The 104,496-nt window shown below is 39.3% G+C and overlaps 1 protein-coding gene across 5 annotated transcripts; it reads right to left on the bottom strand.

The window, feature by feature from the left end:
- Positions 1 to 36,754: 36,754 nt before the first annotated feature.
- Tspan12 (tetraspanin 12) lies at positions 36,755 to 103,881 on the bottom strand. Of its 5 annotated transcripts, XM_027389959.2 has the most exons (9): positions 103,809 to 103,881; positions 103,348 to 103,504; positions 102,178 to 102,289; positions 90,906 to 90,988; positions 89,933 to 90,068; positions 65,461 to 65,535; positions 61,610 to 61,717; positions 57,657 to 57,800; positions 36,755 to 38,469 (listed from the first exon to the last, which is right to left on the bottom strand). In XM_027389959.2, the coding sequence occupies exons 3-9, from the start codon at positions 102,241 to 102,243 to the stop codon at positions 38,164 to 38,166; spliced, it is 918 nt and encodes a 305-aa protein (XP_027245760.1). In that variant the 5' UTR covers positions 102,244 to 102,289; positions 103,348 to 103,504; positions 103,809 to 103,881; the 3' UTR covers positions 36,755 to 38,163. The 5 variants fall into 5 exon arrangements, with proteins under 5 accessions (XP_027245760.1, XP_027245761.1, XP_027245764.1 ...); XM_027389960.2 differs by lacking the exon at positions 103,809 to 103,881 and having other exon boundaries at positions 103,348 to 103,644; XM_027389963.2 differs by lacking the exons at positions 103,348 to 103,504; positions 103,809 to 103,881 and adding an exon at positions 103,112 to 103,215.
- Between the last annotated feature and the right edge of the window lie 615 nt (positions 103,882 to 104,496).

The following is a 104,496-nucleotide window of genomic DNA, read 5'->3' as shown; positions in this document are numbered from 1 at the left end:
TGACCACTATGTACATTTAAGTGAAAAGTCTTACTATCTTTTCACCCTTAAATATCTGCAGATATGTCTGCACGTGACAGTGTAAAAAAGTTTCATGTCATGAAAAGTTTTGTTCATTCCAAGCCACCACTGTAAGAACGAAAGCTAAGTTTCTATACATGGAAAAAGTTAATAATTACTCCTCTGTCATAGAGATTTTGAAATGCGTATCACAATTTACCATAAAAAGGAATTAATCCAACTATTTTCAGATAAAGCCAGAAATCGATTCCCATTTATAGAATAGCTTCTAGAACTGTGTTAGGCACAGTGGATCTTCATCAGCAGCTGAGTGGCAGGAAAGAGAACTCAGCTGTCTCTCGGGAAGACCTGGCTTTATTCCTAGTGTGTCTTTTTAAAAGTTACTAATCTTCCTGCGGCGTGAATATTAACAGTTCTATTAACACCTGCCTCTTGTCACTTTATGCTTCTAGAGCAAATATATAGTGAAACTTCTTTGATGGCATTTATTGAAAAACCTTTTAAAATATAGACTAAGGCAAATACAATCAGGAACACTTAACATCTTCTGCTTCCCAATAAGAAGTTCTATTTTCATGTTCTTAATAGTACAAAAAAAATGAAATACACTTAGCTTATTTTGGCTGATAATTATTCTTCCTCTTTTAATTTGTCATTTATCACAAATTATTAATTTCTTCAGATTTCCACAGAAAATAAATTAAAAAAAACTTTTTGATGTTTTAGGTGATTTAAAAATATACTGTGTTGGTGGTGAATGACTATTGATGACTGTGTTAAGTGCATCTGTATTGTAAGTGAAATGTAATTATTTCTGTGTATCATATGGAGTAACTAAGGTCATTGTTTTTTGACAATTTTGTTTGAAATTCATATATCTTATTTCAAAGGATAGCATAATATCTGCATTATGCTGGAAAAAATAGACTTTTGGAGAATACTTAAATAAAACATGTGCATGCTTGAACAGGACAACATGGTTGACTGTGGCCCTTTTTTCTTAGATTTAATTCCTTTCCAAAAGACGTGTTACACTCATAATAAATCTAAGAGGACCTAGGGCTCATGCAGACTAAAAGAACTCAGTAGTTCACTGTAATCTAAATTGGTTAAGACAATAGCTTTCTTCAATAGTGGTACCCCAGGAAACTTTACATGGGGAAAAGTTACTTAGAAAGCCACACCATTAAGCTATACATACCCTTAGCACTCTTGCTTGTAGCAAGCAAAGTGATGCTTTGAAGTGACAGCATTTGTCAGAGCTCAACTCAATTCTTAGTCAAAATGGAGGAGTTTGGCATAGGAAAATGGATGATTTATATGCCTGTCTATAGCTATTTATGTATATAGATAATAAATGACAGATGGATAGATAGATAGATAGATAGATAGATAGATAGATAGATAGATAGATAGATAGATAGATAGTCTGGCATAGAGAGTCTGGCATAGAGTATTGTTTTAAAATGTATTGTAATTTTCAAATTTTAATTAAAATACAATTACATCACTACCCCCTTCCCTTTCCTCCCTTGAGTGCCTCCCATGCCCTTACATCTAACCTTTCCTATCCCCCCATTGATAGCCTCCTTTTGATTGCTGTTGCACTCATATATACAATCTACAGAGTTTATTTCTGTTGTTTGTGTGTATATGGTTTCAGGGATGAAACTGATTTTCTCTCTTTCTGCATATTGTCATTTTGGTATACAGTATCCATATTCTTGTTAATTATTTTCCATGATGGGCTGTGACTTCCTGAGGTGTCAGTCTTCTATGAAAATGGTTCATTATACCTCTCTTTCCTTCACTTTAGTCACAACAATAGCTTGGGAAAAGCCTCTAGGGAGTTATACTCATGTCTGCCAGCAACACTGCTCAAAGGAATAAAAACCGTTCTTGGTATCAAGCACAAGTCCTCTGAGTCTCATATGGCAGACATGCTTCTTCCATAGGACTTATTGCAGTGTTTGCTATGTTAACTCACAGGTGTAAGGATAGTTATTGCACTGTGTGAACCTCACCAGAGTTCTCAATACAACTGTGTAAACACAACTTTTTTATTAAAAATAAGAACTTAAACTATTTCTATCTCAGCTAGTTGCATTTAGGAAACTAATTTTTCTCATCAATTTCTTATGTTTATTTCTAAGCAATTAATATTTTAAACAACATGTTTGCAATAGTTATATTTCTAGCTAAGATTTTCCCATGAAAAGGGGGATAAAGGGTAGATGAAAATTCCTTCAGGAATTACATAGTGGCAATGGGTGGAAACACCCTATGTCTCCCTGCTACTCACAAGCCTGTACTGCAAAGTTCTGCCACATCCATGCACTATTTTGCCTCAGTCTCCTGAAGACATTTCTCTGAAAAGCACTACATGTAGACAGCATTTTTAAAAAGGCTTTCTCAAATCGTCCCCCCCCCACACACAATTGAAATCTTCTCTGTGTAGGCAATGGTTCTTTCTCTGTCAAGGGCAAAATGTCAACCCTGGATCCCTGCTTACCTGGAGAAAACTCAGGAAAAAAGAAACAAATTCAAAACAGAGGCAGAGCTCACTACTGTTGATTGATCATTCCTTGAGTTTCTATTCCACATTTCATAGGATCATTTCAGAAGATATGAAAAGGATTAGATTTTCTCCAAGGGTAACTACGCTGCTGTAAACCCTCACATCATATCTCAAATTAGTTTACATAATTAATCTTACAGAAATACATGAGCTAGTAGGACATAAATAAAGAAGCTTCTGCCCAGGAACTAAACAAAAAGATGGATCCAGGTCATCTATGGCAACTCCAGAGCATGGGAAGAGCTAATGGAGACCATGGCATGAGCAGAGCCGCAGACCCAGAGGCAGACTTGGAAGAACACTGGTAGACAAGAGAAGAGCTGTTGGCAACGACTAAATAGTAGTAAAGAAGCATCCTTTGATTATATTTTAGTTGATGAGCCAGCATTTTTAACATTTGATTTCAAGCTATTCAGTTGCTTGGGGGGGGCTATAAACTATAACACCCAAACACATTTTAACCTACAGTCAGCTTTCAGTAATTATACTCAGAGATCCTCAGAGAATCTTTGACTCCATGTGCAGCAGAAAATAGAACCTGAAACACAGTAAGGTATGAGTCATAAGAAATGAAAATAAATAAATAAATAAATAAATAAATAAATGTGAGAGTTGAATCTGAAAGAACTTTGAACTGGCTTCAACAATTGGCCAGATTTCCCTATCAAAACACTTTCTTGGAGAGATGAAAGATTTTATATCAGAATATAGAAAAATTAAGGTAAAATATTATATGCTTGACAATGTTATATAAGACTCGAGTTAAATCTACAATATTTTTATCTTCAATCAACCAGCTAAGAAATCAATGCAAAAATCACGGAACTCAAACCCTAACATGCTCTTTTTACTATACAGCTTTTAAAATAGACCCACAATGAACACTAAATAATGATGACTGTAATAACCATGAAAATCGGGTAACTGCAGAAAAATGTCAAAACTGAGGAATAGCAAGTCTGGACTTATTTTAAATTAAAACATGTCTTTCTGTGAAATGGTTCTGTTGTCCAGAAGTCTAGTAATGCCATGTTTTCTTCTAAACTCAAACATTATCAAAGAGAGAGAATCCAATATTTTTCCCTTTTTCTCAATCCAGAAATGTTCTTCACCTCAAAAAAAAGTGTGCTGCTAAAAACTGCTTCTGGGTTCACTATTGGTGAGTTAAAATAAAATGAAAATTAGCTATGAAATATATTACTGCCCTAGATTACAGAGTTTTCCAGAAAACCCATGACAGTGTACCACTGTGTGTGTCAGTGGGAGTGGAGAAGACTGTTATGTCACCTTAAAATCATTTTGAAATAAAATCTGTCAAAACTTTCCAAGTCACAGTCTGTAGTACCTACAGCTCCCAGTCTAAGTCCTAGAGGCTTGGGATAACCGAAAAGAAATATTCCAAAATTATATAAATAACCTTGATTTCTCCAATTCACTACCCTTTCTAATTTCTCAAAGTCTTGCAGAAAATTTCAGAGAATGTCCACAAATGGCCTGTTGGCATTTGGTACCATGTGCAAAATGAGATACTAAGAAACCCTGATGGGCAAAATAACTGCTGTCTCAGCATTCTAAATAAATTGGTAAAGTTCAAATACCCTTGGTTGTTTCCATCTTTACAAAGAAATCCAAAAATTTTATTTGTCCCTAATAAAATAAAAAGCTTCAATAAAGTGTAAACACAGGCATTTGATTTATAGGGAACTGTAGGAAATTTAATGTACCTTTTTAAATGGTGCTTGGGAGATAACTACCTGCCGTAAAACTTCTCCTTTTGGCTTCATCGTTTTCTTGTTTTATGCTCAAAAATAACACTAGGCCTAATAATAATTTCTCTTTATTCTCCCTTTCAACCTTTCCCTTTCTACCACTCAAACAGTAAATTTATTGTTTGTTGTATTTTGCCCAAAACTTCTTTGACATGAAAGTTTGAATTGCAGTTAACCTTCAAAAGACACATGTGTAAGAGCATGTGTTACATGCAGCTTATTGTTGTCCAACCCAGATAATGAATTACATAAATTTGATGGGACAAATGGTAATTTTAGATTTTTTAAATTTCTATAAAGATTATGACTTCTCAAAATTGCCTTCAGAAAAAAAAAATCTATCACTTCTGGATGATTTTCCACACTAGGATTCCATATCAAGTAAACCCTAATATGAGTGCACATTACATTAAAAAAAAAAAAAGGTACATCAGAAGGTGGCACTTACATCAGAAGATTGCCCTATCTAAAACAAAATGCATTTCTTCATCCAAGGATGGAAGAGCCAGGGAATTAGGTTGTGTGTAGTTCTAAGAACCAGAATCCAGAGATCCTTTCAAGAATCCTAGCTTTGAAGCCTGGGGGCATTTAGGATTAGGTCAGTTTCTCTTACATAATTCAAATTTAATTTGTTAGCAAAAATTCTGAGAGTTTTAGTTAGATTCTGATGTAATTATTTATGATTAGATAGAGACTTACTAATTTTGCAAGAGTGACTAAAATTAATTCACTACTTTTCCTCCATTATCTATTTCTTCTAATTTTAGTGTGACAGCTAAATTTCTAGCAAATGTAGAAGAGATTACAATGAACTCAATTTCGAGGCTGGGATTCAGGGCAAAAGTGAGAGACGTGTTTGGTTTCTGCAACTGGATGTCTCTGACTCTGATTAAACATTTTTAACTCTTCTGAACTGTATTCAAATTTAAATACAAATGAAGGTCAGAAAATCTATTGTTTTCTCTTTTAAGACTGTAGTTCTTTTTGCTATTCTAAAATTTTTCATACAATATATTTTTATCATATTTTCCCTTTCCCCAGTGCCTGGAAGATCTATCCCTGCTTGATACTCAACCAACTTGGAGTTATTTACCTCTCAAAAAAGATTCAAGCACACATATGCGCACACACTTACACAAAGCCTGCCCTGTAATGTGATTTTTCCCTCTCCCATCAGTTATCAGTTGCAAATAGTTCCTTAGTTAAGGGATAAACCAATTCCCCTTCTCCCTGCTGGGACTTTGTCTAGCTTGAACTTATGAAGGTCTTATACATGCTGCCATATTCTATGTGAGTTCATACTCGCATCGGCCCTGCAGTGTCTGTAAACACTGTCTCCTTCAATCCATCCACCACCTCTGACTCTTACAGTGTCTCTGACTTTTCTTCCACATGGATCCTTGAGCCTTAAGGGGAGCAATTTGATAAAGATGTCTCACTTAGGTATGAGTGCTCCAAAGTTTCTCACTTTGTACACTGTGTAGTTGTAGATTTCTGTGTTGATTGCCATGTACTGCTTCAAGAACAAACTGATGAAGCTTCACCAGTGCACAGGGTATATGGATATAACATTATGTCATTAGGAGTTTTTGTTATTGTGTTCATTTATCACAATAATAGTGGGTTCTCCCTTAGAGCCTATAATCTATCTATTGTCATGTTCTTGTCCTTATTAACAGTATTAGGAATATGTCCTATCTCATAGAGTGATGCTTCCAGTTGAGTATCAGTAGATTTTTCCAAACTATAAGTATATAGTGTCTTCAGGAACAGGGTCTTAGCATTGGGTTGTGGAAGGTAACCAGAAACACTGGCAACAACCTGCAATGTTTGGGGACAGTTGTAAGGGATCAACTTGGTAAACAGTTCAAAAAGATGTAACCCATTCCTCCTAATTTATTTAGTAGTATATGATGTCTACATGGGGTGTTGTCTCCTTCATGATATGTTAACTCCATTTAAATTCTATATATATATATATATATTATATATATATATTTAAAATATTTACATCTACAGTAATAGGCTTTCATATGGCTTTTCTAAAGTCCTTAGTGTTAGTTTGTAAATTCAAATTTGAGTATTAGATAGACTAAGAGGAGGTAAAGGTAACACTATTGGTTTCCAATTAGACATAAGAGTATCAATTAGACATATTTGTATATCACTTCAAAAAAGAAAAATACCTTGCATGTCCAAAATATGATATAAAATCTTAGCCTCAAAAACTATTTTTTACAATATGAGAGGAAGCCAAACATACTGATTTAAATGGCCAGTGAATTCCTCATAAAAGAGACACATAAATTCAAATGATGAAGATAAGGGTGTCTGAGAAATTTACTGAATTTATTTTCAAACATTTTATCATGAAATGTCTGTCCTTCATGTCTTAAATAAACTTAGAGGAAGAAAAGCTTTAAAGGAGATAGTGAACAACTGTGTTCACAGACACACTTCACACACTTACATACTGCATATGCAAATCTAGATAGGCAGAGTGTAACATGCCAACTTAATGTGCAGCCTGAAAAAATGTGAATTGAATCTGGATTTTATATATATATATTATATATATATATATATATATAATATATATATATATATATATATATATATATGGACTCCTTTAGTCCCAGCACTTGGGAGGCAGAGGCAGGCAGATCTCTGTGAGTTCGAGACCAGCCTGGTCTACAAGAGCTCATTCCAGGACAGGCTCCAAAGCCACAGAGAAACCCTGTCTCAAATGCCCCCCCCCCAAAAGTCTTCTTTCTAATCATTACAACTTCTGGAGTTTTGTTTTCTTTCTCAACTGTAGAAAATTATCAGACAGCAATGTTGAAACTAGGCTTCTTAATGGACTACTCTTAAAGAAGCTATGTAAAGCAGCATCTGCAGTATTACTGAACAGTATTATCTCTCTCTGAAGATGAAATGCCTGGGAGCCTGAAATCTGCACTAACCAGCACAAAGAAGAGCTAAGGTGGCAGAGATTTATGAATACACATATGAAAAAAGAGAATCACCACTATTGATGGAATCGAAAATCTTACCTTTATTTAAAAAGATTTTATAGACTATATTTTGATCATGTTTCCTCTTCTCCCAACTCCTTCCAGTTACCGATCTCTTTAGCTGCCTAACTTTAAGCCTTTAAGCACACCCCCTCCCCGCGCGCAAACACACATACACACGTACAAACAAAAATCAAAACAAACAAACAAAAACCAAGGAGACAAAGAATGCCAAAACAAAAAGGCCCACACAACAATCTTGTAATTTGTTTTATGATCACCAATTTATCTTGTCTTTTATGTAAAGCAGTGATATTTCTTCTTGAAATGTAATCAGACTCTTGGGTTTATTTGTATTAAAATTTAAGGTAAGTATATCTGATGGTGAGTCTGTAAAAACTAAACTTCTATTTCAGAACTATGAAATTAAAAGCCACACCAAAATATCACATTCCTTTTTTTCACTAAATTAATCTATGATTTTCTAACCTATTTAAGTAATATTCTTTGTATTTTGCCATTTATAAGGGTCACAGCTGTGTAAAACCTACATTCATTGACCCTCATTAATTGTTGTGTATAATACTTCATGGAGGACAAAGGACACCTCTAGATAAAGGAGACAAAGTTCCTCCAATGATAATCTGGCATGTGCACTAAATACCAGCAGTATGACGTACAGCTCAAGAAAGGTGTGTATGTTTCCTTCATAAACAGCATGATGTCTGAAAGATAAATCAAACAATTTCAAGACAGTATCTTAAAATGATCAACTTTTTGCCTTCTTAGGATGACCATTATGAGGCACTACAACTAAGACTAAAAGATCTACTGAAAATCATGCTATGTAGCAATCCTTTTCATCCATGTTTTTTGTGAGATGTGTATTTGAGATGCTAGGAGCAGAAAGATACTAAAATCCCCTTTTCAGTAGTATCCATAGTGTGGTGTTGTTTAGGACCCCAAGTACATTGTGATAATCTATATTTATGGTAAGATATATCCTGGGGAAAAATAAAAGCGTCTAGAAGGTTCACATCAACAATAAAACAGAAATGGAGGGCTGCATAACATGTATATGAGAACGATCCTATCGGGAGAGGCACATAAGAGCTGAAATAGAAATAATCCACCACCAACCTCACTGCAGACCTGGGAAGCACACATGCATTTACCCCTAGAATGGAAAGAACCAATCTAGGGGGACAGTAACAGCCACAGCTTTTAAATGTTTTTTAAAACATCTCTGTTGCCTACAGACAAACATTTGATAATCGCAGCCAATTTTTTGACAGATAAATAAATCACTAGTTTATCATCCTTCTGTCCTAGATATTTCTCTTTCATAGATAAGTATCAGTATAAAGGTTGTCCCGTGAGCTATAACAACTAACATTTATTAATTAATCAACCAATGCCCCAGCCTTTCTCTGAACAAAGTCAACAAGAGAAGTAAAATAACTAGCCCAAGTCCACTTCAGGAGGACACTCAGACAAAGCTCTTACTGTGCAGAACTTCCAATTCCCAAACAAAAGCTTTGCTATTGAAAGACTACAGTGAAATTCTATTCAATTTATGCAACCTGCAGCTTTAGACTTAATCACTTAAGGGCAAAAAGAATGGGAATCTCTTGTGATCATTTACATCTTAAATCACACACTAGTGGTGTCTGTACCACTTAGATGACCACGAAACAGTTATTATTCACATTTCACTCCTTTACTTTATCAATCCAACAAATATTAAGTACCTTGTCTGATACAGATGCTCCTCTAGACACTTAAGATAAAACAATTACAAGACAGATGTTGTTGATGCCACTATAACATTGGTGTGTGTTTATGAAAACTGTTAATCAAATATATAGAGATAATGTATCATTGCAATTAATGATGTCATAATGGAAATCCATGGCTACCATGAAATGCATGGGGAGGGGGAGGTCTGCAGTTAAAATCTCAAGTTCAGAAAAGCTTTCTTTAAAGAATAAAATTATTGGGGTCCAAAGAAATGAACATTATCCAAAAAGGGAGCCATAAATTTGCAGGCATACTCTAGAGACAAAATGATAATCTGCAGAATAGAAAAGGTTTTCTAAGCTTTGGAACCTCCTAGAAAGACTGGGCAGTTAATTCACAGTGAAGGAAGGAAAGAAGCAGTGGCTATGGACCAAAAATAAAATGGGCTACTTGATGTGTATGACCTTATTGACCTTTCCATCTAAGAATATTGGAGCTTGTCCTTGGTCTGATGGGAAACCATGAAGAATTTTGAGATGAGGGGTGACATGCTACAAGTTATACTTTTAAAAATTCAACCTAGTGACTGTGTGCTGAAGAACAAGTTGGAGGAAAGGGCAGATGAAGCCAGGAGACCAATTTGGAAATCATTATTCAAGTAAGAAGTGAGGTACAGCTGATTTAAGGTGGGACCTGAGAGAACTATATGACTGGGATGACAGTTTGAAGTCAAAGTGAAGGATCCTGGGTAATGATTGGTGCCCATGCAAGAGACATCAAGGGACACTGTCAATGTCTGACTTAAGTAGCTGACTGACAGAGGAAAGTGTCATTTGCTGAAATGATCAGAGTTCCTGTTTTGACTATGCCCATAAGTCATTCATGAGGGAACAAATAACATCAGTGACAAGAAGAATTAGCATATACTTACCATGACTGTTTGCCAAGCAAGGTTTTGAAATTAGGATGTTTAAAGCACCCAATTCTATATTGCAAGACTAAAATGAACCCCCAGATTTCTGACTCTTACTCCAAAGCTTCAAGACAAAACAATTCCAGTAGCATCTTTTCTTGATTTTAATAAACAAGCTAGACACAGCAGCGCATGTCCCAGAAGAAAGTCTGAGAGTTATGTATGTGGGAACAGCAGCATAGAGGAGGAACTTAAGTTGAAATTATTGAATAAGGTGCAGGATAAGAGAGGGATCCATGCAATACACAAAAAAGGGGTTGTACCATAGTGTGAGGATGACCAGAAGGACTGGATGAAGCCAGAAAGACATGGGAAAGTTTCTGAGATGAGTGGGCTACTTCACTAGCCTTCTGAAATGCCCAGGAACAGAGAGAGGTTGATGATTCTGAGTGGTCCTTGATTCTCTGAGCAAAGCATGTAAAGTTAAACCTGGGTGGACCTAGAGCTGCAAGAGCAGAAAACACTGTTGAACTCTTGGCTCTGAGCATGTGTCAGAAATGAACTGTCTTCTGAAGGGGCTAAAGGAGAAACCACAAGGGTAGGGATGGAGTAAATAGGTAGGTTTTCTATTTTCTCAGCATGATAGGATATAAAATAACACACTCAAATGCTGTAGAAATGGTCTAAAGCCTAAGAAATGAAGAAGTGATGTGGCCTGAACAAGAAGTAGAGTGAAGAATGTCTGATAAAAAGTAAGTCAGACACACACTGAATCAGGACATATGAGGAAAGAAACCCAGAACAAAGTTGGCTTTTTCTCAGGTGCTAAAGTGAAGGCTCTCCTGTGTGGTTGTGTGTGACAACCTGAGGCAGTCATTAGTGCACACTCTTACTGAGCTTTGCTTGTGCCTACTGAGGGGTGACTGCATCTACCGGGAACAGATTTGTATGTTCACTGTTCTGAATAAAAAGAAAAAGGGTCTCAGTCATTTGTGGAACCTTCCAAGCTCAGGAGGCTCTGAAGATGCTCAAGAGAAGCTGGGAAGTGACTTCTCTGACTCCTCGTGTTGCTCAATCCTATTGGTTACTGGTGGACTATGATACAGGGGCATGTCACTGCAACCAGAATGCTACCCACCAAAAATTCAAGGGCCCTGGTGTTTCCTTTCCTGAGATTTGTCCACTCATTCTTATCTTTGACTGTCATGGGCAAGGGTGCAAGGAGTACAGAACAATTATAATGACTCAAAGGAAGTAACAATGACAATGTGACTCCCTGGATATTTGCATTTGACAAAAGACACATAAATTTCATGAACTTCTAGAGAAACGTGGTCCCTGAAAATTCTCAAAAATCCTGTCCATAACTGCCTATTCTGTCTAAACAGGCTATTAGTCAGAGTAACCTGTAACCAGATACATACACACACACACACACACACACACACACACACAAACTCGGGAAACACACTCAAGAATATCCACACACGTGCTACATACATCAACTCACATAGCAGATACCAACACACATATACATCCATAAACACAAATGTACATGTGCACACAGTCTGTGCTCATGGAAGAGAAAATACAAATAATACAAGTAAGGCTTGCTAGCCAGAGGGGAAGGGAACATGTAAAAAAAAAAACTGTCACGGCAAATTTGGATCTATTTTAAGTGAAATAAAAGGCCATGAGAATTTATTTTAATGCATAAACTATACTGACTTGCTTTTCAAAACAGCATGATGGTTGTAATGCAGAATGAATAGCAAAATTATCTAGGAGGAAAAAAGAAAGAGAGGCAGGGAGGGAGAGAGGGAGGCATGAAGGGAGAGATGAAGGAAGGCAAGGAAGAAGAGGGAAGAAAGAGAAGGAGGGAAGAACAGGGCTCTCTTAAAGTTCTCCAGGTGGTAAACAGTGGTAGTTTGAGCCAGAGTGTTAGCAGTAGATATAGAGAAACTTGAGGATGATTAAGTTAAATTTTGATAGAGGTAATAACAAGACTTGTCTGGGACTCAGCTATGAGACAGGAAGAATTTAAACAGGTAGGTAGATTCACTAAAAATGAGGAAGCTGGGGGAGAAACAGGGTACTCTAGAGTTTCATTTTAGCCATGGTATTCTTGGAATTGATGTGTTCTATGTGGAAGTGTCAAGGAGGAGCTGCATATATAAAACTGAAATTGAAAGGCAAGGTCAGGGCTGAAGACAGTAGAAGAATGATGAGAATGGAGATGGTATATAAAGTGTGGTATTGGATGAAGCTGTAAGGTGAGCGTGTACATAAAGAAGAGGCCCTGAGCAGATGGAGGCATCTAGCCTTCAAAGGCATGCAGAGGAGGGGGAGCGGGAAAATAAAAGGAACCATCAGTGAAGGATGGGACAGAGCCTGAGAGCTTTCATCTGTTTTTATCAGTTTTACTAGTGTGTGAACCAGCTGAAGAGGAATAAATCTACTTTATGTTCTTTCTCTTCCTGCAAAAGCTGAGAATTGGGGAAGGCAAGGTTTTTAAAGCTGTGTCCACAAATTCTTTGATAAGCCTTCATCTGAGAAATAGCTTAATTTCCTTCCCTGTGTGTGGGCAACATTTAATGGCTCACTTCTAATTAATCAAGTCTGGCAGTACCATGGAGTAACACTTTGAGATTAGATTATAAACAGACTGCAACTCCTGTCTTGACTTTTGCTATGACTTTCTCTGGGGTCATTTGCTCTGAGGTAAGCTGGGCATTGTATAGAGGGGAAGTCCATGTAGAGATCTGAGAACCTTGACCATCAGCCACAGACAACTGGATACCATATGAGTAATGTAGCCTTTAAAGTGGATCATTTAGACTCACTTGAGGATCTGGGTGACCACAGCCTCATACAACATCTTTTCTGCACCTTCCGAAACAGAATATCTAGAAAACAATGGTTCTCAGGAATTTTGAGATAATAAAAGTTTGTCATTTGATGCTGCTTAGCTTTGGGGTAATAAATGGATGAATATATCAGCATAATTGAGCAGAAAATGTCATGTAGTTATGCGTAATAAGTTTCTGCCCAACGTTCTTATTGCTTTGGTCCTAAGAAAAAATAATTTGTGACCGCTAAGTGTATTTGGAAAATAATACTATGTTTTCTCTACAAAAAAAAAAGGTGGAATGCATGATCCTTTGCAACTAACATCCTCTACCTTCGACTATTCTAAAGACTGCCTACCCTATAGTATTTCTCTTAATGAAACATGACTTCTTAGAGATTAGTTCCAGTGTACTGTGGATTTGATAAGGAGTGCCCAAAGGGGATCACTTTAAATCTTCTTCAACATCACTGGTATTATAAGGGCAAGACATAGTGCCCAATAGAGAATACAGAGGATGCAGATATAAAGGTATGATGCCTCAAAGCCTGGCTTGACTGCCTGCCGTAAGGCTGTGGAAATGTACCAGGTGTGTATACCCTTGCTTCTTCCCTTTCTGAGATGATCTGCTAGTCCTCCGTTGTGAGAGGAGAAGGATGAGATAAAGTGTCACATGCAAAGGTCCTTTTAACGTACAAGGTTTTAAGACAACCATGCCTATCATCCTGCGTGCTCCTTCTGCCTCTTGTATGTTACTGTTGATGCTGGAAAGAACCCAATGGTGCACTTGCAATTTTCCTGGTGACCTTGAATGTTCTTTTTCAACGACCTCGCATACTGCCATAGCTTAGTGCATCATATGCCAAAGCACGAAGTTCTACCTGAGTGTCTTCTCCACGTAGCCTGTTATACATGATTCAATTATTCTTACATTCTACTTTTGAAATAGCTTATTCTTTGTTCTCTTTCATAACTCTTGTTATGAGATTTTTATTATCTAAATTAAACACACAAGAAATCCCATGACGTATCTGAACCTGAATCACGACAGCTGGGATTTTGAGCCTCACTACCTACTCTGATTTCTCTCCTTTGAAATTGCTGAAAAGAATGACACTAATCAGAGCAGCCAATTGTAAGCAGATGATGGAATTAAAGATGACTTTCCTGCAGAAAGACCACACTTTCTACAGGACCCTTTATAAAAGAAAAATGGGCATGTGTTCTTTGTCAGTTCTTGAGACAGCTATGGTATCAGACTTAAGTGCTTAATTTACTGTGTTCCTCCTCTCATAATGTTAGGGAGGAGTACCCCATGCCTGGAGGAAGCTGCAGTTCACCAAGAAGGGATGAATAAGGCTGCCAGACTGAGCAAATCAGTCCCATTAACTACTCAAAGACATGACACATACAACCAGCATCTCTGTATTTAAAAATTACTAAAAATGTAAATCATGGAAAGGCAAAGGCCCTAGCAACAAAGCTACTAGTGTTTTCCTGCTTAATTGACATAGTATCAAGCTGCATTCTAAGTATTTTTCTTCATGCCCATGGATTATTGTAGCTCTCAGTCATCATCAGAGTGCTACTTTCTGCAGTTGGACAGGGGTTAATATAGAGACTCCAACTGTTTAAGTGGAGAGAATAAGTGACTGGCATGCTGGGCTCAGAGAACATCACAGAAGAGGGAATGAAAGATTGTAAGAGCCAGAGGTTGGACAGTACTGTTGGGAAACAGAGTCTTGTGGACCTGAGAGGGCTGATGCAGTCGTGCATTCACAGCAACTGTGATTACCTGCACAAGACTGAGCCATTCAACGTTTAATACTGGTAGACATGGCTCATGAGGCCGCACCACTCCCTGAGGGCCTATGGACAAGTGATGGTACCTGGGATAAGGGATATCACTTTCCTCAGTGGTATGACCACTCAGTTGCCCCAGCTCCAGTATATATCCCCCACCCATGCTCATGCAGGCCACCTGATTTAAACTCAGTGGACCACACACACCAAAATAATAAGAAAGTAGAAGTGGGAGGGGATTTGGGAAAAGCAGAAGAGTTTCAGCCAGGGAGGAGGTGAGGATAAGACAGGATAACAGTCGGTAAGAACTAACATCCATGATGTATGAAACTGGCAAAAAATAAAAATAAATTTATTTCAAAATTAAAAACAAATTTCATTTATTCATTCATTTTTGTCTTTGTCCTCTAGAAGTCTCCTCTCTCTCTCTCTCTATATATATATATATATATATATATATATATATATATATCTGTGTGCATGTGTGTGTGTGGGAGGGTGCGCTCATGTGCACACATGTGTGTGTTATTGGAGCCCAAAGGCAAATGCTGTATCATTGAGCTACAATCCCAGAAGGCATTTTCAAAAGAATTCCTTCTAAAGATCTTTATTCTTAAAATTGCTTTTTCCAAAAGGCAATGTTTTCACAATATGAACTGTACTACAGACATATTTGGTTACAACTGTTAGTTTCATTTCAATTGTTTAGGATGCTAAAATATCTTAATATGAAATATTTTGAAAATACTGAAAATTAGAAAGCATAAACAAACATTTGTCTTCACACCATTAAGCTCCAACAAATGTTAGTGTTTTGCCTCGGTTCAGATACATCTATTATTATTAAGAAATGACACACTGTAATTAGAAGTGACATCCTTCACTCTGGCTCTCTTTTCCCCTTTAACTCACACAGTCCTCAAGTTTGTGTGTCCTGCTGCCCTCTATGCTTTCATACTTATAACTGGCATTATGGAGTCTCCTAATGAAAACCTTCTATGCCACTGTTAACTCTCACAACTCTCTTTTTGCCCAGGGACTGTACTGAAGAGGCACTATAGTCATTTGGGGGGCTGTGTTAACTTGGATTCCTTGTTATTACAAAATTCCAGAGACCTCAATCATCTTCACATCCTATCTAATGTCATGTTGGTCCTGGAACTGACTATATTGAAATTCCATTATACTGAAACTGAATTCTGACAAGTTGTCATTCAACTCAACAAAATTGTCCCCTTTTCTCAATATACAATCTCCTCTGTTTCATCCCTTTACCTGAAAAACAACTGTTGTCTCCCCCCACCCCCACCACACACACACACACACTTTGAGTTTTATTACTAGGTGAGTTCAGTTTTCTTTTTTCAAAATTTCCTGGATATTCTGTGGATTTTGCTGTTTCTATTTCTTCTCCAATTTATACCTCCCATGAAATGTAGGTTGATCTTAGCCATTGTTTATTTCTTTTTACATGGAATACACATGAGTCTCAGGATTCATTAGACTGTAAGTTCCTCCTTATGAATTTTTTAGTAGAAAAAGATTTAATACAGTGTTTGGATGTGGAAGGAGTGTGTCCTATAATCTAAAAGCAAGAATTTCTGAGGTGAAGGCACCAATGAAAATCAGTGTAGCTGCCATACGATGTGAGAACTGAGCCCCTGAACTTCTTACCTGTGCCTCTTATTGTAGTAATTCCAAAATCACAAATGAAAAGCATTTGATGAGCTGGTTTCAGGCTTGTGAAACACAGAATGAAGGAACACACAAGGACAGGGATGGTACTGAGTTAAGAGACAGCCCAGTTGTAGCCATAGACCTATACCCACCTGTTCAGAAATACCCAGCCCTAAACTGACTCCCTTTAAAACTGTGTCATCCTGATTGCCAAAACACTTTCAAAAGTGAATCCCAACCAAAGCCTTTCATACAAGTCTATCTTTTCTCTTTTTGTCTTCTGACTGTGTTCTTGTCAATCTTTGACTTTTAAAGCATAGAGATGAGCTTTATTGCTGTCTCCTTCATCAGTAAACTTCACTGTTCCTTACTTCCCAAGGTTAGTTTCTTCCATCTCAAAAATGCTGTAACCTTACTCAAAGCAACCAGTACTTTAGCAGTTTCTATATTCTCATTACCTTGCCCTTGTGGTAATTTTTCCTAATCTATCTTGGGAGTAACATGAATGTAGAACCCATAAGGGATTCCCTATATTTTCTGAATAAATCCTAAAGTTCTCATGAAGTCTTGTCATTGCTGTTTCTATCTTCTCCACCTTTGTACAGCCACAGTATGGTCTTCTCTAGACCACACACACACACACACACACACACACACACACAGAGAGAGAGAGAGAGAGAGAGAGAGAGAGAGAGAGAGAGAGAGAGAGAGAGACCATCTCATTCTTTTTTTTATTTAACATAACCTAGACTGCCAATCATATTTTTCTCATTCAAATCTGTCTTATAGACATTTGATCTTTTAGTGATCTGCACAAAGTTCTGCCTTTATGGATACCTTCATTTTCCTGGCACATAGCCCCTTGTGCTCCTTGTTTTTCAGTCCACACATTAATGAGTTCCTTCACTGTACCAGAGACTACATCAGGCACTCAATAACTACTCCATGTCTGCACACCTCTTTGTTCAAGGAAACAGAGAACTCCTTTAGTAAGAGATTGGATTTTATCATTTTCTTCTGCTCTCTAGTGCTCAGCCCAACTTACTCTCTGGAGCAGAGGCTCGATATTTCTTCCTGACTTGAATTGAATTGCTCTCAAACTTGGCAGAAGAAAATAAGAAAATGAATTCCAAGTAAAACTAGGAAACAATAGAAGAGAATTAGGAATTACCATTAGACATTTGATTGTCAGATTGATTCCCATTGAACCTCAAGCAGAATAATAGCACAGCCTTCCCCCACTATAATTTTCTTCTTCTAAATTTGCTAGAGTATAGCTTTGGAGCAGATAGAAGATTTTTAACCTATGCATGTTAAATTCTCATGTTTACTCTATAAAACATGAAAGGCAATATTCTTGATTTTAAATTTCTTTAAAATATATCAATTCTTTACCTATTCTTACAGTGCCCTGCCCTTTGACAATCTAATGAACAATGCTTTATGGAGACAAAACTTGCCAGCAAGGTAGCCTGGGCTGTATTCCCAGCTATTTGGAAGGTTGAGGCAGGAAGACTGATGGAACTCAGGAATTAAGGGTCAGCCTGAGTAGCACAGCAAGACCACATATCAAAATTCTGTGTCCTCGCTTTCCTAATAGAGCAGACAAAGGCTTTTTGTTCCACTTATATTTGAAAAAAATCCCTTAAGTATGTATGTATGTATATATGTATGTATGCACATATGTGTGTATATGCGGAGTGTAAGGGACTCCTAGCCTGCTGAGTCTCTGTTACAAGAGCCTGGCAGATTGGCTTGTGATCCACATTTGATTTGTTCAGCACTATTCATATCAAACCACCTTAAAATATAATAAAGGAAAATTAGCCAAGTCCTAACAGCGTATTAGCTACTGGATACTACCTAATCAGTTGCTGGAATGGATACTGAAGAAGGGATATCATGTTGACCAGATTCTGGCTAAGCTGGAGAACATCCAATTGAAGCTTGAGCAAAACAAGAAGTGGAGCAAAGTTGAAACAGTCAAGTGAGGACCTGGCCCATGGGAGAGAGGTTTTCAAACCCTGTCAGTGATGCCTCTTCACTTACCTAGCATACCTGAGACAATTTGGTTTTCTTTCTATCCATTTGCTTTCAGGTAATAATTTTATTAACCAATAAAAGCAAAAACAAGAGACATTATTTCTCAAATAGCAGAGTGAAGAAACAATATATAGACTGGGAGAAAAGCTTTGTGAATGTCCATATAACAGGAACTTAATGCCCAGAAAGTAAAAGTAATTTTTAAAATCTTAAACACCAAATCATTGAGTTGACAAATAGGCAAATGAAATGAACAGACAAGTCTTAAAAGAAGTATACACGGAAAAAAAAACAAATAAAAATAAAAATAGATAAAAAGAAGTATACATGGTTAATAAATACATTTAAAACCTGTTTAACATCCTTAGCCATCAGAGAAATATAATTTAAAACTATACTGAGGTAAGAATGATTACTAAGTCAGAATAGATACCTTCTAGAAAAAAAAAAATGACAACTACTGTCAAGGATGGGACCAGGGCAGAGAGTAAAGGAACCTTTATTCACTGCGGGTGGGAATGCAAACTAGTACAGCTTCTATGGGAAGCAGCATGGAGGTTTCTAAATAAAAACAAAAATAGAGCTATCATATGACCAAGCTCTACCACCCCAGGCATACCCAAAGGAAGCATAACGCAGAGATACTTGAACATCCATGTTTATTGCAAAGCTATTCACATTAGCCAAGATTGAAACCTACCGAGGTTCTCAACAACAAATGAACACGAAGAAATGCCATAAACACTTAATGGAGTTTTCTTCCACCACAAAATTATTTCATGTGAAGAAAATTAGATGAAAGATTGAGAAGCTTACCATGTTAAATAAAATGTGCCAGACTCAGAAAGACAGGTAGTATATGTTTTCTCTCATACACAGAATTTAGACATTCATATGTAGGTGTGTGTGTGTGTGTGTGTGTGTGTGTGTGTGTGTGTGTGTGTGTGTGTGTAAAACAAGAAAGTAGAGATGAGATTATTTTGAGGAAGAAATAAAAAGAGAAGAGGTGAAAAGCACATAGGAGACTAAGAAAGACCATGTATCCCATTTCCTCTCCCAGGTTAGAAGGTTAGATTTGCCTATATACAGTATATATAATGTGGAGATATGTATACACAAAACTGCATAAGTGAGGAAGAGGACCAGAAGAAGTGGGACAAGGGAAATGGGGGGTGGTAAAGAGGTGGATATGAGCAAAATACAATTTTGTATCTTATTGTATCATTTGTGTATCAAATGTCTTATTTTAACCCATTGTGTATTGAGCAACAACTAAAATTTAATTTTAAAAGAAAGTAGTAGAACAGGAGGAAAATGTCATTTTCAAAGAAATTATAAAATGAATATAGATAACAACAGTATGTTTCTACATTCCACTGAGCTCCTCAAAAATGAAGGTGTAGTGTAGGTAGGAATGTAGCTCCGTTGTAATGTGTACTCACCCTGTGTGTCCTGAATTTGACTTACAAGAGGGAAAAATCAAGTTTTAAGGACTCACGTCAGATTCCATTCTCCAAAGGAGGCTTCGTGCATGACCTACACTTTTCTGGAATGATGCATTCATCCTTTTCAGGTCAGAATCTAACTCCCTCTCTCCTGGATGTGGACAGTGTGTGACTGCTGCAGCCAAGACAATGCCATAGAAGAGATGCAGCCAGTATCTTGAGGGTGTGAACTGTAAATGGAACTCAGCTTAAATCCAGAGGACTGGAACATTGATGCTAGAAGTTAAAAATCTGTGCAAGGCTTCTGGAGGATGCTCAGGGATGTTCTCATCATAAAATAATAATAATGTGTCTCAAACTGATAACAGTAAAGCCTGGACCCTTTCTTAGAATACTGCTGGAGAACTTCTATGAAAGGAAATGCTTCATCTATCAGAGGCTGTACTGGGGAAAGAAGCCAGGAAAGTTGAAAACCAAGTCTAAGTGAGTATTGTTAATATGGTGACAGTCATTCTCATCCGTTGCAATTACTCACATGACATGTAAAGCATTTAATATGCTGAAGTTATTTAATATTGGATGTAAAAGGGCTTGTGTTATATCAACTAAATCTAAAGAGGTATGTGGGAAATAAAACTACTTTGTATCAAGGTAACTACTCAATAAGTGTTCTCCTCTTGAAATTTTTGTCTTTTAAAAATATTTGTTATCATGAACTTGGAAAGGAGTTTTGGGGACACAGGAGGAGTTAGAGAGAATGGAGTGAGGACCAGCATTGATGTAGAGTCAGTGCTCATGAAGGAAATTCTCAAAATAAACAACAAAAATATTGCTAAAATATATAAAAGGTAGGAAATGTCTAATGAAAAGAAAATATTTGTGAAACATATGTCTAATATGTAACAGGTAAAAATTTCGATCATAGATTATCTGAAGAACTCTAAAATCTCAAGTTTAAAGTTCCTTTGATTAAAAATGGCTAGAATGTTTTGACACATGCTTTGTTAAAAAGCATAAACAAATACTCTGCCTCATTATTTGTCAAAGCAGTAGGTCGTAAGAACAAGGCATTCTATACACCTACTAGAATGGTTATCCCTACACACCTACTAGGATGGCTGATGTACAACCTACTATACATACCTACTAGAATGGTTGACATAAAAATCTGACAATTCCAAATACTGATGACAATCTTGGAATTTGAATACACCATTGAGGTGACTGTACAATGGCTGAGCCACTTTGGAAACAAATTTATTTAAAAGTATTCAATGTGGACCTGAATATGACATAATCATACTACTTCACTTATCCAAGAGAAAGCAAAATACTTTTCCATACCCATTCTGTCCATGGATGTTTGTGGTAGATTTATTAACAATAGTCAGAATCTCTGTATTGTGTTTGGAGGGAGAACAGTGATGTAATTCTATTTCAGTTAACAATATATTTTAAAAATATCAGAACCTGGAAACAACCTAAATGCCATGAAGAGGTGAATAAATAAGCAAAGTGCAGTATAACTATCTAGTGGAATATTACTCAAGAGTAAAAACATATGAGATTGTTGATTTATATAACTTTATTGCTGGGCCTTAAAGTAGTATGATTCCTCAAAAGAGCTCAGCAAGGAGCCGGGAGTCAGACAGAGAGGGTTGGGTGAAGGGAGAGAGAGAGAGAGAGAGAGAGAGAGAGAGAGAGAGAGAGAGAGAGAGAGAGAGAAAGAGAGAGAGAGTGAGAGAGAGCATGAATTATGGATATTCATAAGAAGATAGGCAAAAATGCAAAGAATTTTACTAACAAAAGGTAAAACAATAATTATAAGATTCTATTGGAGTAAGATAATTCCACTTAATTTATAGTGAGAAAAGTAGTCCAGTTACTGCCTCAAGGCAGATAAAAAGGTTTAAAAATGGGCACAAGAAACATTTAGGCCTATGGTTATATCCATGATCTTGATTGTGTGAAGATGGTTTCACGAATGTGTACATATATTCAACTATGAAATTGTAATCATTAAATATGCTCAGCAGCCACTGACTTCCTATATGTCTGCATCCATATTGGCATTTCAACTGTATTTTCATTATGCCATCTTGTTCAGGCAACAACAATGCTGAGATCACAGGTGTGAGTTCCCTGTTGGGTCCAGAGGACACTAACAGTAGTATCCTGGTTCTTTGGCGCATATATATGTATATATGTATATATATATATATATATATATATATATATATATATATATATATATACACACACACACACACACACACACACACACACACACACACACACACACATACACACAAATTAGGAACAAACTTGCTTCACATGTCAATCCCTTCTCCCTCTCCCTCCCCTCCTCCCAACTCCCCACCAGCCCCCCACCCCATTCCCCCTCTGTTTCCCAGGGAGGGTAGGGCCGTCCATGGGGGCTCCCCAAAGTCCAGCACATCATCCTTGGACTGGCCTGGGCCCTCCCCCATGTGTCTGGGTCAAGAGAGCATCCCTTCATGTGGGATGGGCACTCAAAGTCCCTTCTTACACCAGGGAAAAATACCAATCCACTACCCAGGGGCCCATAAGAGTGCCAAGGCCTCCTCATTGACATCGATGTGCAGGGGTCTGGATCATTCCCGTGCTGGCCTCCCAGACAGCAGTCTGGGGTCCATGTGTTCCCCCTTGTTTAGGTTAGCTGTTTCTGTGGGTTTCACCAGCCTGGTCCTGACCCCTTTGATCTTCATTCCTCCGTCTATACATCTGGGTTCCAGAGTTAAATTCAGTGTACAGCTGTGGCTGTCTGCCTCTGCTTCCATCAGCCACTGGATGAGGGCTCCTTATGATCCCAACTAGCTCAGGAGATCCTACCCCTTCCCATTCTCTGGGGTCCATGCATTTTTCTCTTAGAGTCCTTATTTCCTAGTTCCTTTGGTAATGAGCATTTTAGGCTGTTAATCCTTTGCTCTATGTCTAAAATTCATATATAAGTGAGTACATGTTTGTCTTTTGTGACTGGGTTACCTCACTCAGGATACTTTTTTCTAGTTCCATGTATTTTCCTTTAAATTTCAAGATTCCATTGCTTTTTTTCCACTGAGTAGTACTCCATTGTGTAAATGTACCACATTTTCTCTATCCATTCTCCAGTTGAGAGGCATCTTGGTTGCTTCCAGGTTTTGGCTATTAGAAACAACGCTGCTATGAACATGGTTGAACATATGTCCTTGTTGTATGAGTGTGCCTTATTTGGGTATATGCCCAAGAGAGGAATTGCTGGATCGTGGCTGTTGGTTTGCTGAATATTGCTTTTATCATGTTTAGATATGTTTCTGTTATTCCTGTTCTCTCCAAGATCTTTATCATGAAGGGATGTTGGATTTTTGTCAAAGGCTTTTTCAGCCTCTAATGAGATGACCATGTGGTTTTTCTTTTACAGTTTGTTTATATGGTGGATTACATTGATGGATTTTTGTATGTTGAATGATCCTTGCATCCCTGGGATGAAGCCTACTTGATCCTACTTTAAGTAGATGATTTTTCTGATGTGTTCTTGGACTCGATTCACCAATACTTTGTTGAGTATTTTTGCATCGATGTTCATGAGAGATATTGGTCTATAGTTCTGTGTTATAGTTGTATCTTTGTGTGTATTGGGCATCAAAGTAATTGTAGCATTGTAAAAAGAGTTTGGCAATGACCCTTCTGCTTCTATTGTGTGGAACAATTTGAGGAGTTTCTGGTATTAGCTCTTGTTTGAATTTCTGCTAGAATGCTGTAGTGAAGCCATCTGGTCCTGGGCTTTTTTTGGTTGGGAGGATTTTGATGACTGCTTCTATTTCATTAGGGGATATAGGTCCATTTAAACTGCTTATCTGTTCTTGGTTTAATTTTGGTAAGTGATATCTATCCAGGAAACTGTCCATTTCTGATGGGGAAGTACTTCTGTATATGTTTATCTTATTGATTGTTGAATAAAGTTCTGTTTAGCCAATGAAACAGCAAATTAGACAGGTCTAAGAGTCAAAGAGGATTCTGGGAAATGTAGTAGAGAAGTGGTGATCCAGGAAGGAAGTGACATAGCAAGGAGACTCATATTTTAGCAAGGAGAAACAGGAAGTGTCTCCCTTTTCCCCTTCCTCCTCCAGTGGCGCCATGTGAGCCACCGGCAAGAGAAGGTGCCAGCGAAAGGCATCCTCTATAAGATAAGTCTTATAAAATATATAGATTTATGATAATTAAGACTGAGCTAACAGATGAGAATCCTAGTCATTGGCCAAGCAGCATTGTACATAATACAAGTCTCTCTGTGCATTATTTGGGGCCCTAACTTGGGTGGGTGGCTGATGTAGAGCTCACATGTGGTGGTAGGGCTCAGCAGCTTTTGGCAGAAAGAATTATCGTAACACATTTCTTTAGATTTTCGAATTTTGTGGTGTAGCAAGTATGACCTGATGATTCTCTGGATTTCCTCATTGTCTGTTGTTATATCCCCTTTTCATTTCTGATTTTGTTAATTAGTGTTCTCTCTCTCTCTCTCTCTCTCTCTCTCTCTCTCTCTCTCTCTGTCTTTTGGTTAATTTGGATAAAAGTTTGTCTATCTTGTTGATCTTCTCAAAGAACCAACTCTTTGTTTCATTGATTCTTTGTAATTTTTCCTAGTTTCTACTTTATTTATTTCAGCCCTCAGTTTGATTATTTCCTGGTGTCTACTCCTTCATGGTGAGTTTGCTTCTTTTTGATTTAAAGTTTTCAGTTGTTCTGTCAATTATCTAGTGTGACTATTCTCCAGTTTCTTCATGTGGGCACTTAGTGCTATGAACTTTCCTCATAGCACTGCTTTCAAAGTGTCCCATAAGTTTGGGTATGTTGTGTCTACATTCTAATTAAATTCTAGGAAGTCTTTAATTTCTTTTTTATTTATTCCTTGACCCATGAATGGTACAATTAGGTGTTATTCAATTTCCATGAGTTTGTAGGTTTTCTGCAGTTTGTATTGCTGTTGAATTCTAACTTTAAAGTGTGGTGGTCTGATAAGGTACAGGGGGTTATTTCATTTTTTTTTGTATCTGAGGAGGTTTTCTATGTTGCCAAGTATGTGGTCAATTTTAGAGAAGGTTCCATGTGCCACTGAGAAGAAGGTATATTCTTTTTTGTTTGGATGGAATGTTCTATAGATGTCTGTTAATCCCAATTGGGTCAGAACTTCTGTTAGATCCTTTGTTTCTTTTTTAAGTTTCTGTCTGGGGGTCCTGTCTAGTGGCGAAAGGGGGGTGTGGAAGTCTCCTACTATAAGTGTGTGGGGTTTTATGTGTGGCTTGAGTTTTAGTAATGTTTCTTTTACAAATATGGGTGCCTTCGTATTTGGGGCACAGATGTTCAGGAGTGAGACTTTATCTTGATGGACTTTTCCTGTGATGAGTGTGAAATGCCCTTCTTCATCTCTTTTGATTGATTTTAGTTTGAAGTCTAATTTGTTAGATATTAGGATTGCTACACTAACTTGTTTCTTGGGTCCATTTGATTGGAAAATCTTTTCCCAACCCTTTACTCTGAGATAACGCCTGTCTTTGAAGATGAGGTGTGTTTCTTGTATGCAGCAGAAGGATGGATTCTGTCTTCCTATCTATTCTGTTAGTCTGTATATTCTTATAGGCAGGTTAAGACCATTGACATTGAGGGGTATTAATGTCCATTGATTGTTAGTTATAGTTTTGGATTTATTGGTGGTGGTGTCATTGTGTGTGGATTTCACCCTCCTGTTTCTTTTCATGTTCAGTAAAGTTAGATCATCTATTGCCTATGTTTTTGTGAGTGTAGTTATCTTTGTTGGGTTGGAGTTTTCTCTCCAGAACTTTCTGTAGTGCTGGATTTGTGGGTATGTATTGTTTAAATCTGGTTTTGTCATGAAATATCTTGTTTTCTCCATCTATAGTGATTGAAAGATTTGCTTGGTACAGTAGTCTGGGTTGACATCCATGTTCCCTTAATGTTTGTAGAACATCTATACAGGACCTTCTGGCTTTCAAAGTTTTCATTGAGAATTTGGGTGTAATTCTGATAGGTCTGCCTTTATAAGTTACTTGTCCTTTTTCATTTGCTGCTCTTAATATTTTCTCTTTATTCTGTAAGTTTTGTGTTTTGATTATTATGTGGCGAGGGGACTTCTTTTTGTGGTCCAGTGTGTTTGGTGTTCTGTAAGCTTCTTGTACTTTCATAGGCATATCCCTTCTTTAAGTTGGGGAAGTTTTCTTCTATGATTTTGTTGAATATGTTTTCTGTACCTTTGAGCTGTATTTCTTCACCTTCTTCTATACCTATAGGTTCAGCCTTTTCATGGTGTCCCATATTTCCTGGATATTTTGTTAGGGATTTGTTGTTCTTTGGTCAATGACTGTATATCCTCTATCGAGTCTTCAACAACTGAGATTCTCTCTTCCATCTCCTGTATTCTATTGCTTATACTTACATCCTTATTTCCTGATCGTTTATCTAGCCTTTCTATTTCTACCATCCCCTCATTCTGTGTTTTCTTTATTGTTTCTCTTTCAGCTTTCTTGCCTTGAACTGTTTCGAGTGCTTCCTTCACTTGTTTGGTTGTTTTTTCCTTGGCTTTCTTTAGATTCTTTTAGAGAATTACTTATTTCTTGAATTTTTTGTTTGTTTTTTCTTCTATTTCTTTAAGAGTCTTTCTTGTTTCCTCTTTAATGGTATCAAACATCTTCATAAAGTATATTTTTAGGTCTCTCTCTTTGTCTTCCTCTGTGTTGTGCTTTTCAGATCTTGCTGGTATGGAGTCCCTAGATTCTAGTGGTGTCATATTGGTCTTTCTGTTATTGAATGTGTTCTTTTTTCTGTCTTCTTCCCATCTCCTCTTCCAGTGGGTGCAGTTGGGGTCTCTCTATCTCCTCTTGTCACCTGGTGGTGTGTGTGGGCCAAGATTTCAGTGTCTGCTGCTCTGAATGGTCTCGCCTCTCCTGGTAGTCTCTTCATTCAATAGGGGTTGGGGTGGCAGAGGTGGAAGGAAGACTGAGGTGTTTCTGGACTCAGGGAGATCCTCCCTGTCTGGGCAGGTCCACTCTATGCTAGGCTCAGGCCCAGAGAGATTTGGGGGTGGTGGCAGGAGTTGGGCAGGAGTCAGGCAGGGGTAGAGGGTGCACTTACCTGAGGAGAGGTGGGGCCTGCGGAGGAGGAAGAGGTTCTTTGGCTTTTATAACTTCTCTACTCCCTCTTCCACAATGCCCCCTGAGCCCTAGGTGTGGGATTTCATTGGAGATGTAGTAGTTGGGGTTAGCTAAATCCTTGTCACTGATTCTCTGAATTTTGATTTCATGGATCTCTATAATACTTTCTATCAGTTGCAAAAAGAATCTTTTTTGATAAGGGGTTAAAGACTGTACTTGTTTGTGTGAATGAGTATAAGTTTTTATAATAGAATAGAATAGAATATGAGATTGCATTATTTAGGAAAATGAGAATAGTAAATTCTCACTAATATCTATTTCTCTAGCCACAATTTAGTTGACTAGGTTTACAGTGCTAGGCATGATTTCCTTCTTATTGAAGAGACATGAGTCCAAGACAGTTGTTGGTAGCTTCTGAAATATAAGTACCACTATTTCAACTTTGTGGACAGTTTGGCATGCTGGATAGATATTGCTGTGATTAATTAGGCTTTACTCAAGTAGGTAGAGTGATTGCATTTCCTTCTTGGCAGCTTGAATATTACCTTTGGCTACTATGAGAGCCAGTCTTCAGTTGGGAGATTTTCAGGTCAGTTCCAGCTCTATTCTGCCAAGTCCTATGTGTAAGGTGTGTAGAGTTTTCATCAATAGGATCTTATTTTCAAGTTCTGAAACTCAATCAAGGCCAATGGCAATAGCCCATATTGTTTTGGGAGTCCTTTACCTTCTCCAGTTCAAAACCTCCTGGAAAAAATTTCCATGCTTTACACTGAGGGATGGAAGGTTGTTAGACAGTGCATGTCTCTTGCAGGGAGCACAATGACACTTTGTGAGACAAATTCATTCATATATACACATATATTATGCACGTATAAATACACTGTATATGGTTCTTAAAAGAAGTTTGTAAAATAATTTCCCTGTGGCTTTTTCAAATATCTTTATAATTATTTATCTCACCTTCCTCCCCCTTCCCAGGGAAAGTTACTCACCCCACTTTCCCCTAACTCCCTTCACAGCACGTGAATCCTACTACACACTTCTCCAAAGCTCCTTGTCTGTCTCCTCTCAGGATCCCTTTCTACATTCCTGGCTTCTTCAGTCCTAGCTCTGAATTGCTCCTATTTTAACAGCAGTTTTTAATAAACAGGGATCTGTAAGATAAATTTATGATAAAATCCACTTCAAATGTCTTAGTTTGTGGGTTGTGCTTTAGTGTCATGCATAGGACTAAGGCTACAAAGTTTATCTGTTATCTGTTCTTAAGGGTATATTATTTTAGGTCTTAACTGAAATCTAAGATCCATTTTTGAAATATAATTTTGAAATATTATACATGTAATCCAAATCCTCCCATTCATCGTTTGCAAGTGGAGTACCTAATTGAACCACATTATTTGTCTGAAACTCTTTTTTTTCACACATTTGTTTTTTACATTATGGTCAAAAGTAAGTTGTATCTATAAATGAATTCTATTTCCTATCTGTCACCTATGTGTAAAAAGTCAATTCCAAATACCTCAGAGACCAAAGTGTAACCAACTCTGAAACTGTAAGAACACACAAAGAGTTGAAAGTTCAGGAGATGCCAGTATTCTTCTCGTCCTATTTCCTCCAGTAGTTGAGAGCCCTTCACAGACTCCTGCATGTGCATGCTGAGATGGGCTCCAGTCCTTTTAAAGCTGGCATGACTGAGCTCAGGTGGATTCCTCTTCCTCTTAGTCTTGGGGATGGTGGGCTTCTCTTCTGCCTTTACTCTGTTCCTAGACTGTTTCAGCTGCTCTGTTGTCTTGGAGTTGTTTTCTTTGGTCTTCTTTGTCTTGTGTTGCCCATGAGAACTTGCTATGCCTGCTGGATATGACTTTTTGCACTTTGCCCTCCAAGTGCTCACCCTTGCTGTCAATAGGTCATCATTTGATCCAGCACTGTCACAGGCTCCTCTGAGGCATTTGACATTGACTTTTTGCAGGGTGATAGATAGGAAATATGACTCATTTATCTATTAACTTACTTTTAGTTTCTTGAGGCAGGGTCACTCTCCTTAACCCTGAATGTCATGGAACTAAGTAGGCCAGGCAAGACTTGGAATCACAAAGATTTGCCTACTTCTGCCTCCTTCTTGGTCTCTGACTGTATCCCTGCCTCAAGAGTGCTGAGACCAAAGGAATGTTCCAACAAGCTGATGGAATCAAGTTTCTTTCTGTACATGTGGATAACCAGGTATCCTAGCATGACTTAATGAAGAGTACATGTGTAAGTAAAGACACATTTTTGGTACCTACCTATAACCCCAAGAGCCTTAACTGCATCTATTTACAACTGGAACCCAACACAAATTCATTATTCTGAAAATCTGCTTTTTTCCAGTTATAGGCTGAACTTGACACAATGACTGTCAAGCACTGACCTCGTATGAGGTATAATTATGTTATCCAGGGTAGTTTGTGCTTATGTGGTAATGTTACGATTGCTTTTCTACTTCTAGGAAGTATGGTATCAGAATTTGACTGGGGGATTATATTCAACCTGTCCATAGATTTTCATGGTGTATCAATTTTCACAATGTCTAATCCCCAACTACTGTATAGGACCAATACTCTCCATCCTAACAAGGGCTATTTGTTGTCCATTGTCACCCATCTAGAAAATGTTCACAAGGCCAGCATGAAAAGATCCCACCACCTGTGTCCAATGATCCTCACGGGACAAATTTGGGTACAAGAGAATGATGGAAAGCAATAGCTTAGGGAGGTCTCTGGTTTTATCACTCTCCGTGTGCTGCTTTAACTACAGATTTGGGCACTTCCATGGGACTACTGTGCTTCACTTTACACCTTACGAGTGATAAAAAGGCATTTGGATGGCTACCTTCTAACTTTGATATTATTATTTTAATCTTTATGTTTTCAAATTAAGTATCTTGTAGAAGTATTGCTTATAAAACAAATCTCAGGAAATATTTTCATATTAAAGCAAATAAAAGTGCTGAAAAAGAAGTAAGTTGTACATATATGCAATTTATACCTGAGATCTCTATTCTGTTGCATTCACATATTTGTCTGTCATAACACCAGAACCACAGAATACTGACATCATTTGCATTATCTTTCTACCTTTGTTCATATTTTTCAACTTACACACTCATTTGTTGTCATAGCTCTTTTGAGTTTTCAGATGATTGGAATCAGGTTGGCAACTTATGTAATAACTCATTTGATGGAGAATGCTTTGAACTTAAAAATAAATTCATCTCACATTGACACAATAACATTACATTTCATAGTCAGTCCCTTTACATGCCATGTATTTGTTAATAGGTATAACTTTTTTCTCACCCATTTCATACTGATCCTGCTCTTTTATTCCCTGATGGACAATGTCAAATATATTTAGTTGAAAATATTTGGGCACAAAGTTTTAAATTATTTATGCCAGGTAGGGAGTTAAATCTGGTCCCTGGTTCCTGTCATTCTGTCTTGACTGGAAGAGAATGCCCTGTTTTCTCACTTCTAGTGTTGATACAGGTTAAAGATGGGATATACACACCTTCAAAATTCTTTGGTTAAAGTAAATACAGTTACAAGAGCACAGCTTCTTCTTGATACAATATTGCCAAGGATACCTATGTTCACTCAATAAAATAAACTAGTATTAACTTAGAATATGTCACAGAATTCATAAAGAATAGCATCTACATGATGCAACACGCAATTTCACAATATGTCACAACCATCCAAAAGGATTTTGTAAGTCTGTTAGCAAAGTAGCTCCTTCAAAAAGTAGCCGAGAGTGTGGGCTTTGCAGTTAAGCAAACCTGATTAAGTGCATATATTATTTACCTGCCAATATTCTTCAACATCTTATCTGGTTGACAAATTGGAGCTCAGTGGGGACTTTGAGAAAGCACAAGCACTTTTTGATGCCTCATTTTTTCAAGTCCTTTTCTAAAGTAGCACAGAAACTGTAATTAGAAATCACTGGCTTCAGCCTCTTGCTCTCCAGTGATGTAAACTCAGCTTTTTACTCTGCACATGACCAAGGAAGTAAATGTATATTGAAGGTTGAGCATTCCAAGGTTAGGCATAAAAGCATTTTATAAATCTAAGGCACTATTATATCATTAGACTACAAGTACAATTTGAGAGTCCACTCAAACATTTACAAGACTTCACTGAATCCTAAACATATTCTGCAGATCCAACCTACATCCATTTGTGGCTAAATGACTGCTTAGCCCTTGGTAACCCTGAGTTCTCTGTCTAAGTCAGGAAAAGTAAATGGCCTCCTTTACTGTGGGTTGTCCTTAGTAATTATCATGAACAATGACTTTAAAATTTACTTATGGTGTTCATTGTTTATGTATATATTAATTTATGCACTTGGTAAATAAATTTACAAATAAAATATCATAAGTATCACCTGGACTTATGTATGCACATACTGAGTAGAACTAATAAAAAAAGTAATGTTTGTCAACAGAATTTAGAGAAATTAAATATATAATATATATATATATATATATATATATATATTTCATGGAAGAATTAGTTGCTTGTCTGAGACATACAGGTAAAGATAAAATACATTAGGGAAGTCCATGATGTGACCAAAATCAAGAAGACCAAGGATACATAGTATATAACAGACTTTGGATTGATCAGGATTGTCCAGGCTGCATAAGAAAGTATTATGGTATTCTTTTAGAAAAACAGTTACAAATGGAAGACTTTATTCTATAGATGCTGAAGAATGGTCATATAGTTGCCCAATTAGCTGCATGCATGGGTATCCAGATTGAAGTCTGTTTACCAGCATTCCTTATGCATGGCTGTAAGAGTGGAAGTGATGTACACTTCCTGGAATGTGAGTGTGTAAGCTAGGAAAGCTAGCACAAGAGAAGGGAATAACAACACCATCAGGCTGACACACTTGGAACTACTATTCACACATTTGCTTCCTAGTGTGCAACTGCTCTTTTATTTAGTTTAACCAGTTAGAATTTCGAACTCTCTAAAATAAGACACCAGTCTTATAGATTGAGCCATTGCTTTCTTATAATCATGGTGTTAAGCAGACAAGTCTTGGGATAGCTAATGTCCTCTGACCTTCATTTATCACAAAGTGAGTTATACATGATATATATGCTACTGAGGTAGATAGTTCTGTTGAAGGACAGTCTAGGTTAATGCCATTTGGCAAAACCGTGTTGACTGAGGCTAGGAACATGGATTGCAAGAGAGCAGAAAGAAGCCATTTCTGAGACAGTACTGATGCCCTACCTGTTGACTGTGGTCATGATTGCATAAGTGTTTGCATGCTATATATACTAAGACTATACCATGTTATAGACACATCAATCAAGTGGACTAAGAAATGAACTTGGATGTGCCTGTGTTTACAAGACAGACTAGTAGCAGAGTGGCAGTGAGGAGAGAGACATAGAAATGCATGGCACCCACCAAAACTATGATTTGGGCTCATTCTGCATTAGTAGGAGGGCTGAAATTCAACGGACAAAGGGGCCTCTCTGAAGGAAGACTTTGAAGGACAGTTGTGACTGAAGATACTGAATTGCACACAGGAGAATCTGGCTTTCTCACTGGAGGAATAAGTTGAGCCTGACCACAGGTAATAATAAAGACACCATATCACTACGTGGAGAATGGGGAATCAGAGTGCTGCACTGGTATTTACTGCATCAATAGTCTGAGTTGCTCTTCTTTGTTTGCAAAATGGAACTAGCGATGTGTCCAAAGTGAAAAGCAAGCATGACAAACAGGAAATATGTGTCTGGAACTTTGCAGGCTGTGCCTCCCACTTTGAGGCTCCTGTAAATGAATGCACAGACCCCTACAGTGGCCATATTAAAATGGTAAATAAGCGAGCATTCAAGGTGATGTTCGAGATTCTTCTGTATGTGCTTCTGGGATTTGCTTAAGAACTCTGTTTTCAGGAAAGGAAAAGGCGCTTTTAAATCACAGGCTCCAATGAATGAAGCATCAAAGCATCTGGCAGTATATTTTTTAAGGGAGGTGGGCTCCTTTGTCACTGAAGACTCGGTAGCTTATTTATTTCCTGTTTCTTTACCTCCTTTGGCACATCTGTAGGAATAGGAGGCCAGACAAAGAGAAGCTGTTGTAGTACCCTGTTTAAGATTCTCTTCATGAGATTTGGTTCTCAGCCCGTTTTCTGTCAGGCTTCCTGAAATGGGAAAGCCATGCATAAAAATTCTCAGGCTCCACAGTGAGTTCTCCTCAGTGGCAGACTGGAATTTACAGCTGCCCGTAGACTTCTCCATCTGCATGTCCTGCAGGCATCTCCAATTCAGTACACCCCAAAGCAAATTAATTACCCTTCCACACGCTCAGTCTCCAGCCTTCTATCTAGGTTAGCACCACTGTCAACTTACCATGTACAAAATCTACAAGTGTTGGTTCTTTTATTTTCTATCCCATAGCACTAATGTCAACCTGCCGCTAACTTACACAGATTCACACTGCAGCAGTCTAGTCTGTTTTACTTACTCTGTTTCTTGACTTCCATCTTCCTGGTGAGGATCTCTCTCTCTCTCTCTCTCTCTCTCTCTCTCTCTCTCTCTCTCTCTCTCTCTCTCTCTCTCTCTGTCTCTCCATCCAAGCACAGAAAAGGTCTCTCTGCTTTTTGCCCAGAGTCTGCAGAGTCTAAGCTCCAGAGATCTCTATCTATTTCTATTTCAGCAGACCCAAGCATGCCTTGTCCCCAGGGACTGGTAGGATGGTTGCACCTGTCGTCCCCCACCCCGGGCCCCTTCCCTCTTGCTCAGATAAAACAGTGGAAGTTCAAAGTCTGCTGATATATTTCCTTTTCTGAAAACACGTCAGCAGCTTACCATGGGAATCTACAGAATGAAGCCCCAAGCCCACATTTTACCCACTTCCTTTCCCCGGCGGGGGGCAGGGGGGGGTCATTCCAGTATTCTGTGCTGTGCAGTCACACTGAACCCCAGGTCACAGCCTCAAAATCATGTGCAATGTTTAAATCTCAGAACCTTGACTCAGGGAACATTGCAATGAGCGGGGGTAAATTCTACTCCACCTTCTCATCTTTGCTTGCTCGAGGATCATTTCCCTGGTAGAAGCACCTTCATATCACTTTCCTCTTTTCCTCGGTCAAGATGGCCACCCTCACTGGGTTCTCCATGATTTACTTTTCCTGGGGTTAGCACGAGCATCTCTAATGCAGACTTTATAACAAACATCATCTCTAATTGCCTTCTTGGAGTCTCAGGTGTGCTTTGAATTGCCTGTTAACCAATCTAAAAATAATCTCTTAAATTGTTTACTTTAAAACTTGTGATCTTACCCAAAAAGAGCTTTTAAAAGTTTCCCAAGACACAGTTAACAGTCTTTTCCCCACTGCACCCAAACAGAGAAGTCCCTCAGCTCTACAGTATTAAATGCACTTTGTAAAGTTCCTTGCAGTTTTATTATTCCAGGTGCACTGCTACCATAAGAGGCCTTTGTGGACGACGGCTATAAATGTCATTTGTTCCCATTAAGCAAATGTATTATATAGAAGATGATTGTCTAAATTTATGGTGACTATTCTGGTGGGTATTAAATCGGGTAATATATCAAATACCTGTTTTAAAAAGTCAATTCCTATAATTTGAAGACTGGTGTTCCCCCCCCCAAGCTCAATATAATATAAGCATGTTATATGACTGTGAGATACATCAAAAGAGATGCAACCAGATTTAGCAGTTATCTAAATTCAAGTGAAATGCATGGCTTTGTTAAAATTTTAAGGTATCATAGGTGAGATCTGAGGAAGTAATTTATTGAGGTTTCATCCTATATAGTTTCATATTCTGTTTCTCCCTACCTTTCTTTCCCTCTAAAGAGCAAGTGTCTCTCTTTGCTGCCAAGACTGGCCTTGAACTCCTGGATTTAAGTGGTGTTCCTGCTTCTGCCCTCCAAGGAGTTGAGATTACAGGCATGTAGCAATTGGACAATTCTTTTTCCTTTTCCTTTTCTTTTCTTTCTTTTTTCGTTCTTTCTTTCTTTCTTTTTTTTTTTTTTTTTTTGAAACAGGGTTTCTCTGTGTCGATTTGGAGCCTGTCCTGGCATGCTCAGTAGACCAGGATGGTCTCCAATGCAGAGAGATCCACTTGCCTCTGCCTCCCAAGTGCTGGGATTAAAGGCGTGTGCCACCAACACCAGGCTTCTTTTTCTTTTTACAAATTAACAACAACAAAGTCTTCGATAAGAAAACACTAAGAAGATAAACTACCAGAAGCTAGCCTGCTTATTATATCAAATTACATTATCACTTAGCTAAAATGTAAGCTTGAAAAAAAAAAAAGACATCCTCTTTCTAGTGAAGATGTAGCTTGCATATTAGTTACTGAGTTTGAAAATTAGTAACCTTGCATCCAATCATTTGAAAGAGATGTCTGCATAATTTGTTTTACACTTTGCAACACACTCCACCCCCACCCTTGGGCATGCAAAAACAAACAAACAAAAAATAGAAGCCCTATCTTTGACTCTGATCACATGAGACATATGAAGGCCTCCAAAACCTGTTCTGTTTCTGGCCTTTGGCCCTTACCTAGGAAGACTCGAAACAAAACACTGAGCCAAGGCTTGCTTTTCAGCCCTTGCTTCTTTCTGGAGCTATCTAGTGACCACAAACAGCTTGACCCTCAGGGCAACCGAGGTCCCCATGGTTGCTTTGAGGGGCAGCTGTGCCAAGTTCTAAACTGGACAGTGCCACAGACAGCTTGACAAGTGAAAGCCTCAAAAGAAATGCAGTCAGCCCATCCTAGAGGCCTCGGTGCCTGGTATGGCACAGAACACAGACAAAGAGGCAGACGCCAGACAAACACTCGGAATTTCTTTTACAGGAAGGAATGAGTGTCTGTGGCTGGGACTGGGGCCGCACTGCACAGCTTGTTTATGATGCTGCCTCCAGAGTCCTGAAGCTTCATCACATCTGGAGGCATCAGAAATTTCAAGGACTTAAAGCACAGGGCTTCGAAGGTGTTAGCTGCCTACAAGGCCATGCCTTCTGTGGCTGGGGCCTGTGGCTGTGTTCTCACGTGAAGACATCCTCATCCAGACATGCTGCTCTTCCTCATACAGTCGCTGGTCTTCAGGTGACCAATTGAGGATGCCCTCCAGTGTGTGCTTCAACTCAACTCAATGCTCTACTGCAGGCTACCCTGGGAGATGGTGGTGCTGTGGCAGAGGATCTTGAGAAACGTGTCCTGGGACTGTGGGCTGCATCAGTTCCAGTCATGCAGTTCTTTCCACATGCCACTCCTCCTGTTCTCCTCTCCCCTTTGCTAGTCTCTGCACTGATAAAAGTGCTTGATGTTTCCAAAAACGGGAACACATTCCAGAGCTACATAGTGAGACCTTGTCTCGAAAATAAATACGCACAAACCATCATGCTCTAGAAAATATTTATTGACACCTGTATTAATTTTCTTTCCATAATCAAGAAATAAACACAATACACAAAATACAGTAAAATGCACTTTTCCCATTTCAAATAAATATCTTCTACTTCTGTAAAAAATTAATATTCTGTGTAATTTGCCACAGTATATTAATTGGTGAAATAAAGCAAAAATTCCCCCTAGTTAATCTATCACTGCAGATAATGTTGCTTCTCCATAAAATTACATCGACTTTAATACTGTTGCTTCTATTTTGCAAAATGAAAACCTAAGCTCTTTGACAAAGTGTTTATTGTCAAGAAGAATACTCACTTGGGAGAAAAAAGCATCCGAATTTCTGCTGAATCAACTATGTGTAAATTCCCTAGTTAATACTTCTTGCAGCCAGGGTTACAATGATTCTTACATATCATACCAGTAATTTCCAAAATTAGTGGTTAAGAACTTAAATTAACAGTTACAGATGTAATATAGATCCAAGACAGAATTTAAAAGCTCTGTTGGTGGAAAATACAAAAAGTAATGGTGCTATATAAGACAAATTCATCATCTTCAAATATCGTTATTCATAACATTATAAGAACTGAAACCTACTGAATTATACAGACACAGCACAGACTTATATACATATATATCCCTGATAAGCTTAAGACAATGTGTTATCTCTTACAAGTGTTAATAAGATTACTTTAGTAACCAACAAAAACCATATTTAGGTAGTCACCAATCTTGAAAGGTTTTTTTATATAAATTCAAATCATCCTCAAAACAATACATCATTGGGTAATAAAGATCATTAGTATTGTCTAAATTCCTATGTTAGCAGTCAGCTGAGAGTTTATAGGCTAGCCAGAAGAAGCTACCTTCACAGTAGCTCCAATGCCATCATGAATGGTTCATTCCCATGAAATGATGCAGAAAAGATGTTGAAACTGCATCACCTCAAAACATCGTTGTGCTCAAAACACAAAAAGGAAAACATACACAGTGGTTACTAATGCTATCCTCAGCATTTTGAAGGGCACCAGTTATTGTCTGTGTGTTAACATGTGAAACCTTTGCTGTAGAACATTACTTTAACTATGTAAGATGTGTTACATTTGTTTATGCTGCATTTGTTTAACATTGTAAAGATGTGTTGCTTTGCCTGCCTAAGGCACCTGATTGGTCTAATAAAAAGCTGAACAGCCAATAGCTATGCAGAAGAGGGATGAGCATGACTGGCGGTCAGAGAAAATACGAGGAGGAATCTAGAATCCAGAAAGAAGAAGATAAGAGAGAATAAGGGAGAAAGAGAGGGGGATGCCTGGGATCAGCCAACCAGCCACCTGCCAGCCAGACACAGAAGAGGCAGGAGAAGTAGGACATACAGAATGAAAGAAAGACAAAAAGCTCCTAGGCAAAATGTAGATTAAGAGAAACAGGTTAAATTAAGTCTAAAAGAGCTGGTGGGACAAGCATAAGACAAGGCCAAGCATTCATAACTAGTAAGTCTCCATGTCGTGATTTGGGTCTGATGGTTTAAGAAAGCCTGCTACCAACCTTTCTTTGTTTTAAAGAGTGGAAATTATCTGCTTAGACATTCTTCTTGCAGAAGTTCCCCATGTTTAAAAATTTCTGAAACAGATAGCTGTGTACCCCCAAACTCATGAGTGCCACAGGTTTGTGATTCTTTGCCATTCTTCATAATTCCTCCATCTCAAAGTGTGTATTGAAGCTGTTTGCCATTGATGTATGCTCAAAGATCCTGGAAAGGCTTGGTTTTAGCAGTTCCACAGAGTGACATGACAGGTGCTGAGAAGTATCATTCTTCAGAGACAGCATTTGGTCTGTCCCCGGCTCCCGTCTATCATAATATAGAGCCCAGAGCAGAGTAATGGTGAGAATCATGGCCAGGATTTGTGTCACACCAATGGAGATCCCCAGAAACCTTAGCACTTGCAACTGTTTGGTTCCTCTCAAAAAGGAATACATTTTCTTCCCACAACCCTGTAAAAGAAACAACATAACCAATTTCAAAACAGTGGTTTAAAAACAACAATCTGAATCAGCTACTCAAGTTCCTGAATTTTAAGTTATTGACCTTCAAACCACAGAGTGTGGTATGCACTTTGTAAAGTCCCCTTAGCTAATTCTGACCAGCCTTCTTTTGTTTTCCACACACACAGACTTACATAAAACCCAGCGTCTAGAGCAGGACTTATTAAACATTTTGTAATGGTAGCTGCTTTTCACCTAAGAAATTTAATGCAACCTTGGGTATATAGGTTTATAAAAATAGCTATATCAATAAAATATTTACTGACGATAAATCATAAAGAAATGTATTTTAAAACATTTCATTGGCACTGGAGAGGTGATTCAACTGTTAAGAAGACTTGCTTCACATTTAGGACCAGAGTTCAATCCAAGCACCCACAAAACAAGTCGGGTGTCTTTTGCATGCCTGAACCTCCAAGTTAAAGACAGTGAGACAGGAGGTTTGATGGCATTTCCAGCCTGGCCCCAGGTGCTGGGAGAAACCCTGTCTAAAAGACAGAGTGACAGAGAAGGGCACCAGATGTCCTCTTCTGGTTTTTGTAGTTAATTACAGGCTAGTAAACCTACACACACTCTTGGGAGCACAAACACACACACACACATGCAGGCACACAAAAAAATAAAGAAGTAAATATTTTTAAAATTTAGTATGCATATAAATTTACCATTTATGAAAGGCTAAAGAAAATGCATACTATAAACTGGGTGTGCTTGTTGTTTTTAATATGAAGAATTGAATCTTGGTTGAATATTTCAGATTGCAATGTTTTATCCTACAGCATGTGTTTCAGAGTTGGTCAATATTTTTATTTAATATTCAATGCCAAGGATACTGGTTTGAATAAAATACATAGTAGCAGGAGTATGTTCAGGTCCATTTCAGAAACTGTTGGCAATTCTATTTTAGTCTCGTCAACAATTATTTAACAAATTTTTAAGAAACTAAAATCAGTAGCTAAAACACCAATTTTAAAGACCAATTTTTTATATAGTTAAAAGCACTACAATTTGTAGTATAGCACAGTCACATATCTGCACTGATCTGTTTCAGGCAATGCTGTTGACTCTGTATGGAATGAACAAACACAGAGTGCAAAGTTCAAAAGTGTGCCCAGAGCCAAAGCAGCAGTGACTCTTGGGATGTGGCGTGGAGAAGTGTTGTTATAAACACGTTGAGTTCATTACAGGTTTGATTTTGATTTAACTTTTGCCACAAATGTCATAACAACCCATATGGATCGTGAGCCACAGTTTAAGAAGCTATGATCTACAGGAAGTTGGCAAGCTTTTTGGTGTACATGTCAAGTACTAACTGGAGAGTATTTTGGGCTTTGAAGCCTATATGGTCTATATTGCAACTTCATATTTCTGCCATTGTAATACCGAAACAGACACTGACTATAGCTAGGGATAGAGGTTCGGGTGTTGCTATGAAGTTCCATGCAGAGAAATACACCAGGCAAGACTTAGCTCAAGGCCATAGTTTGCAGTTTCACAATCTAGATTTATCCAGATTATTTCAAAACATTGAATTATTATTATTATTATTATTATTATACCATTATTATTATTATTATTATTATACCATTATTACTATTATCATTGTTATTCACTGCTGAGTTCTAGTAATGCCTCACTTGGTCAGAGACTTTCCCCTAAAAATCAAAAGCATCTCCTCAGCCTGCTTCCAAACATGCTGATGCAAGTGTGTAGAGCTGTGCTCCTCACTAGGTCTGCACACTGCACAAAGGGTCTTAATGGGGGTGTCAGTGTCATGATGTAACATCTATCCTACCAGATGTGGATCTGAAACATTCATATTAAGTTCCCATACAAGTCACAGATACCTGACTGGAGAAAAAAGTTAACAAGGTCACTGCTGGTGTTTAGTTTTATGAAAAGAGTCTAACAAGAATCTACATCACATAATAGGAAAGAATTCTAAAGGAAGGGGGAAGGTAACAGTAGGAGAACTATGTCTGTGGCTATAAGGAAGGTATTTAGAAAGCAACTGGGAATTATATTGCTTTAGGAACACGGCCATCATAGATTCTCTAGGGCCTATGATCTCACTTGCTCTCATCCCTCACCTGTAACAGGGAAACTGTTACAAAAATCCACAATGAAGATAACAATTAACTGTAGAGTGCTCCTTCCCCAACTGCTGCATCTGTAACACAAGCCCTACACCTAAGGCATAGAAAACATCTCGGAAGAGGGGGTAGAAAGATTTTAAGAGTCAGAGGACCGAATGTCAGCTACAAGATGCTTGTCATCTATATATTACAGACAGTTGTACTCATGAAATCTCAACAAAATGGTGTCTTAAAAGACCTGCACAGTGACAGCAGCAGCTGGCATCCCAGCCTGGGCAGGAGAAATTTCACAAAGCCCTACTCTTAGATGAAGAGCTATTAGCAATGGGGTGGCGAGAGAGAGAGAGACCACCCCAAGTGGTCAGCTCTAAACACACCTAAGGATGAGTAACACTAAAAGGGCCTATTGTATTGTATTTATACATACATATTGTTATATAACAATAATAATTAAAGAAGAAGCCATGAAGTTAAGAGGGGGTGGGGAGAGGGGAATGGAAGAGTGGACAGAAGGTGGGGTGAAATGCAAGCACAGTACTCATGCATGAATAAAACAGAAGGGAAAAATCCTGACACGGAAAAAAGGGAGTAAAGAACCAAAGAAACGGGACTGTGACTAAGAACTGCAATGTCATCTTCTAGAGAAACCAGTGTTTTGTCTCTAGGGACCTGTGTCCCTGGTGAACACTCAGCTCAGAAATAATTCACTCTGCTAAAAGGAATTTAATTTTAAATTAAGGTGAATAGCTGAGATATCATTTTAAAACACATCTTGAAAACCTTGAAGGCTTTTGGTTTCCAGTAAAAGTGACTTAGTGTTTACCCTATAAAGACAGCCACAGGAATAAAAGGAAATTCATACATATTTAAATTGCCACCTCTTTGTCTTCTTTACCAGAGTCCAAAAATAATTCATATGTCTATGAGAACTAGACCTAGACGTGGGATCACTTATCATTTCATGTATCTTATTGAAGTTCTTCCATTTGTAAATATACTAGTTGATAATTTTACTCCAGTAATACATCACTTCAAAGCAATAAGAAATCCTATAAAAGTAGTCAGACACATTGCAATAACTGCCCATTCCTGGTAATAAATACTTTAAAGAAAAAAAAAGAAAACAAAGGATTATCCATCTTACCAAAAGTGAATTTAAAGTGCTTAGGAATTTATAACATTTAACATCAACTTGTAGTCATGTCTCTGGCTTTCTTACCACAGCAAGAAAGATGAACATACACACACTGCCATGCACAAATAATCTGTAGGAAACCAAGAGAACTTAACAAAGTTCAACAACGTTTAAAACTGTCCCTCTCAGGTGTTCTATCAGAGCCTAATCATCTTTAAAATGCTCATATATAATCTTTATGTGGAAGAGTGCAGTGCCATTATTAATTAACTGAAGATGCAGTATTCTCACCTGAATACATACAATAGGTTCTACTTGTTTGGGATGTTGGGAGGATTAATAAACAAACATACAGGATTGTGTCTACAGCTCAACTAGAACAAAGGGGGTACTAATTCTGATCTCTGTGTCAGCCTACAGATTAGAAAGCTCAACTAAATGCAGATGGAAAATTTGATGGCCAGCAGATAGAAAGTGAGTGGCAACACTTTGTAAGATTGTGAAAATACCAAAAACCACAGCATTATGTCACCAACAAATGCTGATGCTTCAACACTTGCCTGCAAGAGCCAAAGTGATTGTATTTTTTAGGAAAGTGAAATCACTATCCAAAACGTCTACCTGCTATGGCGAGATGAGACCATCAGCCTCCCTCCCGACAAAGCAGAAAAATAGTGTATATAATTTAGAAATAGCTAATTCAAAGACGTTTCAATTCAAATGTCTTGGTTTCAGACATGTGGAAAGTTAATGTAGATGGGTACCTCCCTCCTTAACTTTAGCACTGAGAAATATGTATCAGATTCTATCAGCTTCTCAGGAAATGAACATGAAACATCCTTGGGTGATATGGGCTGATCTTTGCCCCTGTTTGCAGTATTGGGGTATAAATATGAGTCTCAGCACATAGGAAAAATTGGTATGGACATTCTAATATTTGCTTAATAAGTTTTAGAATGAAAGGTGAACCACTGAAGGATCCAAATTTTTCAATTAAATGGGAAAAACAAGTTCAAGTACTTAAAAAGCAAAGCATTCAGGAAATATCATGGTCTCAATCCTTTGAAATATAATACATCAATAATTTTGTTTATCCCCTTTCAATAGTCCCTCAAACTTAAATTTTGTTCATATATTTTTTCTATTTATATCAAGTCTCGCTTCCTTTTAAAATAATTTATTTTAGGCAGAAACCTCATAGGAGAGGTAATATTTCTGTTTCAAATATGCAGGTAAAGCATAACAGAGGTTAGTTAGGTACAATCTGTTGGGCTTCCTATTTTGGCATTATGGGAAATCAGTGTTGATATTTTTCAACATCAAATTTAGCTTTTAAAAGGCACAGTAAATCGTATTATCTAGGATGCACTGGGAATGAGATACATTAGTTAATATAGCCTGTTCTAGAGTGAGGTGGATCTTGGAAGTCAGTAGGCTGCTTTTCCGTTTTTTTAAAAAATCATGGGCTGAAAATTAGTGACATCAGCGAAGTGTGTGCCTAGTAAGATTCCTGAGCAGTGTCTTCCACACAAGCAGTGACAGCAGAGGAGAACCATCCAGAATCAATGTTTTCAGAACTCTGGGAAATAGCCAAAGGTTTGCAGCAATCCGGGCAGCATGTATTCCAGAAAGCACCTGGTTTTCAGAAAGAGCAAAAAAACCTTGTAGTGTGGTCCCTGCTCTATCTTCTCAACTCTGCAGTAGCCTTGAAAACAAGCAGTCTATATCCATGGTGGATGCTGGGCAGGAAAGAGCAGGATGGAGTTGCCATTTTTTCCCATCTTTTTTTTTATTTGAATTAGAAACAGATTGTTTTACATGCCACTCCCAATTCCCACTCCCTCCTCTCCTCCCTTCCACCTCCCCCAACTAAAACCCTACCTATCACATATCCTTTCTGCTCCCCAGGGAGAGTGAGGCCTTCCATAGAAGGGTCATCAGAGTCTATTATATCCTTTGGGATAGGGCCTAGGCCCACCCCCGTGTGTCTTGGTTCAGGGAGTATCCTTCTATGTGGATACTCCTGTGCTAGGGATAAGTACTGAACTACTACAGCAGGTCCGTAGATTTCCTAGGGCTCCACATTGAAACCCACGTTCCTAGGGTCTAGATCAGTCCCATGCTGGTATCCCAGCTATCAGTCTGGGGACCAAGAGCTCCCTGGTTTTCAGGTCAGCTGTTTCTGTGGGTTTCACCAGCCTGGTCTGGACCCCTTTGCTCAAATACCCTCCCCTAATAATGAGATTGATGACTGTCTTATATGCCATCCTTTAGCCTTCATCCAGCAGCTTGTGGAAGTAGAAGCAGACACCCACAGCTGAACTGAACTGGACTGGAATCCAGTTGCAGAGAAGAACAAGTGATGAGCAAAGGAGTTGCCTTTTTAAAGCCTAATTCCTAATAAGAATTGCCAATATTTATCAGATCTCGTGATTCTCTGGAACTCTGGGCTGTTGTTATGTAACCCTAGAGCTCAGCCAACACATCAGCTTTGTTCCTGGAAGTGTCCACTAAAGACAATCATAGTGTTTGTTAATCACAGAGGCTGCTGGAGGTATTGGTTGACATTTGTACATTGGGTGGGGGCAGGGGGCAAACAAATGCTAAGAGACATCACAGTTGGAGAATGATGAGTCTACGGTGTGCTTGGAAGAGCTCCTGTCTATTCTTGAGGAACTGGAAAGTTACACACACAAGCCCAAGGTTATACATGACCCTGTTAAAGACCTGAGAGGGCCCTAAGATCTCACTTCTCAGGCCTGTGAGCCCTTGAGAAAAGGCTAGGAGACTTACCTGGCTCCAATCACCTAAGAAAATCCCTGTTCATTGATAAACTGACCCAGAACTGACTGAGCAGGGACTTCAAAAGCTGCTCATAACAAAAGATAAACACAGACCTTATAAACTTAGTGTAGAAAACTCAATAGGTTACCAAACAACCACAGGAAACTTTTATGGCACAAGTGGAGGGGCCCTTAAATTATTTGAAATGCCAAGCTGGAAGATCAGAAAGGAAGGAACAAAGAAAGATACATGGGAAAAGGAAGGATAATGAAGGGAGGAAAGGAGGAGGACGGGAGGAAGGGAGGAAGAAGGAAAGAAAAAAGAATTATAGGTTATGCAAAGAAAGAAGAAAGGCACACATGTGTAGTATAAAAACATGTTAAGGGAATCATGACGCTGCACTTCTAACAAGAGGATATTCCTGTCTCACTAGTGAGTCTGCTCCTTCTCCTTCTGACAAGGTCTCCTCCATGCCAGACAGACCTCAGATGAATTCATTCTGTAGCTGAGAATGGACTGTACTTCCTGAGTGTTGAGATTACAGCTGTGTGCACCACACCTGGTTTATGTGATGCTTGGAACCAAACCCAAGGATTCCTGCATGTTTACATACACATTCTTACAACTGAGTTAAGTACCACATACAATTAGGTCTTACTTATCACTTCTGGGCTAGAATATTGAGTGCAATATCCTTACCTGGGCTATTATGTCCCACTAAGGTATTTTGAAGAAAAGTGTGGAAGTGTGGAATATCCATCTCTAAACTGCCTTTCTATCAGTATGAGCTAGTTCTAGTTCTGTGCTCAGCCAATTCCTTTTCCTACAATGGGGTCGATACTGCCTCTCTTTTACCCTTAACGCATATACCTAGCTTCTGCTAGGTATATATATTCCAAATATATATATGCCTAGTTCCTAATGATTTCTTGGGTTTTGCTGTTGTTGTTGTTGGGGGAGGGTTGTTTTGTTGTTTGGTTGGTTTTCAAGACAAGGTTTCACTGTGTAGTCCTGGCTGTCCTGGAACTCACTCTGTAGACCAGGCTGGCCTCAAACTCACAGAGATCCTCCTCCCTTTGTCTCCCAAGTGCTTCGATTAAAGCTGTGCACCACCAGGGCCAGGTCCTCTAGTGATCGTTTTTTCTGAATTATGCTGAGTTACATTCAAAATAATAAAGCTTTTTAACCTTTAAAAAAAACTAGAAAATGCAGTATAATTTTAAGGAAACCAAGGCTTTTATCAGTGTGTTTATATCCAGTTGAGAAATAAACTATCAAACTTGAGTTTGCATTGTTGCATGTAGGCTGGGCATGATTTCCTTCCAACCCAGGAGGCCATGAAAAGACTTGATCTCCTCCTTGAGGTGACAACATAGTTTACTCAGAGAAGAGATCCTATTAAAGTCCTCTACTTTTCAAACAATGTGTCTATCTTATCGCTTCATCATTTTGTCTACAAAGTTCACCCAGCAAACAATACGGATTTTTTAGTCCTTAAATGTGATTCATTAGTATGTGAAATTATATTGCATTTTCTCTATCAAGAATCTTTTAGAAGTATTGTCTATGGATTATTCAAGTGAAATAAAATAATGTGGCATCTCTATGTACCATCAAATCAGATCACCAAATTCTGGCAATGTACAATATCCTTACCTGGGCTATTATGTCCCACTAAAGTATTTTGAAGAAAAGTGTGGAAAATCCATCTCTAAACTGGTGAAAATACTCTTCAAGATATTTTCTAGATAAATTATAAGCTGTACACATAAAATCCCACTTAAAAACTAGGACTTCGGAATTTTCCTCCCTTTGAAAAATTAAGACTATCAGCACTTCCAGCATCAGGATTATGCAGAAAAGCAGGTCTCCTTCTCAGGGTCTGTCAGGAAATTAAGATGCAGGAGGACACTCAACTACAGCAGCTGGGGAACTTCATATTGAGCATGTCTGCTTGTTTTTTCCTCTCCGTTCACCTTGACTTTTCAATTCTATTTATATTTCATTACTATTAACACACTGCATCTTATATGCTGTATTAGATTCTTTATTTAATAAAAGATAAAGGTATGAGCACATAATAACATCACAAATTTCTCTAAGGTGCACACAATTTAATGCATCTTTGAAGATTCGCAACAATCTTGGAGCATAAGAAATATTATGCTGAATATCCATGAATCATTTCCAGAAGTGCTTAAAGTCACGTTAACAGATTAACTTTCCAAACCAACATTCTCCATGTGTGGTCATTTTCCTCTCCTTTCTTCCTCTAAATTTGTCACAGAAATAGCACTGGAATTTAGTTTTGTTTTTGCACTACTCCTCTTGAAATAATTAAATCAGAACATAACCCTGAACTTATTTTGAGCCACTGAACTAAGGTTTATACTTTTCCAGTGTAAAACTGAATTGTTGAAAAGTAGGACACTAGGTCTAGACAAAACAATTGGGGTGTTAGCTTGCAAGATCTGTCACTATTCATAGACATGTAGTTGTAAACACAAATATTTTATGAGTGAGCAAAATAGGTTTCATTTTTATTCACCGAAGAAGAGAACTGAATTTCATTCATTTGATTATTTGCAGATAAAATATTCTGAGTTGATCTTACTTGAATACACTTTCATCTTAAATAAAGCCACATAAGCCCTATGCTAACAACCTCAGATAATTCAAAGTTATGAATAAGACTTCTTGGCTCACCTATTTTCCATGATACAATATTAATATTCTGGCCAACTATTAACCATAAATAACAATGCTACATTTATGAGAGGGGGAATAACCCACATTAATCTCTACATTTCCTGGCATCTATTTGAAGGTATGTCAGGATGCCTCATTTCACTTATAGAAATTATACTCTTGAAATTATTCTCTGATCTACCTCCAAAATGAGTTTCTAAAATTGGAAGAACACCCATGGCTTTTCAGTACTCAATATTCTCAGGCCACGTCAGAACCTCAGGCAGGCCTTGAAAGGGTTATGAAGATAAAGTATAAGTAAGATCTAGTCACCAACATATGTGCAACAGTTATGCATATTGATATTTTTCTAATTGATTTCTGATGGTAAGCATGACTCTCAAGTTTGAAGTGACTGTGGTAATTGTCAGGTACAAATATATAATCTTCAGCTTTATTTCTTTTAGAATCCAAGAACTGAATGACATCAGTTCATGAGTTCATAGGTGTTAAACAGATTGGTCAGAATTTCTTCACTGAGAATCTTAAATCCATTCGGGAAATAAGTGCTGCCTTAAAGAAAATACTTGGACAGCATACACAAACAAAACTTCCTGTCCTCTAAAGAGTAGAGTTTATCCAGGCACAAGAAACATGAATGCAGAAGTTACTTTATTATTTTTGACTGCATGACAGATAGATCCTCATAGCTCACTGAATCTTTATAATGTCCACAGAACATTGGAAAAATTACCAAGTGAAAAAAAAAAACAGCTTTTGCTGAACATTTTGCAATTTTATCAAAACTGCATATAAAGAGACTAGTCTAACAACTCAACAGGCACACCCAGGTTTCCACAGCAGAAGAGGTCCCGTGCTGGCCTCACAATAGTTTATTTGTAGGCCCCAGCTAATGTGATTTGTCCACCTATAGCACAAATTCTAATTGATATTGATATAAAACATAGATATTGGGGTGAAAACAGATGATCAGAGAAGAAAAACAGCCAGCCATTAGAGAGTTCCCACCTCTACCAATGCTCAGACCAAAGGGGCGAGCCTCTCCTCAGAATAGATCTCCAGACTGCCTCTGTCTCTACAAACATCAGACTGCACTGAGCCTCAGTCTCTTCCCACCTTAAATTCCTCTCTCCAACCAGCCATATCACTCCTGTCTCCACCTCTTTAGTCCTGGGATTAAAGGCATGTCACTCCCACTGTGATCACCTTTGTGTGAGCTCTGTTTCTCTTTTAGACTGATTCACTCTCACATAGCCCACGGTGGTCTTGAACTCACAGACATCCATCTGCCTGTCTCCCGAGTGCTGGGATTAAAGGTGTGTGCCACCTCTGCCTGGCCTCTATGGCCAACTAGTGTAGCTAGTTTTGCACTCTAATCTTCAGGCAAGCTTTATTTGGTAGATCATAAACAAAATATGACCACATCCACCCTAATTGGTTAACTACCAGAATCGGGTAAAGGAGAAACTGCAGAATATCAAAATCCTTAACCTGAAAAAGCCTCCTTCAGTTAGCACAAAATCACATGGCCAGAAGACGCAGCCTTTTCTTGTTTGTATGAGCAAAATGATGGCCACACAGCTAGTTGAAAGCCTGACTGCCTATCACTGCTTTTTTCTATTTAATTCAATAAACCCATTAATAAATTGCTGTTATTGGCATCATTAGCTACCACTGTGCACTGAAAATGGGTGTTTGTTACATGCCAAGTGGAGTACGGAGGGTTTCTGTTTCTCTTCGTACTGTTGATATCTTATCTAACAGACAGGAAATTTGAGAAGTTTGAACAAACTCAGCTTGCTCTTGATAGTGCATCCAACACTTGAGACATCTAAGCCTGGGCTCCTGGAACAAGCTGACTCAAGCTTAGTTAGTCCCTTGCAGCCTGACAACTGGAGGCTACTTTTCCACAAAAGGCTGATAATACTGAGGGAATCTCTTGCCTTGGGGCTTTAAGGAGGCAAGGCCTTCAGCACGCTTACTCAGAACCTCATGTAAGTGAGTTTCCTACTTGAAAAAGTCAGTATCTTTCAGGGCTTGCACACACCCTACCCTAAAGGTGACAGTGGGTATTTAGGCTGACTATGGAAAAGCACTACAGAAGCTGGGTCCCATGACCTCCTCCTGCTCTCCTTTCCCTGCACCCCCTTTTTCTCTTAAATCGAGGTAGAGGTACAGACACTAAAATTCTGGAGCTCTGAAGCAAGCCGTTACACCTAGGAACTTCTTTTCTAATCTCCACCTCCTGTGGTATTCCAGTGACAGTTGTCCAGCTCCACACTGAGGGGCCGCCGGGGAATAGGACAAAGGCAAAGGATGTCTTGCTGACATCTTTCCTCTCGGGTTGGTCATCACTAGCTCATATCCCTTTTGTCTGGACATGTTTCTCCAATACTTCACACTTCATTCACTGGATTTCAGGAACAAGTGTTCTCTAGGTGTTTGTGTTTTCCTTGCTCAAGATCACCTTCTCGTGTAAAAGTTCTCTTGAGTAAGTTTAAGTTGTCTTACAGCAGTGTCGGCCATGGCCCTTTGGTTGGTGAGGAAACAGCATTGCCCTTTGCCTTCCACATAGCTTCCAGCCCTTCAGTAAGGGAAGCCAAACCATCACAACACAGGCCTTTCTGGAATAGGCGTTGGTCCCATTTCACATCCTGTCCATCTGCCCAGGGCCCTTGAGGAAAGTAGGAGTAACTCTACAGGTACTTAAGAGGGCAAGGTTACATCACCATTGGTCCGTGAACAAACTTGACCTCAGAGCTGACTGGCAGCTCAAGCCAGCTGGCTGCTCTAGGAAAGAGCAACAAACTCCTACTTCATCCAAGCCATTGACCTACTCTTTCTTTAACTGGCAACCACCAAATCCATATCTCCAGCTGAATTCTGCCTCCTGAGTTCCATACAGTTCCTGGGTTTCTGCATCAGCCTGTACCTAAGCGCAGTCTTAAATGCAGCATTTCAACAACGGAACTGATAGAACCTAATGAGGCCCGCCAGCCCTTCAGTACAGGCTTCATCTATCCAGGGTTCAAATCAAAACCAGCACTCTTGCAGCTTCACTGCCGTGAGTGACAGCCTGCACCTACTCTCACTGTTCTTGATTTTAAGTGCCTTACACAATCGTTTCCTCCAGTCCATTCTCAATGAATGCCAGCCCTTGTGATCCCATGAATTATCTGAATGCCAGCCCTTGTGATCCCATGAATTATCCGCCAGTCTCCTACCTAATTTCCCTACCTCAAGACAGGATCCTAACCTTAATTGCCCACCTCATCCCCTTTTTTTACAACACCAGCATCATGATTTTTAAGGACAGATCTAAAGTGATCGCTATGTAACACGCTTTCTCAGGCCAGCACTACGAAAGGCTTCTTATACTTATTATACAATATATTTATTGTATATCAGTACATTATATAAATATACTTATTATTTTATTGTCCTATGCTTAGAAAAATATGAATATTGGGAAAAGAAAGAATTAACGATTAACACAACGCTGAGCGAGAAGTGATTATCTATGACAGAAATACAAACCCCTGTATTACACTAAAAAATCTATGCCCCATTTTAAAATATGATTAAAGAATATGCAAATGAATATTTCTCCAAATTTCAACAAGGAGGCAGGAATTATGACATAGAAATTTGATCACCTACAATCTTAACATTGTAGTGGGTAGCCCTCGATAAAGGCTTCTTCTTATGGCACTGCATTGTGCAGGCAAACATCACTAGTCTCTATTACTAAAGCAGAGGAGGAAAGTGGTCCTTTTGAACAGTGAATAAGGAACAGGAAACTCGCAATTGAACTGCGTCAAGAAAGACAGCAGCGAAGGAAAAGAACAATGCACTTGTATACCTGCTGCAAAACTGCCAGATTAGATCAAGTGAAGCCTGGAGATAAAAGCCCTGGCCCCCACCAGCTGCAAACAACCCAAACTGGTCCTGCAGGGGCTTTGATAAAACAGGCAACACCCAAAGCCAGAGTCAACCTGATCCTGCTGGCAGTTTAGAAAGAGATAATGAAGTCAGAAGAAAGGCAGGAGGGAAGACCTCTGAGTTTGTATAAAGAACCCTGAAAAAGAAACTTCTTGGGGAAATTCCATCTAAATAACCACTGAGCCTGAAAAGCTGCCTACCGTTTACCATCTGGGCAGGGGGGCTCTCTGTGTGCTTATCCAGCAGTAGAGATTCATTATTAATAAATCAGTATCCCATGACTACTTTGTCCTAAGCCTTCCTTTCATAGGAATGCCTCAAATTTGTGAGCATGTTTGCCTTTTGACTAGGCAATTACAGACTTGAGTATAAAATCTGCCTGTTAGCACAACATACGGGGCTATTCATAACCCAGGTCCTGCTCTGTGCATCACAGTGACAGGCCATTCTCTTCAGTTGCCGTCAGTTCTAACTTTGTACCATGGCTTAGCTGGGAATGGCCTTTTCTGCCACCAGCCAATCAAACCTGCCTATCTTCAGTTGGGTAACACCTATTTACCCTTGAGACTGAAAGGCCCATGAGACACCACCACGGCTATGTGTTCCTCCCGCTGCACATCTGGAGCACAAAGACAATGGCAACTAAGGATTGCCTACTTCATACCAGTTGCTTTCCGTGGCCTCCTTCAAGAGGATCTAATCTTTCTTACTTCATTTCTTAGGCCCTGTAGTGACTATTCTATCAGTGACTTGGCCAACTTGCCCAAAGGTCTAAACTCCTCCTCCTTCCCCTCCCTGTATTTTTCTGTAATTCTCACTCTTGATTTCTTGTCTGTGTCATGTGTGAACACTTGCTTGGTCCTGAGGAGAATCCCATACAAATCGAAGAATAGGATGACCTACATGAAAATCAACCGGCCCTATGGGTAGGCAGAGCTTTACGGACGGCCACACTTACTTCTCACCGGAGCATTTTGTATCTTCGCTCTGTTTCTACCTCAGCTCAGAAATGCTAAGAAAGATTATAATAGGATGTCATGTGTGAAATATGCTTCCATACACAGAGAATACTAATCATTAGAATTGGTGGACGATGTTAACGGGAGAGGGATATTAACAAACAGTGGCAGGGACATTTCAAGAAAAAAGAAAGTGTATACTGATTACTCTTCAGGTACAGTAGAATACAAGAGAGACTGGCAAGAACAGACCCACACAGCATCTCCGTAGTGATAAACAGCATGGATTTCTTATACTCAGCCCATACAGTTCTTCGTGTTTTGGTAACCCCCAATGATAAAATTATTTTCGCTGGTAGTTCATAACTGTCATTTGGCTATTGTTATGAATCATAATGTAAATGTCTGACATGTAGGGTATCTGATATGTGACTCCTGTGAAAGGGCTGTTTGACCACAAAAGGGTTGCGACCCACAGGATGAGGACCCACTGATCTAAAGTCATACATGGTCTATAGCCACACAACTGCTTGAGAGAAAAAGCACTTGTTATTTGACACTCATACCCAACACATGAAACATAGACAGTCTAAGGATTTAAAGGAAAAATGTCCCAAAGGCACCAGGCTATGTGAGGGTCTCACTCTGCCCTGCCCTCATGTACATGACTGAGACCATTACTTTTCTTGAGAAGTGGTTGATATATTGTAGCAAGCGTCTCTCCTTTAACTACAAAAACAAAGATATGTGTCTCTAGACATGTTTCGCTTGGCTTTCTGTCCATCTTTGCTTTATATTTTGAGTGGGTCCATTTGAAGTAGGGCTGGTTTGCGCTTGTTAAGCTTCATCTGATTTTCCTGAGATGGAGCAAGAGAGCCTTTGGGTTCGCTTGAAGGGCCTGTTTGTTTCCCATCTGAGATACGCGGACTACAGTTATTCTCCCCCAAAAAAGCCCCTTAAAGATTCGATGAAAGCTGTGGTTGCTGTTCATCAGTAAAATGCACACAAAATACTAAAAGTGAGTTTAGTTGATGGTGTAACTTGTTCTTCCAAGAAGAGCCCACAGCCATGGGCAGCAGCCCAGGGATCCCTGCTGTGTGAAACTTTCTAACATCTTGTATCTTCCGCTCCTCTCTGGTTGTTTCTCCAGGCCAAGCTTAAACATTGCAAGTTTGTAATGGGAGACAGGAAACAGCACATGCTGAATTTCATCAACATTGACTCTGATTTTGAAGCTTGGCTGAGACCAAGTCTATCATCCAGCATTTAAGGGCATGATTACACAAACACTTCCTAAGAATGAGGTACCACAAAGCCAGTGATCACTGACTCAGGCCACCTGAATCTTGGTACCCTGCAGTTTCCTAAGCCAACAATACTATCACAAGCTTTGTACAGTTGTGCCTTTGTCACCAGTTGGTTTTCAGGTGAAATAGTACCTGTTATGAGAGCCTCATGCTACCCAAAGAAGCTCCCCCACCAATAAAGCTTCACCCTAGTACTGAGTTCAAAATGTTTACTAACACCTGTTTTTTTTCTTTCTGTAATTGTCTTTTTCTTGTTGTTGCAAAATGTCTACATTACTACCCTTTTAAGCAATCAGAGAGAATTTCAGCCACAACATTGGATAGCGCATGTGGAACTAGAGATGATCACAAAGTATTTGGGGTATATGAATATAGAAAATCAAAGTGAGAGTCAGAGATAGCTGCACCTGTAATTATATTTGATACAAGTGTGTATGCCTCTTATTATGGACATTCAAGGATTTGTGTGCCGAACCTAACTGCACCTCTGGTAAGAATATTTCAAAAATGTGCAGTTGTTGCTGTATTTCTGCCCTATCATTTTTCACAGGTTTCAAAATCTGTCATAAAATATTATTGGGTCAGGGAACCAGGCAGGCCACCAGATGGTTGAGAGTGATTTATTTCCCTGATTTCAGACTTCTGAAGAAAGAGGACAGGAAGAAAGCCAGTGCTTATCTCTGAGCTTACAGAATATGGGAGATAAAGGGACCTTGAAGCCCATCTAGCATAGATTCACTCTTAATTCAAAAACCCATTCTACAGCCCCCAGTGATGTGACCATCTGACCTTGACGTTAATATTTTCAGTGATGAGACAGTATCTTACAAGATAACCTGTCTTGTGATTGGACAGAGGTTGATGAGCAAGGTCTTCCTCCCATTGATGCAAGCTTTCCTTCCTGTAACATCTGGCCCTGGGAGCAACTCTGTGCTTGCCTCATTCCTGTTTTGAAATATGAACTTTTAGATATCTGAAAACGTCTAAACTATTTTCCCTTAGCTTTTTCAACTTCTAAAGAACCCTCTCAAATCTCCCAGCTCTTAGTCACTATTTCTTCTTTTAAACACCCATTTTGCTATGGGGTGATCTCAGGATGCTAACCTCTTAATTATAGACCTAATTGTACTTGAACCATAAAGTTTCTAAACGATCCACTTTTGAAAGTCAATTATGCGTATAACTGTGTTCTGTTGTCATTACTAATATCAGCGTCGGTTGTTAATTGTAAAATTCCAAAGCAGACTTCTCTGATACAACCTACCTAACCAGAGGTCTGTGTCTGAAATCGATTTATAACTACCTGTACCAGCTGATGGAGAGCCTTTTGATTAAAATAGGAAGATAACATGTAAATAAATCTGGGTTACCACTTTGTACATGTGCAACAATACGGCTTCCTCCAACCTTTCCATTAGACATCCTGAAAAAAAAAAAAAAAAAAAAAAAAAAAAAAAAAAAAAAACACCAAAAGAAAGCGCCCCATTATGAAGTGAAGCACTAGCAGAAATAATCTAAGCCACTCTGGGAATAAAAAATAACTGAGTTTTACAAGGAAAAAATTACAGCTTATAAACAAGGGAACAAATTTCAGCTAAATAAAGGAAAACTGAAGAGAGATAACCCACATCCAGGCTTTGAAAAGCTGTAACCATCAGCACCAAGGCAGATGCCACGTCACTGGGCTGAAGCCCAGCCATTTTCAATACTGACTTGCTGTTTCTCGGAACCAAACAACGAGCAAAATTTACACTAGGATTCAATGCACATGTCTATAGGTATTTGTGTTCTAATCACCTAACGTTCTTTTAACGGATAGCAGTATGTCATATGCATTTGAATCTCTGCAGTAACACTCTCAGAAAAATTGAGTCCTGGGTTCTGTAGAAAGCTACAACCTGATTACATTTCATCATGTTCTACAACATTCGCTAGACAGCAGATCAGTCGACTTTCACCTGAGCACAGACACTGAGGGACCTAGAAACACTGGCTCCACGGTGCCTTGTCTACTTAACTGTATCTGATGTATACTTTGTGTCATTGAAGCCAACTACATCTAATCATAACAAGTTCAAAATAATCAAAGCCAAACACCATATTTTCAGTAATGTGAGGAATCACAATACATGTTTTTTATTATCTTTTATAATAAACAAGCCGAGTTATTCAGTTGCTTCAAGTATTCCGGCTATAGCTTAGACTATTGCCTTGAAAAATTTATGTTTAATCTGTTCTCTTCACAGTTCAGGATATGATTTTATGACAACTGGGTTATTTAAGATGTAATGAAGTGATGATGAACCCAGATTGCAGAACGGTGGGCTCCAAGGTGACCTTTCAGGGGAAATTTGGAGACAGAAAGACACATAAGAAATACCAAGTAAAGACAAAACACAGGCCAGGACAGCTTTTTGACAAGACCAGAAGCTGGGAGGAAGGTACACTGTGCTCTTCTTCCTGGGCCTTGGAAGGGGCTGACCTCAGCTTTCAAGCATAGTGACCTTGAACTTCTATTCTGTAGAACTGCAAACCTGTCTCTGTTGCTGAAGCCACTCAGCTTGCAGCACTGTTGAAATTAATTCAAATCAATTAGCAAGCAGTAAACACTATGCATCTCCACAACTGACTTTAATAGGTGGTAATACTTTAAAAAATGAACGTACAATATTGTGTGATGAAACAACAACAAAAAGTATATTTTAAAGTAAATAAAAGGCATATATCTTAAAAGTCCTGTGGCTCAGGGTGGGGAGGAATGGCTCGATGGGTAAAGTACTTATTTGTTATGCATGCATTAGAACCTGAGTTCAAATCCCCAGCACCTACATAAATAAATGTTGGGCACAGCAACACATATCTGCAGCCCCGGCACTGAGGTAGCAGAGACAGGTAGATGCCAGGGGTTTGCTTGCCAGCCAGCCTAGCCAAGTCAGTAAGCTCCAGGTTCAGTGAGAGACCCTATCTTAAAATTAAAAAAAAAAAAGGCAATGCAGTGGAGGAAGACAACTGAAATCAACCTCTGGCTTCCATATTCACACATGTGAGTGAGTACACCTACACACATATACACAGCATGTGTGCGTGAACAACACACACACACACACCCACACACACACACCCTTAGATGTGTTATTATTACATTCATATCATAGATGCACATAACACAAACACATACTCGCATTGTTAAGCATTTATGTTAAGCCCCAAGTGTTCAGCATGTCCCACGACTGCATGACCACAGGTAGAAATGTTCCTACTGAAACTGAGTAATGATATTTGAATTTAATTACCTGATCTAATTTAATGAAAACAATCACACATAGCCAGGGAGTGCTGTAAAACTTTAAATTTTTTCATTTATTTGATCCTGTCTACATGAATGTATGCCTGAATTTAGATATATGCATATGTGTGCAGGAGCTTGGAGGTGGGGGTCATATCCCCTGGATCAGGGGTTACAGATGGGTGTGAGCCACAAAATGTGCGCTGGGAGCTGAACCCAGGTTCTCTCGAAGAGCAGTAAGTGTTCTTAATCAGAGAACCATCTCTCCAGCCCAGCGACAGTAAAACTTTACATTTCAACCCAGTAATGACTGGGAAACCACTAAATATAAAGGGGCATAAAAACTCTTAAGAAATGGCAACTGATGGCTGGGATAAATCCCAGAAGAACACACAATATGTGAAATTTTTGGCACCAAATGATTAAACCCAGTAAGAAAAACTGCTTCTTCAAACCAAAACCGAGGTTACCAGCTATCACCAGCAGGGGGAACCAAAGAGCAACACACGGGCTTTTCTCAGGAGAGTTTTCTTTGCCCTAATCAGGGCCCTAAAATAGTTTCCCCGGGAACTGCAGAGGCCAGGCTTCCCACAGATCCATTCTGCTACACAATCAACACATATTTACTAGAAATTGGCTCTAAGCATTAGAGTGTAAAATCTAATCACCCGGGAGGGTTATTTTTTAAATAATAAAATAAAATGTAATTAATGATAGAACTAGGTCTTTCCCACTCTCCCTTGTTATAAAATGTGGTCGGTGATAATTTTTCTTCATTTTGTTTTCTTGTTGCTGCATTTATCAGAGAAAAATCTGAGGCCTAAAGATGTGCACAGAAAGTGAAATTTTAATCAGAATAGTGTTGAAGGTTCTTTGGGGAGGTTTTGTTCATGGTATGTTAACCATACTTTGTCTTACCTCTTGGTAAAGGTCACTGAGGTCTTCCTGGTGGGCCTGCTTGGAGCATCCTGGGAATTCCCTAACACAGCAGGAATCTGGAGGCCAGTCCATCTCTGTCATTTCCAACCAGTCAGTGAAGTACACCACACCACAGCACTTAAACTAAAAAAGAGTTACCAGCCACACTTAGAAACTACGCAAAACACCTTTTGTTTAACTTGAGAGATGCGATAGATTTCTTAAATGTTTGAACTCAGGGTTAAACTCACTTATCAGCTAAAGCTGTGCGCACATTCTGTCTTGACAACAGACACATCCTAAGGGAATATCTAAGTAAACATCCCATAATGGAACGGTTACGAACCGCAGCACCCACCCTACCTAAAAGCAAACGTGTGTCTCCTTCTCCGACTCTAGGATCTTCTGCAGATGATCATAGCGATGACAGATTTCACACACTTACAAATTCAATAGCTGAACTTGTATTACCATTACCTTCTAGTCAGTAGAAAGTAGCTAATCGTTTTTTTTTTGTTTTTGTTTTTTTTTTTTTGTTTTTTTTTTACTGCCCACTCACTAGCGTAACTACTCAACAAATTCAATTATTGTGATAAAAATTTCCAAAAATTCTATGGAAAGACTTGATGACCAAAGCCCACATCACAAAGCTCACCAGCCAGTCTTAGGTTCCTTAACCAAGGCAAAAGTTCTGTAAATAATTTGTCCAACTTAGTATCACCCAATAGGATGGAGTTCTTGATCTACTGTCATGTTGCATCCTTATATAAACTCAGAAAAATGATGGTGTCCCTAGCTTAAATGTAGTTGGACTTAAAGTGAACATGTCTTTCTCTATACCATGGTTAAGCAGACTGCTTTTTCTGTTGTACTTCACCACAGATTATTAAAAACTTGGATGAAGGCTTAGAAACACTGCTTGAAGGCTGGTGCAGGCTGGATTCAGAAAACTAACTGTGGTTTTAACCAAGCTTTGCCCTTGGATAAAAGAGAAATTCTCTTCCACACAGTGAAAAGGAAGGAATACGGCAGTCACGGAGAAGAACCCTGCCAAGAGTTATGGCAATGCAAATTACATAGCCCAGGAGACCAATCTGTGCTTGGATTAACACTGAATCATAAAATATCACAATCCAGCGCCATTTCAAAGCTTAACCAAAACTTGGAAGAATTCTGAATTCTTCATGCAACAGCAAGCGAGGAAAATGCTCAATGTACTTGGTACGTTTTCACTTGCTGTACCTAAACAGCTTATGATTTAAAGAGCTTATGATTTAAAAAGAAAAAAGAAAGCATCTGAAAAGCACTTTGAATGATAATCACTGAGAGCCATTAATACCAGAGTTTTGAGAAAATTTAAAAATATTTTCTGTATTGTTTTAAAACCATGCATGTACCATAAGCATCACAAAGAAGACACATCCTAAGCACTACAACTGTAACATAAATGTCACAGATTGACAAATCTCATGTCACACACTGATGCAAAGCATTTGGAAGCCTGAAAATAAGGGACATAATTAAAAGACTGCCCTCTCTAAATTCTGTAATCTATCACACTTTGATACCACATTTTACCTAGAGAGAATCATTTCCCCCAGTTTCTAGCCACACAAGACCTTTTGGAGCTGACATCACAGGGCAGGTCTCAGAGCCTTCCCTCCAGCCTCGGTCAGCGGAGTGGCCCATTGATCTGGCTTTGTCAGGAAATGAAGATTTCCACAGCAGTGGCTTTTTCCAGATAATTTAAACATGCCCTGATCGGTGCCAACATTGTTAAGGAACCACTAACATCCGTTCTCTTCTCTGTGGTTGTCTTGCCTTATCCAACAGAGGACAGTGGGTCTTCATGGAGGCTTCCTGAACCTACTTAAGGTCAACTCAATATTACCCCAGTACACACCTGTGTTCTACCACTACCTGGCAAGATTGTTTCACTCCAAGTTGATACTACATCAAGCTGTAGAAAATAGAATCACTATTTTACATGTAAATAAACTGAGACCCCTAATGGGTGAAGTTACTTTCCAAAGTCATAGGTCAGTGTATGGCAGCACCTGTGATTCCAAAGTATACAACCATTACCATGTTAAAATAAATTCCTTTTTATAATTGGGGTTAAAAAACATTAGTGTCACTAAGAATTATGCAAAATCTATTCAGTTATGTTACATGCACAGGGTACCAGTGAATGAGGGGCTTCAAGGGCTAAAACGTGACCAGATGATTTTCTGGCCCATGATTTATTGGGAAAGAAAGCCATCCTAGGCGGTTGTCTCTCTCCATCTAAACTTACATGTTATAATTCTAACCTTCATGCCACAGAGTGCAAATGTTTATGGTGAAAGAGCCATTAGGAGTAACTAACTTCAAATAAGGCCATCATCATGGGCCACAATTAGGTATGAATAACATCCTTATAGGAAGAGGTAAATTAAACACAGCACATAACGAGTCCAGACAATGAGAAGACATGGGGAGAAAGCCATACAAGCCAGGAGGAGACAAAAGACATCAATATTGCCAACCTTGAACTTTCAATCTCTAGAGTAGAGAACAAACACTTGGTCTAAGGAACCCTGTCTGTGACACTTAACTGTGGCAGTTCTATCAGATTACTATAAAGAGTTTAAAAGTCTTCCAGGTATTGGGAAGTATTCACCATGCCTTTTATGTGAAGTAGCATTGTGAAATAAGAGGGAACATGCCAAGAGAAACTAGCATGCAACATTCCTAGTACTTATACACGGTTCACAGAGGTAGAGCCCTGTACGGAGGAGAACAAGTTTCTCAACCTGGTTTCTAGCAGTTTGTTTCATCAGTTCCAGGAAATAAAGACTCCAGAGCTCTACCCAGGGCAACCCCCCCACCCCCCACCCCCCCCCCCAACAGGGCTTACTATAAATGCCCCATCGCTTCATGTGTCTTCTCATTGAACCGTTTTTTTTTTTCTATATTTGTGCAACAAACAAAGTCAGGAAACAATGAAATAACAGGAAATCTGTGCAACACTGATAATTTTACCATCTCAACAATTGTGACACAGAGCCAGGTTTGGAGATTGTCTTAGACTTGAATCTCTGCCACAGACACAGACAGGGATGGCTGTCCAGTAAGACGCTCACATGTCTCGTGGGCCGGAGCAAGAGAAAGGAAAGCAAACTGAGATACTTGGTCTTCTAGAATTATCATGCCACTCACAAGGTAAATGCTCAGGAGAGCTGGTTTAATGCAAGTTTAATGCAACCAGTAATCTCAAGTCACTGGATTTTAAGCATCTAGGAAACAGTTCCCGCTTAAGACACTCTGATGAAAAGTAAAACAGATTTGGAAGAAAGGTGTATTTTGCAATATCTGCATAGGCTAAATGAGATAAGGTCCATGGCATCATAGATTCGCTCTTCTTCACTCTGCTCAGCACCCCCACAAGGTGAATACCTGTACTGTCCCTGTGGGGAAACCGAGGCCTAGGGAATTCAGTGAAATGATAGTACTTGACAGAGCTAGGATTTGAACCAAAGACATCATGACTAGAAAAAAAAGCAGACTGATAATGATGTTCACACTCAGGAAATTCACAAATGGAAGCAACCTTTTAAAGTGTTGAAATGATGTTTAAAAGATGGGTAACTCTAAAAGTGGTAAAATGGTCATAAAAGAGAAATGTCTAAGTAAAACTTTGGCTATTTATTAAATAACTCATGAAAAGGAAACTTCAGAGTAGTTGGACAAAACAACTTCTAAACAGGTGGACCAGAAGGAATGAAGGTGGAGAGGTGGGAATGGATGAAAAGACAAGCAGGAATGACTCCAGGCATTGCAAGGGGGGGAGGGTGTTGCACCAGGCTTCAGTTTACACTGCAGAAAATGATCACAACCAAGGCATTGAACACCTGCTGTGACAACTTGCCACTAATCCTACACTTTCTACCCCCAGGAATAGCAGCACTTACCTCTCTCTGAAAAAAATTCCAAGCATGTGTAAGCCATCTATACCTGGGTAAGCCATAATTTGTCATTCTGGCTTTCAAAGTAACCATATCTGACCACTGTACTGGCACCTAGAGATAAAAAAGAAAACAAGACAAACTATCAACACACAAGCTCAACCAGCCAGGCAAAGGCTCACTCACATACATAAATCTACAGGCAAAGGCTCACTCACATATGTAAATCTACAACCTAGAGCCCACGGACAACACAACACCATGTGTATACAGAGTGTGGTAAAGCTGACACATACCATTTTTAGTTTATACTTGCTTAGAACCTAAATTAAACTCACACCAACACACCTGCCATTCAAGAAACTGACGTGGGGATCGAGAACTACGATACAGAAAAGGGAAGTTGCGTTAGACGCCTCTAAAACAGTGGTTCTCAACCTCCTTAATGCTGTGACATTTAATACAGTTTCTCCTGTTATAATGACCACCACCATAATGTTTTCATTGCTGCTCTATAACTGTAACTTTGCTACTGTTGTGAATGGTAATGTAAATATCTGTGTTTTCCAGTGGTTTTAGGTGTCCTCCGTGAAAGGGTCATTTGAACCCCCCCCCAATAACTCCTTGTTGACCCTCAGGTTGAGAGCCACTGCTCTAAAACCTAAGACCAGGGTAATTTTGAAATCTTATTAAAAACAGTACTATCAGGCTGGAGAGGTGGCTCCGTGTGTAAGAGTGCACGCTGCACAGCATCAGGACCTAAGCTCAGATCTCCAGCATGCAGAAAAGGCTGGATACCGCCATGTGTGCCTGTAACCTCAGCACTTCAGGAGGTGGGAGGAAGGGCTGAGAGGAGAGGAGCACTGGAGCTCCAGGGTACTAACCTAGCAGAAAATGCCAATCCCCAAATTCAGTGAGAGATGCTGTGCCAAAGGAACAAAGCAGAGATCGGTGGAGGGGACCCCAGTTCTCCTCTGACTTCAGCATTTGAGCATGGGTGTGTGCACCTGTAGACACTGTGGGCATACATGCACACAGGATACCAATATACACATACATTTTTAACTAAAAATTAAATGTAAAAATAGTAATAATAGCCCAGAGGCAGAGACAGGTGGGTCTCTGTAAGTTCAAGGCCAATCTGGTCTACAAAGCAAGTTCAAGGATAGCTAGAGCTACCTCAGGAAAAAAAAAAAAAGTAATACCAGTAGAAATAAGTTTACAATTCCTTAGACACAGAAATTCTTCAATTTTATATCTTTTCTAGTTGTTTTTAATAATCACTTGGAAACATAATACAAAAAATTTTTGAGACGTATATCATTTGAAACAGTATTATTGACAGATTTTAACTGGAGTATTAATAGGATCTGAGCACATAGAAACAATAAAACTAATCGGAGATCAGACAGATGTCAAGTCTCTTGACTTAGTTAATAGAATAACTTTTTTCTGAATTTCTGCTTTCTAAAATAAACACTGGTTGTTTCTTCACTGCGGCCATCAATCTCAAACCAAATGTGGCAAGAGAACAGAGGACCATTGAGGTCTGGCACCAAATACTGGGCTCCAGCCATAAAGCACAACACACAGTGAACAGCTTGCTTGCATGAAACAGCTTAGAGCACAAAGCCCATTCTATGTAAAGGTTGGATTCTGTGAAATTTGGCAGATAATAAACTTTAATGACACTTTTCTTTTACATTGTTATTAGTACAGAAGCAATAAAAACTGTAAAGCCGACTTTTCTTTTTCTGCAAGGCTGCTCTCCACATTTCACTTTTAAACAGCCCTACCTTCCTCTCTCCGATGATGTAATGGGGAAGATTTACACAAGCAAAACAATGACGTGTGCCTGTGACTGAAATGGCTGGCAGTGTGCATTCACTCAGTGCCCCAGGAGCTGAAGCCATTGAGGAGGGTCCCTGCTTGGAGGGCAGCATCTGAGCAAATGGAAGTTGCTTTGTGTTCTTACACTTCTTAGCATGGAGAAAGCAGCCCTGTCAAACATGCTGGATTAACTCATCCCACACTTCCCAGCTTTGGAGATTCATCATATATCAGGAGGACACTGACTTCACAACCCAGCTAGAAAATCCATAGTACCAATCGGGTATGCTGCCTCAGGACAAGCACTCAGAGGCTTCAGACAGGAGGATTGCCACAGATGTCAGGACAGAGGGCATTACATAGTGACTTCTAAGCTAGCTTGGACTATGAAGTAAGATCCTGTCTCTACATTAAATAAATAAATGAATCTATTTCAAAACAAAATTTAATTACCAAATAGAATACACCAAAACCTGGGGTTAAAAGAATTAAGAATTATTTGTAAGATTTATTCTTCTGTTGTTTGCATGTCAGGGATGTAGGTTATTTTTGAAAACTGAAAACGGAGTAAACCTCCTTATAGTAAAACAAAACTCTGGGGCCCTACTACTTTTTCATTTTTCCTAATGTACAAAGTTTCTAGGGATTAAAGTGAAAATGTGACTGAAAGCAAGCAAGTGAACTCCTGTTTAATGGGAGTTTTTTTCCCCCATACTTCTCAATTTTATAGTGAGTTAGTTAGGGCAGACCCAGAGCCTTCAACTTTCCATAGATGCCGTCTTCTTCCCCTGAGTTCTCATATGTGGCGGTATGAGTGTCTTCACGGAGCTATGACTGCTAGTACAGTGGCCTGCACAGGTCAACTTCGACATTAGTCTGCGATAGCCACTGAGTATCTGTAGTCTCAGCACACTACAAATACACCACAGAACCTTTAATAACTGTTCTGATGACAGAAATGACATCAGTTTTATTACACAAATGCCTAATGTCCTGCTTATCTCTGAAACAAACACAAAACGACCACCCCTCTTAAGAGGTCTTGAATCTTTAAATGTTTAAAATTATTTTCCCTCCATTCTAACTAGGCACATCTGGACTGGAACAAAGGAATGCAAGTGATTGAGAATCACCTTTTAAGCCTCCCCAGAAGACCAAGGGCAACACATTGAAAAGCACCATGTTGCAGAAACAGAAGTATTCTATGAGGCATGACACCAGCCAGCATTCAGGGGCATGCAAAGCAACTCTATTCCTCACTGGGAAGAACTGTACTAATGTCACCACTGAAATTATGCAAGGGCCAGGGTTGGGGTGGAGGACTGTTAGGGGGGATGGTGCAAGTGACAGAGCAACTAGCAAAAAAGGCTGAAAAAACTTCTAGTTCATTCTAAGAAAGCTATGAAGGTTGTTTTTTTTTTTTTTTTTCCTGGTGGTTTCAATGGCTGAAATAAGAGGGAAAATGCTGAACTGCTGTTTTCAAGCAGCCAAATCTCAAGCTGTGAGAGTTTTTACACCACTGTGAGCACACAGCAATTCTTCAAATGCACTTCTTAAAGGGCAATGTGGTTTAGCTTGCTGCAATCAGGAGATGCTGGCTTCCTCCAGGGCGTTCTGCTGTGGTCAGCAAGGATAGGCTTAAAGGAGGAGATCTAGCACTCTCCAATAAACACATGCTAGTGTTCCTCATTATTACCTCAGAAGTTAGTGGAACTGTCTTAGACTAGTTCCAATCCAGGAGGACCGTGTCTAAGAAATCTATAGAACTAACAATGTAACACAGTACCCCAAGATAAAGATTTTAAATTATTGCTTGGAAATGTGCTTTAGCCACAGTAGGATATATATATATATATATATATATATATATATATATATATATCTGTGTGTGTGTGTGTGTGTGATTTTTTTTAGAAGTGTCAGGAATGTTGAGCCTTGCCACGTCATGTGATCATTGAAGTAACAGCCATGTGACAGAGTTACTCTCCAGTGCCCCACACTGTGACTCTGCCCCACTGGGAACTCACCATAACCTCCTGCTCGTATGTCCACACACCACAAGCCAGTTCTACACAGAAGATGACCAGTAATGTTCCGAAGTACTGTAGAGAGACAGAGAGACAGAGGGAGCGTTAGCGTCAAACTACCTGAGGCATCAGGGTTGCAATAATCTGTGACAAGAATACACAGACCCCAGCCGGGCGTTGGTGGCACACACCTTTAGTCCCAGCACTCGGGAGGCAGCGGCAGGAGGATCTCTGCGAATTCTAGGCCAGCCTGGTCTCCAGAGTGAGTGCCAGGAGAGGCTCCAAAGCCGCACAGAGAAACCCTGTCTGGAAAAAACAAAAAAAAAAAAAAAAAGAATACACAGATCCCTCTTCAGGGAGGGCATGGAAAGAGTGTTCCCAAGCCTGGGCCAGCTAGCTACTGGTAACCATGAGGAGTCACCCAACTCTTTGTTTTGTCATTAGTCAGCTGCTAGGGTAAACCTTTTATAAATGTCAATAGTTTCATCGGGCTAACCAAGAACTTACATGATGCAATTTAATAAAGCTGAATTGAGCTCTCTGAGAAAATCCACCGAGTTCTTCTCACAATGAACGAAGTGAGGTCTGCAAGTTCAATGCTTTCTCTGCTTCACATTTTCACTTTCTTTTGGGGAAGGGAGAGGAGGGCTCCTTTACATTTGTAAAAAGGAAAGTATGGAAGAAAATCTCTACTACTTTTGCTAATTTAAAATGAACAGTAGGTTTCTCCTTCGGGAGGAGGTTTTGAGGAGGCCTGCAGAGACAAATGGGTCTCAATGTTGCATGCAGTATTGAAAATGCAAATGCAAATAAAGAGTCGGTATTTCTGTGAAACAGAAAATATACAGCATCCTGAACAGGGAGCAGATCTGGCACCAAGAGACTAGAGAAGATTAGGCAGATGAAAATGATGTAAACGAATACACAGAGGCGGGTAGGTGGTACACAAACACACCCAGAAGAAAGAAAAGTGAGAGACCAAAATTGAAAGGCAGATTGAAGACAGATCATAGGGACACCAGATGACCCACTAATGGGTTTTAAACACATCATATAGGCAGTAAGGTTTCTGTGTTTCTGAGTAATAGAAAGACATAAATGGGTTAGATAATGTCATGATACTAAGTCAATTTGAACGGGAAGGGCTGAAGGATGACTTGAAAATCTTAGAAGACAGCCAACAGGGGTTTGACCTGAATTTAGGTGGTGCAAACAAGTGGGAAACAAGACCTGCCCACAATTTAGCAAAAGGACATTAAACCACCTAGATACACAGATGAAGAGATGAAGATGTATCTCTCCAAAGCAGAGGAAGAGGAAGGAGTCAGAACCCTTCTGTGGGAGGACAATGAAATTGTGCACTTTATTTACAAACTCTAGAAACCCATTCCATTAGAAGTGTTACTTCAGAGCTCAGGTACCTGACTGGGAATGGGAAATGATTCTCTTAATAGAAACAGTAACTTTTGGATAGCTTCCTACCTTTCAAGTTCATAATTTAGTCGAGAGCCTTCTGAAACAGGATGCTCCCACTTCACACACAAGGGAATAAGTACAAAAGTTAGGTCGTGTGAATTTTAGGAGTGTGCCCAGTAAATTTGGTGGACTAGATCTTTGCAGCACCGCTCTGTGTGTTTTTCCTTACTGCTCCCCAGTGGTGGAGGTAAGCTTACAGGAGCAAGTAGTGAAAACCGGAGGAAGAATGGGCTTCCAAGACGTTCTCTCTGCTGATTCCAGCAGGAACAGAACACCACTGAGTGCACAGGTCTTCTATTTCCTATACAGTATGAGATTGGGTGGCAGCGTTGGATGGTGGGGGTACCTTCAGTTACCTCCTTCCTTGCAATCACAGCTCTATGAAGAGCAGACACCCAAATGTGCTCTTTATCACATATAGTTAGTGCTTGATAAATACTTGTTACATTGAATAACAAGTAAAAACGAAGCAGGATGAATTGATAATGGACTAGAAATAACTTCTTAACAAAGGTGATCTTTAAGAGGAGGAGAAGGATCAATTCTGTAAGGATTCCAGACAACAAGAAGTCTCAGAGGAGGAAGCACCAAATGCAAAACCACTTTGTGGCTGAGTGAGTTAATCAAACTCAAGGTAACCAGAGTATAGATGTCGCTGGATGGATAGAGCAGATGCCAGCCAATGTTTTGAGGTACAGAGGGCTTGGAAATGGACTTTGCATTTTATTCTAAGTGAGAGTGATCAAACCATTAACGGGTGGCATAATCTGATGTGCATGATGAAAACATTTCTGGCTGTTTTATTTACAGAGAGCAGCCTCTAGAAAAAGCAAAGTAATGAGATTTACAAAAAAGGATGGATAGGAGGGGAGGAAGAAAAAGGAGGACACTGGCACAGGACTGTTGACTTTCGAGCTTGCCATTTTTAGTCTTTGTTCAAAGTTTGTCAAAAAAAAGAGAGAGAGAGAGAAGAGCGACTCTTCCTTCCCCCCTCAGCCAGCCTGACCTCTACAGAGGTAAGTGTACCCTCTGCTCCTGCCCTACTCCTGCCAAACGTCCCCATCACCCCTGGATCTCTCTGGGCCTGTGCCTGCATAGAGTGGATCCACCCAGACAGGGAGGATCTCCCTGAGTCTGGAGACACCTCACTCTTGTTTCCCCTCCACCGCCCCAAACCCTGCTGAGTGAGGAGACTACCAGGAGAGGCAAGACCATCCAGAGCTGCAGACATTGAAGTCTTGGTCCACACACACCACCAGGTGACAAGAGGAGATAGAGAGGCCCCACCTGCACCCACTGGAAGAAGAGATGGCAAGAAAACAGAATAAGAACACACTCAACAAAAGAAAGACTAATATGACAGCACCAGAATCTAGGGACTCCACACCAGCAAGATCTGAAAAGCCCAATGCAGAGGATGGACCTTAAAAATTATCTTAGGAAGATGATAGAGACCATGAAGGAGGAAACAAGAAAACCCCTTAAAGAAATAGAAGAAAAAACAAGGAAAAATTACATGAAATGGAGGAAAAAACAAACGAAAATATTCAAGAAATAAACAAATCTCTTAAAGAATGCAAAGAAAGCCAAGAAAAAACAACCAAACAAGTGAAGGAAGCACTCGAAACAGTTCAAGTCATGAAAGCTGAAATAGAAACAATAAAGAAAACACAGAATGAGGGGATGCTGGAAATAGAAAGGCTGTATAAACAATCAGGAACTAAGGATGTAAGTATAACCAATAGAACACAAGAGATGGAAGAGAGAATCTCAGTTGTTGGAGACTCACTAGAGGTTATACAGTCATTGACGTAAGAAAATCTCAAGTCCAACAAATCCCTAACACAAAATATCAAGGAAATATGGGACACCGTGAAAAGGCCGAACATAAGAATAATAGGTATAGAAGAAGATGACGAAATACAGGCCAAAGGTACAGAAAACATATTCAACAAAATCATTGAAGAAAAATTCCCCAACCTACAGAAGGATATGCCTATGAAAGTACAAGAAGCTTACAGAACACCAAATAGACTGGACCACAAAAAGAAGTCCACTTGCCACATAATAATCAAAACACCAAACTTACAGAATAAAGAGAAAATATTAAGAGCAGTAGAGGAAAAAGGCCAAATAACATATAAAGGCAGATCTATCAGAATCACATCCGAATTCTCAATGGAAACTTTGAAAGCCAGACGGTCCTGGATAGATGTCCTACAAACACTAAGGGAACATGGATGCCAGTCCAGACTACTGTATCCAGCAAAGCTTTCAATCACTATAGATGGAGAAAACAAGATATTCTATGACAAAACCAGACTTAAACAATACACATCCACAAATCCATCCCTACAGAAAGTTCTGAAAGGAAAACTCCAACCCAATGAAGATAACTAAACTTACAAAAACATAGGCAATAGATGATCTAACTTTACTGAACACGAAAAGAAACAGGAGGGTGAAATCCACACACAATGACACCACCAACAATAAATCCAAAACAAACAAGAACCAACAATCAATGGACATTAATAGCTCTCAATGTCAATGGTCTTAACCTGCACCACATGGAATCTTCTCTAAAATTGACCACATAGTTGGCAACATAGCAAAACCTCCACAGATACAAAAAAATGAAATAACCCCCTGTATCTTATCAGACCACCACACTTTGAAGTTAGAGCTCAACAACAACACAAATTGATTGCAGAAGACCTACCAACTCATGGAAATTAAATGACACCTAATTGCACCATTCCTGGGTCGAGGAAGAAATTTTAAAAAAAGTAATTAAACACTTCCTAGAATTTAATGAGAATGTAGACACAACATACCCAATTTCATTAGGGGTATAGGTCGATTTAAACTGCTTGTCTGTTCTTGGTTTAATTTTGGTAAGTGATATCTATCCAGAAAATTGTCTATTTCCTTTAGATTTTGGAATTTTGTGGAGTACAGGCTTTCAAAGGATGACCTGATGATTCTCTGGATTTCCTCAGTGTCTGTTGTTATATCTCCCCCCTTTTTCATTTCTGATTTTGTTAATTAGTGTGCTCTCTCTCTCTCTGCCTCTTGGTTAGTTTGGATAGAGGTTTGTCTATCTTGTTGATCTTCTCAAAGAACCAACTCTTTGTTTCATTGATTCTTTGTACTATTTTCCTAGTTTCTACATTATTGATTTCAGCCCTCAGTTTGATTATTTCCTGGCGTCTACTCCTCTGAGGTGAGTTTGCTTCTTTTTTGCTCTAAAGCTTTCAGTTGTGCTGTCAATTCTCTAGTGTGACTTTTCTCCAGTTTCTTCATGTGGGCACTTAGTGCTATGAACTGTCCTCTTAGCACTGCTTCCTTCATATTTCTTGTATTCAAACAAACAAATACAACTGCATAATCTCTAAGTAAGACAGCTTCGAAGCAATAATTGGTTGAAAAGATGAAGCAGCATTTGCTAAGGGGCTCCCAGTTCACCAGACACCTCTACTCCCGGCGTACTTAATAGGGATGCAGACACGGGCAGCAGCTTCAAGACTCAGATCTCATCTCTCTGTGTTACTTCTAGGGATGTGTTGAAAAACTTCCTAGAGCCTTCATCCAGCAGACACCTACAGCTAAACACTGAACTGAACTGGAATCCAGTTGCAGAGAAGGACGAGTGATGAGCAAAGGGGTCAAGACCAGGCTGGTGAAACCCACAGAAACAGCTGACCTGAACAAGGGGGGAGCTCTTGGTCCCCAGACTGATAGCTGGGAAAACAGCATGGGACTGATCCAGACTCTGTGAATGTGGGTGTCAGTGAGCAGGCCTCGGAAATCTATGGGGCCTCAATACTTATCCCTAGCATAGGAATGTACTTGGGAGCCCATTCCACATAGAGGGATACTCCCTCAGCCTAGACACACTGGGGTGGGCCTAGGCCCAATCCCAAAGAATGACAGACTCTGAAGACCCTCTATGGAAGGCCTTACTCTCCCTGGGGAGCAGAAAGGATATTGGATAGATAGGATGTTAGTGAGGAGCAGGGGAGGAGAGAGCTATTAGGAGGCAGTGATAGTCCAAGGAAAAATTGCACTATGGGATACCTTCTTACTTTTCTTTTTTTGTTATTGTTTTGTTTGTTGTTGTTTGTCTGTTTGAGTTTTAATTGAAATTGATATTCTTCTTTGTGTTTTTACTGTTACTATTATTATTATCTTACTTTTATTGTTTTCCTTCTGGAGGACACTGTAAGAATGAGGGGCAGACATGGTGGGTGCTGGGAGACGGATGGTATTAGGGTGCATGATGTGAAAATTCCAAAGAATCAACCTTAAAAATATGTTTACAAAAAAGAAAACAGATCCAGACTCACAGTAAAAGCCAAAGCAGTTCCTGCAACAAACAAGATGTCACTCCAGATAAACATGGACCGGGTGATAACTACCTGTGCTGACTGGAAAAGGAGCTGCCCTGACTCCAGCTTGGTGATAACCATGAAGATGTCGGGACTGAGCGAAATCCTTTGAAATGCCAGTTGAGTGCCAGGCATTGGTGGCGCACACCTTTAATCCCAGCACTCGGGAGGAAGAGGCAGGCGGATCTCTGTGAGTTCAAGACCAGCCTGGTCTACAAGAGCTAGTTCCAGGATAGGCTCCAAAACCACAGAGAAACCCTGTCTCAAAAGGAAAAAAAAAAAAAGAAATCCCAGTTGAGTTAGCATCCTCATTCTCTGCCTTCTGGAGTAACTGGTGAGGCTGGAAAACGATCCAGAACCTGGCCATAGGCACGTTCTCAGATGTATGCAATAGATCCAATATGTGAAGAATCAACAGACATATAGAGTTAAGCGGCAGGCCTACACCAACAGGTATGCTATTATGTCTAGTTTCTTTATATTTTTATGATTTTTGTGTGTTTATGTGCCTGAATGTATGCAGGTACCCATGGAGGTCATTTGACGAGAATGTAAGTTCCTCTGGAATAGGAGTTATATAGGTAGCTGTGAGTCACCCGGTGCAGGGAACTGAATCCCTGACCCTCTTTAAGCACAGCAATTGCTCTAACCAGCTGAGCCTCCTCTCCAGCCCCTGCATTTGGTTTTCTTAAAAGAATCACAACAGTCAGCTGCCGTTCTCATTACTTAAACATTCACATACATGGGATGGAAAGTACATACATCAAACATGCTCTCATTCCAAAACTCAAAACCACTTGTTAACCATATGACAAGGTAAATTCCATATGATCTGGCCATTCTTTTAACTCTGGGAAATTCCAGTGGTTTCATCTGATGCTAGTAATCCCACATGGCACAATCACTGGGCCTTTATCCCATTAACACTCAAGGAGACTGACTTATTGGCCCTTGAGGCTGAAAATATTCCTTATTACATTATCAAGCTTTCTTGAAGTAAATTAAATGTATAATTTAATTCAAATAAACATTTTTATGAAGGATGTTCCATGGTCCCTTCTGTTATTCTACTCCGTTACTAGGACTTTAACCTGAAACATTCCATCACCTGATTCCAGGAACACTCAAAATGTCAAATCCATTCTTGGAAAATTCGGCATGTCAAGTCCATCCTTACACCACACAAGTCAACTGTACGTATCCTTTGCTTTGCTTTGCTTTCTGAGGAGGTCTGAATCATTAAGTCAGTATCCTACTGATCATTGTGCAGAGAACCATTCAGTCACTATTTTCACTGAGGAGCTGAGCGTCTTGATGCATGATGGTAATGTTTATCTAGCTAAGGAATGAGGTAACATCCAGCTCTGCTACAGTATGAAGGGGATAGCCACCTGCATTTCGCATCTATCTCCTCTCCATCCAGACAGTGGAGGGACATTAGGCAACTGACATCCCACTTGCTATGGCTTTCTTTGCATACCTCTCTTCCAAATTTCCCAGTGCATGTGGTTTGTTTGATGAGGTTACCTGAACCTGCCTCATTTACACAGCAACTCAGCCTGTCCTCTCCCAAGTGCCTTCCCTCTAGAATATGGAGAGTTCTGAATTTGGAGCTAGAAGACTGAAGTTCAAAGCCAGCTCCAAATAGCAGTGGTTTGGGGCTGTTCATTTAACTGCCCTGCTGTCGGTTGACTCATCTGTATAATACGAAAATTAAAAATGAAGCATTCTTTGCCGTTGTCAGGCGGCACTTGGTACCCAACCACATGCTCCAGGAAATCTGAAATGTGTTACAAATGCTTTTCTGTGTTACTTTGTGAAACCCAGTGCAATACGGCCTGCTGCAATCTTCCCTCTGGCACAGCCTTCATTGTCTGCTATAGGGCGCCATTTAGTCCTGGACTTTCTTTTGCTCCTGACTGCTGGACTCTATTCCTTCCCTCAATGTATCAGGGTCTCCCTGTCTTCTTTATTGTAGGCCTCAGAGGCTTAAACCAGTTGCCTGCCTTCTCCACAAATTACTGTGTCAGTCAGTAGCCAGGTCATCAGTTCCAGCTGGCAAGATCTTATTCTTAAACATCATTTTATTCCCAGTGCTTAAGCAGTACCTGTCACACAGCGCATACTCCATAAATGTCAGTGGGAATAATGATCAGTTTGCAAACTCCAAAGGTCAGTTTCAGCAGTTCCTTAGGTTTCTTCTTCCTTATATTGAATCTTGAGTCTCTTGTTAACATGTGACTCCCTTGATATCTGTCTACACATTTGTATTTTGAATACTGTCTCTCTGTTTTATGTTCGCTTGTTTTTGTAGACTACACTCTGATAATCCAGTGTGCCTGGAAACATTTAAGATCATTTACACAGTTAAAGACAGGGGCACTGTGCCCCTCCCCATCTTCCGGGGGTACTAGGAACTAAGCATTTTAAAGAACTAAGAATAAGAAATTGCATGTTTCTGTAGGGAAACTCAAACGTAATTATTTTCATTAGCACTTTACTTACTTTGTAAATTTGTTCAATGTTAGGCTCCTTAAAATAGTTAAGACCCTCTATTCTAACTAAGTTGAAATTTATGTTATACATACCAGGTTTACCCTCAAAATACTGTAATTTTGAAAAAGCATCTAGTAATAATAGGACATGCAACACACATGTAGAGTTGCATTGCTGCCTATTTTGAAAATGTTATAGTAATAGAAAAATATGGGCCTTGACATAATAGACCTGGCTTTAGGTCTGACTAATTTAACTAATAGCTTGATGGTCTCCCACAAACCAGTAAGACTGTTTCCTATTTCATAAAATGAGAATTGCTTAGCAGTACCATATACAGGATTCAATGACATAATGTGCCCTTGTATTCTGACCACTCCCTAAAATAATGGTAGCCATTCTTCATCACATAATAGACTCTATTAGGACACACATTATATTGAAAATAACTATGCTCACCTCCGGCACATGGCCAATATAGCACTGTGGTCATTATGTTATTATGGCTAGAAGATGGCCATGTCAAACATTGTTCATCCTTTTGAGACTATGGGTGTCATCCACACAACAGAATATAATCCCAAAGATTATTTATTAAAATCATTAGTAAAGTATCTGTCTGGAGAGAATACATCTGGAACTTTTCAAAACGTCTGTGTTAGAAAACTGCACAAGGATGGATAAGTCAACTTCTTTTTGTAATGCACTGAAATCAACATGTTTGTTATTTAAAAATACCTGTCTGTCCACAGCACAGAGGCACGGCATCAATGACTAGCCTCTGTCCACTGGGCATTTCTGAAGAGGAAGGGAAAGATGTGACATGAAAATGGTAAGGGTAAAGACCAGATATATATAAATCCTTGGTGACTTATAGGTGAATGTATCCCTCAGTAGAAACAAGGGTGTTCATAGCCAGCCCCTTTTAAGGATTATAATAGCAATAGCAAATCCTCAAGTTTACTACAGGGGCAATTATTTACAGAAATGGTCTGGTTCCCTGATACCCCCTTCACTAGGATTCCACCCTGATGTAAACAGATCAAGCACATGCCTGTCTGTCCTGTCCTTAAAATGTCACTAAAATTTTAACAAAAGTATCATGTCAGAGAAAACAAAACATGAAATGACACAGCAGCAGGCATACTCAGGAGAGTGCAAAGAGAAAGAAGAACAGTAAATCTATTCACGATCCTGAAAAGGCTAAAGGATGAATGGGTAGAGGGGAAAATCTCAGAATAACTTGATTCCTATTGAGTACTAGCAGCTTTATCCACCTCCAGGGGTGGCTGGTTCTGAAAAAAAAGATTTGTTGAAAACTCATTTAAGGAAACACTGGACCCTTTACTGTCCCTTCACCAATACCATGAAGCTGGGTGACTATCCTGTCTCCACCAGAAAGATGAGGCCACAGAGACATTAAGATCGTCTTCCACCAGGGGCAGCAGGTACAACAGAAGCAGATCTGAAGGTCAAGTCTACACACCTTTCTACAGAGTTTCAAAACTCAATCAAACGAATGAACACAACATGTGAAGCTACAGGGCAGTGGAAAAGGCTCTCCAAAATTCTGACCGAAAGATGATTTCTAAGCTGTAACTCTTCACCCTCCAAAACCAATGTGTGAGCAGCATTTAAAAAGGCATTTCCAGTCATACAAACACACAAAAAAATCTCTTCTGTGTGCTTTGCCAAGAACTCATAATGGAAATGAGAAAAGGACCAAAAAGGAATGAGGTAAAATCCTAAATGTATTCAAAACAAGAGACGGCATATGAATTGGCAGAATGCTAAAAGATGACCTGATGAATGGCTACAGCTTCCACAGACCTAAACGGGAGCAGGCTCAGCACCGTCTGAGGAATAAAAAAACTAAATGGTTCAATACATTTTAATGGGTGAAGAAAAAAAAATGATCCCAGAAGGAATTATGATTATGTAAGAATATAATAAAAGACTAAGTTATTCATTTTAACAAAATATTAATTCAGAAATAAAGCATAAATGCAGTATTTTATGTGGCCCAGTTGTGAGTAGACTTTCCACAGTTCTAGTCTTGTAAACACTGAACTAACCCAAGCTGTGATACCTCTGGGTTAAGGACAGGAAATATAGCAATGGTGGGCAAGGAAAGACCAGGCGTTCATCTTTTACTGCAGTCAACGTACGGTACTTAAAACTAAGCTTGGAAGAATGAGAAACCTTACATAAAAATGTGATTTAGAGATATGGAGGTAAATGACAGAGGGATCTGCAGGGCCACAATTGATAGCAGTTGCCTTTGGGAGTGGAAAATGGCAGGGGTGAAGGACTTCTATATTTCATAAGGCTTTTAGCACTAAATTAACTCTTTAAATTATATCCATGGAGCACTCTCAGAGAAGGGAGGACAAAAATTTAAAGCAGATATCTCTCCCTGTAGCCTTGGGGCCAGGAGAAAAGATGCAGAAACCAGGGGACCTTAAGTGTGCTTCACACTGAAGAATTAATTCTAAAAGAAGTCATTCCAAAATACTGAAAATTGGAAGTGCACGAAATACATTGCGAGGTTATTAGAGTCAAATACTTTGAGTGGCATTCGGAAACTTTCCAAAATGCTCAGGTTACTGTCTTACTTTTGTTAATACACCTTCAGTAGTTCAAATTAGGGGTAGTTTAGTAAAACACACAAAGTATGTACTTAAATGTGATTTACGGCTCTGAACTTGACTGAAAATCACTGTTCCTTAAAACCAAATGCACATTCTACCTAAACTAGCACGAGTCAGATTATCTTCTACAAGTTTGTTTCAATAACAACGTTATGAAGCTTAAGATGCTATCATGAAGGTAACTTTATTCTGAGACTTGAATTTATTTACTGAAGAAATATATCCACATATGGGTATAATCAAATCACATACACCAAAGTGGAGGCAAAATAATCTAATATATGTACACACAAATATATATACGTAGATGCAATTAACAGGTGTATACATATACAAATCATATATTATCTACATATATTAATACAATTTACTACTCAAAATTATGTCTATCATCGTTTCTTTTTAATTAAGTAACACTGTAAATTTATTCTTTGAAAATTCCATACACATAGACAGGGTATTTTGGTCATTTCCACCTCCTCCCTTTCCCCTCCTAACCACTCCATGGTCCCTTCTCCATCCATGCTGGAATACTCAAGATGATAGTATTTCACAGCACTCGTCTCCATTCTGGATCTTTGTTTTTTCATATGTATGTAGGGTGTGTGTGAGTGTGTGTCTTTGCCTTTAAACTAGGTAGAAGTATCCCCAAAAACCTGTATATCCATCTTTTACCTTTCCAGTTGCAGAAAAATAAAAAACTACCAATACATCATTTTAAAAATGACAAAAAACCCCTCCCTTTTTCCTTTGTCACACTCTGGCTAGTTTAAGGCACAACCTTAATTGCTCTATGACATCATTACCAAATCTTATCAGAAGGTAGCTCCATATTCTTTTCATTTTATAGCTTTAACTTTGGTCAGATTAGCTTCCTTCTGACAATAAAATTAATTCATTGTTATTTACATGTTACATCTTTATGAGGAAGGACTAGACATATGAGTGCCCAGACACTCAACTGACAAAAGAAAGTGATTTCATTTCTTTTTATATCTTCACTTCTTTATTACTAACAATATTTTTTAAAAAACTTTCTAAGAAGGCAGTATGTATTTTTAATGAAATACTTTAAGTAATTTTTATGTAATTACTTTAAGTAAATTTTATTATGGAAGCTTGCTTCCTAAATATTTTGTTTCTAACTTTGGTCAATCTAATGGAATTAACAAAACTAATCTTTTGCCAACAAAATCAAAGTTTTGAGCATGCTAAACCTCGTAGGACGTTGAGAAATACAGAAAATGAGTATTTTAATTACAGTGGTGTCTCTTAGTGCAAGTGTGTTCTGTGTAAAACTTAGACACTATTCCATTCAATTCTATAGTAAGAACTTTGTGGTATAGACTCCAAATGAAAACCAAACCCTTGCATGCAACATCAAAAAATAAGGTGGCTGTTATCCATCCAGGTTCTCCCATATTACCAACTAGAAAAGCAGCTTTTTCCAATGAAACAAAATTGTAATGTTTACATATATTTTGTGAGAAAATAAGAAACAATTTGCCAAGTATCACCAACTCTATGAAAATGCTTCCTGATTTAAAAAAGTAAAAGTGATAAACACTATAAAAATTATTTAAGTATACTCCCCTCTTAATTTGTAACTAACCAGTTAGAATTTTTTCTATACATAACATTCCATGTAATTTAAAACCACAAAAGCCTGATTTGCTTATCTAGGAAAATTCATACAAATTCTCCAAAATAAAGTCAATTTCAAAATACAACATGCCTTACTAGACATTTTAATATTCTAAAAACACAGACCCTTTGACTTTCTCTCCCTGCTACAGAACAACGCTTTGAACAAACACCAAGTTTGATGAAAGGCCTGCGTTCACTTAATGATCAATGATAAACTCCAGTCTCTGCCCTGTCAAATACTGAGCTCTGTGAGCCATCAGTGCTGAGTATCTTTATGTCAGTTGTTTATTTTTGCCTCCCTCGGAGACTGCGGGTTTAAAAATATTATATTACTTATAGTTAGTAAATAAGAGAATTCCAGTGCCAAATATTTGTACAAGATAATGGAATGGTTTGCCCTTCTGTTAGGAATTCACAGGGACTGAAATGCTAACAGCCTAAGAATACTCGCTGCTTAAAACACACATACCCACACCGGGCCTCTGTTTAGCTAGTTCTCAACATGAGGAGTGACAGCAGAGCCAGGAGTGGGACATTCTACAGGCGCATCCATCGGTCAAGTCTAATGTCGTCCTACAAATTTTTCAAAGAAAAGGCAACACTGAATGTCCTTCCTTTGAGCAATTGCAAACAGAATGAGGGTAATCTAGTTTTGGAAAAGACTAGAACGAGGGTGGCTGAAGGAACAACTTTGCAGTCCTGTAACCACTCGACACTGGCAGAAATCCAAGCTCAGGTAAACATTGGCGTGCTACGCTCTTACATTCATGCTTGCCTTCACCTTTCATTCCCTCTGCAATTTTGTTTTTACTTGTCTTTGCTGAGACAATGTCTTAATCAAGGCTGTTGGTGGGCCTCAAATCAGTGTTTGCATCACGTGATATTTCAAAAACTCATCAGAGAAATAAGTCCTGCCAGACTCTGAGGGTCTGGCTGAGTGCTATAAGTTCCCGGGATGGGGGTGGGGCAATGACCTATATCATGAAAGGGAAGGCATTAAAGGTCAGGCAATAAAACAGCTGGACAAGCTAGAGAGGTCACCATGTATATATACAGCTTCTGTTTCCTGGTAAACCAGGTCAGCTCAAGTCTGCAATCGCAGCCAGGTCCCAAACAAGTTACAGGCTGTTCCTGGTCTCTGGAGAGGCAATGGCTACAGATTACTGGGCATTCCTCAGAGTGGGAGACAGGGCCCCCCTTTTCCCATAACCTGCGCATGAACACACAAATGGAAAGTTGCCTTAGACATCACCTAAGCAACATAGACAAGCAAGGCTAGACTTGACAACCTAGAGCATGATCTCATGCAGACCCAACCAAATGTGCCAACCCTTTCCAAGCGTAAGAGTGGCAGGCATCACCATGCCAATAATTCTAACAAGAGATGAAACTGGAAGGCTAAAGAGATGCTATTCAACAGGAAAAAACACTAAAGTATGAAAACTCAACTTTAGAACCTGCTAATAACTTCAAAACCTTACAACTGTGAAAACAAGTTCTCAATCACATTGTTTTACCTTTTTTTCAGTTAATCTATCCAATCTACTTTGTACACACACACACACACACACAAGCCTAATTGTTAGAAAGTTTTTTTTTTTAAACCCAGCTGGGGAGTATAATTTAGTCATAGAGCACTTGCCTGGATTCATGAAGCCCTGAGTTAAATCCTCAGTATTGCCATAAGGAGTGTTAAAGAAAAATAATTTTTATTTTCCTAAATCCACATCGGCAAATATGTATTATAGTGGACAAATTGTTCATAAGTTTTAACCTATTCAAGTAAATAATGTTATCTTCCTGAGTGAAGATACATTTTCTTTAAAACAAATAAATAAAAGTACTGTATTGTAATAAACTCACAAATAAAATATCACACAGATAAATTAAGGTAGTCCCTCAAACACTTGCCCAATCCTAAGCCCCATACTTCCCAGTGAACTTCTATATAGTTAGAATGGCCATTTTGCCATGGAGCTTCACCTAGAGTTTTCTACTTTCAATGCCAACTATCTTTTCATTCACACATATCACACACAAAAAGAAAACCCTACCATACAGTTAAAAGTAGAAGGACAAAGAACCAGCTACAAGAATGGAACTCTTGGGCTGATGAGATGACTCACTGGGTAAAAGCACTTGAGCCCCAGCACCTATGCAAATAGAAGGGGAAAACCAATGTCCAAAGTCGTTCTGTGACAGCCACATGTACACCCTAGCAGGTATGAGTGTATACACACACACAGACACACACACACACAATGCACGAACACATATTATAATAATAATAACAATAATAAAGGAAAACAATTCTTGACTGGCAGTCATGGTTGGAGTACAAAGGAGGGAAATCATGTGTGAATGGCAAAATCATTAAATCGCAAATTCCCAAAATAGCAACGGTTCAGTCTAGATCAGTAGTTCTCAACCTGTGGGCCATGACCCCTTTGGGGTCACACATCAGATATCTTGCATATTAAATATTTATGTTATTATTAATAACAGTTTCAAAATTACAGTTATGAACAAAATAATTTTATGGTTGGCCATCACTACAATTTGCGGAATTGTCTGAAAGGGTCATAGCATCAGGAAGGTTGGGAAGCACTGGTCTAGATGATAACAGGAAGAGTATGAATTAAACTACGTGGATTTCAAAATAATTTTAAAGAAATGCACTTTAATTACAAACAAATATTTGAATAGAACAACACTGAAAAGTAATGACCTTGAGAGACCTGCATTCTTAGACAAACACATGATGACTAAGTAAAGCCCATATGTTATCTCCAAGTCAGCTCTTCCAACCTTCCCTAACTATCTCAAGCAGGTCAACCAGTTCAAACCACAATCCTTGCCTAAATTAGCTGTTAGCAGAACCTTTTAGTGGTGGGAATTCTTCTTGTGTTGCACAGGCTAGACAAAATCCACCTCCACTGACCTCCTGAGTACCTAGGACTACAGGTATGGACCATCACACCCTGCTGTCCATGGAACTATTTTCTCTGAGGCTAGAAAAATACCAAATATGTACTGTCATACCCTCTACAAGGTCTCTAGGTGCTCACTTGTCTCCAAAAAAAAGTCTTAGGCCAGCATGCAGTTTCTTGGTGTCAATTTAGCTAGATAGCTATACTTGTTGCTATCAAAACAGCACTAAAGACACCCAGACTGCTACAATTTTATTTACAATGGATACTTTTAGAGCTAAAGGCATCTTGAGAGTATTAAAGAATCTTTTCTATTTTCTCTTCTGTCATTAAAAAAAATCTATAAACAGAAGGCCCCCAGAGTGGCATCGTAAGGTCTTTTCTTCCTTCTGCTGAGCAAAAGGCCCCAAAGTAACTAAGAGTCCACACTGCTACCAGGGGTATACCCTAAAGATGAACCAGATGACATGACTCTTCTGCTTAAAAACCACAGACTGCCAATCATAGGTATGATATTTAGGACTGTCAGTCCCTAACCCTACCCCAGCTCCCACAGGCCACTCAACTATACCTATGACACACGTGCCTTGCTCCTAGTTTACCAGGAGCTTTTTAATGGCACTAGATTTGCTCTGTTTATTAACATTTTAGTTTCTTTACTATTTCCTGCTCCCCACAGGGTCCCTGGGAACCACTGCTCTGCCCCTGCCCACCATGTCCTCCCAGCACCTGACTTTATCCTCAATTCTCAGGTCATAGCACAAATGCATGCTGTGTACCCTCCACGGAACTAGACAATCATTTCTCAGACTTCTTCCAACGTACTTTTAATCACACTAAAGAAGTTTATGGAATTATAACATTTTAATTCTGAAAAAGTCAAACCTCTAATTGTTCTGTTAAGCTTTAAGTCCATGCTTTCAGAACTTGAAACTGTAAGATACTTAAAGAGGTATTACCTCAGAGATGCCCTGAAATAGTTTGGATTTTTACTTAATTAGAAATAACTCTTAAATCAGTAAGCATCAAGCATCAACTAATAAGAATTGCCATCTACTTGAACACACTGTTTCTACGCCATCTCCATGGGTACAATCATTTCAAGCAAATTTGTCGCTTCCAAGCTCAAAAGTTATAAAACACAAGTAATGACTATCTAAAGAAAATAAAAGAATAGCCACTTATTTTGGAGTAATTCTGTGTATTGCTTAATTGAGGGGTACAACTATATTATTTCCACATTTAAATAAAATTCAAATAATTACTTTTGTCATTTGAATTGTTAAGATTCATCTTAACCTACAAAAATATACCCAGGGCCTGTTACCACTTTTCATCTGTCACATGGATGCCAATCTTTGAAAACTAAATTTCTAAATGGTTTGGCATTCGTAATATTACTTAGTAGTTGCTATCATTGGCCATTACACAGTTGATCTAAGCAGATTATCTGAAAGTTAGCTTCTTCATTGCCTTACAGGATTTAATTTTCTTGTGTTTATTCTTCATTATTTGCCTTCTTATCTTAAGACTCAGTGCACTAGAGTTTCTCTCGAGTCATTTAGAGAGCTACATGACTTTAAATGAATAGCTACCACTTGGTATTTGCCAAAGAAATTCAGAAAAGCGGTGCTGTGGAAGCAGAGAAGAGATCAGGAACTTTTCACAACTGCCACCTTCCTCACCACAGCCACAAGGAGTAGAAGTCATGAACAGCATTTAAAGGTGGGGTGATGAGGTGTCGCCATGCACGAACCTAACTTTAAACTTTGCATACGCTAACAGCAGTCATGACTTGATGGTGGTAGGCTTATCTCTAGCTAAAAAAAATCTTTCAAACATATTAGGAAACAGTATTTAACAAGGTGCTCTCTGTGACAGAACATGGGTTGTTGTCTCTGAAATGCCTATCATGGGCTGCAGGCTCAGTGCGTGTGATACGGATGGACAGGACAACGGGAAGGAGGAAGCAAAGAGAGGAGAACTTATTTAATACTTTGACCGGATTAGTGAGAGGAACTGAGGTAAAAAAAAAAAAATCATGGTACAATATTAGCCAGGTGGGTGGTGGCACACGCCTTTAGTCCCAGCACTCGGGAGCCAGAGGCAGGCAGATCTCTGTTAGTTTGAGACCAGCCTGGTCTACAAGGCTACACAGAGAAACCCTACCTCATAAAATCAAAAAATTAAATAAATAAAATAAAAATATAAAGATTATATTAAAAAATAAAAGTGGGTAGGAGTAATAAATAGAGCATAACTAAGCATTAAAAAAAGGCGTGGCCTGTGTAGCCAATCAGATGTACTGTAACAGTACCTTTTGGTGAAACACTCATGGCCTTTGCACGCACATTGTATTTGAAGGCTATTCACAGCACTACCAGCTGTGTGTCTTCAGGCACACTACTTCTCCTCTTCTGTAGTTCTCTAGCCTACCCAAAGCGAATCATCAGGAATTTTTTCTCAGAAGGCAAAGGTAAAACTCGTCAGATGCTGAGCACGTGAAAAATAACACAGTGGACCTCAATTTAGAAGTAAAGCCTAAAGTTGCTAGGTTCGAAACTCCAAACTTCAAACCAGATGAGAAACATGCCACCTAGTAGATTCAGTTTAACTTGATAACTTATGGATAGCTTTATAACTACAAAATGAACATCCACCTAAGAGAACATTTTAAACCAAGGCTTGTAGAAAATTTATGACTCTGTAAAGACATATTGTGGTTTTAAAGAGTGCCATTGAGGAAAGGAATCTCCCCCAAGGTTGCTAAAGATTTCTCTGATTTTCACAAAGCAAATTGTTCAGAGCTGGTTCAGTCACTGCATATCTTAAGGAAGCGTTTGAAATGCTTCCACCAACTCAATCATCTTTTGCAAGTTGTCTGGAATAATAGAGCTGAAAATAATGTTCCTTGAAAGAATCTACAGGTCCTCCATGTGTCTACCGGCTTCATTCTGACCAGCCCGTGGCTACCTGCCATGTGCTGACAGGGAAGAAGAAAACATTAGCTTTCCATTCTGGCAAATGATGACCTGATGGTCACATTCAGCTGCTGTTGACTCTTTAAGAGTGTGTGTCTGTTAGTCTATTTACATTCCCCCTGAGCTGGCACAGCTTCGCTAATGCCTGCCTTAATAGCACAGCAGAGTTGTAATAACAAATGAATTTCATTTAGTCTACTAGTAAAGCCTTGGGGAGTACCTATCTAAAGCTTAAAACCAATTTCCATTTAGCTTCAATTTCTCTTTGAAAGACTGAAGAAATCTGCGCCACTGAAATTACTTTGAAAGTCACTACTTGTCCAAGTTTCTTTTCCCAATTACTTCTGACCTATGAGAAAATGTTCTCATAATTAGAAGTTAATTACTCTTAAACTATTCATAGGAATATATGTTTCTGGGGCTGGAGGAATAACTCCATGGGTAAGAGTACTTTCTACTCTTACAGAGGACCTGGGTTTGACATGGAGGCTCACAACTGATTGTAACTCTAGTTCCAGGAGATCCAATTCCCTCTTCCAACCTCCGCAGACACCAGACACACACACACACACACACACACACACACACACACACACACACACACACACACACAATATACTTACGTACATGGAGTCAAACATCCATACACATAAAAATGAAAATGAATCTTTTTAAAAAGAAAAGCTATCCTGGCAATGGCTCTGGAGACCAGGCTGGCCTCGAACTCACAGAGATCCGCCTTCTTCTGCCTCCCAAGTGCTGGGATTAAAGGCATGCACCACCAACGCCTGGCAAAATACATTCTTATTCTATGACAGTTTCATACTTACTAAGATCAAATCTACGGCTGGGCTGCAGCATGTATTGCATAAACAAGGCCCTGCATCTTATCTCCAGCAGCAGAGTGGGGAGGGAGGGAGGAAACATTTCTAATCAGAGTAAGGTGGCCAGATTCATAAGAAGCACAGAATGGAGTCAGGCGTTGGTGGTGCTCACCTTTAATCCCAGCACTCCAGAGGTAGAGGCAGGTGGATCTCTATGAGTTCAAGACCAGCCTGGTCTACAAGAGCTAGTACCAGGACAGCCTCCAAAGCCACAGAGAAACCCTGTCTCAAACAAACAAACAAACAAACAAACAAACAAACACAAAAACAAAAACAAAAAATACAGCAGAATGGTCACTTAAACCTCACACAAACAACAAATAATATTTTGGTGCACGTATCTTCTAAACTTTTCACATGATATACTCCCATAAAAGTATTGTCCATTATTTATCTTAAATTTAATTGTACAATTTGAGTCTTATTTGGGCACCTTAAATAGGGGTGTTTCAACCTCTTGCATCTATAAATCAATAATTCAATACAAGGGCTATGCTAATGATCTTTCATCCAAAGTTTTTAATAGGTAGCCTGATAGTTTACAGATAGTTGGGTTTAGTGTCTTTCTTGGGGGTAGAGCATGGCAGGGGCAGCTTGGTTACAATGATTTGTTTGGAAGGAGACCCTGAAATTGTTTGAAACTGAACTGTTGGATAATGACACTTTTAGTTTACTTGAATTGCATCCCAGTCTCACTGAAGGTCCTATTTTCATAACTATTCAAGAGCCACACCAGCTTTCAGAAATATCAGTGGTTTTGAAAACAAACAAACAAAAATAATGCAAAACAAAAATAGCCTTTTTTATAATCTGGCTTATAAATCTTAAAACTGAACTAAGTTCTACTACAGGGAAACAGACAAATTAGAGAAACATATCAGGCATACCTAAATATTTCTATCTTACATAAAGGGAATGAACCTCCAGTTAGTTTTCCCAATTAGGATAAAAGGCAAAGAGGCATCAAAGAAGAAGCCATGATGATTGCTCCACAAATATTTACCGAAGACCTAACAATGTCACATTCTGCACTGACTTGACCCCCTTCACCAAGCCCTTCCCTCTGTAATCTAAACCTTCCCCACAGCCAAGCTCATCCATCTACTCTCACAGTAGCCCAGGGTCCATCTTCAGTCAAATGTGCTGGTAACTCTCTCTCACCATTCTAGTTTCGTGACCTTTCATGACTGTAACTGTGCTTAATAAACATTTATTCAATCAATGGAAAAGGTGAACCGTTGCTCAAGGTTTGGTAGTTTTGACCTATTTTACATAACAAGAAATTTATGGCAAGGGCAACTCACTGGAATTCCAAGTTGGAGAAAAGGCCCAGTGAGAATTGGCCTTGGCAATCAGAGTCACCGAGGGCTGACTCACAGCCATAGTCCTCACCCTTCAGTGACCTTGGCTGGTTACTAAGCTCTCTAAGCCTCATTTAACATTTAGTTGTCAGAGACCATTGCTGACATGTTTGAAGTCAATGACCACATCTAAAATGTTTTGTATTCTACAATACACACTACAAAGAACTTAGGAAAAGTCAGTGTTTATACAGTAACACAGCGAAACACAAGTTATCCAAAGTGGATTGCTGTGGTCTCAGCAGATTCTCTATTTAAGAACTATGCAGACTGGGAAAAGTCACTTAACATCTCTGTGTTCTAGATCCCCATCTAAATTATCTGACAATAATAGCACCTATCTCACTAGAGTTGTGGGGAGAATGAAGTTGATTAATTGATATAAGAATCTTCATGTAACAATAATCAGGTAAAATGCTAAGGTGTGTGGAATAAGAAGCATCTTAGAAATATCACTTATTACTTTTCTCGTCACTATTATTTCAGGAGATAATATTTCAGACAAGCCTTGATGGAATAGTAATAGACAGACAAAAGGGTTAAGAAAAGAATTCTTTTTTTCTCCATTTTTTAATTTAAGTTAGAAACAAGATTATTTTGCATGTCACTCCCAGTTCTTTCTCCCTCCCCTCTTCCCTTAACCCCCCCCCAACTAACACCCTACCTATCCCATACCCTTTCTACTCCCCAGGGAGGATGAGACCTTCAATAGGAGGGTCTCCAGAATCTGTCATATCCTTTGGGATAGGGCCTAGGCCCTCCCCCGTGTATTTAGGCTGAGAGAGTATCCCTCTATGTGGCATGGGCTCCCAAAGTCCATTCCTATGCTAGGGATAAATACTGATCTACTACAAAAGGCCCCATAGATTTCTGAGGTTTCCACACTGACACCCACATTCATGGGGTCTGGATAGGTCCCATGCTGGTTTCCCAGCTATCAGTCTAGGGACCAAGAGTTCCCCCTTGTTCCAGTCAGCTGTTTCTGTGGGTTTCACCAGCCTGGATTTGACCCCTTTCCTCATCACTCTTCCCGAGAAGACAAGAATTCTTAAAGAGACAGCAAGAATAAAGGCAGGGAAAGGGAGAAGAAAAACTGCCCAGAGATCAGAAAATACACCTTAACTAGAGAATAATGAAGTAGGTATGGGAGTTAAAACTGGCAGATGAGTGCTTAGCTATATAAGGGCTTGATGCAAGTTCCAGATGCAAGTTCCTTCACTACCCAATGGAGAGACTATCAAAGTCTTAGAGCATAACAGGAGTAATATGATCATGGTTGTATTGGCTTAACCAAGCTACAGTGGGTTAGAACAGGCAATAGTGGAGGCAGGAAACTCTATCCTGAGAGCTTGTACAAGAGCAAACCAAATAAGAATGGAAAAGGGGGCTGAGTTCCCAGTGGTTGTAGAACCAGGACCCATAGGGACTGGCTATGACAGAGAGAGCTTGGGGAGGAACCTGGGGGATGAACAACTTGAGAAGCAGCAGATACATATTAGTTGGGAGTGATGGGCCATGGGGAGTTGAGAGCACAGTTTATTTTTGGCAATGGAGAAGCTGTGCTTGGGTCTAGACAGAGCAAGGTCTGGAAGCTTGCATTGAGTAGTGAAGCTATAATGAGAATGGAGATTGGACTAGCAAAGACAGTTGACAGGAGGAGGAAACAGGATGTAGGTGACACCTTTGAAGAGAGAAGCAATATCCCAAAGATACCACCTGAAAAAGAACACAAGCAAACAAGAAAGGAAGAGGAGACAGGAAGGGGCAATCAAGAGGATGGGCTCAACATCACCACTACAACCCCAGACTGTGCTGACCCTTAAGGGTGTCCTAAAGCTTTTCCTCTCTGAACTTAGAGTACCCATTGTAAATCCTCATAGAGGTCTTATCAGAGAACAGTGGAATTATCCATCTATCACGGGCATTGCTCTGATGGCAAAGAAAAAAAAAATCCATGTAGCATATACAAGCTCAATAAGTTTAAACAATCAGTGAATGAATAAGTGAACGCCAATATGACCTCAGTCTTCCATGCCACTGTGTATTATAAGGCCTTTTCCTACATCACAAACTAGACACTCATTCACAAATCTGGGTCAAATATGTCAAACAGCAGACTGAATTACTCTACCGGCTTCTTTTGCTGGCATTGAGACGGCCTAATGGAATACATGAATGGTTTTTATAATGTGTTCTCAAAAGTTTTTGTGGTTCCCATAATATACCTGACCCCACATCACCTCATACCACTTTCCAAGGACAATCCAGAGTAAAAGTTGGAAGGAAGCAGAAAATACCAATCACATTGAAACTGAATATGAAAGAAACTGGTCTTGACAGATCATTGTAGCATTGTAGTTTTTAGGAAGGCTGCTGCGGTTTCTTGCCTTTGAAATGCATTTCCCCAGTATTCAGATTATAGGAGCCATGTATGAAGTCACTCACATGAATTCTTAAACTTCCCTGAGTTTCTTAAAGACACCATGAGAACACCATAATCTCTGAAACCCTCTACCATTTTATTCTCTATGGCCCAAGTGTGTTAGTGTGCAGGGCGCAAGGCACATTTCCCATTCTATGAGTATGGTTTACTTTCTGCAGCTTTTGTTTTCTATTCTCCAACCTGGGAGATACTCTCCAAGGAACATACAGAATAATTTATTCAAGGTTATGACATCTAGTGCTTAATTCAGATTCACACTCAGATTCTGTTTGAATTGGCTTGGTTGGAAGCCTGGCAAGCACAGATTTGAGCAAGCTGGCTGTGGGGAGCCAATTTGTACTCACTCCTCCCTAGCCCTGAATTCAGTGATGTCATCTTAGTAACCTAAAGTCAGTTGTGCTGGGAGGTTTTTGCCTTATGGAAATACTGTAAGTGCTGAAAAGTAGTTCCTTCATTCTGCCCAAAGATCCAGTTAGCTAGCAAACTACTCATTTTGAAACCTACTACAAAGAAAGGAACACAGTCAATGAATTAATTTTTCTGGAGTCTCCCATGGCCACAGTTTACATGTTAGCAGGCCCACTGCCTGGTGGCACAGGAATGCCACTTTCAGTATTTTTTTTAGAAATGCACATGTAAACTATTTTAATTGACTCTCATTTTTAGTTTGTAAAGTTTAGCAATCGTTATAAGATTAATTATAGAAGCTGAAGGAGTAAAATCAATTTAAGAAGTAATTTGGCACAACTGTTTCAGTTAAAAAAATTAGATTAAGGAAACCAAGATTCTTGTGCCCACAAGACCATATAAGATAGCACAGGAATTACAATATACCATCCATCTCATCTCACCACCTGAATTTCTAAATAGGGTAGTCAGGTGGGTTGTTTGAAAGAGAGATGTGTCCATTATGATGTCTCAACTCTGGCCCTGAAGGGAAGAAGATCTATACCATTAAAAGAAATTATTATCAAAAGATAATGTCAAAACAGAGCCAGAGTGAAATAATTAAATAGTATGTGTTATCTCCCTGCCTGATCATGCAAATATAGCTAATATCTGTGCCAATGTCATCTCTTATTGAGAGAAAGGTCCCATCTGACAGGATGCTGTTATGACTACCTCTTAGTCTTGCTAATACAGTTATGGACTCATAACAATGCACTATCACATGATGTTTTAAGTGTAATAAATAGAAGGTATAAACTGTACCCATGCAAGAAGCAACAGATTTCTTTTCACGGTTCCACAATATCCCAACATTCCCACGATGATAAGGAAACAGCAAACAGCAATCATGACTGGGTGAACCACGGGGAAGTAAGTCAATATGACTGCCTCTTCTACCCTAAAAGAGGAAGATCATATCATATGATAAATAGCATTATCCAAAGATCAAAATGCTTCCCAGACCCAGAGACTGAGCAAATGCCACTGTGAGCTATGGTTCTGCCAATTATCTTCCTTTAAAAGCTGGTGACTTGTCACTTTGTGTCTATTTGCTTGCTTATTTTATCTTTGTTTTAGTTTTTATGTAGGTGTTAGCATTTCTACCCCAACCCCTTTTAATTATAGGCTCCAAAGCACCAGCCTAAGGAACCCACATGAGGTTGCAACCAGAGGAATTGTCCTTTTCTCTGATCTTGGAGTCTCTACAGAACTTTTCTTCTCTCTGATAACTAATCATTTTCTAATGTGAGGGAAACACGAATACATGGAAAAATTGGAGAACAGGAGAAGGTAAAGAGGGAACTTTTTGCTAGGATTAACCAGAGTCTGTGATGGTGATGATAATTGAACTTAGCCAATTATTCAATGCTTAAAAGTTTTGTTGCATTAAAGACTTTTCAAAAAGCTTTCTTCTCACTTGATCCTTACCATGATTTAAGAGTGGTATATATTACAGTCTCCACTCATAGACAAGGACAAGCCAGACAACTGGTATGTTACTAACCACAGAACTGTCCATGTAAATGTACTATTATCTGACGTCCTGCAGGACTAGTAGTTTTCCTTAATGAAAATGTGAGAAATAAATGTTAATTTCAGCAAATAAGTTGCTGGTGCAGGAAAAAAATGTATTCTACAAGATTGTGGAAGAGAACAGCTCAATGAACAGGTCAGAGAAAAGATGTTTAAAAACTGGGATCTGGGGAGAGCAAGTGAAAGAATTCAATACACCTACCTTGTTTCTGCGGTTAAAGTCAAAACATTATTCAGGTAGTCCCTCATCCAAGCAGAAACAGCCAAGACACCGATGGACATTAACTAAAGAGAAGAAATAACAAACTGGTTACCAGAGATTTATGCAGCATTCACTTGAAGACTAACAACCTTAAATGGAAAATTTGTTATATAATTTTCATGGTTTTCCTAATAACCTTTGGCTTTCTACTGAATTTTACTGGTACCATAAAAATCTGGTTAACCCATTAAATAGAATATCTGCAAATAAGGTACAGACCAGTGAACTCTTAAGTGGGTGGTGTCAAGTTCAGTGAAGAAAGTACCTAGGAACAACTCAACTTTTAAATCTACAAGATGAACTTAAAAGCGTCATCCTTAAACACAATGAAGCAATTAAATATGGTTCTGAACAATTAAATATTGTCAGAAGGGTTACAGGAGCTACCATAAAAGCTTCTATTGACTAAAATCCAAACAAAGTATCAGAATGATAGTAATAACAATAAATGTAACATCAATATGTTCCAACCTCAAGGATGATCATTATAGCATGATGGACACACAAATCACTATTCAGAAAATGACATGAACCTCCTATTTATTTTTATTCTATTTTTCCTATACAAAGTAAAGACAGAGCCAAAGACTGGTGAGATTTTTAATAGCAGAATTTCTAGTCATACATGCAGCCATTATACTGCAGTAACACCATTTTAACAACTTCTCCTGAAATGTTGGTACTATACAGGAAATTCTTCAACGGCAGACAAAATTAGCAGATCAGAGATTCTCAGTCTTGTTTGTACATTAGAGTCACCTAGGACTCAAACATTTCCTGAGCCCACAGTAGACCAGCCCTCGGGGTAGGGACAAAGCGGCATCGGTGTGACAGTTTGATGGTTGTTCCAGTTCATTGGCTGGGCTGAGGACCACTGCAGCCATGAAACGCTGAGGGAGCTATAGAGAAGGGAAAGATCAGACTGAGCACACAAGACCCAACTGACACATCTAGTTCAATAAAATATACAATCAGACACTGTAGGTCTCATGATCTGAGCAATGAGCAGTACCCAGAAATATGTACATTTTTACCAAAAAATCGAGCTTCAACCCAATTAAATATCCAACTGTATTGGTTAATGAGAACAAACCACAAGGTCTAGCTCTAACCACCACTTCTGGGACACAGTAAATAAACTCAAGAACATGAGATTATTTCACAAGACAAACAAGATTGTTTCTTCAATTTAAAAAAGTAGACATTGAAATATGAATTTTTAAAAAAGAAAGGAAAATCTGTTAAAGATTAAAAGGCGTTCAAGAAATTGCCCAATGTGGTATGGTTGACCTGCTCTGAACTCTGATTCAAACAAATCAATTGCAAAGAAATTCGCGGAAAACTGGAGAAACATTGATTGGGTGTTTAAAAATACTAAGAACTTGATTATTCTTTTAGGTATGAATACAAATTCAATTTACTTTTAAAGTCTCTTTCTTTCTATATATCCATTGTGACTTGTGGCTGAAATTTAACTATGACTGAGAGGCAGTAATAAGTAACCAAGTCCTGCAGGGAAGGTTAGCTGAAAGTAGAGCAGAGTGTGCTGGCAACTACAGACACTGGGATTCATTAGAGTCCTTTCAAGTTGATATGTGTTTTAAAATCTCATAACTCAAAAATGCAAGGAAAAAGAACTACCTAAAGCATGTTGGTAGTGACCCTGCCTGGAAACCTTTGCTTAAAAAAGGGAAAGTTGGTTCTTGGGTTCTGAAGATTTTCCTATTTTATCTGAAATCTTTTCAAAATGTGTCATTGTTTCTCTTAAACATAGTATGACACTCAAGAAATCTGATGTAACCTGATTTCTAACAATTCTGGCATTTTGATGAACATCCATTCTTTCAGAGTTAATGCTGAGGGGATGGTCATCTGAGATAGTAATGAGTCTGAGCTGATGCAGACACTGACCTCGAAATGGGCTCTCTAGATAGAGCCTCCAAAGTGAGCTCATGTCCTCCCCGTCTTGAAGAATGGCTCTCTGCTGGGAAACCGGTGAGTGAACTCACCATCTCATCGTTTGTTTACAAAACTCTATTCTACATCTTTAATCTCACATCTACTTGACTATATGTGGGTCTTTACCTTGGAAATGTCAAAATGATAGGGTATTTCACTATTTCAAATTATTTTGCAGCTATAAAGAACCCCTTTGCTGCTCTACAAAGTATGAAACAATCTTCAGATCTCCATCCTTAAATGTCTTTTTGTTTTCTTTTTAATCATTTTGAGAATTTCCTGCACCAGTATAACGCATTTTGATCATATCTGCTCCTTCTTCATGCCTGTCCAACTCATCCTTGTGTTTCTTAATCCATTTTCAACATTACAGTCCTGAGTCTTCATTGTGTGAAATGTATTAACAGTTGTCACTAGAGACAGTTCTTCTACTTGAGAGAGATAGAAAAACAATGAGAAAAAAGAAATTCATTTCTTTTGAACATTTATTAAATGGCAGGATAAATAAAGCCTTGGCTTTGAAGTCATTATTCCATTCAAAGAATATACATTGGCCTTGGCCAGGTACGTGCTGTGTGCTGGAGACACTCTAATGAGAAGAAACTGACACTATCTCCATGATGCAATTAACGGAAGGAAGAGGACACACATTACCAACTCGTCAGAGGTGTGAACATGCATGCAGGAAAGAAATAGTACAAGATGCTTTAACAACTCCTTTTGGGCTGTCTGACCCAATCCACAGGGTCAAGGGGACTTCTCTAAGGAAGCTGGAATCTGAAGAGCAATGTCAAGTTAATTAGGAAGGAAAGGGACAAAAAGAACTTTCCAGTCAAAAAGAAGAGCAAAGGTTCCAGAGTGGAAGGCAGCATGATATGTTCAGGAGAGGGAAATTGCTCCTGGTGGGAGTGCACAAGCAGACAAAGGTCAGATAATGGCCTTGGAAGCCACCTGATGGTGTACGTCCTTGTTCATGATGACAATGGGAAGCCATTGAACTCTATACTTGAACTAGAATGCCATTTCTGTACCTTTTCAGCCAATGACTTTTAATCTTTCTTGGGTTTGTTTTTCCACTTTTAAATTATCATTAAAAAATAACTTTTGACCAAAGAGTGTCTCTTAATCTTTCTCAATGTAAGAATCTAGACTGTGGAGGTCTACCAAGTACACAGCGCAGAGAGCCACTGGATGGCCATGCTCAATCTTAGCGTGTCTAAAACTGATCTCAGCTCTGTTCTTTTGTCCCCCTCATGGTGTTTACAAGCTTAGTGAATGGAATAATGAACCCTTCAATCACATCGACTGGCAACTTGGCAGACAGCCTGAACCTCTCCCTCTTCCTTGCTGGACATTTAATTAGTTTTGGATCTCTTACATGGTTCCTGAGAGGCATCTGGCAAATCCCTCCCCATTTCCTGCTGCTTCAGGCTAGTTCAAGCCCCCATCCTCTCTTGTCAGGATGTAGCAATCATCTTTATAAGATATCTCTCCATTCATAGACTCCTATTCCACAATACAGGATCAAGCATGCATCAGCACACAGCTGTTCCTATGCCATTCCCCAACTCTTACTGCCTCTTCCCTCCTAAAGAATAAAGTTTAAATGGCTGCAGAGGTCACGCAAGGCACTCTTACTCTTTAACCTAGTTCTTCTATCCATTTGCTGTCAGCTCCTTCCCATAGTTGAACAATGATGGAAGTCCTTGCAAAGGTCACCATGCACATCTCCCAAGGTCCCATGTCTGCTTTTGCAATTGCCTCTGCCTCACACTGACCTTGCAGTCCTCAGGAGCAAAGTAACCTCCACTTCTCCTTGGACACCAGCCCAAACACCAGATAGAGTGGAAAGACTGTCTCCAGGCTCCCTCTGTACCCTCAGCACTCTGAATGCTCTTGCTACAGCCCTGGGGGAGCCTCTATCTCATTTCCTGTTTTACCTACCCATCTGAAGAGCACGCACTCAGTAGGGCCAAATACCAGTTAAGTGAGTAAATGGGAAAAGAATTGTGGAAATGTTTTCTGCTTTCTAAGCAAGCTGAATATTAGAGATCTTCAGCAAAAGTAGATGCTCTTACAGAACTAAACTTCACGTGCTAAAAATTTCTGTAGGGAGATGCCAGCCAAATGATAATGCAATGATTTACAATGCAGGTTAGAAACTAGTACAGGAATGCTTCAAACTGTAAACTTTACATTCTATTCTGTCTCACTATGGTATCCTGGCAGGTGTCTAGCAAACATTGCATCTGTGCCTGGAACACTAGTCAAAATAAATATCAACACAAAGCCTGCTACCACAGTAAGCAAGCACCTCTGAAACTAAATGGCTTAACTTCCTGAAAACCATCTCATCCTCAAGGAGTGATTTTATTCATGGAAGCTGGGAAAGTGGTAACAGAAGGTGCAAATGGAACATGGCCACACAGAAGAACTAAACCAAAAGGAGACTGAATCTCTTCAATCAATCATCCTGGCATTATGTAACTTAGAAGTATAACTTACAGGAACAACCCACGCTCCTAACTTAATTGTGGTATTTTCTGTGAATTCTTCAAATTAGTATTTATTTTTAGACTTACATTCCCTCTTTTTGACTAAGCATACAAAATACTGTGTATATTTATGGGTATTCATATTCTAACTTATGAATTTTGCACATATGGGTCAAATCAGGGACATAATATCCACCTGTTACTCATGATGTCCAATACTGTCACACATTGTCTAAACGTCTATCAAGAAAATATGTAGAAAAAAATTATTACTTCATAGATATGCCTTTGACATTTGCTACATGCTGTCTTGTGAAGTGCTTAGAAAAATGCTATGTCAAATAATTAGAAATATCAAATGTTCTCTATTGATAGCATGGTCCAATTTCTGCTGAATCTAATTATGGGGGTAAGAGTGTTAAGTCAAGTTGTTTTGTAAATCAGAACTGTGTACGCAGCCACATTTTCTAAGTTGTGCTATGAAACATAAACCTATAGTTTACACAAACTAGGTCATTGCCAAAAACAAAGCTTTTAATTTCAACTGTTTGCATAAGTCATAGAACATGGTAGTGGCACAAATTCTCTTCAAGAGTGAGAGATGTCTAAAACTACCTTCCTGAATTTTCCTTTGTGTGTCCAATCTGTTAGCAAGGATATAATGCCAGCAAGGTCTAGATCTTAGTTCTCCTTCTGTCTTTACAAAGAGCTCTCAGACAAAACATCCAGGCTTTCAAAAGCTCCCATCTACTCATCTTGTAGAATCTAAGACCAAAGCAAGAGCTTTGCTTCTTTAAAAACTGACTTTTTATTTACTTAAAAATTAAATAAACTCTTGCTGATTTAGAGGACAAAGCTACATGTTCCCATGATACCTCCACCCCCGCCCTGCATGTCTTCCCAGCTTCCCTTGTAGGAGGGGATAATAAAAACAAAGAGAACAAACGGATAAAACTATTTGTCAACATTTTGGAAGAATAGACAATGTTAATAATGGCCAGAAAAGATTGAGAAATTACCTACGGACATAATTTAAGTACAGACTCCATTAATCAGAAGTGGCAATCAATAGCACCCAGAATAACAGTTTGGAATGAGAGTTTTCAAACATCATCATCTCTCCCTGCTTATGATGACTTTGCTTCCCTGGACCAGAGAGACTCACATTTAAGTCTCCGGTGTTCTGATATAATTAGTGGAGACATCATTCTCAGACTCACACTGGTTTACAAGAGAATGAATATGGTCACAGAAGAAAGGTAGAAGGTTTCATTCTGCACTGCAGTTTGATAATTTGGGGTAGTCAACTCTACTGTCCCAGTGTCCTAGCTTGCGGTTATTCCTTGAGGTAAGTTGGTAGGATGGGTAAGGGACCCAATGTTTCTGTCTCCAGTAGGAATGGATATAATCCAGAATCTACCATCTACTCCACAAAAGCATTCCACGAGGTTCACAGGGATTCAAGCATATGACAGTTGAGACAATGTATTCCAAAAATAGTAGTTTTGCCTTTATTAAATTTTTTATGATGATAATTTATGTTTAAGAGGGCTCAAAAAAAATCAGAAGGCTTTTCACCACCATTTAGGAAGAGTCTAAAAAAACTGAATGCCATTCATAGCATAAAACTAAGAGTATCAATTTTAAAAGAATTTTAATATGACATAATAACTGTTTTTTGGAGGCAAACTCTCTCTTGCCAAGGGTGCAACTATTTAAGGAGTGTATGGTAGAAAATCTCGCTACAGATACTGATGTCCAGATAAAACAAGGAGAATTCCTTCCATGCCTCCTGTTGCTTCATCCATCCACAGCCCATTCCTAAACCATAAACAAGATTTGCTGTTCACCTTTTAGTTCTTCTAGGTCTCTATTCATGTTGAATCAGGAAAAGTTTACCATTAGCATCTTTTAAAATGGTAAGCCAACACCAATGACACTCATATTGTAAGTGCAAAAAGGAACTAAGCATTACAGAAAGGGTATCACACTTTAAGAAAAATACAAACAAATACACAATCGTGAAATACAAACTATCTGCCATTTTCATAAACTTTCAAAAAAATCATACTATTCCTCTTTATAATAACAGGCACAGGCACATATCACCTAAGAATAGTACCATATCAGAAAACTACAGAAGTCACTTTTAAAACAGAAGAAAGCTTTCATTTCTTTTAAGTAATGTGTCCTTCGAACAGGAAGAGTGTGATGCTTCAGATAAAGATAATCCCTGCCCTTTCAGCATCTTGCCCAGTAAGAAGCATCATCTTCTCCAGAGGGCACTCAGCAGAAGAGAGCCAGTATCAATCACTTCCTATGTGCTGCGCCCACACAGCTGCACAACACCCATGCAACACCAGGCAACCAGAGTCTATCCTCTGTCCCTGTGCAGTCACAGCAGGGTCAAGCTTCTTCATAATGTAGAAGACACTCAACACATGACAAGTCAGATGAGACAGCTCCTAAGGAATGAAGAGAACGCAGAGTGCTGGGGTCTGAGGACCTGTGGATTGGTTCCTCTTAAACACATTGACACCTCATACTTAACAAAAGTTAAATACTCAAGACCTATGCTTTGCCTTAAAGACTTTTCAATTCTAAGGATAGCGAAACAAAAATTACATGGGTTATGTTTTCCCAATTAGGATGTATTGTTTTCTGCAGAAGAAAAAAAATTGAGTGCCAATACGATACATAAAAGAATGAATTTGTGAATTTAAGATATGAAGCATAGAAGGTTCTACTTTGGAGTCCTGTGGGTAACAAGGGAAGACGTGTCAACTTGCAAAAGAGAGAGAGAGGCTCCTTTCCATCATCAGGATGTGAAGTCTGATTTAGGAAAAGGGATGTAGATACCACATCTGCTTGTCCTCTCTGTAATGCCAATGGTAACTAGAAGTCAGCACTGGTGAAGAAAGGTTAACAGCTCAGACCAAATATGTGACAGAGAAACTTCATCAACATGTTGAGAGCTAGGGATATAATTCAGTGGCAGACTACTTGCCTGGCGCGTCCAAGGCCTTCAGTTCAATTCCAGCACACTTGTGTGAGCATGCGCACGTTCGCGCGCACACACACACACACACACACACACACACACACACACACACACACACACACACACACGAGCTGAGCCTGAAGTTTAGCAGCACACCCAGGTGATTTTCCTGCACTCTGTGGACTGAGAGGCAGCTAGAGGGTGTGGAAAGAGCAGGTGGATAGCTTATCCTTTCCCACAGGATCATCACTGCAAGTGCATTCAGCATGGTTCCCAGCAGTATAACTTTTCTATTTTCTACATATGCATAAATAAACAATGCTGGACCTGGACTTCCTGTTCTGATGCTTCCGAGAGCGTTACTAAGTTGCTGGGCTCATCTGAGCACTGCTCTCTTTATTAAAAACATCATTAAAAAGGGAAGGAGGAAGAAAGAAGCCTGTGTACGGTGTGTGATGAAAACTGGAGAGAAGATACACGCCATGGGGCAGACCAAAAGCTGGTCACAAAGGAAAATATTTTCTTTTCTCTCTAAAACATATTGCCAAGCTTTCCCAAAGTTAGAATAATCATTCCATAACCGAGTTTAACAAATATTTCAGAAGGGTTGTTTTGTTTTGTTTGTTTGTTTGTTTACCAGCTATTTGTTTTATTTTTGAAACAAAGTTTCATTTTGCATCCAAGAGCTAGCTTAGACCTCATTACCTAACCAGGCTGAATTTGAATTCAAGGCAATCCTCCTGTATCAGCCTTTCCACTGGTAGGATTGCAAGCAAGAGCAATATTGCAACATGGATATTTTTAACTGAATGAAAGAAAAATCTTAGGGCTGGCACTACATCTCAGTCGGGAAAGACTTGCCACACAAACCTAAATACCTGGGTTCAACTAAATCCACATACAGGTAGAAGAAGGGTATTGATGATACAAAATCACCCTGTGGTGTCCACCTACAAGCCATGGCCCTGGCAGACCCACATACACACACACACACACACACACACACACACACTCACACTTTGAAAAACAATCTTAAAGTCTATCTGGAAAAAGAAAAATAGCCAAGACAAAAAGTGTCAGTGCTATAAAAGAACATATACCCATCTACAAAAAAATTGTATAAAAAAATTATAAAAATGTGTTTCACTACTGTGTAACAACTGACAAAATCACCAAGCAAGAGGGAAACTTCAATAAGGACAAAATAGGCAATGAATGTAAGTATAAGAGAAAGTGCATCAAAAATATGTGTAAATATATATGCAGGTGGTAATTCTTGCAGGAGAGGTAGGAAGTATAGTAATAATAACATAATACTTTAAATTTTCAGACTGGCCAAAACTGAAAAGCACAACATTCCTAACAAAGTGGCAACTGACACTTTCGTACAAATTATAAGGTATATTAATGACTTTATTTCTAAGCTGTAGAATGCCAAAACAAGGTTACTGGATCAAAAGTATAGTGGTAGTGACGGCAGTAACAGCAGTTCTAATCAGGACAATAATAATCACCACTCCTACTACCAGGAATAGTAGCAATCCACTTCCTGTTTGTCTCCTTGAGGAGATTAGCAAGATTGTGGTAAGATCACTGGCCACAGCTTCTAAATAGACAGCGCTCGCTATGTGCCTCTGTTCTAAATGCTCACCACAGCTCTAAAAATACAGGAACTGTTCTATCTATTTTAAAAACTGGAAAACCAAGGCTCTAAGTTTACCTGTCAAATACATAATAACCACATATGAGCTATTTTGTATAGGTTGTATTTTAATATTTTATTGATGTTGGCTACATTTTTGTCTTTGTGTTACTACTGTCATCACATATATTTTGGTATAAGCAATCTCGTGTTGACGACAATTACAAAAACAATGAAATAGGAAGTCATGCATGTATATGAATAGGTACATGTGGGTATCGATAAGGAAATGGTACTTTAGTCTAAAACAAATTAAAATACAGTGGGAGCATACTGGATTGTTACAGAGGAGATATTGGAGGGAGCAGAGGAGGGCTGGAGACAGAGCAGGTAGCAACCTAGATAAACAGCAAATCAGGGCATACATACTCCCACAGTCAGAAAGTTGAAGGACAGGCTAACAGTAAAAGAATAACATTTTGCAGTCCCTGGTAGCATAAAGGGGACTGCAAATGGTTAAGGCAAGGTGTGTGTGTGGGGTGGGGGGGTAAGCAAATTTTATTATTCAGAAGAGCAATATCTTTACAGAATGATTTGGGTATTTTTCCCCAATAGAAAAAAATATTAAGAAATCCCCGGAGTGCTTTGTTTTTTCGTTGGACAACAAACAAAAGATCTTATTAATGGGGAGATTTCAGAGGTGAGTAAAGGCTGCCTGTTAAAGGCATCGTTTAGGTGCCAGAGAGCTTAGTCCTGTCCCTGGCACCACTATGGGAATAGCTGACCTCTGACATGCCATTTAACTTGCTCTCAATTTCCTGATTTACAAAGAAAGGAAGTTCAACCAGGCCTTCCATAAAGGTCCTTTAGTGAGAAACTGTAACAGTAACAAATATGACACTAGACTGCCTAATGTAGGCAAGTCAAAACCTAGCAATAAGAGTAATAATTACACATTATTAGAAGAAACAGAGCTCAGAGTCTTAATACGTGGTATTAAATCGGCAATTTCATGACCCGCTTTAAAATGTGTCCTTTTAGAATTGAAAAGCATGGTAAGATTGATTAATGATTTTCTATTTCCAAACACTGAATGTAACTACTCAATGCTTTAATTTTCATACTGACTTTTTAAAAGTTGTCATTTTGGATATTGTTCAGATGACTTACTAACAACTTCATCTGTCATCTTAGAATGGTGTCAATCCTAAAAGAGCCATTTAACAAAAAAGCCACTCTCCAGAGACCAGATATAAAATAAGGGGGCTGGCCAATGCCAGGCAGACGACAGACACAGAAATAAACTGCACACTAAAATTTCCAGCAGGAAATATTGAATATAAATTACTGAAAGGAAATAAAAGTGGCAAAAGGGAATTTGCTCAAGCATGACAGACTTCTGAAGTAGCAGTCACAGTTTTAATATTTATATTTTCCTTAGCATTATAAATAATATATTAACACTTTATGAAAGTATGATGTGTCAGTAACTCATACAGAATCATTTCCATGGGCTTGTTAAATTTTATGTATTTTGTATCTTTAAATGGCTGTCTTTTCTTTCCAAAAGCATACATAAAACTCTTCACACATCCCAACTTAGAAATAGTTACATGGAAACCACCTTTTAGACTATATGGAATTCCTTTAAAAACCTATCCAGACTTTTGATACACTCTCTAGGTATGAAAGCTTCTAAAGGGATATGAAGACTGTCCCAACCAGTTTTTATAGGCTCAGACGTAAAGAAAAGTTGTAAGGCTTGCAAAGTTATCTAAAAGTCCTGCAAACTAGCAGTGTCTGGGACCTATGTCATAATTGTCTTATCTACCAGAGTACAAGCGCGTGCCTTTATTTATATCCTTAGATTGGCTTCATGTCTAATGTTACTGGCACTTGTAGACAGGAGCGGACTTTTTTTTCTAATTACAGATGGAACTTGAGCTAGATCAAAGGCATTTTAAGAAGGTCAAATTTTACTTCTCTGAAAAACAGAGGATGTGATCCCACGTCATTAATTAATGCTGAGCCATACCCCTTGGCACCTTCTCTAGTGGTGCAGAAAACTGGGTCCAGCCATGCCCACCTGCTGGGATGGTGAAACTGTAAACTTACCCAAAAGAGCAGATTGAGGGCGTAGAGCAAGCAGCGCAAACACTTCACGGAATCTTCTCTGGCCATTGTGAATCTCCAGAGGGAGAAGCCCCATCCTTTCACCACATCCTACCTGTCCAGGCAAAGAAGCAACCACGGTCTTCAGGGTCGGGTATAGCAGAGAACTAACTTCACAGCAAGTGCGCCCCTCTGCCAGCCCTGTATTCTGCTAGCCTTCAGATGGGTCCCCAGAATCCCCAAGCCTAGTTTATTCGAGACATCGTCTCATCAAAAGTCACTTGTTAGAGTCATAAAGGGAACAAAACTCCCAAAAGTTCTAACGTGGCTTCAGATAACACCTGCTGCCGAGAGAAAAGGCTGACTCTCAGGATGAATGAAGGTGCACAGTAAACTGGTTCCCAGGAGACCTGCGGCGCGGCCTTCTGTATTCTGAGACTTTCTTTGCTCCCTCCCAGGAGACAGCTTGCTCTCAACTGTCCTAAATGTTACAAACCTTCACATCTCTGGAGATGCCACAGGCTCCACTGCTACCCCCATTCCCGGACGGACTGATGGACACACACACACACACACACACACACACACACACACACACCACACACACACACACACACACACACACACACCACACACACACACACACACACACACACACACACACACACACACACACACACACACACACACACACACACACACACACACACACACACAAACACACACACAGAGCTCCGCGCTCCCCACCCCACCACCCGATCGCACAGCCCGTGTGTGAACTCGGGGGACCACAGGGGGCGCAGCGCTGAACTAGGATTCCGCCCCGGGACTCGGGTTTCTTTGGGAGAATGTAAGAAACACTGTTTTCGTCCAGGAATAAAGCATGAGCCCGGGGCGGGGTGGCAGGGAGGGAACTTCGGGGAATCAAGTCTGGTACCGCTGTGCCCACTCCGGGCAGGTCATTCAGCCCACTCCACCCCAACCTCGGGGCCCCGCTCGCCGCTGCGACCCTGGGGTCCCCCGCCGTCCGCCCGCAGAGCACAAAGCCCGCGCGGTCAGGCAAAGCCACCGCGGCTGCGCGCCCCCGGCAGGACGCACCGTGCAGCGCAGAAGCCTCTCGGGCGGGCTGCTGGGACGGCGGGCAGAAGAGATGCAGGACTTGTGGCCACTCACCTTCCGAGCCGCGCTCCCGCCGGGGGACAGTCGGGGACACACGGCGGACACTCATCCGGGCAGGAACGCTCCTCCTCGAGAGCCAAAGGGCGGCATTGGCTCCAGCAGCAGACGCTTCCTTGTCTTTACTCTCCCCAGCCGTCGCCGTCGCTGACTCCTGGGAAAAAGAAAAGGGGAAAAAAAAAAAAAAAGTCCCGGGCAGCAGTCGCTGGAAAGTCTCTGCTAAGCCACCTCCCAACGCCGCTGTCCCTCCCAAGTCCTCGCCAAGTCCGGAGAGGCAGCCGTGGCAACCAGGGCCAGCTGCACAAACTCTTAGCGCATGCTCGGCCGCTGGCTGCCCGGGTTGGGTCCTAGTGGGTGTTTCTTGTCCCTCTCACCCAGAGTGACACCCCAGAGGGATTCTTCACTTCTGCAAGATAGAATGCTGGAGAGATAAAAATTAAATAAATAAATAAATAAACCTGCAAAGCTGGAGGAATCCTCGCAACAAATCCCTTTACAATGGTGGCGTCGCTGGAGTGGAGGCTGAGTTACAAGCATAAGGAAACAGGCTTTTATTATATGAAAATATTTGTGTTTGAGAAGGGGGGCCAGGGGTGGCCCAACCCAATTCCTGCAATGAGAGGCTAGTTTTCACAACCTTTATGGAGCCGCCTCCTGTGACTTGTCATTAACGTGGTGCCCTGTGATCCTTATTGATTTCTTGCACTCCCCAATCAAATTATATATTTCTTTCACTCCCCAAAATATTATATATATATATATATATATGTATATATATATATATATATATATATATTTCCCACTCCACTGATATTTGCAAAGCCATAACTGTATCTCTATCCAGGCTTAGAATTCAGATAGGGGAAAAAAAAACAAATTAATTCATTCACAAGTAATCCAAACTTTCCTGATTTTCTCTTAATAGGGTAATGTTGACTGTGTTCTAACTGGTGATATATCTCAATACGCACACAGGGTAGTGAGTATTGTTTTTAAAACTAGAAATTCAGGAAGTATCATGATAACCACAAAGAATCTCTCCAAACCTAGCTTCTATCTCAGAAGTAAGAAATTTCATACTAAAAAATTAAGATTGCTGGATCGGATCATGTTGCTCCCCAAAAGAGATTGTGTTTTATCCCTCAC

This window comes from Cricetulus griseus (genome assembly GCF_003668045.3).
Source record: "Cricetulus griseus strain 17A/GY chromosome 1 unlocalized genomic scaffold, alternate assembly CriGri-PICRH-1.0 chr1_0, whole genome shotgun sequence".
NCBI classification, from domain to species: domain Eukaryota; kingdom Metazoa; phylum Chordata; class Mammalia; order Rodentia; family Cricetidae; genus Cricetulus; species Cricetulus griseus.
The sequence above is the reverse complement of the archived record's forward strand: the minus strand, read 5'-3'. Positions and strand labels throughout refer to the sequence as shown.

Coding starts and splice junctions, on each gene's coding strand:
- Tspan12 (XM_027389959.2), bottom strand. CDS start 102,243: ATGGCCAGAGAAGATTCCGTGAAGTGTTTGCGCTGCTTGCTCTACGCC. Junction 57,801..61,609: donor GGAATTTTTTTCAGAGAGAG/GTAAGTGCTGCT, acceptor ACTCTTTTTTAG/TTTAAGTGCTGTGGTGTGGT. Junction 38,470..57,656: donor TCAGTGACCTTTACCAAGAG/GTAAGACAAAGT, acceptor TTTCTTTTACAG/GGTTGTGGGAAGAAAATGTA.